Source organism: Protomyctophum bolini (genome assembly GCF_963924005.1).
Source record: "Protomyctophum bolini genome assembly, chromosome: 9".
Taxonomy (NCBI): domain Eukaryota; kingdom Metazoa; phylum Chordata; class Actinopteri; order Myctophiformes; family Myctophidae; genus Protomyctophum; species Protomyctophum bolini.
In genome coordinates this window covers 6,349,112-6,478,417 of record NC_137870.1, presented here as the reverse complement: position 1 = coordinate 6,478,417, position 129,306 = coordinate 6,349,112, and the positions used below count along the sequence as shown (strand labels likewise).

The 129,306-nt window shown below is 43.3% G+C and overlaps 2 protein-coding genes across 2 annotated transcripts; both read right to left on the bottom strand.

Moving 5' to 3' along the window:
- Window positions 1-17,867: 17,867 nt before the first annotated feature.
- On the bottom strand, window positions 17,868-20,888 carry LOC308321287 (uncharacterized protein; the record flags this gene model as incomplete). Its single annotated transcript, XM_080772126.1, has 5 exons — window positions 17,868-17,978; window positions 18,453-18,598; window positions 19,330-19,482; window positions 19,904-20,041; window positions 20,789-20,888. The coding sequence occupies 5 exons, from the start codon at window positions 20,886-20,888 to the stop codon at window positions 17,868-17,870; spliced, it is 648 nt and encodes a 215-aa protein (XP_080628252.1).
- A 1,069-nt stretch (window positions 20,889-21,957) lies between these two features.
- dock10 (dedicator of cytokinesis 10) lies at window positions 21,958-117,181 on the bottom strand. The gene is given in 57 exon segments (XM_080771955.1): window positions 21,958-23,856; window positions 24,528-24,666; window positions 25,562-25,662; window positions 26,546-26,736; window positions 27,334-27,544; window positions 28,090-28,236; window positions 32,075-32,188; window positions 32,602-32,724; window positions 33,401-33,507; window positions 35,191-35,292; window positions 36,277-36,334; window positions 37,071-37,286; window positions 38,110-38,220; window positions 39,926-40,108; window positions 41,664-41,801; window positions 42,763-42,881; window positions 43,242-43,354; window positions 47,253-47,366; window positions 51,721-51,768; window positions 53,461-53,527; window positions 53,934-54,048; window positions 56,610-56,731; window positions 57,320-57,440; window positions 58,648-58,761; window positions 61,307-61,485; window positions 63,057-63,086; window positions 63,089-63,185; window positions 63,777-63,860; window positions 67,467-67,613; window positions 68,330-68,401; window positions 68,604-68,717; window positions 70,827-70,896; window positions 71,957-72,075; window positions 72,905-72,997; window positions 74,560-74,643; window positions 75,061-75,182; window positions 78,135-78,258; window positions 79,554-79,646; window positions 79,773-79,838; window positions 81,369-81,556; window positions 82,751-82,778; window positions 83,943-83,994; window positions 84,646-84,768; window positions 85,621-85,703; window positions 86,714-86,836; window positions 87,421-87,645; window positions 88,333-88,491; window positions 89,204-89,287; window positions 90,216-90,301; window positions 93,130-93,316; window positions 93,601-93,735; window positions 94,698-94,838; window positions 95,998-96,070; window positions 100,278-100,360; window positions 101,875-101,964; window positions 105,239-105,358; window positions 116,703-117,181. Coding segments are annotated over 57 exon segments (6,555 nt in total). The 5' UTR covers window positions 116,862-117,181; the 3' UTR covers window positions 21,958-23,808.
- Between the last annotated feature and the right edge of the window lie 12,125 nt (window positions 117,182-129,306).

Sequence of the window (129,306 nt, the reverse complement as noted above, 5' to 3'; positions counted from 1 at the left end):
CTGGCTACCGGTTAAACAAAGAATCCACTTCAAAACACTCCTGGCCACCTATACAAAGCACTAAATAACCTGGCTCCCCCATACCTCTGTGACCTCCTCAAACGTCATGTCCCCTCTTGCATCCCTCAGGTCTGGTGATGCAAACCTCCTCGACGTCCCCCAAAACCAAACTCTGTACGTGGGGTGACGGAGCTTTCGTCCCCACCCGCCAAACTTTCAAAACCACCCAGACCCACCTCTTCAATATTGCCTTCCCTGGCGAACCCCTTTCACTGTCTTTTAATGTTCTTTAGCTTTTAGTGCTTTTATTCCTTTTTATTTTTCGAATAAAGTTGTTTTTATTTTGTTGTTACCTCTGTAATGCCACCCCTGAAGAGATATTTAGATGAACTTTTTCAGTGTAATCAATACTATTATATACACATAACAGGGTACATACATAGCAGTGTTTCCTGTGTGTTATTATGTGGCCACCATGCAATCATAATGGGGGTTCCAGATGGTCCCCAGCTAAATGATGGAAAGCTGGCAACCAAATTGACCCTTGTAGATCAAATGGACGAGTAAGGGTCAGTTTGGTTTCTTTATACACTCAATTAGAATTACATTTTTGAGGGGCGCTAGCCTTTAGTTAGTCTTTAGTTCAATGTTTGTTTTGCAAACGCCATTGACAATGAAGGGAAAATTTACATCATAATGTAACTCATTACATCATATTGTCTCTTCATTGATAATTGCATTTAATGTTTGTGTTGGCACCGTTTGTTTTACATCACCAAACCAAATCAACATGGGTTAGACTTTAATATATTAGCGCCCCTCACTTCACACAGGTGTGATTTTTGTTCTGCATTAGGTCGGAAGCCCCATACAGTAGCTCTAATCTAATGCAATGGCAGAAACGGCATTAGGTCTATGGACCTATGGCTATAGGTAGGCTGCAACTTGAGTCTACAAATTGAAGAAATTAAATGCAGTCAAATGTAATTCATAATTACTCACCTGAGTCATGTCCAAGAACAAGAATGTGAGCGGTGGGTGTAATCACAAGCAGAGTCCTGCAAAAATGAAAGTAGATTAGCATATATGCCCATTAAAAGGCATCAGCCAGCCTATAATGTTACATAAATGTTTCAAATAAACTAGTTCAGGTCACAGTTTTGCCTACTGTCAGCTGTCCAGATATTAAATTAAATTTCAGAATGGTAGACCAAAATTATTGCCACAACCCATAGCCAGAACCACAGAATAAAGTCCAAACCTTAAAGTAAGCCCAAATCACTTTGGGCTTATCCAAATTAATTCCTAATTATTATTATCATCATCATTATTAATTTTATGTTATATTTTTACATTTTGGAAAAAATAGCCAACACTGAGGTGCCCACAACGTTTAGGTGCCCTGTGCCCAACCTTCCTGCACCCTTTTGCAATGTGAAATGCCACCGAATGTGTAATAGTTTTCCACTTTGCTTGTCTTTATATGGGAAAATGAACCCCCAACTTGTGAAAGCTCTCACTCACAGCCTGCATATTTCTGCTTGCTGAAAATAACTGATCCACAAGCTCACAACGTGTCACGGACGTGACGGGTTGTAAGCTTGTAGATCAGCTCGCATTTTCAGCACGACAAGTTTAACTCAGTGTTTTTGGGTCGGGACACATGTTCTCATTTGTGCTGTATATCTGGCTGTGACTACAGTGACTGTCTGCGTGCATCACAGAGCCTCATCATCCAGTTGTGAGCTGTGCGCTCCCATATAGACTGTATGCGCGCTCCATAGATTGATTACATTAAATTCGTGACGGATTTGGGTTTATTGGTGGGTTTTATAACTTTAAAACAAGGGACACACAGTCACATGCACACACTGGATAAATGTTATACATGAAGTCACATCAAATCATGAGAGAGCAGACGGGTTCCATCAATGGATCACACGACAGACGACATGTTTCAGTTACAGCCAGGGCTAAACTAAACTTGCAGACAGTAACACAAAACAATGTTCAGCTGCTACAGCAACTTATAATAAACATCTTACCTTTCTTTGGGGAAAATGGTCCAAGTTTATATAGTTCCAGACGAAAGAAAGAAAATACAAGCAGCAGGCCAGCAGCTAGAAGTTCCAACACCTGCACCGTGTTGAACTGATTGGGGCAGTGATTAACATCTACATACAACCAATGAGTAAAATCTACTCATTTTCTACATCTATCGTTTTTAGTGACACATATAATTAAATTCTAGTCAGTTATGGAGAGCTGATTTTATTCAGACAACATTGTGTAAATGCAATTCATAAATAACTAAAATTGGTATGAAAACACCTTCTCCCATATGAATAAAACTTACATAATTCCTGCATAATTGCAATGACTCAACAATACAATTAAATTCTACTCAGTGATTCCTACCTGATCTTATGCAAAGAAAGTTGAGTAAAATACAGTGCATTATATCGTTTAATTCAGCTCAATTTAATTGTAAACGGCACACAGTCCTTTTTATAAGCAACATTAATACATATTTATTAATTAAATATTACTTCAGCCCAGTCTCAGTTTTTAGGGTGTGATTCATATTCATACACTAAACACATATTACTCCAGAAATATAAAAATGTTCAAAAAGATCAAAAATAGCATGTACAAACTCAAAACACGCTCTCTGAGCTTAGAGCGGCTATTTTATAGGGCCTCAAGTAGTTAAACATGTTCCCAACCTGTGGGTCAGGATCCCCTGGGTCCTACAGTCCACAGATGACAGCAAATTGAAAAATACCAATAAAAGAATTACAAAAAAAGCACTTATACTGCATCAAAACTAATGCAACAAACTATAGATAGGAGCCAACAGGAAGCACGCACATCTCCAGAAATTCTACAAGAAATATACGTACAATGAAAAGGAAGGGTTGTCCGTACAGTTGTGTGGACAACCCTTCCTTTTCAACAAACTATACTATAACATAAGAAAGAGGCAACACTGATATACAAGCTCACTTGTATAGCAGATGTACAAGCTCGCATAGCGTCAGCGTGCATGGCACCAAGCTGTGACAGCTTGAATATCTTCTATTTTTGAACGCTTGACTCTAAAATGATTTTTCAATATTTAAAGCATAATGTTATGCTTTAGCTATTGAAAAATAGCAGATGCTTACACCAAAAGGGGTTCCTGCCCAAAATGAGTTAAGTACAATTTTGCTGTATTTGTACTTTACTGAGTATTTCCAATTCAAATACTATTACTATACTATACTATAATTATTTCTACTCCACTACATCTCAGATCCTAATTTTGTACTTTTACTCAACTAATTTTTTTTGAAAACTTTAGTTACTAGTTACTTTGTACATTTTTATTATTATTACAGTAACAAGTAACTTCAGCCCAATATACATTTCTATCATTTTATCTACTAGCTAACATTATTGTGACTCTGACGCATTGAGAGCTTGTAGATCTACTATTTCCAAACGATTTTTAGACATTTGAAAACTTGAAATGATAGACATTCTACATAATGAGTACTTTTGGTACTTTAAGTAAATCTTAATGCCAGAACTTGTGTACTTTTACTCAAGTGCATTTTGAATTCCGGTCTTTTACTTGCAACATATAGTATTTGAATACTGCAGTATTGATACTTTTACTTAAGTAGAAAGTACTTTTTCCACCACTGTTTGTACTTTACTGTTTATATAATATAATAATAATAACTTTACTTGTATAGCACTTTTCAAAAACAAGTTTACAAAGTGCTTCACATACAATACACAAACAGGCAATTAAAATCAACAATGAAAATTTGTCAAATACAAAATACAAAAAAAAAATAATGAGAGATAAGATAAAAAGCAGAAACTCGGACTGTTCATTGAAACTCATTAAAAGCCTTTAAATAATAGTGGGTTTTTAAGAGTTTTGACACTGAAGTGGTCTGTCTGAGTTCCAGAGGTAGTTGGTTCCACAGCAGTGGAGCCCTAGCAGCAAAGGCTCTGCCGCCTTGCGTCACCAGCTTTGTGTTGGGGGGGTTGAGTAAAACTTTGTCTGCTGATCTGAGGTTACGGGAAGGTATGTGCGGGGACAAGAGGTCGGAAATGTATGTAGGTGCTAGTCCATTTAGTGATTTAAAAACAAACAAGTTAATTTTAAAATCAATTCTGTACATGACTGGTAACCAATGCAGTGAGGTGAGAACAGGAGTAATATGGTCATATCTCCTGGTCTTTGTAAGAACTCTGGCTGCTGTGTTTGTACTAGTTGAAGGCGATTGATGGATTTCTTTGGTAGTCCAGAAAAAAGAGAATTGCAGTAGTCCAGATGGTTTGTGACAAAGGCATGAATAAGGGTTTGTGCATCGCTGAATGAAAGAAATGATCAGATTTTTGCAATATTCCTGATTTGGTACTGTAGATGGCTGTTTTCGTGATGTTGGTGAAGTGCTTTGAGAAGTTTAGATCAGAATCAAATAAAACTATATGATCTTCACTACTAATTACTACTGTAGTAGAACACGGAGCTGCAGTTTGATCAATGACGTGAAAACCATCACTTCTCACAGATTGAGACCCATCGATCAGAACAGTACCCATTAAACCATGTTCCAGGGACAAACACCTGAAAGAGCTGTGCACAGTCTCCATAGGCAGAGGGATATGATCCACTGTGCCAGTACCTGCACAATAAACAACAATTTATTGAACCACATGCACTCAGTCACTCACATACAGTGACTTTGATAGAATTACAATATAAAAAATGTTAAATGTCTCACTGTGTTGTCAGTGGTGTTCCATCCACCCACGTCCATCTGCTCCCAGTCCTGGTCAGACCAATCCATGAATCATAATCACCACCACCTCTCAATCCATTGATGAATACCTGATTAATACATGATTGAATCATCATTAATTGTGTATCCAATACATTCACTTCTTCACTATGATCATGGAATTAGATCTGAGAACCAATCGTCAAAAAATAAAGGAAAAATCACACCAATGTGAATTGAGTGGTGCAACTCCCCCCCCCCCCCCCCCCCCTCTCTCTCATTAGCAGGCATCTCTCTCTCTGTTTCTGGCACAACAGCGCCCCTACTGGTAATAACTGGTGCTCATTAACACATACTTAGGCGGACACATAGGCGGACACATAGGTGAACACGGACATTGCTGTTCCTTGGAGTGGTTGCACCACTCAAAAATAACACCCTATTTCCTTGAGTCGTATCTGGATGATGGACACCTGGACACACTCACGCTCAAACACACACACACACACACACACACACACACACACACGGACACGGACACAACTAACCTGTTCTTCTCCACTGTTAATGACCACCAGATCAGCTCCTAGACTCCGACATTCGTCTCTACCTTCCTGCCATGATTTCTTCTCAGTAGTTCTGTAGTAACAGCTGCGTCCAAACTTCTTCCATCCAGTGGGACACGACTTGTCTAAAAACATCAAACAGGAGATTTACTGATGGATTTTCAATGTACTGATAATAAATTCTACATAGTTGTAATAATAATAGTAGTCAGAGAGTAGTGGAATGGAGACTAAAACTATTCATCTTTTATATCAATGGTGTTTTCTACCCATTTACTCAAGTAAACTTTTCTGGTATTTGTACTTCAGTTAAGTATTTCAATTTTGTGGTAGGCCTATATAGCATTACGCGGAAGCGGGGGTTGAACCCGGGCTCCCACTCGCCAGACCAACGTGCAACCTACCGTGCCAATAGGGCTGAGCCCTGATTGGCAGGGTTGTTGTGGGCTGGGTCTTGGCTGGGGGCTACAGCTACTTCCTACTACTACTCCACTACATCCCAGAGGAAAATATTGTAGTTTTTACAGATTTAGTTACTTTATAGATTAGATTATTAATATTAAATCTATTTCAGCAGCCATCCCCATTGATGATGTCATTGGTAGGCAAGTTTCTGAACTGTCCACAGCCTAATGAGACAGAGTGATTAGACAGAAATGATGCCATGTTATAATGAGCATTAGTGATGCTTGAAACGGGTGGCGTGCATCTTAAGAATAATGATTGTTCTATGATAGTTGTCATACACCAGCAGTGATGAGCTTACTCAGATTTTATACCTCTATATCCCAGATAATAATTTAAATATCAATAATAATAATACACTATGTAATAGTTATTTTGTATCTACTCTCACCTGCTGTCTGTGTCTTCAGCTGGTTTACTTCACTTTGAAGCTGGTCCTTCTCCCGCATTAGGTGGCTGTTTTCAGACTTTAGCTGGGAATTCTCCAAGATCATAGTATCATAGTTAGTGTTGTTGGTCATGATGTTACTGCAGGGTGAACGAACTACGAAGGACAGAAATGGATCATAAAGACAGTTATTGCTACTGTTCATGATGAGGTCAAACATCTGTGGTGGAACACTTTATTTGAGAAGAAAATGTTGTTAATTTATTGTCAACTGTCACTTGTCAACACTACTTTATTCATCATACTTTTCAGATGCATATCATGCAATGCAATAATACAAAAATAAGCGATTAATTTGATTTAAAAAAATAAAAAATAATAATAATAAAGTCAACATTTTGGGTTAAAGCTGTGGTGGCCTTAATAGTTGTTTCCTGTATGCATCTACCTTTTGTCCAGCACCAGCGAGGAACTGGATGTGCGCAAGACATCTGCTTTTTAAACAAGGCCTTAATAGTTGTCACAGCTAGAAAATATCAGGCAACAAATTCCATGCAATACTCACAGCTCATGACCTGCAGGCCTATGATCAGCAGTATAAGACACTTCAGTAGTATCCCCAGACACCCAACAACCACTCCGAGGGACCTTCTCTCTGTTTTAGAGCGCTGTCCTGAAACAGAAACTAGGTTTGCAGTGACTGCTGATAGAGAGATAGAAAGAGAAAAATACCGGTACATCATGAGCAGTTATTACATTATGAGTTAAACATCAAAGGAATTATAGTGAAGGATATTATTCCATTGCAGTGCTGGATTGGAGGAGGGTGGAGCCAGAGGCAATCGGAGGAAGGGAGACACCTGGCCTGGCTGGCCTGTGTCTTCCTCATCCAGACCATTATTATGCATCCACTATGCTCTCTCTTCATTCTTTCACAGGCTACAGGCTTCAGCGGCTACCGAAGAGCAACCTTGACTATTTGTTTTGGCTGGCGTTTTGTGCAGCATGCCATTATGAGTTGGAAACTTAAGTCTAAGATTTAATTAATGTGTTTGTTAATAAAACACTTTATTTTTGAGTGGTGCAACCACTCCTACAACCAGCAAAGTCTGTGCGTACCTATGTGGCCATGAGCACGAGTATATGACTCTTAGTACCAGTAGGGGTGCTGTTTGCCAGAAACAGAGAGAGAGATAATATTAGTGCTGCCTGTTGCCTGCTAATGAGAGAGAGAGGGGGGGGGGGGTTGCACCACTCAGTTCACGGGTGTGATTTTTAGTTACGTGACATGACCTTGGGGAGATATGCCAGGAACACACACTTACACAAACACATGGGAAATGAACTTTCCACCGAACTGTTCTCATGGACACACATGTCTTACACACAACCCCCCCCCCCCCCCCCCCCCCCCGGCAGCTAGGTGTCTTTTTTTCCCTCCCCCCGCGCAGCCCATCCCTTCGATGGCTTGCGTAGGAAGAGAGCTTTTTTGTGCCTGGCCCAAGCCCCCGACCCTAAACAAACCCCCCTCCCTCTGCTCCCCCCCCCCCTAACCCCCATCCTCCCTTTCTTTCTTTTTTTCTATGATGCAAGTAAGATGTATTTGGCCCTAACTGCGGCGACATGGACTAGGGCTACGCTTGCATGCGGGCCCTTTGTCTAAGACACATTTCTTCCTCGGGAGACTAATAAAGTATACAATACAATACAATACAATACAATACAATACAATACAATACATCCGGTCTGGTCTACCAGGCTCTCAACTTTTGTGTTATGGCCTTAGAGCCAGGCCATAAGCATGTGCACTTATTATGTTTTGTGCTGCTAGAAATTCTGAATGAAATCTGAATAATCTTTTCTTGAATTAAGTAGGCTACAGACAGTTGTAGTATTTTTACACGTTAAAAAGAGAAATGGACCTTGACAATAATTGACAACATTATCACACTCACCCTGAGCCTGTCTTCCTGCTGTGTTGTCCCTCATGTCCACCACTGTCTCCACCGAATCTACTCTCTGTCCTCCATCTCTATTTCTCACCTTCTTTGTCATGTCTGGCTCGGCATAAATATCTGATTCTGTAGAAATATGAGAGCCTTGAAAAGAAACTATTGGGTACAAATAAATAGTAACTACGTTGCATGAACTATATAACCATAATCATACCTTAACAAAATATGACCATGTCAGCCTGTGGCTGGTTTGGCACAATGCTTGGCACAGTGTTAAAGATGTACAAAACCTAAATTCTCAAACACAGGTTGTGCAAACTCATACAACCCCCTACCCCAGCACGCGCGCACGCGCGCACACACACACACACACACACACACACACAAACACACACACACACACAGTAACAGAGGAAGCTAGAGGTAACCACAGTTTATCTGTATAGCTTCATGATCTCTCGAAAGTTGCACAACCCTCACACCCAACACAAGTTACAAAGTTATAAACAATTAACGTGAAATGATGATAATCAATAAGAAGTTCTAATCAAACAATGTGTGAATGAATGCATGTGCATTTATTTGTGTGTGATTCACTACTGAGGGACTGAGGTAAGATTAATTACTATAGTGGAATGATTCCACTAGCAATTAATTAATTAAGATTTAGGTGCATTTAGATTCTAAATGATGTTCTCTTTGACAACAAATAATTGCTTAAATTAACATATCTCTGCTGTCGGGAAGAAACCACCTAACTCCAAAATGTTCATTTTTTACAAAATGAAAAATATAAAATTTTCAGGAAATGAAGAAAACCTTATATTTTAAAAACAAAGCAGTGTGCCTCATCAAAGTTGGTGTTGTCAATTACTTGCATGAGAGGGGGAGAGGTGGTGGAGTTAGCTGTTTAGCAGACAGTTTGAGGGTCCAATACAAGTTCAATAGAATTATGCAAAAGAAAAACTCAAAAATGGAGTTAGGTGGTTTACTCCCGACAGCAACGGTATTTAAATTGTAAATCAGACAATGGTATTTTAAAGAGGAATATTGTTTGCATTTCAGAAGGACTATGCACAATGCACATCAGTTTCGGACATTAACAATTTTTTTATTTAAATGTTATACATAAAACTTTTGTTTGTTCGTTTTTTTTTTAATTTAGCTAAACAAATATTCATATATTGCATTATTTATACAAAAAAGAAATGTCTGAAACATTTTAAATATTAATATTTCTTATTTACAATTCAAAACAGTACAGGAAATGATAACCATAACAATGACATCAATCATAAAAATGTTATAAAACATAAAGTTCTTCTGTTTGAAAATCTGCAAGCTGAGAATTTCAGAATGTTAGCAAGGATACAAAGTGGTAATATGGAACTGCTCTACATTCAGACAGGAAGTCTAGAGGTGTGTTCAACCAATCGGATTGCTCGGTTATAGTTAAGACATGTAAATCCAAGGTCATTTCCTGTTCACATTACAGTCATCATCCAGGGTTCTCTTTTCCGATTTGAAATACTACATGATAGTCAGAAAAGTTGAAATATCGTAATTAAAAATGCACCGGAATAAAAATGTACATGTTCAGTTGAACGCACCTCTAGCTTTAATAAGGTCACTGTTTTCTAAAAGGGGACAGGGTTGTGGAGAGAAGGCGCATGTTTCCTGTGTGTGTGTGTGTGTGTGTGCGTGTGCGTGTGTGTGTGTGCGTGTGTGTGTGTGTGTGTGTGTGTGTGTGTGTGTGTCTCTGGTCACACTTTGGCGGACAGCCGCAGACAGAAGAAGCTGTGTTTGACGTCATTTCCGAGTTTTTAAGACATCTGGTGGATGGAAAAACACAGCTTCTTCTGTCTGCTAAAGTGTGCCCAGAGGGTGTGTGTGTGTGTGTGTGTGTGAGAAAGTGTCATGGCCAGACTAACATCACTGCGTATAGAAGATATTAGTCTTGAACCTGTGTGGAACCTGCATTTGGGACCACACAGAACCTGCTCGGTGGAACCTGCATTTGGGACCACACAGAACCTGCTCGGTGGAACCTGCATTTCCAAGAGGGCGCGGATTAAAAAAAAATGACTGGTTTATAAACCTGACCCATATTTGCATGTGGTTCCTGATTGGTCCCTCACGTCTCCGGAGGGACGAGGAAGCGATCCAATCCAATCACAACTGAGCGGTGCCATGAGAACAAATCTGCCGAGGGCAAATAATTTGGTTTCTTTGCAATGGCAGATTTGTCTGGATTCCAGGCTGGTCACATACTGAAAACTAGGTCTGTCCCGATACCACGATTTCTGTGTTAGCCGATAGCGATACCGAATACCCATACCAGTGTTGTGATCTCGTGTTGTGTTTATAGCTATCTAGCTATACATCTTCTGTTGTGTTTATAGCTATCTAGCTATACATCTTCTGTTGTGTTTATAGCTATAGCTGCTATACATCTCGTGTTGTAGTTTATAGCAGACTCCTCACTCAAATGTGCACTCGGCAGTTTGGGCAACTCGAAAGCAAACTCCACATACCCCAAATTTCGGCACATCTCTACTGAAAACCTATAAACTCACAACGCTGTGAGCTCATAGTTTGGCCATTTTTTTGTCTGCAACAGTGTGTCTCACGACCAAGTATAAATCAGGCCATACGTATGTAAGGTAACAAAACGGTTTTCAGGACAGGCCATGTCCGTACTATACATGGATGGAGTCTTTACAAAACAAAAAGAAAACATTAGCTAACAGTCCCAGCAGCCCGGTGTCTAAATAGTCAATGTTCACCAACAGGACCCACAGACTACCACAACCACACAGTCTACACAGCTCTTCCCTTGTTTTCTCTAACTACATTTCCCATAAGTCATAGTTCCAACGTGACGTCCCCCAATGACCCCCTCCCTAAACAGCAGGAAACCACAACAGTCAGCAAACAAGCAAAAACAAATAGTTTTAGGGCATGTATGGAAACAGAGGTGGGGGGGGGGGGGAAATATCCCAATGAGTCTATTGGCCATTTAGTATGCGTTGTGTCGCTCTGTTCCTGGTTGTCTTGTGTGAGGAATCTGTAGATAGAGAGAGAGAACACACTGGTATCAAAACAGATGGAGGGTTAGTATCATCAGCAATACTTTTTAATGAATAAAATGTTATTTTAACACATTTTACAAGCACCGGCATTCCGAACCCCACTATTCCGACGCATGGCCATTCTGACTCGTCACATTACTACAGGCTTTGTTTACATCCTAGACGCACAATGGTAAAGTAAAAAAAAAACAGGTAAAACACTGACGGTGGCAGAATAATCAATTAATTAATTATCTTAATACAAGATTACCAGTCTATCTGCAGTGTTTGGGAGGTGGTCTATTAATTGACAGACAGACAGACAGACAGACAGACAGACATGTTCGTTCATGATGGCAGACAGTTCGGTCAGCATGTCTCTGTAGTGAGCTCTCATCTCCTCCTGGTACTCCAGCTGGTCCTCCTTGATGAGCCGCTCGTTCACGTCCAGGGCCTGTCCGCACGCCTCTGCAAACTGCCTGCACCCGCCAAAACATGAGCGCAACACACACCAGTGAGCAGTTAGGCACCGCACTACCTCTACACAGCAACACGTGTTATAGGCGCGATTCATACTCCTATTTTAGAGCCGAATAAAAGTCGGTTCGGCTCTGTAGAGCCTACAATGTGACGTCATTTGAGGTTCGTCATTTGGTTTACTGTGAAATGATGTTTAGCCAACATTGGCTCAGATATTGAGGTAAAAGTTGAATAACTGCACACTAAACCCAAGCGTTTAGGTTATAAACACTTATTTGTAACACTTTTTAAACGTGTCACAGTGTTTAGATTATAAACAGAAGAACATGTTTAATCACCAGTAACACTTTTTAAACACATAAACGTGTTTTGTTTTTACGATCAAAGTCAGTCATATAGGTGTTTAGAATTCGAACACTAGGTGTTCTCATGAGGTGTTTGAGTGAACTCTTGTTCTACTGTATTCTATGACCATTAATAAACATTTGGCATTTTATTATTACACACTGGTGTTTTAGGTGTTTAGAATTCGAACACTATGTAGGTGTTCTCGTGAGGTGTTTGAGTGAACTCGTGTTCTACTGTATTTTATGACCATTAATAAACATTTGGCATTTTATTATTACACACTGGTGTTTAGGTTTTAAACGTGTCACATGTTCCAGGGATTTACAGTGAAATTATATGACATTTTTTTAATCTGTGATATATGGCCAAAGCTGTGAATAGACAATACAATGCAATGTATTGACAGCGGTGTGGTCCTTGTAGAAACACTGAAGTGAAAATCCAGTCCACAAGCACACTTACTTCTCTAACTCGTGGGCTTCTGTCGCCACCTACTGGCAGCAATACAATTCTGCACAGAAAGCTTTCAGCTCATGCAACAGTTCTATTTATAATATATCCCACCTGAAGATCTCCTTGAGTAGTTTGACCTGGTTGTCTGGGTATTTCTTTGCATTCTTCTCCTCCAGGAAGGCCCGGGCATAAGCCATGGGCCCGGCATTTACCTGAAAACACATAAAGTAAAGAAGTATAATGTACCATGTTATGTCTGAGTGAGTGGATGAATGAATGAATGCATTAATTCAAGAGTTCATGAATGAATTCACGAGTTTATTTTATGACATTATGACACCATTTCCGGTGCAAGTATGTGCAAGTATAAAACCAGGTATAAGGCAGGACGCGACATGACAGGATTTGGATTAGAACTTGGCTCCTTGCGACTCACAAAGAGCATACGGGGTCCGTGCTTTATCTGGTCTGGGGCCACCAGACACCCTCATCCATTCCTGACCCCATTATTAACTCATTATTTATGATGAAATACACGATTAGAGACCACATTCCAGAGACCACATTACACCAGTCCTCCGTGACCTTGCACTGGCTACCGGTTAAACAAAGAATCCACTTCAAAACACTCCTGGCCACCTATACAAAGCACTAAATAACCTGGCTCCCCCATACCTCTGTGACCTCCTCAAACGTCATGTCCCCTCTTGCATCCCTCAGGTCTGGTGATGCAAACCTCCTCGACGTCCCCCAAAACCAAACTCCGTACGTGGGGTGACGGAGCTTTCGTCCCCACCCTCCAAACTTTCAAAACCACCCAGACCCACCTCTTCAATACTGCCTTCCCTGGCTAACCCCTTTCACTGTCTTTTAATGTTCTTTAGCTTTTAGTGCTTTTATTCCTTTTTATTTTTCGAATAAAGTTGTTTTTATTTTGTTGTTACCTCTGTAATGCCACCCCTGAAGAGATATTTAGATGAACTTTTTCAGTGTAATCAATACTATTATATACACATAACAGGGTACATACATAGCAGTGTTTCCTGTGTGTTATTATGTGGCCACCATGCAATCATAATGGGGGTTCCAGATGGTCCCCAGCTAAATGATGGAAAGCTGGCAACCAAATTGACCCTTGTAGATCAAATGGACGAGTAAGGGTCAGTTTGGTTTCTTTATACACTCAATTAGAATTACATTTTTGAGGGGCGCTAGCCTTTAGTTAGTCTTTAGTTCAATGTTTGTTTTGCAAACGCCATTGACAATGAAGGGAAAATTTACATCATAATGTAACTCATTACATCATATTGTCTCTTCATTGATAATTGCATTTAATGTTTGTGTTGGCACCGTTTGTTTTACATCACCAAACCAAATCAACATGAGTTAGACTTTAATATATTAGCGCCCCTCACTTCACACAGGTGTGATTTTTGTTCTGCATTAGGTCGGAAGCCCCATACAGTAGCTCTAATCTAATGCAATGGCAGAAACGGCATTAGGTCTATGGACCTATGGCTATAGGTAGGCTGCAACTTGAGTCTACAAATTGAAGAAATTAAATGCAGTCAAATGTAATTCATAATTACTCACCTGAGTCACGTCCAAGAACAAGAATGTGAGCGGTGGGTGTAATCACAAGCAGAGTCCTGCAAAAATGAAAGTAGATTAGCATATATGCCCATTAAAAGGCATCAGCCAGCCTATAATGTTACATAAATGTTTCAAATAAACTAGTTCAGGTCACAGTTTTGCCTACTGTCAGCTGTCCAGATATTAAATTAAATTTCAGAATGGTAGACCAAAATTATTGCCACAACCCATAGCCAGAACCACAGAATAAAGTCCAAACCTTAAAGTAAGCCCAAATCACTTTGGGCTTATCCAAATTAATTCCTAATTATTATTATCATCATCATTATTAATTTTATGTTATATTTTTACATTTTGGAAAAAATAGCCAACACTGAGGTGCCCACAACGTTTAGGTGCCCTGTGCCCAACCTTCCTGCACCCTTTTGCAATGTGAAATGCCACCGAATGTGTAATAGTTTTCCACTTTGCTTGTCTTTATATGGGAAAATGAACCCCCAACTTGTGAAAGCTCTCACTCACAGCCTGCATATTTCTGCTTGCTGAAAATAACTGATCCACAAGCTCACAACGTGTCACGGACGTGACGGGTTGTAAGCTTGTAGATCAGCTCGCATTTTCAGCACGACAAGTTTAACTCAGTGTTTTTGGGTCGGGACACATGTTCTCATTTGTGCTGTATATCTGGCTGTGACTACAGTGACTGTCTGCGTGCATCACAGAGCCTCATCATCCAGTTGTGAGCTGTGCGCTCCCATATAGACTGTATGCGCGCTCCATAGATTGATTACATTAAATTCGTGACGGATTTGGGTTTATTGGTGGGTTTTATAACTTTAAAACAAGGGACACACAGTCACATGCACACACTGGATAAATGTTATACATGAAGTCACATCAAATCATGAGAGAGCAGACGGGTTCCATCAATGGATCACACGACAGACGACATGTTTCAGTTACAGCCAGGGCTAAACTAAACTTGCAGACAGTAACACAAAACAATGTTCAGCAATCAGCTGCTACAGCAACTTATAATAAACATCTTACCTTTCTTTGGGGAAAATGGTCCAAGTTTATATAGTTCCAGACGAAAGAAAGAAAATACAAGCAGCAGGCCAGCAGCTAGAAGTTCCAACACCTGCACCGTGTTGAACTGATTGGGGCAGTGATTAACATCTACATACAACCAATGAGTAAAATCTACTCATTTTCTACATCTATCGTTTTTAGTGACACATATAATTAAATTCTAGTCAGTTATGGAGAGCTGATTTTATTCAGACAACATTGTGTAAATGCAATTCATAAATAACTAAAATTGGTATGAAAACACCTTCTCCCATATGAATAAAACTTACATAATTCCTGCATAATTGCAATGACTCAACAATACAATTAAATTCTACTCAGTGATTCCTACCTGATCTTATGCAAAGAAAGTTGAGTAAAATACAGTGCATTATATCGTTTAATTCAGCTCAATTTAATTGTAAACGGCACACAGTCCTTTTTATAAGCAACATGAATACATATTTATTAATTAAATATTACTTCAGCCCAGTCTCAGTTTTTAGGGTGTGATTCATATTCATACACTAAACACATATTACTCCAGAAATATAAAAATGTTCAAAAAGATCAAAAATAGCATGTACAAACTCAAAACACGCTCTCTGAGCTTAGAGCGGCTATTTTATAGGGCCTCAAGTAGTTAAACATGTTCCCAACCTGTGGGTCAGGATCCCCTGGGTCCTACAGTCCACAGATGACAGCAAATTGAAAAATACCAATAAAATAATTACAAAAAAAGCACTTACTGCATCAAAACTAATGCAACAAACTATAGATAGGAGCCAACAGGAAGCACGCACATCTCCAGAAATTCTACAAGAAATATACGTACAATGAAAAGGAAGGGTTGTCCGTACAGTTGTGTGGACAACCCTTCCTTTTCAACAAACTATACTATAACATAAGAAAGAGGCAACACTTGTGAAAATCACTGATATACAAGCTCACTTGTATAGCAGATGTACAAGCTCGCATAGCGTCAGCGTGCATGGCACCAAGCTGTGACAGCTTGAATATCTTCTATTTTTGAACGCTTGACTCTAAAATGATTTTTCAATATTTAAAGCATAATGTTATGCTTTAGCTATTGAAAAATAGCAGATGCTTACACCAAAAGGGGTTCCTGCCCAAAATGAGTTAAGTACAATTTTGCTGTATTTGTACTTTACTGAGTATTTCCAATTCAAATACTATTACTATACTATACTATAATTATTTCTACTCCACTACATCTCAGATCCTAATTTTGTACTTTTACTCAACTAATTTTTTTTGAAAACTTTAGTTACTAGTTACTTTGTAATTTTTTATTATTATTACAGTAACAAGTAACTTCAGCCCAATATACATTTCTATCATTTTATCTACTAGCTAACATTATTGTGAGTCTGATTTGAAAACTTGAAATGATAGACATTCTACATAATGAGTACTTTTGGTACTTTAAGTAAATCTTAATGCCAGAACTTGTGTACTTTTAGTGCATTTTGAATTCCGGTCTTTTACTTGCAACATATAGTATTTGAATACTGCAGTATTGATACTTTTACTTAAGTAGAAAGTACTTTTTCCACCACTGTTTGTACTTAACTGTTTATATAATATAATAATAATAACTTTACTTGTATAGCACTTTTCAAAAACAAGTTTACAAAGTGCTTCACATACAAAACACAAACGGGCAATTAAAATCAACAATGAAAATTTGTCAAATACAAAATACAAAAAAATAATAATGAAAGATAAGATGATATGAAAAAGCAGAAACTTGGACTGTTCATTCAAACTCATTAAAAGCCTTTAAATAATAGTGGGTTTTTAAGAGTTTTTTTAAAAGTGGACACTGAAGTGGTCTGTCTGAGTTCCAGAGGTAGTTGGTTCCACAGCAGTGGAGCCCTAGCAGCAAAGGCTCTGCCGCCTTGCGTCACCAGCTTTGTGTTGGGGGGGTTGAGTAAAACTTTGTCTGCTGATCTGAGGTTACGGGAAGGTATGTGCGGGGACAAGAGGTCGGAAATGTATGTAGGTGCTAGTCCATTTAGTGATTTAAAAACAAACAAGTTAATTTTAAAATCAATTCTGTACATGACTGGTAACCAGTGCAGTGAGGCGAGAACAGGAGTAATATGGTCATATCTCCTGGTCTTTGTAAGAACTCTGGCTGCTGTGTTTGTACTAGTTGAAGGCGATTGATGGATTTCATTGGTAGTCCAGAAAAAAGAGAATTGCAGTAGTCCAGATGGTTTGTGACAAAGGCATGAATAAGGGTTTGTGCATCGCTGAATGAAAGAAATGATCAGATTTTTGCAATATTCCTGATTTGGTACTGTAGATGGCTGTTTTCGTGATGTTGGTGAAGTGCTTTGAGAAGTTTAGATCAGAATCAAATAAAACTATATGATCTTCACTACTAATTACTACTGTAGTAGAACACGGAGCTGCAGTTTGATCAATGACGTGAAAACCATCACTTCTCACAGATTGAGACCCATCCATCAGAACATGGCCAATTAAACCATGATCCAGGCCTTCCAGGGTCAGCCACGTGAAAGAACTGTGCACATCCATCTCCATGGCCAATGGGAAATCCACTGTACCAGTACCTGCACAATAAACAATTTATTGAACCACATGCACTCAGTCACTCACATACAGTGACTTTGATAGAATTACAATATAAAAACATGTTAAATGTCTCACGGTGTTGTCACTGGTGTTCCATCCACCCACGTCCAGCTGCTCCCAGTCCTGGTCAGACCAATCCATGAATCAGGACCACCAGCACCTCTCAATCCATTGATGAATACCTGATTATTTGTACATGATTGAATCATCATTAATTGTGTATCCAATACATTCACTTCTTCACTATGATCATGGAATTAGATCTGAGAACCCATCGTCAAAAAATAAAGGAAAAATCACACCAATGTGAATTGAGTGGTGCAACTCCCCTCTCCCCCCCCCCCCCCCCCCCCCTCTCTCTCATTAGCAGGCATCTCTCTCTCTGTTTCTGGCACAACAGCGCCCCTACTGGTAATAACTGGTGCTCATTAACACATACTTAGGCGGACACATAGGCGGACACATACAGTAGGTGAACACGGACATTGCTGTTCCTTGGAGTGGTTGCACCACTCAAAAATAACACCATATTTCCTTGAGTCGTATCTGGATGATGGACACCTGGACACACTCACACTCAAACACACACACACACACACACACACACACACACACACACACACACACACACACGGGGACACACGGACACAACTAACCTGTTCTTCTCCACTGTTAATGACCACCAGATCAGCTCCTAGACTCCGACATTCGTCTCTACCTTCCTGCCATGATTTCTTCTCAGTAGTTCTGTAGTAAACGCTGCGTCCAAACTTCTTCCATCCACTGGGACAGCCAGACTTGTCTAAAAACATCAAACAGGAGATTTACTGATGGATTTTCAATGTACTGATAATAAATTCTACATAGTTGTAATAATAATAGTAGTCAGAGAGTAGTGGAATGGAGACTAAAACTATTCATCTTTTATATCAATGGTGTTTTCTACCCATTTACTCAAGTAAACTTTTCTGGTATTTGTACTTCAGTTAAGTATTTCAATTTTGTGGTAGGCCTATATAGCATTACGCGGAAGCGGGGGTTGAACCCGGGCTCCCACTCGCCAGACCAACGTGCAACCTACCGTGCCAATAGGGCTGAGCCCTGATTGGCAGGGTTGTTGTGGGCTGGGTCTTGGCTGGGGGCTACAGCTACTTCCTACTACTACTCCACTACATCCCAGAGGAAAATATTGTAGTTTTTACAGATTTAGTTACTTTATAGATTAGATTATTAATATTAAATCTATTTCAGCAGCCATCCCCATTGATGATGTCATTGGTAGGCAAGTTTCTGAACTGTCCACAGCCTAATGAGACAGAGTGATTAGACAGAAATGATGCCATGTTATAATGAGCATTAGTGATGCTTGAAACGGGTGGCGTGCATCTTAAGAATAATGATTGTTCTATGATAGTTGTCATACACCAGCAGTGATGAGCTTACTCAGATTTTATACCTCTATATCCCAGATAATAATTTAAATATCAATAATAATAATACACTATGTAATAGTTATTTTGTATCTACTCTCACCTGCTGTCTGTGTCTTCAGCTGGTTTACTTCACTTTGAAGCTGGTCCTTCTCCTGCATAAGGTTGCTGTTTTCAAACTTTAGCTGGGAATTCTCCAAGATCATAGTATCATAGTTGGTGTTGTTGGTCATGATGTTACTGCAGGGTGAACGAACTACGAAGGACAGAAATGGATCATAAAGACAGTTATCGCTACTGTTCATGATGAGGTCAAACATCTGTGGTGGAACACTTTATTTGAGAAGAAAATGTTGTTAATGTATCCTTTTTTTATGTGCATTGTCACTTGTCAACACTACTTTATTCATCATACTTTTCAGATGCATATCATGCAATGCAATAATACAAAAATAAACGATTCATTTGATTAAAAAAATAAATAATAATAATAATAATAAAGTCAACATTTTGGGTTAAAGCTGTGGTGGCCTTAATAGTTGTTTCCTGTATGCATCTACCTTTTGTCCAGCACCAGCGAGGAACTGGATGTGCGCAAGACTTCTGCTTTTTAAACAAGGCCTTAATAGTTGTCACAGCTAGAAAATATCAGGCAACAAATTCCATGCAATACTCACAGCTCATGACCTGCAGGCCTATGATCAGCAGTATAAGACACTTCAGTAGTATCCCCAGACACCCAACAACCACTCCGAGGGACCTTCTCTCTGTTTTAGAGCGCTGTCCTGAAACAGAAACTAGGTTTGCAGTGACTGCTGATAGAGAGATAGAAAGAGAAAAATACATCATGAGCAGTTATTACATTATGAGTTAAACATCAAAGGAATTATAGTGAAGGATATTATTCCATTGCAGTGCTGGATTGGAGGAGGGTGGAGCCAGAGGCAATCAGAGGAAGGGAGACACCTGGCCTGGCTGGCCTGTGTCTTCCTCATCCAGACCATAATATGCTTCCACTATGCTCTCTCTTCATTCTTTCACAGGCTGCAGGCTACAGCGGCTACCGAAGAGCAACCTTGACTATTTGTTTTGGCTGGCGTTTTGTGCAGCATGCCATTATGAGTTGGAAACTTAAGTCTAAGATTTAATTAATGTGTTTGTTAATAAAACACTTTATTTTTGAGTGGTGCAACCACTCCTACAACCAGCAAAGTCTGTGCGTACCTATGTGGCCATGAGCACGAGTATATGACTATTAGTACCAGCGCTGTTTGCCAGAAACAGAGAGAGAGAGAGATAGTATTAGAGAGGGGGGGGGGGGGGGGGGGGGGGGGGGGGGCTTAGTTACATCCGGTCTGGTCTACCAGGCTCTCAACGTTTTTGTTATGGCCTTAGAGCCAGGCCATAAGAATGTACACTTATTGTTATGTTTTGTGCTGCTAGAAATTATGAATGAAATCTGAATAATCTTTTCTTGAATTAAGTACAGACAGTTGTAGTATTTTTACAAGTTAAAAAGATAAATGGACCTTGACAATAATTCACAACTTTATCACACTCACCCTGAGCCTGTCTTCCTGCGGTGTTGTCCCTCATGTCCACCACTGTCTCCACCGAATCTACTCTCTGTCCTCCATCTCTATTTCTCACCTTCTTTGTCATGTCTGGCTCGGCATAAATATCTGCTTCTGTAGAAGTATGAGAGCCTTGAAAAGAAACTATTGAGTACAAATAAATAGTAACTACGTTGCATGAACTATATAACCATAATCACACTAGCCAAAATATGACCGTGTCAGCCTGTGGCTGGTTTGGCAGAATGCTTCAGTGTTAAGGATGTACAAAACCTACATTCTCAAACACAGGTTGTGCAAACTCATACAAGCAACCCCCTCATGCACCCCCTCATGCACTCCCCCGCCCCCCCCCCCCCAACACGACCTCTTGTCCCCGCACATACCTTCCCGTAACCTCAGATCAGCAGACAAACCCCCCCACAACCCCCCCCCACACACACACACACACACACACAATGAGTACTAGGCTGTACTAACGGAAGCTAGAGGTGACCACAGTTTCTGTAGCTTCATGATCTCTCGAAAGTTGCACAACCCTCACACCCAACACAAGTTACAAAGTTATAAACAATGAACGTGAAATGATGATAATCAATAAGAAGTTCTAATCAAACAATGTGTGAATGAATGCATGTGCATTTATTTGTGTGTGTGATTCACTACTGAGGGACTGAGGTAAGATTATAATTACTAGTGGAATGATTCCACTAGTAATTAATTAATTAAGATTTAGGTGCATTTAGATTCTAAATTATGTTCTCTTTGACAACAAATAATTGCTTAAATTAACATATCTCTGCTGTCGGCAAGAAACCACCTAACTCCAAAATGTTCATTTTTTACAAAATGAAAAATATTAATTTTTCAGGAAATTAAGAAAACCTTATATTTTAAAACAAAGAAGTGTGCCTCATCAAAGTTGGTGTTGTCAATTACTTGCATGAGAGGGGGAGAGGTGGTGGAGTTAGCTGTTTAGCAGACAGTTTGAGGGTCCAATACAAGTTCAATAGATTTATGCAAAAGAAAAACTCAAAAATGAGTTAGGTGGTTAACGATATTTAAATTGTAAATCAGACAATGGTATTTTAAAGAGGAATATTGTTTGCATTTCAGAAGGACTATGCACAATGCACATCAGTTTCGGACATTAACAATTTTTTTATTTAAATGTTATACATAAAACTTTTGTTTGTTCGTTTTTTTTTTAATTTAGCTAAACAAATATTCATATATTGCATTATTTATACAAAAAAGAAATGTCTGAAACATTTTAAATATTAATATTTCTTATTTACAATTCAAAACAGTACAGGAAATGATAACCATAACAATGACATCAATCATAAAAATGTTATAAAACATAAAGTTCTTCTGTTTGAAAATCTGCAAGCTGAGAATTTCAGAATGTTAGCAAGGATACAAAGTGGTAATATGGAACTGCTCTACATTCAGACAGGAAGTCTAGAGGTGTGTTCAACCAATCGGATTGCTCGGTTATAGTTAAGACATGTAAATCCAAGGTCATTTCCTGTTCACATTACAGTCATCATCCAGGGTTCTCTTTTCCGATTTGAAATACTACATGATAATCGTCAGAAAAGTTGAAATATCGTAATTAAAAATGCACCGGAATAAAAATGTACATGTTCAGTTGAACGCACCTCTAGCTTTAATAAGGTCACTGTTTTCTAAAAGGGGACAGGGTTGTGGAGAGAAGGCGCATGTTTCCTGTGTGTGTGTGTGTGCGTGTGTGTGTGTGTGTGTGTGTGTGTGTGTGTGTGTGTCTCTGGTCACACTTTGGCGGACAGCCGCAGACAGAAGAAGCTGTGTTTGACGTCATTTCCGAGTTTTTAAGACATCTGGTGGATGGAAAAACACAGCTTCTTCTGTCTGCTAAAGTGTGCCCAGAGGGTCTGTGTGTGTGTGTGTGTGTGTGTGTGTGTGTGTGTGTGTGTGAGAAAGTGTCATGGCCAGACTAACATCACTGCGTATAGATATTAGTCTTGAACCTGTGTGGAACCTGCATTTGGGACCACACAGAACCTGCTCGGTGGAACCTGCATTTCCAAGAGGGCGCGGATTTAAAAAAAATGACTGGTTGATAAACCTGACCCATATTTGCATGTGGTTCCTGATTGGTCCCTCACGTCTCCGGAGGGACGAGGGAGCGATCCAATCCAATCACAACTGAGCGGTGCCATGAGAACAAATCTGCCGAGGGCAAATAATTTGGTTTCTTTACAATGGCAGATTTGTCTGGATTCCAGGCTGGTCACATACTGAAAACTAGGGATGTCCCGATACCACGATTTCTGTGTTAGCCGATACCGAATACCCATACCAGTGTTGTGATCTCGTGTTGTGTTTATAGCTATCTAGCTATACATCTTCTGTTGTGTTTATAGCTATCTAGCTATACATCTCGTGTTGTAGTTTATAGCAGACTCCTCACTCAAATGTGCACTCGGCAGTTTGGGCAACTCGAAAGCAAACTCCACATACCCCAAATTTCGGCACATCTCTACTGAAAACCTATAAACTCACAACGCTGTGCGCTCATAGTTTGGCCATTTTTTTTGTCTGCAACAGTGTGTCTCACGACCAAGTATAAATCAGGCCATACGTATGTAAGGTAACAAAACGGTTTTCAGGACAGGCCATGTCCATACTATACAATGGATGGAGTCTTTACAAAACAAAAAGAAAACATTAGCTAAGTAGCTAACAGTCCCAGCAGCCCGGTGTCTAAATAGTCAATGTTCACCAACAGGACCCACAGACTACCACAACCACACAGTCTACACAGCTCTTCCCTTGTTTTCTCTAACTACATTTCCCATAAGTCATAGTTCCAATTAACGTGACGTCCCCCAATGCCCCCTCCCTAAACAGCAGGAAACCACAACAGTCAGCAAACAAGCAAAAACAAATAGTTTTAGGGCATGTATGGAAACAGAGGTGGGGGGGGGGGGGGGGGGAAATATCCCAATGAGACTATTGGCCATTTAGTATGCGTTGTGTCGTTCTGTTCCTGGTTGTCTTGTGTGAGGAATCTGTAGATAGAGAGAGAGAACACACTGGTATCAAAACAGATGGAGGGTTAGTATCATCAGCAATACTTTTTAATGAATAAAATGTTATTTTAACACATTTTACAATCCAAAGCCTGCTATTCCGACGCATGGCCACTCCGACTCGTCACATTACTAACTAACCCTGTCCCTAACCCTAACCCTAACCGCACGCCGAAGCCACGGAGTCAGAATGGTGGTGCGTCCGAATGCCACTCTGTCCCTGTGTTTTCAGTGATTACGCTTGAGGGCGCTCTTCGCCCCACGGTATGAATGATGCTAGGTTGCTATAGGAGATGGATATTACAGTAACCAGAAGTGATTGTCACTCCATCCGCCTCCACCTTATCAGATTTAGATTTTTTTAATCATTTTTGGTAGTAAGAAAAAAAAAAAAAGATAAAGAAGAAAATATATTCAATGACCCAAAATGTATTTTCCGGGTGAAAGAAAAGATGATCGTCCGCCTCTATATACAGGCTTTGGTTTACATCCTGGACAGGGACGCACAATGGTAAAAAAAAAACAGGTAAAAACACTGACGGTGGCAGAATAATCAATTAATTAATTATCTTAATACAAGATTACCAGTCTATCTGCAGTGGTTGGGAGGTGGTCTATTAATTTACAGACAGACAGACAGACAGACAGACCTGTTCGTTCATGATGGCGGACAGTTCGGTCAGCATGTCTCTGTAGTGAGCTCTCATCTCCTCCTGGTACTCCAGCTGGTCCTCCTTGATGAGCCGTTCGTTCACGTCCAGGGCCTGTCCGCACGCCTCTGCAAACTGCCTGCACCCGCCAAAACATGAGCGCAACAACACACCAGTGAGCAGTTAGGCACCGCACGCATTACCTCTACACAGCAACACGTGTTATAGGCGCGATTCATACTCCTATTTTAGAGCCGAATAAAAGTCGGTTCGGCTCTGTAGAGCCTACAATGTGACGTCATTTGGTTTACTGTGAAATGATGTTTAGCCAACATTGGCTCAGATATTGAGGTAAAAGTTGAATAACTAACACACTAAACCCAAGCGTTTAGGTTATAAACACTTATTTGTAACACTTTTTAAACGTGTCACAGTGTTTAGATTATAAACAGAAGAACATGTTTAATCGCCAGTAACACTTTTTAAACACATAAACGTGTTTCGTTTTTACGATCAAAGTCAGTCATATAGGTGTTTAGAATTCGAACACTAGGTGTTCTCATGAGGTGTTTGAGTGAACTCTTGTTCTACTGTATTCTATGACCATTAATAAACATTTGGCATTTTATTATTACACACTGGTGTTTTAGGTGTTTAGAATTCGAACACTAGGTGTTCTCGTGAGGTGTTTGAGTGAACTCGTGTTCTACTGTATTTTATGACCATTAATAAACATTTGGCATTTTATTATTACACACTGGTGTTTAGGTTTTAAACGTGTCACATGTTCCAGGGATTTACAGTGAAATTATATGACATTTTTTTAATCTGTGATATATGGCCAAAGCTGTGAATAGACAATGCAATGTATTGACAGCTGTGTGGTCCTTGTAGAAACACTGAAGTGAAAATCCAGTCCACAAGCACACTTACTTCTCTAACTCGTGGGCTTCTGTCGCCACCTACTGGCAGCAATACAATTCTGCACAGAAAGCTTCCAGCTCATGCAACAGTTCTATTATAATATATCCCACCTGAAGATCTCCTTGAGTAGTTTGACCTGGTTGTCTGGGTATTTCTTTGCATTCTTCTCCTCCAGGAAGGCCCGGGCATACGCCATGGGCCCGGCATTTACCTGAAAACACATAAAGTAAAGAAGTATAATGTACCATATATATTATGTCTGAGTGAGTGGATGATTGAATGAATGCATTCATTCAAGAGTTCATGAATGAAACGAGTTTATTTTATGACATTATGACACCATTTCCGGTGCAAGTATGTGCAAGTATAAAACCAGGTATAAGGCAGGACGCGACATGACAGGATTTGGATTACAACTTGGCTAGAACAGTGCTTTATCTTGTCTGGGCCACCAGGCACCCTCATCCATTCCTGACCCCATTATTAAATCATTATTTATGACGATTAGAGACCACATTCCAGAGACCACATTACACCAGTCCTCCATGACCTTGCACTGGCTACCGGTTAAACAAAGAATCCACTTCAAAACACTCCTGGCCACCTATACAAAGCACTAAATAACCTGGCTCCCCCATACCTCTGTGACCTCCTCAAACGTCATGTCCCCTCTCGCATCCCTCAGGTCTGGTGATGCAAACCTCCTCGACGTCCCCCAAAACCAAACTCCGTACGTGGGGTGACGGAGCTTTCGTCCCCACCCTCCAAACTTTCAAAACCACCCTCCAGAGCCACCGCTTCAATATTGCCTCCACTGGCTAACCCCTTTCACTGTCTTTTAATGTTCTTTAGCTTTTAGTGCTTTTATTCCTTTTTATTTTTCGAATAAAGTTGTTTTTATTTTGTTGTTACCTCTGTAATGCCACCCGAGGTAAAGCGTCTTTTGGGTACTCAGAAAAGCGCTATATAAGTTTGAGATATTATTATTATTAGATTTTTAAATGACCACAACATCAAACTCAAGGTGTATATGGGTGAGTGGGCTACAACTATATACTGTGACAATGAGCCGTTATTATGTGTGCTTTGGGCACCTTGACGCTGACGCTGCCCTGCAGCTTGAGCTGCAGGCGGATCATGTCCACCTCCTCCGTGCTGCACAGCTGGTTGAGCTCCGACACCTTGCGGGACATCTCGTCGATGGCCACCTCGATGGGGTTCATCTCTGTGCTCTGCTGCTCCACCACCTGGATGCGTTTCTTCAGGTAGGGGAAACTGGAGCTGGCTGAAGAAAGCACAAAGACAACATACATACATTGTTTATTGTTTATTGACTGGATGAAAAGGTGTTCGTGCGTGCGTGTGTGCGTGCAATTGTGCATATACTGTATTATGCGAACAGCGTGCTTTGAAAAGCCTGGTGTAGTTCGGCCGGCAGTCTCGGCCATTAATTAACTGTTCTGTTCAGCTGTGCCTCGCCTTTGATGTGCCGAGGTCCGCTGGCAATGCAGGGAGGCGGACTATTTTCCGACAGCATTCTAGCCGACGGGGAAACGGTCCGCTCCGCAGCGGGGGGGACATTCGCTGCAATGCGAAAAAATTGATGGTCCGACATGCGCTGCTCCCGTGCTTGCGGTTAGGGTTAGGTTAGGATTGAGGTTTCGGATCAATATGCTGTCGGAAAAAAGACCTGCACCCGGCAATGCATGCATGCTCTGCTCTGTCCCACTGATTGACAGGCTGGCTGCACTGTGTCAGAAGTCAGAACAAACCTAACCTTGTTTCTTACTGGTCAGTATGGTGGGTCTGTTGTTTCTTACTGGTCAGTATGGTGGGTCTGTTGTTTCTTACTGGTCAGTATGGTGGGTCTGTTGTTTCTTACTGGTCAGTATGGTGCGTCTCTTGCACTGCTCCTCCACGTCACCGTGCTTCTTCCCCGACAGAGTGAACGGCGTCTCGAACACAAAGCGCTCGATGTTGTGGTGCCTCTCGAAGTCCGTCCTCTTGTCCTGCTGTTCCTTCTCGTCAAAGTACGGCACCACGTAGGTCACCTGGATGTAGGCGAACTTGGCGTCCAGGTCTTTGGGGTTCACCTGGTGGGTCAAATGTTATTCGCCGTTAAAAGATCTATAATGTACGAATATAGCGTCGTATCGCCAAATGCATCAGCAGGGTCGGACTTTGCTGGGGTGGATGGTGGGGGAATCCATGGTACAATATTTGCCTCTGAGATGGTAGTGGAGTAAAAGTATTGAAAATTGGTAAGTAAAGTAAAAGCACCTCGAAATTACAGTAATTGGGTAAATGTACTTAACCCATTTTGCGCGGGAACCCCTTTTGGTGTTAGCATTATGTTATGCTTCAGCTATTGAAAAATAGCAGATCTACAAGCTCGTAGCGCGGCACCGAGTGCCGCGCTACGAGCTCATAGGTCTGCTATTTTTGAAAAATCGAAGAACGACTGACACAGAAACCTAGCTCTTTCAGAAAACCTTTTTACTGCATGTTTTTTGTGAGGGTACCTACCCTAGGCCGGGGACACGGGGAGAACATGCAAACTCCACACAGAAAGGCCCTTTCGCCAACCCCGCCTTCGGGTATGGGCACTGATGACGCGGAGGAGGAAAACAGTTAGTACCTTATTGGAGTCCTGGATCATCTTGACGTTGTCCGCTCCGAACTTATCCGAGTAGAGTTTGAGCAGCCTCTGGGAGATCTCCGACAGCCCCGTGAGTTTAGGCTCCTTGTAGATGAACTCCTTGCTCTCCTCTTCCTCGAAGAAACCCTGTCGTAACATACAGGGCAAAACCCCACAGGGTATAAATGACTCCTCTGGAACTATAGTAAAATATGCACATCACTTTGTGGAGGTGCTGGGTTCAAAAAGTGACACAGGAAAAGAGAAGGGAACCTGCACTCTCATATGCTCCAAAAGATACATTTATTGACGACGTTTCGAGTAGTGTTGTTTTCGTCGACTAAAACTAAGACGAAACACGTTCGTCGACTACCTATTTTCACTGACAAAAACAAATGGAAACTAAATAAAAACTAAGCTACGATGACTAAAACTAAGACTAAATATACTGACAATTTCGTCGACAAATAAAAACTAGACTAAAATGTTAGGAAGGGACTAGTGGACAAGATATCCAGTATAAGTCATTTTACACTTGGTTGCATGCTGAAAATAGCTGATCTACGTTGCGACGCGTTGTGAGCTTGTAGATCGGCTATTTTCAGTAAGTGTAAAAACACTCATTACGACGGCATCAAGACCCGCCAAAATACATTTTAGTCGACTAAAATCTTATGACATTTAGTCGACTAAAACTAGACTAACACTAAGACATTTCAGGTGACTAAAATGTGACTAAAACTAAATTAAGTTTCAGTCCTAAGACTATGACTAAACTAAAATAGAAATTTGCTGCCAAAAACAACACTAGTTTCTCTTCATCTGGTCAAACTCGTTTGACCAGATGAAGAGCCTTGGCTCGAAACGTCGTCAATAGATGTATCTTTTGGAGCACATATAAGTGTGCGGGTTCCCTTCTCTTTTCCTAAATGACTCCTCTGCATTGACCCAGTACAGTGTGCTGCTCAGTGTGAGCGCACGTGTGTGTCGTGTGTCGTGCTTCAAGGGACACTTTAGGCTGCAACATACTCCAAACAAACACAAACGTTTTTTTTGGCTTTCTTGCCGCGTCAATAGTTTGGAAGTCCTTTCACCTCCGAGATTTTTGAACTAGCGTAACACCATCCCGCTAGCTAGCAGAGCATTGTGTGTGATTGATCAGAAGTTCAATGTGGCCACGATTTATTTATTTCTTGTTTCTGGCATTATCTACTCAAGGCTTGATTCTGCCTGTGGATAGTTTGGCTGAGGAGGTTATAGGAGGAGGTACTGTACACACACCTTTATTGTGTGTACCTGTACCTTCGACAGGCAGCCTCTGTAGACATTTGTAAAGCACAGCTCAAGTCCCACTTCTACACCCTTGCTTTTAATTGATCTTTTAATTTTGTGTTATGCATGTCCTCACTGTATTGCATTACTGCTCGTGTTTTTTAATGTTTACGCCTTGCTTTTATTTTCTGTTTTTTCTCCATTGCTCTGTAAAGCACTTTCAGCTGCATTTCATGTCATGAAAGGTGCTATACAAAAAAAGTTTTATTATTATTATTATTATTATTATTATTATTTATTGCTTTATATTCCCTCCCTGAGGGACCATAATTATAAACACACAATCTGTCTCAAGAAATGGCTAAATGAGTGGCGATCAAGGTGGTACAACCACCGTCCCATCGCTGTGCACAATGTTTCACTGGTTTGAGTGAGCTGTGGTGGTGTTGCTGGGCAGACTCTACTGAGTGGGTCTAACGTTAGCAACTCAGAACTGACCTTTAGTTTTTAAAATAGCATTCATTGTCTTCCAAAAACTTTGTTCGGTTTTAGCAAGCACTGCTGAGGCTGGGGAAAAAAAAACCGTTTGGTGTCGTTTGTTGTAATGCTGCTGGAATTAACCGGGGGGGGGGGGGGGGGGGGACATGAAGCCTGGAGGTTCGAACCACGGACCACCTGATTCCAAGGCATGGCCGCTCTACCTCCTGAGCCACTGCCACCTCAGTATGTGTGTCCATCCATAACACTGTTCTAGCTCTGGTCCCATAGCCTTATACTGCAGGGCAGAATCGTAGAAGGCTATGGACCAGAGCTAACACTGTTCATAAATTGTTCTCCTTTGAAACAGCATGTCGAGTCAGATTCATGTGGTCGTCAGTCAGAGCTGGTTTCTCATGTCACCTCATGTTTTATCACAACAACAACTACATCACAGCAAACCATCAGATTATGTTAGAACGAGGAAGCAACGTTATTGCTCTGGATGGGTGCAGTTCAGAAGGTCATTGTCAAAAGCACCATGGTGGGAGTGAAAAGGCCAAAGGTCAGCAGGGGTTTATCAGCGATGTCTCTGCACTGTGTCTGTCCACTAGAGGCACTCTAGTGACACAGGTCCAACGTTCTGACACTGGTCCTGTACAGTGTTGATTTTGTCCACTAAAACTATGGCGAGAAAAGGTCGTCAAATACCCTTTTTTCACTGACGAAAACTAAGTATAAAGTAAGACTAAATATATTGCCAATTTCGTCAACAAATAAAAACGATTAAAGTAAAATGTTAAGGAGGGACTAGTGGAGAAGAGATCCAGTAGAACGAACAAACGTTTGTTTGCACTGGGGTGTAGCGCTCTGAAAATAGCAGATCCTACGAGCTTGTAGATCTGCCATTTTCAAGTGTAAAATCAGGCATTGCGATGCCATCAAGGTCAGTCAAAATCATTTTCAAAATCAACTGTAGATTTAAGTCGACTAAAATCGTACGATATTTAGTTGACTAAACCTAGACAAAATAACATTGTATTAAAAAAGACTGTGACTGAACTAAATCAAAATGTCCTGTCAAAATCAACACTGTGCTGCAGAACGCTAAACGTTCTGACACGAGTCCCGTTATAGACTCGTGTCTTGTTTACGTAACAAGACACGAGAGGTAATCTTTGGATTATAGATTAGGGGGAAGTATACATATCAAACACATATTATACATATACAGTATATTATATACATGAATATGTATACGGAATAGAGAAGAGCAGGCTTGGAGAGGAAACCCGTCAAAGGGGTCAGAGCAGTGTTTGTTAATAGAGGTGGAAGGAGAAGATCGAGGTCAAGTGGTTAGAAGAGAGAAACGGAAAAAAAAAAACACCAATCGAAAAACTTACCGCAATCTTGATATAGAAAAGAAGAAGAAAAGAGCAGACAGATGAATTAAAGGAACCGAAGAGACTCTGACCTCATTCGTAGTTCTTTACCATCTTTTGTAACGACAGAACTACAAAGTCATGTTCCTCCTTTCGTTCATTAAAGTAGAATTTGTGACCGAGAATTAAGACCCAATGTCCTGGTTTGCCTCCTTCTAAAATCAGCCTCACGTACCCCCCTTTCTCTTATCTCATCTCTCCAAAATAACCCGACACCTGCATAAGACTTCATTCATCTCTGCAAGGCTGTGCATATGATATGAATCCCTCGTTAACAGGTTTGAAACTGTGTCAAGGATCCGAGTTCTTCAAAGTGAATCCCCTGCAACACCGCTTGCTAATACTGTGTAGATGAAGCCAGGGTTGTGAAGTCACCCAGGGATACAGCCATGGGGGGGTTGGCTGTATGCCGTTCATAATTCATGTAGGGGTGAGACAAAAATCCATAGAATGGTCAAAACCCGACTTTGAAATTCAAATTGTTTCAAATAGCACTGCACAGTGCAACCTACAGTACAGTACAGCCTGGGCAGACATCCACTCTAATGCCCCATGCTGTACCTTATGCTGTATGCTTAGTCGTAAATCTGTTACCCATGGCTTTTATGGTCATGGTTGTTTTATGTGTAGCATAAACAACACAGACAGTTGAGATATAGATAGATGGTTTGGTTACGTTGGTTGTGTTATATGAGGGCTGTGTGTGTGTGTGTGTGTGTGTGTGTGTGTGTGTGTGTGTGCGCGCGTGTGTGTGTGTGTGTGTGCGTGTGCGGTGCTCTTATTGTGTTCCATACCTGTCCATAGAAGGCCACGCGGTAGTAACGACCAAAGAGTCGCTTCTCTGAGTTCACCACCTCGGTTACCTTCAGGTAGGACCGGTGGATGTCATAGTACAGCTCCGATAACCTCTGTGGGTCGCGCACGCACACACACACACACACACACACACACACACACACACACACACACACACACACACACACACACACACACACACACACACACACAGAGTTATACAAATTTGACAAATAGAAACTCGCCCTCCGTAGTGGAACCTGACGCAGTGTCGCAGCACCTTCTCCAGCTGGCGATAGTGGCCAAACAGAGCAGGACACACGCAGGTGATATTATTATGCACACAATTAAAGAAAGGAGAACAGGTGCTCTTCCTCTGGAAACTATAGCCCGTGGTTGAGGCAGTGCTGGGGGCTCAGCTCAGAAATTGCATCTTTTATTTTGGAGTGCCGCCTTTTTTCCCCATTCAGTTGATTTATGAATTATTACACACTATTATGTACACTAAATGGGACCGAGGAGTCACCTTGAAATCCCGCCTCTTTTCAAAGACAGCGATGACGGGTTTGTTGATGTCGGCGATGAGCTCGTGTCTCTCCGACTTCCACAGGTAGTCCACGCACAGCTCCAGCTGCTCCACCAGGGTGTCCTGCAGGGCACACAGACAGACAGCATGCACGTTAAAGGTTTCATGACGTTCATTTCCATTTGTTTATTTCTTTTTATTTTAGGTTTTATGACCCCAATTAGGCCTATACACCCAAAAAACCTGAACTTTGAACATTCAAAAAGCAGGCTAAACAGTGAAAACAGTGACATCTGCTGGTACATCCCATTGACCCATTGATTTGCTGGCTCTTACATCACAAACAGCAGGGTAAAAAAGTTTTTTGCGTGCAATTGAGCTCAGAAAACCTATTTTTCTTTTACAAAATGACAAAAACGTTTTGTTTTTTTTATGTTACAATCTCTTTAAACACTTCCAACCTGTCGTCAGCAACAGCTCTCATTTTTGGGGACATTTTGAAGCCTTTAATTGATACCGACAGTGGAGAGAGAGACGGGGAACTCAGAGAGGGAGAGAGTAGGAGAATGACATGCAAACAATGTCAGCCTGTCCGGCTGGGAATGGAACCTGATGGCTATCATATTTCAGTCTTAATAAATGTCCCATGTGGCTTTACTTTTCCAGCTGAGACCGCCTCATCTCATCTCCCATTACCCTTCTATAGGATAGATGCTGGGTGTACAGTATAAAAGCCACATAGTAATTCATATTACAATATTACAATACATTTGGTGTGGATCAGTGTTTTTTTATTTACCTCCGTATAGGGCGTGTCTTGCGTCCCGGTGTCCTCTTTCATGGCCCCCTCCTCCTTGACATTGGGACTTATGCACATGAAGGCAGCCCAGCCCATGGAGAACGATGCTGGGGTACAGACAAAGAAAATGACCCTGTCAAACATGACTTTAACCGTATGAACCCTATAGCGTCCAATGTAGACAAAGGTTGAAAATAGGAAAACACTCGAACAGACGAAATGGCTGATCTACAAGTACAAGTTACCCAATGCGCGTCGCAAATCACAATGCATTGTGAGCTTGTATATTGGCTATTTCCGCTATCCATGTACAACAACGTATATTATAGCATTTAACTGACGTTTGCTCTTGTTAAAGATGTATGAAACCCTATAGGCTGATTTTGTAGTTTGTGTAAAAGAAAAACTACAGCCGGCTAAAGATCATACAGGCTACTAAGCAACACAGCTGAAGCTACTAAAATAAAATAATGGGTATGTGAGATTTAGATGTGCCTAAAGAGCCATGGGTAGACTACAGTATACCAATGGGACAATAGACAGTAGTCGACCTAAATCTAACACACCCATTCATTAGAAAAAATAGACAATCCGGGCACTCAAAAGAAAGGTTAAAAGGAGGAATAGCCTTTATTTAATTAAAGGGCAATTAACTGCTGAAACACCCATTTATTAATTTGATCAGCTGCACCTGTGTTGATTGATGACATCACAGTGTACTGTAGTCAGGACAGTCTTTTACAGCCTGCCATGTTTTAACCCCGCTATATATATTTTTTTTAACCTGAACTGGAGAACAAACTACAAAATCAGACAAGGGTTTCATGCCCTTTTAATGGCATTAATAGTAATAATACCAACAGTATTATTAATTTCAACAATTACACTCATGAACTGCAACCATGCTCCACATGCTTAAAACAATCTTGCACAATTTTCCTTGTACGGGAACATTCATAGTGTCCCATATCTTACACAAGCTCAAACATAACCTTAAAGGTGGTGTAAGAATAAATATTTTTGCGGAATAATGGAATAGCTCAATATTCCGATCATAGCATATAGGCTATATTGTTTGTTCAATAACAGGGGTCTCCCCATATTTCCAGCTCTTTAGGGTCGGAATACGTAATATTGTACCAATGTTTTATCCAATCAGGAAGGGGAACACATAAAGATAATTATGGATACAGGATAAAAAAAAGTGAAATTGGAGGTGGTGTGAAACAAATTATCTTTGTAGAGTTCATACCCCTGATAATTGTTATGCACACAGTAAAAAGTTGTAGATGCCCGTTACTGAACAACACTCTAACAGCAATAATTACTAATCAAAATATAGAGCTTTTAAACTTTTAACATAAACATCAATTACACCTACTTTAACATGATTGTGCTCCACATATACCCAAGTGACACAGAGACCCATATCATCAAGTGACAAATAGAAATAGAAACAGTGGAACATCGAAAGACAAAACAACAGCATTCAAGGTGTAAAATAAAATATCAAGACACGGGCAGTGGTCGTCGCTCCATCTTTACTGTGTGCACTTAGGATACTAAAGAACGGCGACACTGTTCTATTCATTGAAAGAAGTTCACACTGGACGCCCTGATGGCCCCCCCAAAGGCCTCTACGATGTCTGCCGCCAGACTCGTCCAACCCCGCGCGACATTGTCGTCCCACACCTCCGTTTGTCTTCAAACCCCCCCATCCCAAGTTCCCAACCGCTCCCCCACCCCCCTCCCAGCTTGGGCCCCCGGCCGGCGGGCGGCGGCACACTCACTGTCTTGGTCTCGGGGGGTAGTTAGTAAGGAGCTACAGTTAAAGACAGGACTCTCCTCTGGGGTCACGCGGGACATCCTGGCCTTGTCCGTTCTCCAATAGCCTGTTTGGTGGGGAAGGGAGGAGCATGGTGACACAGTTGTACGTCTACTCGTTGTTTTGCGTTCGCTCGCTCTCGGACAAGACCGCCGGCAGGCGAGCCAAAGAAGCTGTGCTATATAGTATATATATAGGCATGCTCTGCTAGACATTTTTCCACATACAGCCACGTGGAATAAAGCATAAAGGACGTGAACGACGTGCAAAGACACAGAGATAGATGTAGACGCATGCTTCTCGTCTACATACACGGTGACGCATGCACACACAAAGCAGGCGGAATTGCAAATGCAGGACCATGTATACCATTACCTATACTACTGTGGCAAACGTATATATACCATGTATGTCATCCTCTATTTATGCACTATAAAGGTAATGAAAGAACTAATGAAAACGCATTGGCCTATCGAGATAAACGAGATTCCTTCCATCCCCACTCCCAACACGTAACTCTCCCAACATTTCACACTGATGCTCTGTACCACACAGTGCCATGCACGTCAGTCTATTTTATATTGTTTTACGTGTTATTTTTTTTTATTGGTATCTTACTACTTTTTAGTTTTAGTACTACTTTTTTTTCTTTTTCTGAATATTAATTGTATAATATCTCTACTCAGTTAATGTCTGTCTGTCTGTCTGTCTACACTGCAGTATCTACATTCTGTACACGCAGACACAGGCATGTGATGCACACTGCGCTCAAGCAGAATTTGAGCATGCACATAGTCTCAAACCCAGCAGTAGTGTCATTAGGCGAGGAACAAACTCGTAGCTTTGCGCGTTTTGACAGTTAAAGGATGAATGGTACGACTGCAACAGGACTTTCTGAAGATTAGAGGTTTGGTGTGCCTACACAGATCTGCATGTTCCACAGCAACTCCACAGCAGCAACACGGACACACATGCACACGCACACACACACAGACACACCAGTTGTACATCATGGAGGCTTTGGTCAGAACGTGTAGTATTTAGTATTTACCTCTTCTCTTCAGGGACTCAGCTATCAGGGCGGATATGTGGATGTAACACATGGCAGCCTGCAGCAAAGAGACACAAACACACATCTCTGACTGTTCAAGTGCATAGCATACTGTACTTTGACACGGTACAGTACGCACGGAACACCAGCTCACTGATGCCTAAAGTTGTGCTGAAGGTTTTGGACAGTTGGAGCTCACAGCGTTGTGGATTGGAGAATTTTTAAATGTAACATTTGAATTTTTGGGGAACATTTGTTCCCCCAGATAATAGGCACGTGATGGTTATGATACACTGCTGGATTTTGCGGGTCCTATGACTAAACTTAAGACCTGGAGGTGTGGCAAATACTGTTTGGCCACTGATGGAAAAGTTTACATTCCATGTGTCGGTTAAAAATCAACCAGGTTAAATCGAAGGACCACTGAAAAGCAGCAGGGCTATTAACTTTACAAATCTTCTAAAAACCTTTAGTAAACCCAATAAATCAGGAGACCAAAATAAAGTAGACAGACAGCCAGTAGTATGATTTTAGATAATATTACTATATTGGGGAGATCGTATGAGGTTCACAACAGTACAGCATACAGAAGAAATAGATGAAAGTTCTCCCCCAGAGGGGAACATGGTCGCACAGTATCTATGGCAGTTCAGTTCTTATCGGTATAACCCCGTCGTCATAGCAACGTATACCATCTCTCCAGGAAGCAGTATTTTCTGTCAGCCTATACTATGTCTATCCCTCTCTAAAGAAATATGCGAAAGCCACAAACAAACGAAAAGGAAGCAGTATACCTCGGACAGGTCTCCGTTGCGGACGTGCACCTTGGCCATGCTCTCCAGCCAGGTGCGTCGCAGCTCGGGCGTGCTGGCGTAGGAGTTGGCCAGGCTGTACTGCAGGTCCACCAGCATCTCGGGGTCCTTCTCGTGCTCCTTCATCTGGGCCGTGGCCATCAGCACCGTCCTGATCCGCTTGGTCAGGTCCTTCACCTCGGCCGGGAACGGCGTGTTCTGGAAGGGGACGGAAAGGCGGAAAGGAGTCGATGGCGGAAATTATCCAAGTGCATTTTACTCAGGCACTGTACTTAAGAAGATGATGCTTTACATGGCAGAAGATGTACTGTACTGCATTGGGGGACACCCAGGGGTACTCTTGGGAGGGTTCCAGGGGGTCCCCAGCTAAAGTCTAAAATGTAGCGTCACAATCATTCTGACCACTTTATTCATTTATACGTTGGCTGTTAAAACAGTTTAAGAGCCATAAACGTCAAGACGTCTAATTGCCAATTATGTACCGAATGCCACGGACGACAAGACGTCTTCCCTATTTTATCCATATTTTGAAAATTCCTCTCATCTGGTGTACAGGTGATGACATGCACATTACATGCATAATAGAATTACAAATTCTTTCTTTCTTTATAATGGGAGAATTGGCACTCAAAGCCTAAACTGGTGACCACAAGGTGGCGCTGAAAGAGTTTTAAGAGTTATAATAGCTGATCTACAAGCTCACAGCGTGTCACTTTGTGCCGCACTGCAAGCTTGTACATCTGCTGTTTTATTAAAGATTTTTGCAAAATATCGATGTTGAATATGTTCAGAAACCTTTGAATATATATATAGAATGAAAAAAAAAACATTGCATGCATACATACAGTATATTACATAATCTTTCTCTTCTGGGGAGTCCCTGGCACGAGATATTTTCAGACGGGGGTCCGCAGCAAAATACATATCAATTTAGGGGGTCCTTGGCATTATAGAAGTGTGCTGTTTTTATAACATGAAGGTATCAGTGGACGGATGGAGAGAGAGTGCATTGCTGCTTTACCCTGAGCGGCGCGTCTCCATTTGCAAAGTTGTTGATGATGGCCAGGGATTGTTGGAAGCGTGAGCCTCCAATACCAGCGTCCGCTATCAGCTGACTCACTGCCTTGATCACCTACAAGTCACACAGGCACATCCAACACACAGTGAATGGTTCAGTGTTTACTTAAGTTTATCAAAAAATACTAAGGAATTAAAAGCAGAAATGTACAGCAACAATTTTCTTCCTCAACAATTTTGTTGAGGAACTGCAGAGCCCGATCACTCATAGCATCTCTGAGGATAGAATTCTGGATGAGCAGGACATGTGCAGCATTTTGAGCGAAACGGGCCACTCCTGAAAACATTGGAAGGCAATGTTAGCCAATCAGTGTAGAATCTGAGAAATCCAACAGACTCGTCTTGATCACATGACTACAGAGATCATGTGTACCGATTTGCGTGAGATTTGGATGAAATCTGTGCAACCAACATAAGCAATGTGTTTAGCAGAAATCGGCCTCATGGTGGCACTATAACCGGCAGATGTGGAGGGATGCAGAGACAACGTTTTTCCATAACCTCTAGGGAGTGTGCATACATAAGTTGTATACAGATTGATGCAGTTATAGCTAAAAACAGGAATTGGCCTGTTATAGCACCACCATGAGGCTGATTTGGAAAAGAAATAGGTCGTCCTCGGCCTAGTGGAAATGTGCGTGTATAATTTCACGGAAATTGCACACTGCGTTTGTGAGTTGTGGCATTTTGTTTGAAACGGACCAATCATGTGAGCTTTGGAAGCCAATATTAGCCAATCAGGATGGAAGATGGGAAATAATGCAGATCCGTGTTGATCACGTGACTATGGAGATATTGTATACCGAATTGTGTGATGTATGGATAAAATGTGTACGAGTAATCTACAGAAATGTGTTTTGCCTAAAACGGCCTCATGGTGGCGCTATAACAGGCCGTTGAGGAATATTTGGGGCAGAGGCTCGTCGTTGGCATCCAGGGAGTGTGTGTGCAGAGTTTGGCATGGATCGGGCCAACGGTGCCGGAGATTAGCTGGTAACGGACGGACGGAAGGAAGGAAGGAAGGAAGGAAGGAAGGAAGCACGGACGGACGGACGGACGGACGGACGGACGGACGGAGTGCAAAACATACTCTCTCTGAGCCTGGCTGCAGCCCATAGACTCCGTCCACTCGCTGAGCGGACTAAGAGATAATATGAAAAGATAAGTAAAGCACAAGCTATCACGTCATACCATGTCAAAGGAGATCAGGCGCCATCTGGTGGTTTGCTGCAGAATAATTATACATTATACTATATTGTTTTTATGGTTGTTTATATCTAACCTTCATATTTGACCATCACTTACAGTACCTATAATACATTATAATACATTATTTGGTAGCCTGCAGGTCTCTGTTAGCTATTGTTGTTGTTAGCGCCTGTCTTGTTATGGTTCACGTTGTCCTTGAAGCAGCTGCAGGCTAAAGGTCCTTTCAAACAGGCAGTGATTAACACACCTGGTAATTATTTTTCAATGAGACCTGCATTTTTGTTTCGAGAAGTCGAGGGGAGACAACGCAGGCGTATTCATGTGGGCGTGGTTCCGTGAAATTGTCGCCCGCGACTGACCAGCAGGCCTGGATTCTGTTGAACTTTTTGTATGCTTGCGTTGTCGCACACCTGGAGCAGACCTCTCATTGATCCAGACGACAACGTCTGCGCTAGTCGATGCCCATCTGAAAGTACCCTAACTATGGTCTGAGCCCTGTGCTCGTTGGCAGACACACACACACACACACACACACACACACACACACTGACCTGGAGGTGTGAGCGAACTATGGACTTTCCCTTGGTGAACTCAAAGTTCTTCCTCATGAAGAAGTAGAGCAAGGCGGCGGCTTCGGTCTGCGTGGAGCTGGAGCGATGGTTGCAGCACTTGAGGATCTCGTAGCACAGGCAGCCACACAGGTCTGCCTTACCCTGAAAGAACGCACTGGGGAACTGACCGGGACGACACAGACACAGAGGAGACATGTGAGAGAACGTCCTTTGGAATCCTGGTGCAGCTTTGTTAGTGATCTAGCATACAACATTGATGCATGCTAGATGTAAACAAAGGGTAAGTGTCATGACCGCCCCAATGCGTTTCCAATGGAAGTCACATGGCTTGACACAACATTGTTGTTGTACAGCTTTCGGCTGTGTTTCGATATATATTCATATAACAAAAATGTTGTGTCAAACCATGTGACTCCCATTGGAAATGAATTGCGAGCTTGCATCAGTCAATAAGTCTCATGCATCAGCTATACATCAATCTGTTGATTCTGTTGTGAAGGTGTGAGTCAGGCCTAACCCTTATTTTATGCGGAAACTGCCCATAGATCCGAAGTCCCGTTAGTCCGAACATGCACTGCTCCCGTGCTTGTGGTTAGGTTTAGGTTTGCTCCCGTGCTTGCGGTTAGGTTTAGGTTAGAGTTAGAGATAGGGATAGTAATTTCGGAACAATGAACCTTCTGACTAATGACACGGCACCATTTTACCGTAGCAGCATTCTCCAGTCCAACCTTGGCCATGGGAACAACGTGGGCTACAATTCTTCTTTGAATGGTATCTTCTTTATTTCGACTCAAACCAGCACAGCCGCACAGTACCATAATAAATTGGACCAATTCCAACGTCTGCCCCCCAAGCCCTCAAGCCCTCCCCGACTTAAATAACGTCAGCTGGTAAGTGCTTGGCTCCAAATGGTATAAAAGGGAATGAGACAGCACTTGGAAGATGATTCACTGCTCACTTTTTTATCTTGTGTCCCTTAATTGAAGTAATTATATGTCCTCCCTTCCATCTCCCTTTCAGAATGGTGAGAAATTGCAACTGTTTGTTGACATTAACCGCGATGCATACTTAAAATGATTGACGTTTGTTTCCTCATTCCCCTGGTAAATGCTATGAACTGTGGGTAATTCCCTGAGCCAAAGTCTGCATCAATGCATGGAGTTATTAAGGATGGAGGGCGGACCGGGAGCCACAGCCCCACCCCCTGCTATTCATTTCAATGGAAGTTGCCCAGTGGCATTTTGAAGCACCGCATTTTTTCGATTTGGACACCAACAGAATCAAGGACTGTCTAAAGAGGACGAGACGCGAAGACCGTACGGGCGACGCCATGTTGCTCACATGGTGCTCCATGGAAGGAAAGAAACATGCGCAGTTGAGACCAGGAAGTTGTACACGCTCAAATTTGTGCATGTACAACTTCCTGGTCTCAACTGCGCATGTTTCCTTCCATGGAGCAACATGGCGTCGCCCGTACGGTCTTCGCGTCCCGTCCTCTTTAGACAGTCCTTGTCCAAAATGCGGAAGGGCTAACGAGCGCTCAATGTTAAACCACAGCTGCGCGGGGTTTACCCTGTGCTAAATGCACATGCCCGGCCTGCAGTCCCTGCTTTGACCAGTAGGGTCGCGTGTGTGTTATTATCAAACATAAATACAAAACAAAACCCATCAGACTATATCCACATTTCTCAAAGGAAATGCATGATGATGTCACTACCTTTTGTACAAAGAGCCTGAGTGCAGCGAACACGTGGCGCAGAGTGGCGGTCGACTGGTTGATCTGGAAGAAGAGGAGGTACGTGTCCAGCACCTTCTTCATCAGCACGTTGTGACCATCGTCCAGCAACATCTGCTTCTGAGGGCCAGGAAGAGGAAGACAACACACAACACAATTAGAGGTCCATTTGGTTAAACAGCTGAAGGCTATACGGCCTGACTCACACCTTCACAGATCAACAGATTGATGTATAGCTGATGCATGAGACTTGTTTACTGATGCAAGTTCGCAATGCATTTCCAATGGGAGTCACATGGTTTGACACAACTTTTGTTGTATAGGGGAGGGGGGGGCAGTCGAAACACAGCCGAAAGCCGTACGACAAAAATGTTGTGTCAAACCATGTGACTTCCATTGGAAATGCATTGGGGCGGCCATGACACTTACCCTTTGTTTACATCTAGCATGCGTCAATGTTGTATGCTAGATCGAAAGGTGTGAGTGAAGCCGAATAATGAAGGATACTATTGTTGTACGCTGTGATGCTGTGATACTCCACTGCCACCAGGTGGCAATGGAGTATCACTGTACTCAAACATAGTTAGTTACAGTGAGTGAACAGCAGAACATGAATACAGGAATGTATGTATTGTGTATTAAATAGGTTCCCTCTTAAATAAAGTATTCAAATAAGTGTCAAATATCTCTATATCATTGCTATAGAGATAGCTCTTTTAGTAAACAGAATATATAAAATGTTTGTTCTAAATATGGGGTTCTCCCCAAATAAAATCATACAGGATAAACAAGTGAAACTGGAAGCGGATGAAGCAGAAAATAGAAAGTTGTTAACACTATAAAATTTAAGCTGAAGGAATATACTGTATCTTTTTGGGGTGCTCTCTTATGATCAAAATGGTTTTCCTGGCCTGAAAATCTATTTTCTGTTTACTAAAGAGCTGGAGAGACAGCGAGAGAACCATCACTCTCAAATAAATATATATTATATATTACACCCCCTTTAATGCATACTGTATATATTGTATGGATGTATGAATGTTAATCAGTCGTAGTTTCAGAAGACGTCAGTCGGTCAGACCTTGTGATGTTGGACGAACAGTCCCAGGACATCCAGGACCGTGAGGGACACCTCAGTGGACAGGTTGGCCTCGATGTCTGTGGGACACAGCGTGTCTCCCTCTGGGGGGACCTGGCCGTCTGCACACAGCGGTGGAAGAAAGGTAGTCGCATTGTTTTTACTTAAAGGTCCTACAACATGACATTCAACTTTTCTCTTCTATACACGTAAAAAATACCCATTTCCTCCTATATACAGGTTTAAAGTTTGTTTTTAGTTAACCCATTTTGACCCGAGATCAGATTCTAATGTGGTATCAGCCCATATGTCTTTGTCTATTGCATGTTAATGTTATGTTTACGTCTTTTCATTATTGTAAATTTCTTAACTTAGAAGAGAAGATAGATATTGAGAGGACCATTTCCGTCATCTTTTGATGGCTTCACAATAATACAAACATATGGTGTGCTGTGTGTGTGTGTGTGTGTGTGTGTACGTACCTGTCTCCATCATCTGCAGCAGCTTGGGGTTGGCCAGGGCGTTCTTCGCCCTGATGATGGGCATGGTCTGGGAGCGGGCGTGGCGGTGGCCGTCCCCTCCTGATGATGTCATCCTATGGGGGGACCAGCGGGTTCATGGGTCATTTGTACAGTTGTACAACATTAATGACTGCAACTGTTTTTTTAACTAAACAATGAATGCAAAAAGGAACACTAGGTTAAAAATGACCATTTCTTAAATCACAACTGTCTGAACAGATTGCACGCACGGTTTGAGTTCATTTAAAGGTATTTTTTTAAAAGTGATTAAAGCTGTTCTAAATCAGTGGTTCTCAAGGACCCCCCAGAGGTTCCTAACCTGACTCTGCCAGATGGGGGCGGTATTGAGTAACCATGAACAAATGTGTGTAGCAAGCGTCTTGGATCTGGCAGCGTCAGGTTAAGAGGTTCCAGGGGGTCTCCAGATAAAAGATTCATTCTTGTGGAACCGTACCACCGGCCCGTAACTCTGAGAGTGTACAGATGGAACCCAATGGACCCTTACAGGCAATGGTGTACTGTAAAGTAACTAAGTATAAAATTTCCAATTTTCAGTATTTTTACTTCTACTCCACTATACATCTCAGAGGCAAAAAGTGTACTTTTACTCTGCAACATTTATTTGAAAACTTTAGTTACTAGTTAAACAGCCCCATATACATTTCGGCCATTTGAAAATAGCAGATCTACAAGCTCACAATGAGTCTCAATGCACACATTTTGAAAACTTGAAATGGGACATTCTGCATGATTAGTAGGCCTACTTTTACTTTTGATAGGCCTACTTTAGAAGTACATTCTTATGCCAATACTTTTGTACTTTTACTCAAGTAGGCCTACATTTTGAATTCTGGGCTTTTACTTCTAACGGAGTAGCTATATTGCAGTATTGGTACTCAAGTACAAAATTGGAGTACTTTTTCCTACCACTGCTTACAGGTCCACATGGTTCCATGGGTACACTCTCAGCGTTAAGGGGAGCTCTCACTGATACCAAACTGGGGCTCCTTGAAATGAAAACGCCGAACAACCAACTGGTCTGGGATCTGTTCTGTGTGTTATCGAGGGGGGGGGGGGCTCCGTGTGAGCACAGGGGGAGAATGACAAAAAGACGAGTCAACCACAAACAGTGCTACTACGATACAGAGAGAGGGGCACATGCTGGGAGAAAGAATTACAGTAGAGTGCATGGATACAGTGAGTCACTATGGGGGCACATTAATGATGGATAATATATATATATATACACGAGATAATGAGAGTTTGTTTATGATACAGTAAAGCCAAGAGGTCACATTGCCCAGGTTACTCTGAGTGTGTGTGTGTGTGTGTGTGTGTGTGTGTGTGTGTGCGTGCGTGCGTGCGTGTGCCTTGATTCTAATCTGTACTCTTCAGTTAACCCATTCTGACCGGGCACCCATTTTGGTGTTGGCATCATGTTATGCTTTAGCTATTGAAAAATAGCAGATCTACAAGCTCATATCGCGCCACCGAGTGGCGCGATACGAGCTTGTAGGTCTGCTATTTTTGAAAAATTCGAAGAACGACTGACATTTTTAGAATCTGATCTCAGGTCAGAATGGGTTAATCAGACCAGTGTGTGTCCCGTGGAAACCTCGTATGAATCTGATCTCAGGTCAGAATGGGTTAACGTACAGTTACCCTGGGGGACCCCAGTCAACACCTGGTATATATATAGGGTTCAAGGTGCTGTAAGTGATATTGTTTTTGTTGGATTGCGTGTTAAATAGCTCTATATTCCCATAGTAATAATGTTTTTATAAAGAGTGTTTGTTTCCCATTCCCGGAGCTCTTCGGCTCCTTAGTAAATGTAATGTTCAGGTCTGCACACTAATTTCATCAAATCAGGAGTGAGACATCAGACATGATATAAGATATATAATGATATAAGATGAACAAGGAAAATTGGAAGTTATGAGACAATAAAAAAATAAATAATAAGAATTTAGGCTGATGAATGGGTTCTCTCCCCTGATTGGATGAAATAGGCAACCCGACTGAACGCTGGACCCTGTTAACAAACACCCTTATAGCAATGAATACTATATGGATCTTTAACCTTTCAACAAAAACATTTTTGTTTCAACCCTTTATTTATCACCTTTTTTTTTAAAGGACCACTTCACTACTTTTCATCTTCATATAATAGGTCCTCACTAATAATCATGATTTTTTTCCTACTCAGTCTGTGTCTCATAGGACGGCTGTGGGAAGTTTAGAAACCGTCTTCCAGTGACATCATCATTAGGCAGAATTATCTTTTAAAACAAGATTTCTATACAAAAATATTTCGATTTTCATTATCGTGAGAACGATGGCTTCCATTTTCGCATTGCAACTTTTCAGGACTAGAAAGCCTGCAGTTTCTATTAGCTTGTATTCCCCATCGATGATGTCACTGGAAGACGGTTTCTGAACTGCCCCACAGCCCTCCTATGAGACACAGACTGAGTAGAAAACAATTGCACCATTTTTTCATGATTATTAGTGAGGACCTACTGTATATTATATGAAGATAGGTTGAAAAGTGGTGAAGTGGTCCTTTAAGATAGATCCACATTTCAAACCCTTCATCAAACAAACTATCCTTTGGGAATGTTATACAGTTAGTCTCCCCGAGGGTGTTTGATTTATATATATTATAATATTATATATTCGAATATCGAATTTCACCTGTCGTTCCGTGGGAAATTCTAATACCCAATGATTGATGCAAAACCACGAATGCAGGAGAAATACACAGAAGACAAGCTATCGTTTTCTCTGCACTATATACCTGAATAATATATACAGTAGAATCTCCTCCAAAGTTTCCCCTTTAACTTCATGTCAGGTTCCGCAATTGTAAAAAGAAATACAAAGCCTTTTTTTTTTTTGCTACAGTCTGAGATCATTTTCGTCATTTATCCTTTAAACCAGACCAAAATATTATAAATTGCATTGGAATCTGTTAACTTCCGGCTGAGCCTAAAAGAAGATGTCATCAATATAGAAGCCTCCAATTGTTTAGGTCAGTGGTTCCCAAAGTGGGGTCCGGGGACCACAAGGGGACCCTTACCGGGTCTGTTCCATTCGTAACACTCTCAGAGTTAAATTAACAGCGCAGGTTGGGGTACCAAAGATGTGTACAACAGGCTATATATGCACACACGCCATTTTGTAAAGAACTTGGGCCACTTCCCTATGCGCCCTGGTGTTATACTGCTGATGCTAATGAAGGCTCTGTTCCATTCTGGTCAAACAGAGTCAGCCAGGGTGCTGCTGTTTGTGTGTGCATGTTTGGCTCCCCGGAAGCACTCTGCTATATATACACACCACAACACCAGTGGGTCTCAAAGTGTCTTTGACTGGGTTCCAAATGGACCCCATGCGGGGTCTGTAACTCTGAGAGTGTACTAAATGGAAACCAATGGACCCGTGTAAGGGTTATGGGGGATCCTTGAAATAAAATAAACAAAGTGAACCACTGCACAGCTACACACTAAACGGAACAGAGCCTATTAACCCATTCTGACCTGAGATCAGATTCATACGAGGTTTCCACTGGACACACACTGGTCTGATTAACCCATTCTGACCTGAGATCAGATTCTAAAAAATGTCAGTCGTTCTTCGATTTTTCAAAAATAGCAGACCTACAAGCTCGTAGCGCGCCACTCGGTGGCGCGCTATGAGCTTGTAGATCTGCTATTTTTCAATAGCTAAAGCATAACATGATGCTATAACACCAAAATGGGTTCCCGTTCAGAATGGGTTAATATAACGGGTAACACCTTTGAAGTATAGGGAAGCGTCCCCGGAAGTAGGAGGAGTCATTCTGTGTGCATAGTACAGTATAGCCCAATTAGCCCCATTCTCAGAGTTCCGTAATAATGGGTCCATTTGGAGCCCCCTGGTGGTGGAGCCCCGGCAGAACCCGGACGTTGAGAGAAGCAGTGATTTATTGATTACCATTGCGGGAGGATGCCTGAGGGTTGGGAGGGGTGGGGGTGCTGGTGGTTAGAGACCTTCAGGGTGCCATTGGCCTGGGTGGACTGGGCCAGCTTTACCGCCGCCGCTAGCTTCCTGTGCACGGGCCAATCACATCAAAGCTAGCGTTAGTTTCGTTTACTCAGGACGTGGACGGTCACCACCGCCAATCAGCATCGTCTCAGTGTCCGTTAAGCACAGCTGAGTCGGTCAGCGGTTTCAAAATGCATTCTAATTATAGGTCCTGGTCGAGAGAATGGACCTGTAATTTATGCAATGCAGTCAATCGATTAGACCCATCGATCTATAGGAGCAGAGAGACACATCATCATAGAAGTGAACACAGACCGAGGTCAGACGGTTCAGCCAAAGATGCAAAGATGAGAGAGGTTAGTGGAAGCCTTGGAAGTCCCCCTCCAGACAGACACGTTCTAAAGTCTGCTATGGTTCATGTGTTGTTTCACCCATTTTGGCCTGACCTCAAAATTTTAACAAAAATTCTTCGAAATCCTCCAGTTTTCTGAAAAAAAAAAATCACATTTTTTTCAAAAATAGCAGACCTACAAGCTCGTAGCGCCTGCTATTTTTCAATAGCTAAAACACCAAAAGGGGTTCCCGCCGAAAATGGGTTAACATGGTTTCACCACATGAAAAGTAAAATATATTAATATATAATAATACAACTTTCTCCCTCATTGAGAAGTGCTGGGTCTATGAATATTCAAATGTGCTCACCACCACTACTCAAAGTAAAGTGATCTCATCTGTCAGCAAGTGGCTAATTTGCAGTTTGGTTGGACATTACAAAGCCAGTATAACAGCCCCAAATATGCCCCCTTATCAAACTATATACCCGGGTTTAAAGTGGGCTATAGCCTGTTTTATACCCCAGAGTATATTCTGGGCTATAGTTCAGTTTATAGCCTGGGTAGCCCTCTTTAACCCAGGGTATAGTTTGGTTTGTGTGTGTGTGTATGTGTGTGTGTGTGTAGGGGAGGGGGGGTACTGTATATCAAAGCTCTCCCACTGCATTCAATCGATTTCCACCAGGTTGAGCTCGGGGAGCGCTCGTTTTGTTTGACTGACAACAAGGCTTTCCATGCCGACAGGAAGGCATATGAAGGCCTTATGATTGAAGCCTGATTTAATTAATACTTAGCCGCACACCGGCATTGCATGCCACAAGTAGCAGATATAGAATATAATATAGCTTGTACTGTAGATCTGCTATTTGCTGAGCACGACGCCGGCGAGCCAATGAAGTGAGCGAGTGCCCGAGCAGCGAACCAAAACGAGCGCTCCCTCCCCATGTCCAGCGACAGGGTTTTGAGCTCAGACTGGTGGAAAATCACTGACACTAAACTAACACCCTCCACACCTCCAGTGGAAGAAGTTGAAAACCACACTCTGTCAGCAAGTTCTGCACATAATCACAGTCTGTATAGTCAAAGCTGTGTCTCCCCGAAAACTGCAGAAAAAAATAAATGTTTTCGAGTGGAGGAGGAGGGGGACTTAAAGTTTAACATTAGTGTCATGTTGGGTAAAAAGCATCTTCAAATGCTTTACGTCATACTTATAGTGGAGAGGAGGAATATGAGGTCAGGACATTACCAGATATATGACCTATATTTCTCCTGGCCTACAGTATGTGTAGGATATTATTATAGATATGATTGGGGCTGAGTGATGAAATGAGGCAGCTCTGTAACACGTTAATCTCAACAAGCAGACGGCTCAACTCATCGCAGTCCTCCTGCCTGGAAATGACCGATGGAGCATAAACCAAAGCCAATCAACATAAAGCGTTTGCATCTGCATCTGCAAGCCAGTCAATCAACACAGCGGCAAAAGTCCCCAAAGCCAATCAACACAGAGCGGGGAAGCCATCCAACCAATCAGCGCGCTGGAGGGAGGTTGAGTAACGCACACGGCAGGATGGAATGGCCAGCCAATCAAACAGGTGGAAACAAAAGACTGGAGGGTATTATTACAAAGGGTGTGAAAAGCAACAGGCTATAGCACACACGCACGCACGCACACACACACACACGTACACACACACACACACACACACACACACACACACACACACACACACACACACACACACACACACACACACACACACACACACACACACACACACACACACACACACACACAGAAACAAAATATAAGGTTACGCACACAGTCAAGTCAATGGAAATGATTACTCATGTTTAGAGCTGCAACGATCGATTATTCGATTAATCCAAGTGTGTGTTTTTTTTGGCTCATTCTTTCAACTAATGAAATTGATTAAAGTCACTATTACTACGTTTATTTTATTCCCCAAATACAGATCTACAAGTGCACAGCAGCACAGTGCATCACATCGCGCTTGTAGATATTATGTTTGGTATTGTCTTTCAATAGATTTGGGGTTTTTTTTAACCCATTTTGGACGGGAACCCCTCCTGGTGTTTTAAACATTATGTTATAATTTAGCTATTGAAAAATAGCAGACCTACAAGCTCATAGCGCTCCACCGAGTGGTGCGCTACGAGCTTGTATAGGTCTGCTATTTTTGAAAAATCGTGAAAATATTTCACGATTAAATGGGTTTATAATAGAATAGGTTGAAATGGAGCAGTTGGGTTGACCGTTGCGCCCCTACACATGTGTTGCACATAAACAATAATGGAAGGACATCAATAATGTGACTGCATGCATGCATGCGACAGAGAGGACACACACCAACATGCCCTGCAGAGGGAAAGGGGCTTTACAACAGCAAGGTCACACATCATCTTTTTTCACTGTCACTACTGAGGAACAGTTGACTTTTACAGTTGTGTGTGTGTGTGTGTGTGTGTGTGTGTGTGTGTGCGTGTGCGTGTGCGTGTGCGTGTGCGTGTGTGTGTGTGTGTGTGCCTTTGTGTCTCCAAATGTATCCTGAATCTAAATCAGGCAGCTATAAGCTATAAGGGGGCCAAGAGACCCAGCAGAAGCAACTGAAAAAATAATATGAGAATGAGTTTGCTGTCTGTCTATCTGTCTGTCTGACTTGACTGACTGACAGACTGACTTTACCGACTGACTGACTGACTGACGGACTGACTGACTGACTGACTGACTTTACTGACTGACTGACTGACTGACTGACTGACTGACGGACTGACTGACTGACTTTACTGACTGACTGACTGACTGACTTTACTGACTGACGGACTGACTGACTGACGGACTGACTGACTGACTGACTGACTGACTGACTGACTTTACTGACTGACGGACTGACTGACTGACTTTACTGACTGACTGACTGACTGACTGACTGACTGACTGACTTTACTTACTGACTGACTGCAGTCATTCCTATTCCCTACCTAACTTTAATGAGAGCCCACATCAGACAGACAGACAGACAGACAGACAGACAGACAGACAGACAGACAGACAGACAGACAGACAGACAGAACGTGTAATCCCCTCTGGTCTGGTCTTCCAGATGAATGCTAAGTGGCTCTCAGCCGTGGTGTGTGATAGGATATAGAGACAGTGTGCAGCAGTATGTGTTCAATCCCTTCCCCTCTTGCCTCTTTAGTTGGCTCACGGCTCAGGAGGAAAAAGAGGGCTAATTTAATTAGCTGGGAGGAACCAGAATCCAGGGGAAGACAGACTAGAGGAGTCTGTCCGTGCCAACGGGCCCGGCTCCAGCAGGCTACGCACGCACGCACGCACGCACGCACACACGCACGCACGCAAAACACAGACACACAGACACACACACAGTGTCCGCACCCCCATCCTGTGCTTGCCAACTATGACAGTAAAACATCCAGCAGTGCTTTGGCTGTAGCCAGCAGGAGATCTAGAAGCCTCAACCTCCACCCTCACCTACTACTACACCCACACCGACCTCCACCTCCACCCCCCCGCTCCTCTTCCTGTCTTGAAGCTCTTCCCTGGCTGTGTATGTGCAAACGCATACAAAACACTTATTAGCGTTTCTGCTTGACTGTCTGTCTCATTTATCTGTGTGTGTGTGCGTGTGTGTGTGTGTGTGTGTGTGTGTGTGTGTGTGTGTGTGTGTGTGTGTGTGTGCGCGCGCGCGTGCGTGCGTGCGTGAACACACATCCATACGTTTGTGCATTCATGTGTACACAAAGCCACATGAATAATGTATCAGGTGTGTGTGTGTGTGTGTGTGTGTGTGTGTGTGCGTGTGTTACAACCTTTTCCTGTAGCATGCATATGTAGAGATAATAGGCTGTTCTGGACTGGTGAATAGAACAACAGTGTGGAGAAAACATCTGTATGCTTCCCCACATGTATGGCTCTGTGACAGTGTGGAGAAAACATCTGTATGCTTCTCCACATGTACGTATGGCTCTGTGACAGTGTGGAGAAAACATCTGTATGCTTCCCCACATCATGTATGGCTCTGTGACAGTGGCAGGAAACTCACCGGGCTATGTGGCGTTTTCCCAGGAACCGGAAGTGCTGAAGACACAGCCTGTAAATGGACGAGAAGAGAAGAGAAGAGAAGAAAGAGAAGAAAAGAAAAGAAAAGAAAAGAAAAGAAAAGAAAAGAAAAGAAAAGAAAAGAAAAGAAAAGAAAAGAAAAGAAAAGAAAAGAAAAGAAAAGAAAAGAAAAAATTAAAGAAAAGGTCATCTCAAGTGGGGGGTTTTGTTGGACGGAAACATGGAATAAAGCAAATTAAAATCCCATGACTGGAACCTTTTTATTTTTTCTTCCTTTTTATCCCACGATTTTCTTAACCCTTTTGTTCCACCCGGTGCCAATGATGACTAAGCTGTGATCCTGGGCGCTATACTCTCCCTCTGCCAACCTGGGGAGAGCACTGAACTGAACTCATGATTCCGTCAATAAATGAGGAGTTAAGGAGCTTCTTATATCGCCCGACAGGGGGGGGGGGGGAGTTTCCCCGGTTGGACGTAGCACGTGGAAGGAACACGTTATTTCCAACCAGTTCCTTTCCCCTCCATCAGGAGCCTCGGCTGACCAGGGGGAGGCAGTATAGAGACCAGGATTTCGTAAAAAGCTCTGGAGTCTTAATTGTTACTTTTCATTGGTTGTAATATTTATGCGTAGACAGACATGACCACTTTCAAGCGTTCCTAGTATTTTAGGCACGTTGTTGTGTATTTTACAGTATTTTAGTGTTTTTTTACATTGTGGCGTTGATACTTTTACATAACAAACAAATGTCAGTACTAAGTACTTCTTCCATCACTGGCAGACGCTGCTGACACACAGAGAGGAAGTACAGACAAGCTAATTTACTGTGCCGAGAGAGTAGACAGAGTTCTCCTCCCGATGGTGGCAGTAATCGCTGTTTTGTTTCTCTCAACAGTATAAGAACATTAATCCTGAATCCATTTTCTCACCGGCCAGGGCCAAGTTTCCTCTTCAAGTCTCAAAGCTCATTCATACTTCATTGTGTGCCAAAGAAAACTGGTTGTGTTTTCAACTGGGGGGAAAAAAGCCTGTAGTGTTTCTGTGTTATTGTGTCTTCAGCGACAGGGGTTCTCATTAATGTGAGGTCTGGGGAACCAATGGGGTCCCGCAGCTAAATGATTGATAGTTAGGAACCAAATGGACACTTGCAGTTGTAGCGTTTTGTTGGGGCGAGCGTCGGGTCCCAGTCAGGAGAAGCAAACCACGCCTACTTTATTTAGGAGACCATTTGTGACTAAATTTGACTGAGGGACTGCCATTGGATTTTTTGGAATTTTCGTTTCAGGGAATCATAGCTTCAAAATGACATATTGGTTGTTCAGTTTGGCCCACCAGTTTTGGAGATATGGCTTATAGAGTAATGTCTTGCAGAAAACAGCGAGTTGAGAAAACAGGCTTGAAATGTTCACTTCTGTGGACTCTAACATTACACCTAGCTACATGTTTGGGCATTTATTTCATATTTACATGTCGATTTCAGCTCTGACACTTATTTCAGACATGCTCTAGTATGTGAAGAGTCTGCCTGTGCTATTAACTCATTTTTTTTAAATGGTGAAAAGCTGTAATTTGCGGATCCTTGGTACGAAATTGTTTGAGAAACACTGGCCTAATTATGCACATGAAACTCGGGGGTCCTTGAAATAAAAAAGACTGATAAAAACAGTGGACAAATGATGCTATGAGGAGCAGTGGAGCAGGGTGTGTGGAAGGAACACTACTCACTCCAGGATGTTGAAGAAGTCTGATATCTCCTGGTGGATGGCTCTGTGCCAGTAGGACACCAGCACGTCTGGAAGAACAATTAACACACAGGTTTCACCCACTTAGTGGTTAAAAACAAATTCAAGCTTTTCTCAAATGCATTAGAAATTAAAAAGTACTTTTAAGAATAAGAAGTAGTGAAAATAGCCGAGCTTGTAGATGTGCTATTTTCCACAATATTTATCTGTGGAACCGAATCAAACACAATCTAATGCCTCAACTCCTATATACCAAGTGCTTGTGAGGGTGGCGGGTCCCCAGTTCAAGTAGGATACTTTTGGGGGGTCCCCAGTTCAAGTAGGATACTTTTGGGGGGTCCCCAGTTCAAATAGGATACTTTTGGGGGGTCCCCAGTTCAAATAGGATACTTTTGGGGGGTCCCCAGTTCAAATAGGATACTTTTGGGGTATAATGTAATTGTGGGCGTGTCTAACCCTCAGAGATGGTCTTCATGATGTGCAGGAAGCACATCAGCAGGCTGCGCGTCTCCGCCTGGTCCAGCTTGTCACAGCGGGAGCCGTAGCCAATCAGCGACTGGGGCCTGGCGAACTGAGGACAGAGAAACATGGCGGGTTGGAGGGTTTATTCTGATATAGCAGCACAATCAAAAAGAGACGACTGAATCCCTTAACCCATTCTGACCTGAGATCAGATTCTAAAAATGTCTTCTACATCCTGACAGTTTTCTGAAAAAGCTACGTTTCTATGTCAAGTCGTTCTTCGATTTTTCAAAATAGCAGACCTACAAGCTCATAGCGCGCCACTCGGTGGCGCGCTATGAGCTTGTAGATCTGCTATTTTTCAATAGCTAAAGCATAACGTAATGCTAACACCAAAAGGGGTTCCCGCCCAAAATGGGCTAGTATATACGTCACTTCCACTTAGTTGATTGGCGGAATGGAGCGGTGCTACGAAGCAGAAATCAGGCTTAACTCCTCGTGATGAGCAGGTTGTGCCTCGCATGGCTGCCTCCATTATCAGTGTGAATGGGTGTGCGTGTGTGTATACAAATGCACCACTCTGTTGCAGAAACCTCTTATCTCCATATTATCGAGCGCGGGGGATAGTTCAGGTAGGCATAGGGAATGGCACACGTTGCATTAAAGCTCACTCTCTCCCATGCCATTCATTCGCTGCCAACTGTAAGTTAAGTCATTCACACACCAGTCAGACTTTCCACGTATATACAACCTTAATTAATTCTCATTCGCTAAAAGCTCTGCCCTCACATTCCCTCAGTGCAACTCAGACGGTGCTTTTTAAGCAGTCCTCTGTTCACTGTTCGCTCTGCGTGCTTAGCTGTCTCAGCTTGTTGCATGCTTAGCTGTCTCAGCTCGTTGTGTGCAGCTGTCCGCGTTCGGATTGCCTCCACCTGACCGCCCGGCCGCCTCCTCCTCCTCCCTGTGGCATTTAGTTTCATACAGTATGCTAATAGGACGATTCTAAGGATTGTACTATGATATGTGGTACTGGTACAGTAGATCTTAACTCATGCATTGAGGGTTCAATGTTATGTCCATATAATAACTTCATCTTTCTCTCTGCTCCGGGGGGGGGGGGGGTTGTGATCTCAGACTCTGTGTCATGCTTGTACAGGTAATCTGTAGTATCACAGGAGCACCCGACTGGTCAAATGGTCAAATGGTTAATCCTGAGCTGAAGTGTCTTTCAGCGTCTGTGTTCTTTTGGGGGTAAATATTAGTACCTTACTTGATCATATGACAGCGTCACCCAAAAGCATCAAAAGTAGCATATATCCACAAGCTCTAAATGAGCTTGTTTAGATCTGCTACTTTTGCTATTTCTGAAAAGTATCCTGAAAAGTATACAGTTATGGACATATGAGCAGGGACGTGCAGTCGTGCACGCATCTCCAGTAGATAAGGAGTGCTGGGTTGTGCCCCGAAAATAGCTGATCTACAAGCTCTCAACGCGTCGCAGCGCGACGCGTTGTGAGCTTGTAGATCAGCTATTTTTGTCCAAAAGTGCTCTCTTATGCAATATTTCAGCCCCTGCCTCTCTAACACACTCTGCACGTTCCTGCATATGAGGTTTCCGAGACGATTTAACAACATGTTGGTGATATGGGTCAATGTGTAGAAGCAAATAAACCCGCCTTTTCCGTCCTTGGCCAACAAAACATACTCGAATGAAAAAAAAACACTGCCACCAATGGGGTGCAGGCTTTAGTTCCGACATACTATTGATCCGAAACATCAATCCTAACCTAACCCTAACCGCAAGCACGGGGGACAGTTTTTGGTTTAGACTAGTCATTGGTTAGACCAGTCATTAGTCCTACAACTACAACATGTCTCAAACCCTCACCCTAAACCTAACCTCCCACGGGGCAGCACACCTAAACCTAACCTTAACCCATGTCTAACCAAACTAGTCTAAACGAAGTATGCACCCCGTGGAAAGAAGCAGCACTCCAAAATAAAAGCTTGCAAGACTGAACTCAGTTAACCATTTTCTTTATTCTGACACGCGGAGTTCAGTCTTGCAACCTTTATTTTGGAGTGCTGCATCTTTCTTACCTTGGTGTTGCCTGTTTGTTTGTCTCATACTTTGTGTCAAGAGGGACAGCAATAATTGATTAGAAAACTCCTCTGCACTGTCTCTTCTCACCTTTCTCTGAGACAGAAAAGGTTGTTGACCTGTCTCACCTCCTCACTGTTCCTGACCCGTCTCACCACCTCCTCACCGTTCCTGACCCGTCTCACCTCCTCACTGTTCCTGACCCGTCTCACCACCTCCTCACTGTTCCTGACCTGTCTCACCTCCTCACTGTTCCTGACCTGTCTCACCTCCTCACCGTTCCTGACCTGTCTCACCTCCTCACTGTTCCTGACCTGTCTCACCTCCTCACCGTTCCTGACCTGTCTCACCTCCTCACTGTTCCTGACCTGTCTCACCTCCTCACCGTTCCTGACCTGTCTCACCTCCTCACTGTTCCTGACCTGTCTCACCTCCTCACCGTTCCTGACCTGTCTCACCTCCTCACTGTTCCTGACCTGTCTCACCTCCTCACTGTTCCTGACCTGTCTCACCTCCTCACTGTTCCTGACCTGTCTCACCTCCTCGTCACAGTTCCTGACCCGTCTCACCTTCTCACAGCCGTCCATCTTGTCGCTGTTCCTGTCACTGTTGCTGGGGTTGGAGTCCACGCTGATCAGAGAGCCGCGAGAGTCCGCCTGGTTGCCCGTGGCAACCGCCAAGGATGAGAAGGCTGGTGGCGAGGGAGCAGACAGACAGACAGACAGACAGACAGACAGACAGTATCAATACCCTATTGTAGATACTCTGTATAGTAGTGCAAGTACAAGTTTGGTATTAAAGAATTACTTAAAACTTAAAAATGTACTTAAAAGTATTTGTCATTAAAATCTACCAAAAGTAAAAGTACTCATTATGCAGAAGGTTTTCAAATGTACATTAATTAAATGTATAAAAATCCTTTGAAAATAGCAGATCCTAATTTTCAAATAATTATAGTGGAGTAGTAAGTACAATATTTGCCTTTAAGATGTAGTGGAGTAGAAGTACAAATATATTATGGATAATTGAAAGTATGCCAGTAAGGGAAAAATACCTCCAAATTGTACTGAAGTACATTACTTGAGTAAATGTACTTTGTTGCTTTACTTTCCACCACTACGTAACGTGTGCATGGATACACACACACACACACACACACACACACACACACACACACACACACACACACACACACACACACACACACACACACACACACACACACACACACACACACACACACACACACACACACACACACACACACACACGCACACACCTGTGATGGAGTTGAGGACTTCTTTGGAGAAGGACGCGTCGACAGAGTTGGCATGGCGACTGCTGACCGTGGTCAGGCCGCCAGCCACGCCCACTCCGACGCTCAGGTCATCCCGAGAACCCTGTGGTGGGTAGTCGGGGAAAGCAACGGTAAACAAACGCTGAGCGGAACACATGCACTGCATGTATAGACACGCAGATCTAGTGGTTAAAAACCTCATCAAAAGGTCATTATTACACAACGGAAAAGCATTTATTTTATGCTATTTAATTTGCATTAATTTAAACTGCCGTTTTGTCGTGTGTATACAACATCCTTCCACCATGGAGGGACAGACAGTATAGGCTGACAGGAAATGGGGTGACATGCAATATAAAGGCTGTCGGGATCGGGAGTCGAACCCGCAGCACATGCACTGCCAGACTGGGTTACCAGCCACCGGTGCCTGGACCGCTGAGCCAGCAAGCATGAATGATGAAAACCATTGTGTTCCCATCATATGGTGCGCTTGGCGTCCGTTTCTCTCTTGTGACACACTTCACTTTGTCCTAATGATTTGCATATGAAAGTTAAAATATAAATAAATCAAAGTCAATTGCTTACTATACGCTATACTTCCTTCCTGTTGTGATGCTGGTACCGTAGATGTGGTGTGGTAGTAACAGTGGGACAGTGGGGCGAATGCAAACTCAATTAGCTCAATATTTAATTACCATTAAGTATATAATTCAAGGTCACCCCATTATTAAAATACTAATCCCTTCTCATCCAATAGCACAGCTAGTACAAGGGCCCCATTCATCATATAATGATCACGTATACCAGTTTTGAAGCAAACATTGTCTGTGTGACCACACCCAAGGCCTGCCTCACACGTGCACAACAGATTGATGTATAGCTGATGCATGAGACTTATTGACTGACGCAAGCTCGCAATGCATTTCCAATGAGAGTCACATGGTTTGACACAACATTTGTCTTGTATGAGGGGGAGGGGGGGGGGGGCAGTCGAAACACGGCCGAAAGCCGTACAACAAAAAAATGTTGTGTCAAACCATGTGACTCCCATTGGAAATGCATTGACACTTACCCTTTGTTTACATCTAGCATGCATCAATGTTGTATGCTAGATCGAAAGGTGTGAGTGAGGCCTACATCTGCAGCTGTGTTTATCTGCTGTGCTTTTACCTACAATACAATACAATAGCATGTTTCTATTTGACCTTTAGATGGCAGCAATCTCACAAAAGCGCCCTATAGGGGGGTGTACGTATAGCAATGTCTATGTATGAATGGTTTCATTCCAAACCAAAGCTGTGTGCTCTTACCTGGTCACTGGAGGTGAAGTAGATGGGGAGATCCCTGAGGAAGAAGCGAGGCATGTTGTCCAGGATCAGACCATACAGAGGCAGGTAGAGGGACGCGATCCTCGCCTGCTTCTCCTGGAATGCACGGATTGACACAAGGAGAAAATAGATCACGACTGAAAAATGGTGCCCTGATGTGAGATTTGTGAAACGGTGTGAAAAGGACCCCCCCCCTTCTCTGCACGCACGCATGTGCGCGCGCACACACACACACACACACACACACACACACACACACACACACACACACACACACACACACACACACACACACACACACGGATTTCTAAACAATTAACACAATATGTAAAATAATGAATATTTTGTAATATTGTTCTATACTGCCAACCAGGTGAAGAAATCACAGATTGAGGCTTTAACCTTTGCCTTCATGAAATATCCTTTACGGTTTTTATGGAAGTTGCTTCTGAACATGCCGGCATTGCTAGTTAGACCACTGTAAATGCTCTAATTAATACACGAGAGGGTGTGCTTCACCGTGTTTATTGGCACGACAACGTTGCTGCAGTAAGAGCGCTGAAGTGCCAATAATCTACGTAAAGCACACCCTTGTAATTATACAACAGTTACCCTTAAAAAAAAAAAAAAAACATTTTTTAATGCAAGATTTAGCCACTACGATCGCAAATGTCCCATGCAAACTATACTAGCCTAGCCACTCTCTGCTCTGAGAGTCTCATCAGCACAGCAGATTTGTATGTTTTGAATGATTAGGTGTGAGGTCATGCTTGTTAAAAGCACAGGTACAAGGGAATTTCAACCAATCTGATTGCTTCCTCAAAACTGTTGTACAATCATGAAATAATAACCGGTGAAAATAGCCGATCTACAGCTTGTAGATCGTCTATTTTCACTGTGCAACATGCTTCCATAGAAAACATCTATGGATTCTATATGGAACTGAAATGACTGAAATCAGTCAGTGGTATGTTTGTTCACTACTACTTATTTATGCCTGTTAATGCTTGTGATCCTACAATCCTCAAACAAGCTAATTTATTATTTTTGCTTTTGTCGTGCATGCCAATGAAGTGCTTATGTAAATCAACAGTTGTTATTAACTCATGCATAAAATCACTAATGATTCCAAGACAGAGAACCATCATGCAACAATTATAATATTATTATCATTTAACATTGTGCAGCCTTCCACTTTGTGCCTAATGTCTAATAATGCCTATTAGTAACTCTATTATTTATAATGTTTGTTGGTAAGAACAGCATAATTAGCTTGTACTGTATGCCGAGTAACACCACGCCAGTAATGTTGTGCCAGTGTGTTAAATTAATGTTAATTAATGTTAGACTTATTTAAAACCATTCATTATAAAGTAAATGCTAGTTTTTCTTTAAAAAAAGAAAAAGAAAAAACTGGACAGAAAGAAAGATAATATATTCCCATTATGTTTCCAACATTACAATATCATGTTAACCCATTCTGGGCGGGAACCCCTTTTGGTGTTTTAAGCATTATGCTATGCTTTAGCAGCAGATCTACAATGAACTTGTAGGTCTGTAATTTTTGAAAAATCGTGAAAATGTGGCGCAAATCTTATGAATATATCTTTCGGAGCGAACGTTTTTAATTCAAATCTTTGCTTCTGGGAGGTTCCTGGAACAACACATTTACAGATGGGGGTGGGTGGCCGGCCAATTATCATTTCTGGGGTTCCTTGACATGGAATATGGAGAACCACTGATACGGAAACATGAGGTATTTCAGAAAACTGTCAGAATTTAGACATTTTTTTTTAAATTTCGACGTCAGGCCTACATGGGTTAAAAATGTTGTATTGAAACAGAGACAGCTTTGGCCTTGAGCTTGAATCGGGTCTTCACAACAACAACCCTGTTATTGTACTCCCGAGTATAATCACTGAAGTGATCTGATCTGGATTCTGGATTCCCAGCACTCGCTAATAACCCCCCCAAATCCCCCCCCCGGGCCCCCCCCCTCCTACATTCAGCTGCCACGAACCATCACATCCCCAGCCGCCACAATAATTATGCCAAGATGCAGGAACAACAGACACAAGAACTAATTTCGTCCCCCGGCTCCTATATACGCTAGCCATTGATTGTTTTAAATAATTCAATGTGATTCTAGTGGTGCACTACTGTCTGGTTCTCGTGTCTTTATCGTCTACTTTCCGTCTGATGGTATGTGTGGCTACTGCTGGGGCTTCACTACAACTGGCCCTCTGGGATTAATAAAGATAACCTTGACCAACAGTCTGTGCTCGATGTATATGTTTGAAAGAATCCCATTTGGACTAATACAGTACACAGCAGTCGTTCCCAAAGGACCCCATGCCCATTACACTCTGAGATTGTACAACATCACAGATGCAGTCTGACAATAATGCAATAAATTATCATATTATTTCCAGGGTGATATCGGCTGATACCGATATATTACATTATTATATTATATTTATATTGAACTCATTGCTGAATTTCTTTATTATTTAATTTTCGTTTTGCTGACTGAAAGTAGATGGTAAGTCCCCCCCTAAAAGCTAACGCTCTTAAAGAGACAGAGACAGGCAGACTGGCTGTTCTGCGAGTACAACGCTGCACTATAGACATCGCCCCCTACCTTGGTGGCATAGCGTGCGTCCAGAGAGTGTTTGGCCATCAGAGTCTTCAGGGTGGCCAGCGCCAGGTGTCTGAGGTCCTGCTCGTCCTGCAGTGCCAGGCCCAGCTCCCGCAGCAGCAGGCCCGTCAGGAAGTGTTTCCTGCAGAACTCTCCCGTCAGGCTGTACTCTGGTACCGACACTAGAGAGAGAGAGAGAGAGAGAGAGAGACACGACACAACCACACAACACTGCGTTTACACTCTGGTACCGACACTAGAGAGAGACAACACAACCACACAACACTGCTTTACACTCTGGTACCTACAGTAGCGACACTATAACACAACACTGGGTTTCCACTCTTGGTACCGACGCTAGAGAGACCACACAACTAACCAAAGAGACTGGTATACCGACAGCAGAGCCAACACAACCAAACAACACTGCTTTTACACTGCCTGTGTTCTTGAATGATATTATCAAGCGTGCATTTGACCTTAAAGGACGACCATGTCTCTGTCAGGCTGTAAACTGGCACCGACACTAGAGGGTTTGTGGTTCCACTCAAATAAAGCCAATGAATTTATAGAGATTTCCAAATATATGTATGTCAATTATTATAAGCCTAGAACCAAGCCATCCAGGTGAATTATGACCATAAAACCTTTGATTCTGTAAAAAATAGAAATAAGTAAGAACTGCAAAACAAAATAAAATATAGTAAAATAGAATCAAAGGTTTTATGGTCATGATTCTCCAGGATCCTGGATGGCTTAACCCATTCTGACCGGGAACCCATTTTCGTGTTAGCATCATGTTATGCTTTAGCTATTGAAAAATAGCAGATCTACAAGCTCATAGCGCGCCACCGAGTGGCGCGCTACGAGCTTGTAGGTCTGCTATTTTTGAAAGATCAAAGAACGACTGACATTTAAAAAAATCTGATCTCAGGTCAGAATGGGTTAAAAGGTTCTGCCTGGTTCACGGAAGTAATTTCTCTATGGAGAATAACATGGGCTCATCTTAAAATCGTTTCATATAAGCATTGTGGTCCGAAAAATAAACAAGCTGTCTCTGCGTTATTGTCAGGGTGTCTCTGTATCGTTTGCAACGGTCAGTCACTCATTTTTCAAACACAGTTATTATATGAGGCGATCTAAAATCCCCCTATGGGGATTATAGGCTTACAATGCAAACAAAAAGTACATGAACCCGTGTATTTGCGCCCTCTACCGATATTGACGTCAGACTTCGGTGCTCTATACGGTAAATAGAATGTAATCTGGTACCAACACTAGAGACAGAGACCACACAACAACAACAAAAAACACTGCTTTGTTTTACACAAGAGTACATTTCACCTTAAAAGAGGACTTTGTCCTACTGGAGGTTTAATTTGACAGAATCTAACGAAATCTCCAAATGAACACAAGTCTACCGAATGAGTTGTGCGCGACAAAATGAGAGGTGACAAGTTAGGCTGACACACACTAAATGAGTCGTGAACACAAACACACAAACATGACAAGGAAATGAGGCAACATATTTACCATGGAATGTTGTGGTTCTGAAGATGCCGTGTCTGACATGGTTAAGACAGGGATAGAGAGAGAGAGAGAGAGAGAGAGAGAGAGAGAGAGAAGAGAGAGAGAGAGAGAGAGGGAGAGAGAGAGAGAGGGGTGACAGAAACGGTGGGTAAGGAAGGAGGTATTAACAGACGAATGGACAATGATGTACATGATATCTACCATGTTAACACTACCGTAACACAGCACGTGTACTGTACGAGTTGGGACTCTAACCTGTGATGCGAGCAGACGGCAGGGGCAAGCTGAGGGGGATGTAGTGCTCGTGGTTACACACCTCTCTCAAGAACTCAAACTTCAGCTCACACAAGACCTGTCGCACAAAACCAAATAAAACATTTTAGCAGCTGGTTAATGGTGAACGACGGTTCAATTTGGTCCTGTTTCACAGGTACCTCGTATAGGCAGAGCCAAAGAGCTACAGTATATATTTATTATTCTACAACAGGTCGTTTCGAGGAAGCAATCCGATTGGTTGAAACGGCTTCTAGCCGTGGGTTAAACCAGCACCATTCACCAGCTAATCAAAACAAAGAATTCAGCTGCTCTGTTCTCCCAGAGCGCTAGCAAACTCAATTTAGCTGAAAAAAAGGAAAAATCAGAGTTTTCTTAGTTTTAAGGGTAACTGTTGTAATATTACACTCGAGGGTGTGGTTTAACGTGATTATTGCCACTTCAGTGATGCTTGCGGAACTCGACTTCATCTCGTTCCTGACCGCATCGCTGTTGTGGCAATAATCACGTTAACTCACACCCTCTCGTGTAATATGGCTTAATTAAATATTGGGAAGACATTTCAGTAAATGATATATTTCATTACTTGAACAACAATATTTAGTTGATCTGACAGTTAAAATTACATATTGTGAGTGAGTTTTCGGTATTCGTCACTTCATTTTGTTACCTTGCTGTCAGTAGCGGTGATGTTGTTGATGTAGTTGCTAATCAGTTTAAAGGTGAAGCCTCGGTCCATCAGAGTAAAACAGCGCTGCAGAGAGACACACACACACACACACACACACACACACACACGCACACACACACACACACACACACACACACACACATCATTCCGCTGTTCTCGGGCAGAAACCTCACCATCTCCATATTCATATTTTTCATAAATGAATGCCCTACTTCATTTGATTATACCAGTAAGACGCCTGAGGGCGAGAAGCGACCTCTATGGGCTCAGATCCATGCCAATATTATCTGTGTGTTCGTAAAAGAAAATGCGTAAAAAAACAATCCGTAAAAGAAAAATGCGTAAAAAAACAATCCGTAAAAGAAAAATGCGTAAAAAAACAATCTGTAAAAGAAAAATGCGTAAAAAAACAATCTGTAAAAGAAAAATGCGTAAAAGTTACAGATGCTTTTTTTGGTTCCCCAGTGATATCACTGCCAAAATTCACATGACGGCTGAGAGCCAATCACTTACGAACAGAAAAAAAGACAACCTAAATTACGAATGCTTTTTTTGGTTCCCCAGTGATATCACTGCCAAAAATCACATGACGGCTGAGAGCCAATCACGTGAGGCCTTTTCCTCTACCCAATCAAAAAGCTCCATAAGTCTGCCTGGCAACTGAGGTTGCCATGTTTGTCTGGGGCTACATTATAAGTATAAGTATAAGTTTATGAGTTACAAGTTTAGCTATATTATATCCATATCTTGTCTTAAAACAACCACTCAATGGCATTATTGACTAATTCATTATTTTATAATGATATATATATGATATATATATATATATATGATATATGATAGCAGCCTCATCATACTATCATCATCATCACATCATCATATCATATCATATCATATCATATCATATCATATCATATCATCATATCATATACTATATATATATATATATACTATAATTAGTGAATCACTGCCTGCACCAATCGCTCCCACTTTTCACACGGGGGGGCAATATCGCACAACGGGCAAGGGCTAGTATAACAGTCAATTACACAAATTCGTTATTTTAGTAGCCTAAAATAAATAAAATAAATTCAGCTATATATCCAATATCCATATGATATTAAAACAATCGGCAAATAGGCTATATCCTAATTTCTGCACACAGGCATCATTATTTTCGTTCTGACGATTAAGTAAGGCATTGTATAATTTCACCACAGGGAGACGCTGTATGTCTTGCTCACTGTCTCATGCACACACCACCCGCACCCCCCCCCCCCCTGCCTGAAACAGGATGTGACGTTCTCCCTCAGCTGCTGTCGGTTTGTGTAGCCTAATTTGTTTGTTCCAAGCCACTCTATGGGGAGAAGCCTTTAGCCGCGAGCGAGCATGGTTCCTGACTAGATAGGTGAAGACTTCTTCTTCTTTGGCGATTTTTATCATACTAGATTGGAACGCCCATAAACGTCACATCCTGTTTCAGGCAGGGGGGGGGGGGGGGGGGGGGGGTGCGGGTGGTGTGTGCATGAGACAGTGAGCAAGAAGTACAGCGTCTCCCTGTGGTGAAATTATACAATGCCTTACTTAATCGTCAGAACGAAAATAATGATGCCTGTGTGCAGAAATTAGGATATAGCCTATTTGCCGATTGTTTTAATATCATATGGATATTGGATATATAGCTGAATTTATTTTATTTATTTTAGGCTACTAAAATAACGAATTTGTGTAATTGACTGGTTGTTTTAATTCAAGATATTATGGATATATAGCTAAACCTATAGACAGGAAAGCCCAGTCCCAGATTAAATATATATTTTTAAGTTATGTATTACTATTTTATACTAGCCCTTGCCCGTTGTGCGATATTGCCCCCCCGTGTGAAAAGTGGGAGCGATTGGTGCAGGCAGTGATTCACTAATTATAGTATATATATAGTATATGATATGATGATATGATATGATATGATATGATATGATGATGTGATGATGATGATAGTATGATGAGGCTGCTATCATATATCATATATATATATATATATATATATATATATATATATATAATATATATATATATATCATATATATATCATTATAAATAATGAATTAGTCAATAATGCCATTGAGTGGTTGTTTTAAGACAAGATATGGATATAATATAGCTAAACTTGTAACTCATAAACTTTATACTTATACTTATAACGTAGCCCCAGACAAACATGGCAACCTCAGTTGCCAGGCAGACTTATGGAGCTTTTTGATTGGGTAGAGGAAAAGGCCTCACGTGATTGGCTCTCAGCCGTCATGTGATTTTTGGCAGTGATATCACTGGGGAACCAAAAAAAGCATTCGTAATTTAGGTTGTCTTTTTTTCTGTTCGTAAAGTGATTGGCTCTCAGCCGTCATGTGAATTTTGGCAGTGATATCACTGGGGAACCAAAAAAAGCATCTGTAACTTTTACGCATTTTTCTTTTACAGATTGTTTTTTTACGCATTTTTCTTTTACAGATTGTTTTTTTACGCATTTTTCTTTTACAGATTGTTTTTTTACGCATTTTTCTTTTACGGATTGTTTTTTTACGCATTTTTCTTTTACGGATTGTTTTTTTACGCATTTTTCTTTTACGAACACACAGATAATATTGGCATGGATCTGAGCCCATAGACCTCGCCCTAGGTCGCGTGCACTGGCCATAATATGGAGCGTATCTTGAGTGTACAGGGTGTGATGAGGTCAAATCAAGATATGGAATGTCGGGAACAGGTCAGCTCCATATAGAGATCTAAGGGTGGCAGCGCGGGCGGTGTATTGAATGTACAGGGTTTTGATGAGGGCTTAATTTTCGGGCCTGTTGATAACTCTAGTTTGAACTCTAGTTCTGGCCAGACTAGCAAAGTAGCATATCCACAAGCTTACTTTTCCTGGGCTGTGTGTGCTCCAGTTCCTGTCGATTTGATCCAATGAAAGCCAATGAAACTGGTCAGATGACCAATGATATCCAATGAAATCAACAGGAACTGGAGCACACAAAGCCCAGGAAAAGTGTGGATAGATCCGCTACTTTTGCTAGTATTGGACATACAAGGTTTCCACCCGACAGAGACGATTTAGTACAACCAGCAAATCAGAATCAATAGTAAACATTGGTAAACGGAGAGTTTCATTTGCACGACTGCCACGCTGACTGCATTGATCCTCTCCAGCATCATTACATTAGCCTAATGTGGCCTCCATGTGTACGTACAGAAACTACAGGTCTAATAACATGGATATCCTGCGTTATTTAACCCATTCTGAACGGGAACCCGTTTGGTGTTCAGCATCATGTTATGCTTTAGCTATTGAAAAATAGCAGATCTACAAGCTCATAGCGCGCCACCGAGTGGCGCGCTACGAGCTTGTAGGTCTGCTATTTTTTGAAATAATCGAAGAACGACTGACATTTTTTTAATCTGATCTCGGGTCAGAATGGGGTTAATCAGACCAGTGTGTGTCCAGTGGAAACCTCGTATGAATCTGATCTCAGGTCAGAATGGGATAAATAACAAGCCAATAGTAAACATGTGTCCCCCGAGTCCCCGACTCCCCGTATTTATCGTATTATCGTATTTCTCCCCAGGAAAAGTATTATGCAGGTGTTCTGATGTTATACTCTGCTTCCCCCCCACCTTCACAAAGTTTGCTACGGCCAGGTTGGCGCTGCGCGTCTCCTCCGAAAGGTCTTTGTTCTTCCAGAAGACGTGGTCGGACACCGTGTCCATCAGAGTCTCCACGCGGTTCAGGTAGGACGAGGGGAACCGCTGGGGCCGGGGCAGCTGTGGAACGCACACAGGTGAACACGTTAAAACCCATTTAGGCCTGATTTTAAAAAGTTTATTTTTTTAAATGATTTTTTTTCTGAAAAACCTCATGTTTCTACATCAGTGGTTCTCAATATTTCATGTCAAGGACCCCCACAAATATATGAAATTGGCCGCCGACCCAAATCTGGAAAATGTGTTGTTTCAGGGACCCCCTCCCAGAAGCAAAGATTTTAGTTAAAAACGTTCGCCCTGAAAGAATATATTATTCAAAGCTTTGCACCTACAAGCTCGTATATCTGCTATTTTTCAATAGCTAAATTATAACAATGTTTAAAACACCAAAAAGGGTTCCCGGCCAGAATGGGTTAAAACCATCATGTGCTATGTTGCACCGTGGAATAATGTGGAAAACTGTAAATCTGTAAAATACAACACATTCATTATGCATTAATGTAAACGCGACAATACTATGAATTGTGGGTGAATTGTATTCACTAATGAGACTCAGCTGTACACTATCTCTTAGCTATGTCAACCTCTGCCCGACATACTCTAGTTCGAAGCGCTGACAAAGCGCCGGCGTGCCGAAGCGTGTCCGTTTCTCTAGATAGTTGTTCAAATAAACATCAGAAACTACGTTCAAGTTCAAGTGGGGTTTCTCCCACCACTGCACCGTGTAATCACATCATGAACACACACAGTACGTAATGCATTGTCAAATCATTTACCTTAACCTTGTCAGAGTCCACCAGATGCTGAGCCATGGACTTGATGATCAGCTCAAAGAAGAACCAGGAGAACTGGAGGATGAGAGAGAGAGAGAGAGAGAGAGAGAGAGAGAGGTGTCAAAGGCCAGATTTCACATCCAACGCTGAACTAAGCCAATGCGAAACGTGTCACTCTTTCTCTAAGTCTCTGGGTGCTTGGAGGAGGAATGGATTTGGAGTGCATGTATGGAATGACAAGGCGAGGGCAGGAGGAGTGGTGGGAGGACCGACTCACCCTCAGCACGTTCCTGACGGCTGCCTGCTCATTGCTCCGCAGGTCAAAGGTCATCCCCTTAGCCAGCTCCTCATGTACCGTCCTAAAGCCATGGGATTCTGATTTGAACACATACTACACGAGCACGCGCACACACACACACGCACACGCACACGCGCGCACACACACACACACACACACACACACACACACACACACACACACACACACACACACACACACACACACACACACACGAGGGGTATGTTAGTGAGAGAATGCAGGGAATATGCAGCCACAGGGACATGGAAAATAATTGACTGATTTAAAGGACCATAGCGGCGGTCTGACATGTTTATCCCATTGACTGTGTCTCACTGTATACTTACTAGTGACCATTTTCCAAAGCACACTGTGGTCGTCTGATTATTGAGGAAACCACTGGATTCCATTCATTTATTATGGCATGAAAAGCTAAATTATGACATTTTCTTAATCCAACTCGGTTGGTCAAAGGCATGTAGCGATTTCTAACGACTTTGGAGAAAATGTAAACCTATGTCTATGTTTATGAACCATTTGCAGACAATCACATCGGTATGGTCCTTAACGTGTTATATGATAGTTACAAATGAAAACATCATCTACATAAAATAATACTGGGTGAAATGAACAAATGTCATGTTTGTGTGTATATGGTAGGGGTGGGCACATTATCACCCAGTGCAGATATAATTATAGGCTGCAAATTAGAAGAATTCACGGATATAATAAGTCAATCATTGAATAACAAAAATAAATAAGTTAATAATTTTATATGATTAATAAAGAAAAATTGAAACAAGATTTGACTATCTGTGAATAAACAGTTTAGCCCATTCTGGGCGGGAACCCCTTTTGGTGTTTTACCCCCTCAGGCCCGGGAACCCATTTTGGGGTTCTGTACAGTATGTACAGTATTAAAAAATGTAAACATTCTGATGCTGCTATATAAATATTTGAAGTTTTTCCAGAAAACCTAGGTCAGGATTTAGAGGCGTTTTTTTAGAATCGGCCTTTATACACGTATAAAACCAAAATATCTAATAATAAATCTAATAAACTAAATTGATCACTTCAATAGCCCATGAATGCTGATCACCTGGCAGACCAGGTGTTGGTGGTGTTGACCACCTCTGGCGAATGTCTCATCTCTCTCACAATGGCTGTGTGGAATTTTAAATCAGTCCAATTACGGCATACTGTACTCCTCCTATACTGTACTGAGACCTTGCTACAGCAGCAGCGGGTCTTCAGATTGCTCGCCCGGCTACTATAGCCTTGAAAATCACGTCAATCTGTCACCATGGCAACCCCTGCACCTCCATTAGCTCAGCTGGGATTCTCTTCGCCTCCCTCCCTCCCGCCCCCCCCATTCATCTCTGCCTCTATAACTCTAGCTAGTCTAGTTGTGTTCCTGCATTGTTGGCAACCATGAAACAGGCCTGGTGGGCTGCTCTGATCCCCCCCCTAAACAAGCACGCCTTGTATTTCTGACTGAGAAGACCCAATGTCCTGGTTTGCCTCCTACTAAATCTCTCTCTCTCTCACTGGGCATACAGCCCAGGCCACACACTCCTGTTGGACACACACACACACACACACACACACACACACACACACACACACACACACACACACACACACACACACACACACACACACACACACACACACACACACACACACACACACACACACACACACACACACACACACACACACACACACACACACACAACTCAAACACAAAGCCCACCCCGGGCCCCCTTTCTTTTTCTTTCCGCTAATGAAGCTGTTTAACCCCACTCTGCCAATGCAAACAGTAACCCTCATCACATGATAGAATCCCTTTAAGATCACACGCGTGGCAAACACACATACAATACACGCATGTCAAGTTGTCAACATTATCCTGTGATTTTTTCCACAGTGTTCCCCCCATGAGACTCCCCTGCAGTCAAACGAGGAGTAGTGTAAATTTAAATGAAACTACAATAACTCAATATCGGCACTATGAATCTATTTCCAACGTGCAAAAAAAGACATTTAGACAATTGGATTTAAACCAAATCCTTTCTTTTCGTCCCTAGTCCCTAGTAGGAGAGAATCATTTGAAATTCGGGGGCACCGCATGGCTGTCATTTTGAGGATTTGGTCCGTGTGACCCGAAAACGTTTTGAAGACCCCACATGTGTTCAGTACCTTGATATAGGAGTGGAGATAGTGGTCCAGGTTCTCTTCGTGGCACTTGGCAACAATATGAACCAGCACCCTGTGGACACCAAGACCATGATGGAGATGTTAGCACTGTTAGCAGCATCGTATCTTGATTCGAATCTACACGGTAACTCCGAGGAGGGCACAAATGGAGCCAAATGGACCTGTATATGGGTCCATTTCTTGGTTGATTCCATTTGTGCCCTACCAAAACATTTTACTGTGTAGGCCACGCCACGGCCCCAAACACTAAACAGCATCTCAGACACATTTGGTACTCTTGCTCACTCCAGTTATATTCCTGACAATTAAGTAAATATCTACCGGTATCTATAAATTCACCATGTCTCTGTCTGTACGTGTGTGTGAAAGTCCACGTAACTCGAGGAACCGTTCGCCCCACCGACTTCAAATTCGACACACGCGTTCCACACCCCCACAGGGAGTGCAGTGCCCGGTGTCGAGTCGGTCGGACCCACGGTTGTCCAGAAGGGCCCCAAAAAGGCCTCTGCCCGGGCTCTGGACAGGGGCCCCTGCCCTGCAGGCTCCATATATGGAGCTGGCCTGTTCTGACCTCACAACACTACCATATTTGGGCATGCCTGACACAGAACTCCATAGGAATAAAGGGGTGTACACAGTTGTTCTGACAACACAGGCACCGCTTTAGTTAAAAGGAAAAGGCAGGAAAGGTGAACAGTGTGCCGTGAACGATGCGTTTATGCATGTGCTGTACATTATGTATATAATAATTATTATAAACATGGCATCTTTATGCTAGCGCACACACTTGGTGGCCCACTACTTGTGCCTTTTGTCTCTGTGGGAAAAAGTACAAAACTGTGTTTTATGCATGTAGGTATATATCACGATTCTAAACATGTTAGCAGTAGCACACACACACACACACACACACACACACACACACACACACACACACTGGGTGGCCCACTACTTTAATGCATGTACGTATATTACGATTCTAAACATGGTGTCTCTACTGTATGTTAGCGCGCCCACTGGGTGGTCCATTATCACTACCCTGTACCCCCCCCCCCCCCCCCCCACGGTAGATGTGTGCCAAGACATTCTTCCTCTGCAGTACCGCCGCTCACCTGGTGGTGGCAGTGGTGACCTCGTCGTTGTCGTTCTGAGTGAGAACCTTGAACAGCTGGTTGAAGAGCACCGGCAGGAACCGAATGATCACCGGGAGTTTCTCCACGCTGAGGAGACCCTGGAGGAGCAAGCAGGAGAAGGAGGAGAACGGAAGAAAAAAAAAACAGCAGCTGAAAGATATATCTCGTTTGTTAACTTCAAGTCCTCCATGAAGAGGTGGCTGAATAGCAGCTGTATCCAATTAAAACCAGCAATTAGATGAGATGTACGGAAGGCCCAGCCAGCGTGCTTTCTGGTCTAGAGGGGTGGGCGCGCATGGAGCAAGCGCTGGAGAATCTTGGTTCACCGATCGATTTTTTTTGGTGTGTGTCAGTGTTGTTTTCGTCGACTAAAACTAAGGCGAAAAATGTTTCGTCGACTACCTTTTTCCAATGACAAAAACGAATGGAAACTAAATGAAAACTAAGCTATGATGACTAAAACTAAGACTAATATACTGACAATTTCGTCGACAAATACAAAATTGACTAAAATGTGGACAAGAGATCCACTACAAGTCATTTTACTCTTGGTTGCATGCAAAATAGCTGATCTACGAGCTCACAACGATTGGCTATTTTCAGCAAGTGTAAAAACACTCATTACGACGGCATCAAGGCCCACCAAAACACATTTTAGTCGACTAAATCACCTGTAGATTTAGTCGACTAAAATCTTATGACATTTATTCGACTAGACTAACACTAAGACATTTCCAGGTGACTAAAATGTGACTAAAACTAAATGAAGTTTCAGTCCAAAGACTATTATGACTAAACTAAAATCGAAAAATTTGCTGCCAAAAACAACACTGGTGTGTGTACAATAAATTACGTATTGGTAAAGATCAATCAGCTGTCTAGAAGACGGGGAGGATATATACATCATGTGCTCCTGCAGGCTCTGACCTTCAGGCAGCTGAGGAAATTGGAGGTAGGAGGTAGGGAGAGGTCCAGCTCTCTCTTCTGGCACTGCTGAAAGAATCTGTTCAGGTGGGGGTCCTTGGAACACACAGAGGGGAGGAATCCATATCATTACAGTCACTGTCTGCAGGATCTGGAGTCTTTTACTGGATCGCTTCCTTTAACCCATTTTGGACTGAGATCAGATTCAAAAAATTTCTTCTACATCCTGACAGTTTTCTGAAAAAGCTATGTTTCTAGGTCAGGTGTTCTTCGATTTTTCAAAAATAGCAGACCTACAAGCTCGTAGCGCGCCACTCGGTGGCGCGCTATGAGCTTTGTAGATCTGCTATTTTTCAATAGCTAAAGCATAACAATGCTAACACCAAAGTCGATTAAAAAAATGTCTTCTAAATCCTAACCTTTTTCTGGAAAAACCCATGTTTCTATGTCAGTGTGGGGCTCAACCTTTTTCATGTCAAGGACCCCCAGAATTATCTCTATTGGGCCACGGAACCCCCATCTCAAAATATGTAGTTCCAGGGACCCCCCCCCCCCCCCAGAAACAATATTTTAGTTAAAAAATGTTCGCTCTGAAATATATATTCAAAGACTTGTGCCACATTTTCACGATTTTTCAAAAAATAGCAGACCTACAAGCTTGTAGATCTGCTATTTTTCAATAGCTAAAGCATAACATAATGTTTAAAACACCAAAACGGGTTCCCGGCTAAAATGGGTTAAAAACGAACACGCGAGGCCTCAGGAGGACACGAGGCCTCGTCTCTGAGGCTTGACATTGTCTGACAGATCCATTTACACTCGTTGCGAGAACACGTCTTCCAGGATAATACCTTGTGGCACGTCTCATAAAGTGAGCTTCACTTTAACCCATTCTGACCTGAGATCAGATTCATACGAGGTTTCCACTGGACACACACTGGTCTGATGAACCCATTCTGACCTGAGATCAGATTCTAAAAAAATGTCAGTCGTTCTTCGATTTTTTCAAAAATAGCAGACCTACAAGCTCGTAGCGCGCCACTCGGTGGCGCGCTATGAGCTTGTAGATCTGCTATTTTTCAATAGCTAAAGCATAACGTGATGCTAAACACCAAAATGGGTTCCCGTTCAGAATGGGTTAACTGTACCGGTGAACCTCCTCGGGTTATAAAGCTCTGTATGACTGCTATAGTGTTTGTTCAGTAACAGAGGGGTCTCCCCCGTCTCTCTCTAGTAAAACCAAGATATGTCTTCATGCAGCTTCAATATTGTATAGTGTTCTAGCTCCAATTTTTATCTGGTTGGTTTAACGACTTCCAATTTAATGTGTTTATCCTGTATACTGTATACCGGTAGGCTACTGTGTGAGTGCTCTCTCCTGATTGGATAGAACTGGTATATCCTGACCTGAAAATTACATTTCTGTTTACTAAAGAGCTGGAGAGACAGGTGAGACCAATATTGGACAAGTTAAGTATTTAACACTAAACAAACCAGTTACTGTACACCAATTTTAGGGCCTATTTTACTACAACTATAGTAATAATAAGTAAGTAATCTACAACTTTTCGCCCCAATGAGACATGCCAGCGTAGGTAATGCCCGGTTGAAAGTGGCTTAAAAAAGGTACGATGGATTGAAGAGGCTCGACTTATTACCTGAGTGTAGACTGTGGAAAGAACATTCGTGGAAACTTTGAAGATGGGCTTCCCTCCATCAACCCACTTCACGTCTGAGCCATTCTGCAAGACACGGAAAGCATTGAAATCATCCCACAATCCCTGTCTGGACGTTACATAACTTCACACCACTGTCCATCACCTCTTCATGCAGCCCTTAATTGTCCCACCACACAAATGCACAGTTTTTCCTCCACGAGGTACAAATACATTCATAGTTTTCTTAATGTTCTTGGTTCAATTATGGCTCAATGGCTCAGAGCCACTGCCCTGAAGACCAATCAGAATGATATCTCCTCCAAGCCAAGGGGGAATTCCCTTTTTGGATTTAGCCTTCCTTCCCGTGTGGGAGACCTGGGTTTGAATCCTAGGCATTTATTTCTATCTCTCCATGAGATACAAAATGTATTACACATTGAGGAAAACAATGTTTTGTCCATGATAAACATCAAATTTAGAGTTTTTTCCTCAGTATTTTACCTTGGCACAGCTGGGTTCTCTGTTGGCCAGGTAGCCTGGAGGCAGGTTACAGGAGACTGGGATGCTGAACTCATGAGACGCAAGACGACCTTCTCTGAGGAGAGGCAACCATGAATACCCAACTGAAACAGCACGCGCACGCACGCACACACACGCACACGCACACGCACACACACACACACACACACACACACACACACACACACACACACAAAGAAACACAGCATTGAATCCTGGACGAGTGGAAACAGCCTTATAACCACATGAACTCTATCATCCTTGCTCTGGGGGTGAACATTTCGCGAAAATAGCTGATCTACTGTAAGCTCACAAAGTGACAAATGTTGTAAATGGGCTATTTTAAGAGATTTGGTGTAGAGCAGGGGTCTCCAAACAAAGCTAACGTGTAAAGATATAACATTTAATTTACAGAACACTGATGGCCGTGCTGTCAATCAGTTCTATGAGAGCCGTTAGCATCACTATGATCACAACTCGATCATATAGGGCCTGATTCTTCAACGCGTTTACGCTGATATAATGACGTGAAGCTAGCGGAAAGGCATTTACGTGGATTTCCCACATTAATTTGGAATTCATGGAAATGGCCGTGAACTTGACGCTCACGTAGGTTGGTCGGAAACTCCGTAAAATCCCACGGGACCTCTTTAGGTGGCGGACGAATTTACGGATATATTCAGAAGGCTTTAGTCTTCATGCTGGATCAATAAATAGTTCCCAAATCGCAGATAAAATATGTAGGCATGTTTCCCGACCCCAACATTGTTCAGCACATAAAAAAAATCATATATAAAAGCCGAGTGCACTTGCACTTGTATGCCTATGCATGCATTCTAGAGGCAAGTCCCATAAGGAAACTGCCCCTGCAAGCGACACCTTTTTATTTATTTATTAGGATATTTCTATAGCATGCGCGATTGCGCTGCTCACTTGACAGCCTTCTCTAGGCTACTCGCAGTGCAACGCGTTGTGAGCTTGTAGATCGGCTCCCGTGGACTCGCGCTGCATGTTAAAAAACAAACTCACAATTATAATAAGAACATAGGCCTACACTTATCTGCATTCTGCACTGTACGAATCCAACGTTGTTTAGTGAGTCAGTTCTCTGACTGTCGTCGGTGTGTGTGTGTGTGTGTGTGTGTGTGTGTGTGTGTGTGTGGGGCGGACAGCAGCATGCGGCCGCTGAACAGAGTCCAATCTGGGTGAAATTTACATTGGAAAATTAATATAACGGCGCGGTGAGCCCGGCAAGGACAGAACACGGCCCGGCCCGACTGTTATATGGTCTATCTATGGCATTCTATGGTTCACAGACATGCCGGTATCTATGACAGACAGACAGCAGTCACGACGAGGGCTATAAATCCACATTATGGCATCAGCGCGTGCAATTTGGCCAGTCAGTTGTAAGCCAGCTCACCTTAATTAATTATAATATGGGCAACGTTGTAGCTGTGTAGGCTATATGCTGTACATTGATCTCATCATGAGATGAATCAAGTTTGCCGTGTCCCGCGAATCATTTTAATATGACGACATCATGAATTGAATTTACATCTGATACATCGGATATCTATTTTACTTCTGCAGGCGAGTGTTCTTTCTTTTTTTATAACCCTGCAGTGCATTCATCAGTAAGGGCTTATCATTGCCGAGTTGTAATATAGCATTTGGTCGTGTGGTGAACAGTAGGCTACAAATTAACTTCTTTCTCATTATGTGAAAGTAACTGTAACATATCAGTTAACTCTGACATATATGGATCGAGTGAAGCAATGCATGCGTGCCAAGTTGGCAAGTTTCGTTTATAATTATATACATATAACTCGCGCTGTTTGCTTGAAGATCTGTCCGTGCAGAGAACCTCCTGTCAAAATTAACTACTCTACAAGCTCATCGCGCTGTTGTATAGAATTTAAAGTTTGGGAATCCTCTGTGCCGGCTATGATGACGTATTTCGAGATTTCCTGTTGCCTTATATGGTGTAGAATGGGCGTGGATGTTCCAACTAACCAGGCGACACCAGGCGAATCGCTTGGGGAAAATGCGGAAAGGATACACTCAGCGATCCGCATGAATGAAGTGATTACACCAGCTTCTCTGAATAACACGTCATCTCAACGTGGCTTGATCGGACGGATAAATACGATATCTGTTTCCGCCACAGTGTAACGGTGGCGTATTTATTTTTAATGAATCAGGCCCATAGTCACTAAAAAGAAAAACATTCCAAGCTAGTCTCACACATCGCTCAACTGTCAACAGACATCGATGAGACAATCAGCTAAATATGGTATGGTGAGCTGGTTTTCAACCCTTTCCATATGAAGACCCATTGTTTATTCGTCATTTGAGCCACGGACCACCATTTGACGAGAGTTAGGCTCTCAGACTCAAAACTAAAGAATATATTGTTGTTGTTGTTGTTGGTTGCGATTTTGATGTGGTATCTCATAGGAGAGATAACAGGCAAACATGTTGATCAAAACAACAGTTCTTCTGCATTCTCTAATTGTGTAGACTTCTTGTAAATCAACTAGTAATGCAGATGTTTAACGACAATTGAACTCTTCAAGATCTACAAGGGTCCATTTGGTTACACCCACTCTCCAGCATTCAGCTGCAGGGCAACCACCTGGAAACCCCTCAAGGACCACTGGTTGAAAACCACTGCGAGTCGATACTCGATATACAGTAGTAGATGTTTTGGTCTGAGCTCTCTATCCATTTCCCCAAGAAGATCAGGCTCAAAACCTGGGGCGACATGAGGGCCTTCTCTGTGGCCGCCCCTACCCTCTGGAATGCCCTCCCCAAACACATCCTTCAAAACCGCACTGAAAACCCACCTGTTCAGAATAGCATTCCCTAGCTGATGTGTGTTTTTAACCTGTTACATGTACTGTTCTTATTGGTTTTTACTCATATTTTACTTGTTTTCTAATAAAGTTGCCTTTTTCTCATGTCCCCTTCCCCGGCCACAACACATGTAAAACGTCTTTGGGTATTAGAAACACGCTATATATATATATAAGTCCCAGGTATTATTCCCTTACCTGGGCTCTCCAGAGCCTCTTTCCTCTTGGCGTTGGTCTTGGCGTTGATGTCACAGGTGACATGATAGAAGGAGAAGAGCAGATGGTGTTTGTCGTGGAGCTGCGTGGGCAGCTCCATTTTCACCTGCGGAGGTTTGAGGAGACACATGCGTGTTGTAAAGACTCCTTCCTTTCCCTTTGTGCTGTATTATAAACACTTTATGAGATCTATTCCGTCAGGGGTTCTCCCAACATTTTAAACATATTTTTTTAGCTTTGGACCACTAGCATTTCGAAACAAAGGACCACCCACGTACCACTACAAAGAAGTGAAGACAAAATTCATATTTAAAGCCAGATTTATACTAGATTTACAAGCTCATTTACAACACTTCACCATATATCAAGCCCTTAACCCATTCTGACCGGGAACCCGTTTTGGTGTCGGCATCATGTTATGCTTTAGCTATTGAAAAATAGCAGATCTACAAGCTCATAGCGCGCCACCGAGTGGCGCGCTACGAGCTTGTAGGTCTGCTATTTTTGAAAAATCGAAGAACGACTGACATTTTTAGAATCTGATCTCAGGTCAGAATGGGTTCATCAGACCAGTGTGTGTCCAGTGGAAACCTCGTATGAATCTGATCTCAGGTCAGAATGGGTTAACAGTTAATATTTTATTTTTAATCCATTTAGGCCTGATGTCGAAAAGTCTTCTGAAAGAATATATATTCAAAGATTTGTGCTGCATTTTCACGATTTTTCAAAAATAAACCCTGTACACTCAAGACACTGCCCCAGTGTCCCACCCTTAGATCTCCATATATGGAGCGGACCTGTTCTGACATTCCTTATGTTGCTCTGACCTCATCAAACCCTGTACACTCAAGACACGCTCCATATATGGCCAGTACAGAATTCATTCCATATGTTGATCTGACCGGACCCCCCATGCCAAAGCGCCAGCGCTCGCCCAGCAGTCTGCTGTCACCCAGGCGGATGCGTGCACGCGACCTCACCCTTTAGGGCGAGGTCGCTTCTCGCCCTCTCTCATCTTACTGGTATTATGTACTGTATATATTTATTATATGAAAGAAAAATGAAAATGACATGGACCACTAGTGGTCGTGAGTTGTTTAGATTTTCTATTTTACTTCTCCCATTGACACTATCAACTTAACCCATTCTGACCGGGAACCCATTTTGGTGTTAGCATCATGTTATGCTTTAGCTATTGAAAAATAGCAGATCTACAAGCTCATAGCGCGCCACCGAGTGGCGCGCTACGAGCTTGTAGGTCTGCTATTTTTGAAAAATCGAAGAACGACTGACATTTTTTTTTATCTGATCTCAGGTCAGAATGGGTTAATCAGACCAGTGTGTGTCCAGTGGAAACCTCGTATGAATCTGATCTCAGGTCAGAATGGGTTAATCCCTCACCTCATCATAGAAGTCAGGGTTCTGGGAGTGGTGGAGGACTGTGGAGCAGGCCGCTGTGGTGAAGAGTGGACCTCCTGGCTTGCCGTAGATGCACTGGAGACAGGAAGACATTAAACACAAAAAGGTGACACGCGTAAATCTCTTTTCCCTCTGGTGCCGCTGGAATGAGGAGGAAAAAAAAAACTCAGGGGTTTTGCTGTGGGAAGCATTCTTTCTTACCTTTAAAGGTTTGGCAACTTCCTCATCTGAGCTGCGGAACTCTACGTAGACTGCAATGTTACGAGCCTGTGAACAAAGAGGCCTCTGTTAACGCTATGACCAAAATGCCCATGTGTGCCGTGTTTATGAGTGATAATCAGAGATCTGTCTGTGGTGGCGAGACGGTGCAAACACAATAGTTTTGTTCCTAATCCCTACTGTTTTTTGAGTGGTGCAACCACTCCACAAGGAACAGCAATGTCCGTGTGTACCTAACTATGTGGCCATGAGCACGATGATGAATATTAGAACCAGTAGGGGCGCTGTTTGCCAGAAACAGAGAGAGAGATAGTGCTGCACGTGCTGCACTGTTAATGAGAGGGAGGAGAGAGAGAGAGAGAGAGAGAGAGAGAGAGAGAGAGAGAGAGAGAGAGAGAGAGAGAGAGAGAGAGAGAGAGAGAGAGAGAGGAGGGGGGGGGGGGAGAGGGGAGTTGCACCACTCAGTTCACACGGGTGTGATTTTTTTATTGTTGCTTTACTTTTTTTTTTACTTTAGCTATATATATATATTTCTGTATCTGTCCTGTGTTTCATTACTCTGGTACTGCCATGACAATAAAATATATTTCCGTGATAAACATAATTTTATGTTTTACCTATACTTGCCTCACAACATGCTACAAAACAATTAGACGTCAAAGCTGACGTCAAACACTAGTCATTACCCTAGAATTGTGATTATGATCATTTCACTACACCAGAATTCTGAGAACACAAAATCAGCAAAAAAAACAGGAACTACTGTATATCCTGTGTAACATCATCAGAATGTTGCTGCTGTACAGCATTGGTTCTCAACATGCAATTTACAATTTACAATTTAGGCATTTAACATGGCGTCCGGGGACCCCTACGAGTCGTTGGGGTGGTTCCAGGGGGTCCCCAGCATAATTAGTTAATAGCATCTAAGGCTAGTTCCCGAACATTCGGGGTCCGAACGTTCGCTCGTTAGGGTTGGTACTCGAATCTTAATTAATGGGCTTGAACCATTCGTTTTATTATTATTATTATTCCTTTTTTTAACTCGAAAATATTATTAGCATCACAATCATCATTAAAACAATTTTGTAACACTTTGGCTATTCAAAAGTAGCAGATATACACGCACACATCTCTTTTTTTTTAGTTTTTTTTTTTATGTTGAATCATTTTGCATTTCTTGCCTCAAATCTTCTCTTCTGGGGTTCCTTGGCACAAAAGGGTTTGAGAACTACACTAGCCTCGGAAACCGCAAGTGCTTTTTGGGAGAACCCAGCAGGAAATGTGGCATATAGGAGTGGGAGTGAAACTTGTATTTCGCTAAACCAATAACATCGGCGTCGCTCCACATTTGGTGACGTCAGTGTTCTTCGCTGCGTTCTACTGGGGAGGGGAGGGGAGGGGAGGGGAGGGGAGGAGAGGGGAGGGGAGGGGAGGGGAGGGGAGCTCATAGGTTGGTGAAGTCGGCGTTGGTTTTCAGCGCTAGTAGTTTGTTCCGCCCCTCTATGCCCAGAAAAGCACATAGGACTCTTTCAGGCTATGGAGAAAGAGAGAACTGCTGGTGTGTGCCTGCCGTACCTTGGCGAAGCTCTTCTGGCTGTCGTACTTGAGGTGCTTGGGGTAGATGTAAATATGGTTCCTGTAGACGCGGTGGGGCTGCGTGTACTTGGTGGTGGCCTGGACAAACTCCTCCACCTCCACGGTGGCCTGGTGGCCGTCCAGCTCCTCGAAGGGCTTCACCGGAACGTAGGACGACGTCACGCTGTCTGGAGGCACGGGAGGACAAGGGACAATCACTAGAAACACTGTCTGGAGGCACGGGAGGACAAGGGACAATCACTAGAAACACTGAGGCACGGGAGGACAAGGGACAATCACTAGAAACACTGAGGCACGGGAGGACAAGGGACAATCACTAGAAACACTGAGGCACGGGAGGACAAGGGACAATCACTAGAAACACTGAGGCACGGGAGGACAAGGGACAATCACTAGAAACACTGTCTGGAGGCACGGGAGGACAAGGGACAATCACTAGAAACACTGGAAAACTGCTGCTGTCGGGGCAGAAACCTCTTAACTCCATATTTTCAGCATAACTTTCTCCCCCATAATTCCCTACTTGATCATACGTTTCTTACAAAAAGTATCAAAAGTAGCTGACTGTGGCAAGCTCGAAGGGTGAAGTTATGCTGTTTGAGATTGTAGATCTGCTATTTTTGCCATTTTTGAATTTGAATTTGTATCCTGAAAATGTACAGTTTTGGACTGTTCTGGAGGTTTCCACCCAACAGAGACGATATAATACATAGAATGGAGGGAATGGGTTGCGCACGCTTATCCGACACCGTTAGGGTTTGAGGTATAGGTTGTCGTTCTAATGACAGTCGGACCAACAGTATAAACTAAAGCCTGTACCCGGAGGGAATGGCATTGATGAACGACAAAACCTGGGAACATGATTTGAATCTACAGTACATGGGGAGCAGACGTATTAGTAGTATAGGGGTGAAACCTTTCTTGTTTCAGTTTAGATTTTTTACTTCTGGGTGAACATATTAATATACCGCAGGGCTGCAATTAACCATCATTGATTAGTTACTCTGTTGAGTATTTTAATTCCACAAACGGATGTAGTACAAAATGATATGCTTGAAGCTATCTGAACCTTTTTGAAATTGCTTAACCCATTCTGACCGGGCACCCATTTTGGTGTTAGCATCATGTTATGCTTTAGCTATTGAAAAATAGCAGATCTACAAGCTCATAGCGCGCCACCGAGTGGCGCGCTACGAGCTTGTAGGTCTGCTATTTTTGAAAAATCGAAGAACGACTGAATTTTTTTTAGAATCTGATCTCAGGTCAGAATGGGTTCATCAGACCAGTGTGTGTCCAGTGGAAACCTCGTATGAATCTGATCTCAGGTCAGAATGGGTTAATGTATCTACGGTGGGACATACTAGGATGCTCCATGGGGACATAGTCCACCGTGATGTCCAGGTTAGTTAATGTATCTACGGTGGGACATACTAGGATGCTCCATGGGGACATAGTCCACCGTGATGTCCAGGTTAGTTAATGTATCTACGGTGGGACATACTAGGATGCTCCATGGGGACATAGTCCACCGTGATGTCCAGGTTAGTTAATGTATCTACGGTGGGACATACTAGGATGCTCCATGGGGACATAGTCCACCGTGATGTCCAGGTTAGTTAATGTATCTACGGTGGGACATACTAGGATGCTCCATGGGGACATAGTCCACCGTGATGTCCAGGTTAGTTAATGTATCTACGGTGGGACATACTAGGATGCTCCATGGGGACATAGTCCACCGTGATGTCCAGGTTAGTTAATGTATCTACGGTGGGACATACTAGGATGCTCCATGGGGACATAGTCCACCGTGATGTCCAGGTTAGTTAATGTATCTACGGTGGGACATACTAGGATGCTCCATGGGGACATAGTCCACCGTGATGTCCAGGTTAGTTAATGTATCTACGGTGGGACATACTAGGATGCTCCATGGGGACATAGTCCACCGTGATGTCCAGGTTAGTTAATGTATCTACGGTGGGACATACTAGGATGCTCCATGGGGACATAGTCCACCGTGATGTCCAGGTTAGTTAATGTATCTACGGTGGGACATACTAGGATGCTCCATGGGGACATAGTCCACCGTGATGTCCAGGTTAGTTAATGTATCTACGGTGGGACATACTAGGATGCTCCATGGGGACATAGTCCACCGTGATGTCCAGGTTAGTTAATGTATCTACGGTGGGACATACTAGGATGCTCCATGGGGACATAGTCCACCGTGATGTCCAGGTTCATGTTAATGTATCTACGGTGGGACATACTAGGATGCTCCATGGGGACATAGTCCACCGTGATGTCCAGGTTAATGTATCTACGGTGGGACATACTAGGATGCTCCATGGGGACATAGTCCACCGTGATGTCCAGGTTAATGTATCTACGGTGGGACATACTAGGATGCTCCATGGGGACATAGTCCACCGTGATGTCCAGGTTAATGTATCTACGGTGGGACATACTAGGATGCTCCATGGGGACATAGTCCACCTTAATGTATCTACGGTGGGACATACTAGGATGCTCCATGGGGACATAGTCCACCGTGATGTCCAGGTTCCCTGGAATGGTCTGAAGCTTGCTGGTCTTCTCAGCTCTGTGGAACAAAGATAATAAAAAGGCAATGATGCTTGTTGTGGGTTAAAATGTGAGTACGGTTTTCTAACACATGATAAATATTTAATCAAGATCCTCTTAGCATCAAGTAAAAAAGCAATCACACGACGCTGGTACCAACAGGACCCACCAACAAAAGATCAATGGATGGACATTATTGAGGAACTGTATTCTATGGAAAAACTAACATTCATACTTAGACTACAAGAGGATAAATTCTATAAAAAATGGGAAAAGTGGAATCTCTTCTCTCAGCCTAACGATATTGCAATATAATTTCACTGAATGTTTATTGTAAAATGAAAAATGCAGCCTTTTTTCTTTTTACTTTTTCTTTCCCGTATTGTCTTGTTAGTTGAGTTTTTGTCTGTCTGTTCTTCCTTTCAATAAAAATTAAGTTAAAAAAAAAAATGTGAGTATGGTAGCGTGGTAAGTAAGTAAGTAAGTAAATAAAGTTTATTTATAGAGCACCTTTCACAGACAATTACAGTCACAAAGTCATACGAACAAAAACACTGGTGAAAATGCGTGTATAAATACCTCCTGTACTCAGAACACTGGTTAAAAATGCGTGTATAAATACCTCCTGTACTCAGAACACTGGTTAAAAATGCGTGTATAGTGTGTATACCTCCTGTACTCAGACACCAGCTTCATCAGGTCATCCGTGGAGATCTTGTTGCTCTCCTGTTTGAAGAGAGGCGAGAAGCGACACTCCCTGTCCAGCGTCCCCTGGTTGTCCTTAAACACCGACCTGTGTAAACACACCGCCACACCGCAGGGACAACACATCAGCAAACAGGGAGAGGTCGGCCCCGGTCCTCTTCAATAATCTACTGGCGTTTAACCCATTCTGAACGGGAACCCGTTTTGGTGTCAGCTTCATGTTATGCTTTAGCTATTGAAAAATAGCAGATCTACAAGCTCATAGCGCGCCACCGAGTGGCGCGCTACGAGCTTGTAGGTCTGCTATTTTTGAAAAATCGAAGAACGACTTGACATTTTTTAGAATCTGATCTCAGGTCAGAATGGGTTCATCAGACCAGTGTGTGTCCAGTGGAAACCTCGTATGAATCTGATCTCAGGTCAGAATGGGTTAATTACACTTTGTCGAGTGCTGCTGTGTCACGCGCTGAAAATAGAGAGATCTACAAGCTCGCAATGTGTTGCGACGTCATGGTGAGGTTGGAAGATTTTCTATTTCCGGTGTGCAGCAATGTATACGTAAATCACCCTTTAACCCATTCTGACCTGAGATCAGATCAAACGAGGTTTCCACTGGACACACACTGGTCTGATTAACCCATTCTGACCCGAGATCAGATTCTAAAAAAATGTCAGTCGTTCTTCGATTTTTCAAAAATAGCAGACCTACAAGCTCGTAGCGCGCCACTCGGTGGCGCGCTATGAGCTTGTAGAACTGCTGTTTTTCAATAGCTAAAGCATAACATGATGCCAACACCAAAATGGGTTCCCGTTCAGAATGGGTTAAGCTTACCCTAATTTACAGTATAGGCTAAAAAAAAACCATTTCTAGTGTTTATGTTCAGACCCCCGAAGCCCATTTTCCTACTGTACAACAACAACCGCCCGGGTCGGGACCCACCTGATGGACCAGGCGAAAGGCATGTGGTACTTTCCCAGTTTACTGCAGAACTGTTTGTTGGACTTCAGCATCTTCTGAACGGTCTGCATAATTATGACACAAGCAAAGAGAGAGAGAGAGAGAGAGAGAGAGAGAGAGAGAGAGAGAGAGACAGAGACAGAGAGAGAGAGGGGGGGGGGGGAAATGTGTCAGAACATTCCTATACAGTAGCCGATCTCCTTCGAAGGTCTGCGTTGCGGTTGACGTTCACGATTCACTAAATTGTAGATGTTCCCAGAAAGAATGACAGACGAAATCGGCGACGGCCGGTTGTGCGCCTGGCGAACCAATCATCATGCTTAAACAAAGACCACATGGCGTACTGCCAAAGACAGAGAAAGAGAGAGAGAGAGATATAGAGCAAGGGAACATCTTGGACGGAAAAACTTAATTTCGAAACCATCTGACTGATGGATATAAACCTGGTAGGGTCTTTTGCGTGATTTATACGGTACTTACTGTACGGTGTCATGCACCGAAAGCGAAAAGAATAGCAGATCTACAAGCTCACAACGCGTCATGCTACAGTACGACACCTTGTAGGCCTTGTATGACCTGCTACTTCCGGTGAGAAACAGCGGCGCGCAAACCAAGTATAAATCAAGCATTACAGGAAATTGCTTCATAAAGGTCATGCGTACAGAAGCTTTGAATAGACAGGCCTTGTTGTATTATATAGAACACATGGGCCCCACAGCACTATTCCACGGTAGAGTTCCCAGAGCTGTTATTCACAGCATGTTAATCATATGGCAGGACAGAATATAACATAAGATATTAGCCCGGACTGTTAGCTCAACCGTCTGGGCACCTAGGCTGCCAAACCGGCCAGACGGAGGCCTTTGCCGCGTGTCACTGCCCATCTCTCTCCCCCTTTCCTGTGTAATTACTGTACCGATAAAGGCAAAAAAACGCCAAAAGAATATCTTAAAAAATAAAAAGTCTGGGATATTACATCGGTTGCACAGGGAAAATATGAATACATCGGCGGTTCTGTAAATGTCATGTAAACAGTAAGCATACAGTAAGTAGAGTGATAACAGGGTTTCCTCACCTTGCTGGAGTCTGCGTTCTTGATGTAAGGCTCTGTCCCACAAGCTATGTTCCCCATCAACACCTTCTCTATCCGTGCCACCATCACGATGTCTGCGTGGGGATGGGTCACTGAAAAGATGGCCTGCAGAGACAAAAACAAATGTTGTTATCTGTGTCATTCAAATATAAATAACATTGTGTACCCCAGTGGGGTCCGGGCGGGGACCGCCAGGGGTCCCTGAGGGAGTTCCAGGGGGGGACCCCAACTAAATGATAGTTTGTCACAAAATGGATCCTTATGGGTTCCATTTGTACACGCTCAGAGTTAAATTAACATTGATTTTACAATATAAATTGGGAGAGATAGAAATGCCATTAAATGGGGGTAGGTAGACTAATATCCATGTCAAACTGGGGGTCCTTGAAATTAAAATGTTTGCGAGTCACTGCTAGAGTAAAATCACACCCCCCCCCCTCCTCTCTCTCTCTCTCTCTCTCATTAGCAGGCAACAGTGTCTCTTTCTCTCTGTTTCTGGCACAACAGCGCCCCTACTGGTACTCATACTGGTGCTCATTAACCAACACATAGGTGAACACGGACATTGCTGTTCCTCAAAAATCTTCTCTTATGGGGGGTCCCTGGCGTATATTTTCTAACGGGGGGTCCGCGGGGTATAATGAGTGTCAATTTGGGGGGTCCTTGAGTTTGGGAACCCACTGCTTTACCTGGTTGGGGAAGCAGAGCCACCGCTCCAGCTCCGCACTGACGTGGCAGTCTCCCGGTCCCCTCCCCTCGTCCGGGTCCGGTCCGCCGGGCCCCGCGGTGCCGTTGGTGCAGCCGCCCAGCATCTGGCGCACCGCCTCGTGGTTGAGGTCCACGTGGAAGTCCGCCGACACCTTCCTGCCCTCGCGCACGTCCAGCAGCGCCAGGACCACGAAGAACGGCTCGATCTGGGAACGACGCGTCGGTCAAAGAAGGGCTTGCGAATTGGGCAGTGGTGGAAGTACATTTACTAAAGTACTTTATGTCAAATTTTCAGTACTTTCTGCAGTATTTTATGCTCCACTTCATTTCAGAGGCATATATTGTACTTTTACTCCACTACAATAATTTGACAACTTTAGTTACTAGGTACTGTACTTACATTAACCACTTCAGCACTATAAACATTTCGGCCATTTGAAAATATAGCCAATCTACAAACTCACAATGCATCGCAAATCTGTGTCGGTTTTTCCATATTACATCTTCTTACTTACTTACTTCATACTAATTACTAATATGATATCTGGATATAGTTTACCAATCTACCATTTTGAAAGGAACATATAGACATCACAGGAAATTCTTATCCTGTGGAAGTGAATGATTTGAACGTGCGAGCCGGTGCGCTTGTTGTTTTTTTTTAACTCAAAATTTATCCCACGATTTTGTAACCCAGTTTTTCTTTTTCACCCAGTGCCAATGTGTCTAATGTAATCCTGGGCGCTACACTTCCTCTGCCAACCTGGGGGGGCAGCGGACTGACCTCATGCCTCCTTCTATGCATGAGGAGTCCAAGCTGCTTCTTTTCACCTGACAGAGGGGAATTTCCCCGGCCGGACGTAGAGCGTGGATGGGTTTGTTGTAACACTCACGTTGGTGACGGGTCCCGTCTCCGTCTCGTTGACGCAGCCCTGCAGGGAGAGGCTGAAGGACCGACAGTTGATCATCAGCCTCCTGCCCAGCTTCTCCTCAAAGGGACGCACCGCCACGCTCTCTCCCAGAGGGTAGTCACCCCGCGGACTCCTCAGGACCTGGTGGTGTGGAGGACACAGTCACACGACACACATGATGTTTGAGGAACACACTGGCATGCCATGTATATACACACTTAAGGCATTAACCCATTCTGACCGGGCACCCATTTTGGTGTTAGCATCATGTTATGCTTTAGCTATTGAAAAATAGCAGATCTACAAGCTCATATCGCGCCACCGAGTGGCGCGCTACGAGCTTGTAGGTCTGCTATTTTTGAAAAATCGAAGAGCGACTGACATTTTTAGAATCTGATCTCAGGTCAGAATGGGTCAATCAGACCCAGTGTGTGTCCAGTGGAAACCTCGTATGAATCTGATCTCAGGTCAGAATGGGTTAAGCAACTAGTCGACTAGTTTACTAGTCGACTAGTAAATCCACTAGTCGACCTTGTTGGTACTAGTTGACGAGTTGATAAGAAAAAGAAAAAATAAAGTTATTTTTTTATTTTTTCCCCGATGTTGTAGGCCTCAAATGTACAAATATTTATTTAAAAAAAAAGTTTATTCTTTTTTACGTAATAGGTAGTTAAACAACTAGTCAACTAGTAAACTAGTCAACTAGTAAAAATGACTAGAAGTGAATGCCCTAATACACACGCATGCATTCACGTACGGTCGTACGCATGCACGCGCGCACGCACGGTCGTACGCATGCACGCGCGCACGCACGCACGCACGCACGCACGCACTATGTACTGTGTATACATACTGGGGTGTCAGGATCTAGGGAGAACAGGTTCAACCTCTCTTCTCTCCTGGCAGCGCGGACACCTTCCTCTGTCTCAGAAATATACTGGAAAAGAGACGGAAATATACTGTACTGTTACTGACAGAAATTTGTGAAATAAGACGATAATGAAGCCTTGAATGAAACACAAATATTTCAAAAATGTTAATTCATATTGTTTTCCAGTTCATGTTCAAAAGTACAAAAGTAGGGTAACGTAAGACTGCGACCTTATAGTGCACCATGAAGTAAGCAACGCAGCTGGCAGCTAATTAAATGATCAATGGGTGTGTTGCTGGAGATTTCTGTGCCAATGTGCATTGACGATACTCTTGACTACTGTATGTTTGCACATTGGCACACGGTCACACCCACTTAACCCATTCTGAACGGGAACCCATTTTGGTGTTTAGCATCATGTTATGCTTTAGCTATTGAAAAATAGCAGATCTACAAGCTCATAGCGCGCCACCGAGTGGCGCGCTACGAGCTTGTAGGTCTGCTATTTTTAAATCGAAGAACGACTGACATTTTTAGAATCTGATCTCAGGTCAGAATGGGTTCATCAGACCAGTGTGTGTCCAGTGGAAACCTCGTATGAATCTGATCTCAGGTCAGAATGGGTTAAATCTGACACACCCGTTGCTAATTGAATTAGCTGCAGCTGCGTTGCTTACAGCCTGCCATGAGTTTCACCCTGCTGTAGTTTTTAAACTTGACCTGATTAACCCATTAATTAAAGACCTGATGCCGGTATTCTAAATCATAAAGAGTTTTATGAAAAACCCATTATCAGTGGTTCTTCAAATTATTTCATGTCAATGACCCCCAAAATAATATGTAATAATAGAGCCCTCGTCTCATCTCAAAAGCAAAGAGTTGAGTTAAAAATGGTCTAGAAGCTCATAGCCTGGCACAAAGGGGTTTCATGCCCCTGTAAGACAGTACGTGAAACAGTGAAACATTGCAAAAAGAAGGGATGCCACAGCCGAACCTTGGCCATCTCTGGATTGATGCCATTTTCTGTCGTCTCTTCATTCTCGTGTAAACAGCCGTCGCTCAACGACAGGTCAAACACATCTGGAGGAAGAGCAGAATAATGCGGTCAGAGCTTTTAATTGCCGTGAGGAAGAGACATTTCGTTTTTATTTACGAGTAATAAATTGCAGCGTTGCATGTTTATTTAGGTGCCCATTACCCCTCCGCAACAGGTCAAAGGTCTTTGTCAAAAGGTCAAACACTAAGTGCACGATAATAATCATGATAATTCAGCAGATCTTTATGTCTTCCTCTCAGACTTTAACAGGATGGTTCACATACAATAGGGCCAGGCGAGCTGCATGAACATAACTCATGCACGCCTGGAGCGATCCCCCCCCCCCCCACGGGCCACAGTGAATTAAAAGCCTCATTACCATCGCCACTTGCCCCTGAACCTGATTTACAAGCATGTAAACGGACCCAACGCTGGCGTGATGTCTGAGCGTATTACATCAACTCCGTCACTTTTGACTGCATGTGTGGACTCGCTTCTCCGTAGCGTGCACGGTCTTGTGCGTTATGCAATGTTATATAGGCTGTACTTCCCCCCCTGTCTGTTCCGGCTCACGCACATCCCGCACATGCGGTTTTAACCCATTCTGAACGGGAACCCATTTTGGTTGTTAGCATCATGTCATGCTTTAGCTATTGAAAAATAGCAGATCTACAAGCTCGTAGCGCGCCACCGAGTGGCGCGCTACGAGCTTGTAGGTCTGCTATTTTCGAAAAATCGAAGAACGACTGACATTTTTTAGAATCTGATCTCAGGTCAGAACGGGTTCATCAGACCAGTGTGTGTCCCAGTGGAAACCTCGTATGAATCTGATCTCAGGTCAGAATGGGTTAAGAGTTATGGGTTGAACCCCAAGCGCTCTGTCTGGCGCTCCTACGCTCATGGAACTATTAACGTGAGGCGGGTTCCACGGCTAATGTCAAGACTCATTTCCTGGTTCTAATGTTATATGGATCGAGACCACCACACCCAGTGGTAACTCTCCCCGTAGGGCGACGCAGCAGAACAGAAAGATTATACCAGCGAAAGGAACAAAGAAAACGTCTATTGATACAGAGGCATGATGTCATTTTCTTTCTTAACGGTCCTATATTTATTATAATAATCTCGTGGGTTTATGAAAAGGGAAATGAAATAAGGCTGCGTAAGGCTGACCTTATATAGTACGCCGTGATGCAAGCAGCACAGCTGCAGACAATAAAGTTAATGATGGGTGTGTTATTTAGTTTGGTTAGTTGGCACACCTCAATTTAACGTTGACATGCCCATTATTCATTGTATTAGCTGCAGCTACAGTATGTTGTATAGCTCTAAGGTTAGCCTATATATATTTAACCCTTCTGTAGTTTTTAACCTTTACAGGAAAACAAACCTATCATCTATACTTTCTCCTCTCGGCTATTGCTTTGCGAGCACTTCTCTCTCTCTCTCTCTCTATCGCTGAAATTCCCACGTCGGAAAGCCCAAATGTCTTTTTTCCCGTGGTGTACAGTGGAACGGTGTCTCTCTTTTCCCGTGGTGTACACAGTGGAACGGTGTCTCTCACCCTGGCGGTGGTCAGTGAGGTACAGTGGTGTACAGTGTGTCTCACCCTGGCGGTGGTCGGTGAGGTAAAGTGGTATACAGTGGTACAGTGTCTCTCACCCTGGCGGTGGTCAGTGAGGTACAGTGGTGTACAGTGTGTCTCACCCTGGCGGTGGTCGGTGAGGTAAAGTGGTATACAGTGGTACAGTGTCTCTCACCCTGGCGGTGGTCAGTGAGGTACAGTGGTGTACAGTGTGTCTCACCCTGGCGGTGGTCGGTGAGGTAAAGTGGTATACAGTGGTACAGTGTCTCTCACCCTGGCGGTGGTCGGTGAGGTAAAGTGGTATACAGTGGTACAGTGTCTGTTCACCCTGGCGGTGGTCAGTGAGGTACAGTGGTGTACAGTGGTACAGTGTCTCTCACCCTGGCGGTGGTCAGTGAGGTACAGTGGTGTACAGTGGTACAGTGTTTCTCACCCTGGCGGTGGTCGGTGAGGTACAGTGGTGTACAGTGGTACAGTGTCTCTCACCCTGGCGGTGGTCAGTGAGGTACAGTGGTGTACAGTGTGTCTCACCCTGGCGGTGGTCGGTGAGGTAAAGTGGTATACAGTGGTACAGTGTCTCTCACCCTGGCGGTGGTCAGTGAGGTACAGTGGTGTACAGTGTGTCTCACCCTGGCGGTGGTCGGTGAGGTAAAGTGGTATACAGTGGTACAGTGTCTCTCACCCTGGCGGTGGTCAGTGAGGTACAGTGGTGTACAGTGTGTCTCACCCTGGCGGTGGTCGGTGAGGTAAAGTGGTATACAGTGGTACAGTGTCTCTCACCCTGGCGGTGGTCAGTGAGGTACAGTGGTGTACAGTGTGTCTCACCCTGGCGGTGGTCGGTGAGGTAAAGTGGTATACAGTGGTACAGTGTCTCTCACCCTGGCGGTGGTCGGTGAGGTAAAGTGGTATACAGTGGTACAGTGTCTGTTCACCCTGGCGGTGGTCAGTGAGGTACAGTGGTGTACAGTGGTACAGTGTCTCTCACCCTGGCGGTGGTCAGTGAGGTACAGTGGTGTACAGTGGTACAGTGTTTCTCACCCTGGCGGTGGTCGGTGAGGTACAGTGGTGTACAGTGGTACAGTGTCTCTCACCCTGGCGGTAGTCAGTGAGGTACAGTGGTGTACAGTGTCTCTCACCCTGGCGGTGGTCAGTGAGGTACAGTGGTGTACAGTGGTACAGTGTTTCTCACCCTGGCGGTGGTCGGTGAGGTACAGTGGTGTACAGTGGTACAGTGTCTCTCACCCTGGCGGTGGTCAGTGAGGTACAGTGGTGTACAGTGTCTCTCACCCTGGCGGTGGTCGGTGAGGTCCAGGCTCTTGCGGTCCGGAGCGGGCCCGTCGTGGGGGCTGATCTGCAGGATGCGCGTCAGCGTGCTGATCCACTCCTCCATGTCCTGCTCGCTCTCCGCCGCCAGGACGAAGTACGTCACCTCGTTCATCTTCAGCTCAAACGCGTGCTTTCGTAGGCGGTTATTCTATGGATCAGACCAATAGGAAGGGGCGGAGGTGGGGATGTACATGTGGGTATAATGCATGGTATAGATGAATGCATGGAGTAATGGATGGAGAGACAAATTGATAGATGGATAGGTGGGTAAATGAATTAGTATTGCAACGTGTGGCTAACCCATTTCATCATGTTATCCGGCAAAAGCGTGCGTGTGTGTGTGTGTGTGTGTGTGTGTGTGTGTGTGTGTGTGTGTGTGTGCGCGTGCGTGCGCGCGTGCGTGTAGTAAGTGTTGACTATATTGAAACCCACCTGCACTACACCTGTGCAGGAGTCCAGGAAAATACAGCCTTTGGGCTCCTTGGAGATCTTCTCATCTTTGTAGAAGTTCATGATGTAGGAGTTGTCAGTCAACTGTGTCAACTGGAAGTACCTCCTCTTAAACGACTGAAACACAAACAATAGAATAGACCATTATTTAACCAAAAAGAAAAAGAACTTTGCCGGACACTGCTCCGAATGTAGGAATGGACTACCGTACATTTAAACAATATCTTCTTTAAACTGAAATGTCACACTATTTGAACCCAAGTTGAATTGTTTCGATGTGAGGAGAACATAATTGTGTCTATACTGTGTATACAATACATTTTTATAAAATGAAACTATTATAGTCTATGTATTTCTCCACAGAAGCGTACGCCTGATGACATCAAATTGTGCTTTTGTTTGTTTATTTTGTGCAAAGATTGAGGTTTGACGTCATCAGGTATACGCTTACACATTTCCTGGAGTAATACAGGCTGTGTCTGTGGCATGGTATATCTTCCCACATTGACTGAAAAGCTGTGAAAATAGTGAGCAGTTATCTGGCCGGAGATAATCAAAGAGCATCAGAGGCCTGAGGCTCGAAACCACACAGACCATCCTTCTGGGGAAGAGGACACAGAAAGAGAGTGGCATTTTGGAGTGGTAGCCTGGATCTAGCCCTGAGACGCTATAGCCACGCGTAAAAAAATAATGTTATGCCGATTCTATGAAAATTCAGGGCGTCAGGCTAATTTTGAGGAACAACGCATAAAGAAAAGAGTTACAGTACTTCTACAAGCTCACCATGGATGGCATTGTGAGCTTGTAGATCGGATATTTCATAAGATTTTGAACTTGTGAAAAAGGACTTGTGAAATGAGTATAGGCCTACTTTTACTTTTGATACTTTAAGTACATATTGACGCCAATACTTTTGTACTTTTACTCAAGTAGGCCTACATTTTGAATGCCAGACTTTGAGAGTATTTCCATATTGCAGTATTGATGCATTTACTTAAGTAAAAACAGCGGAGTGCTTTTTCAGCCACCGATTAACATTTTGAGAGAGTGGCGTGCGCCTCACAGTCTCACTTCCTCACCCGCACAGTGATGCTATTGTTGACGGTGCTGTTGAAGTTCCCTTTGTACAGCCAGCCCGACCGAAACACACCCAGACCTCCTCCTCCTCCTCCTCCAGCGCCTCCCCCACCGCCCTTAGACGAGGACAGGGAGGTGGTGTCCTGGAAAACGTGCGAGAACCAAGAAATCAGGAGCGTTGATTATTTAAAAAACATTAGCTCTGAAAGAATATATATTCAAAGATGTGTACCGCATTTCTACGATTTTTCAAAAATAGCAGACCTATACAAGCTCGTAGCGCGCTACTCAGTGGCGCGCTATGAGCTTGTAGATCTGCTATTTTTCAATATAGCTAAAGCATAACATAATGCTAACACCAAAAGGGCCATAATGGGTTAAAAGCAGTGAAATGCTGGTGGGAAACGTTCCGCCAAGACTTTTGCTCACACAATAATAATATGATAGATATACAACTAGATAATAATAATGATATAATGCATAAATGGCAGATGGATAAACAACGTTAATTATGAAGTCATTTTAAAATGTCTGTCTGTGTTCAGAGCTAACGCGTGATGAGCATTTATCATAATGTTTTAAATTGTTGACAACGTCTGCGGTCATTTTGTGGGTCGAGTCAAGTCTAAAGATTAACTGAATAATCGACAGATAAACAAAATCGGAAATATCCACAAGTTCCCAAGCTTGTAGATTTCCCGCTGAATGTTTGCCTTATTTCAATTTTATTTTAGATTCTGAAGAGCTCTGTGCACAACCTGGGCCTTCTTTCTTTCACAGTGAATGCTAAAAGCTACAATCCATAAGAGATATGTCTGTTGTCTGCCTCTCCTGACGGAGAGAGGAAATTGCCACCGAACTACAATAGAGATGGCAATCTGGTGTCCAATCCGGTGGGCGTCAAAATGAGACCACCTCCAACCACTGCAGATGTGGGTTAAACCAGCACCATTCACCACCTAATCAAAACAAAGAATTCAGCTGCTCTGTTCTCCCAGAGCGCTATAGCAAACTCGGTGGCTAGGCTAGCTAGTTTCTTGGGACATTTGTGGTCGTAGTGACTACATCTGTCAAAAAAAGTAGTTCGTTTTAAGGGTAACCGTTGTAGAATTGCAATATTACACTTGAGGGTGTGGTTTAACGTGATTATTGCCACTTCAGTGATGCTTGCAGAACTCGACTTCGTCTCGTTCCTGACCGCATCCCTAATAAATACTATGCATTCATAATTAAGTCTTAATGTGGATGCTTAAACATTTGTTTAAAAAGAGGGTCGGTGGCCCAATAATAATAATGACTGACATCATCCTTATCCACGTCTTCATGGTCAATCTCAAACGAATGAGACGGCAGCTTCTCTGCTTTAAACAGCTTCCTGTAAGACAATGAGAAAGAGGAGAGAGAGAGAGAGAGAGATTTTTTAGATTGATTTAATGCACTCTGTTTGACCGATGCAAATGAACCCATCCATCTTGTTCTGTCAAGAAACAACAATAGGGAGTCCTCGATACAGCACGCCTCACTGGTTGACATGTCTTTCTTTGTTTGAGAACAAATTGAGGATAAATTGTCTTTGTGGATGTGCTATGACCTGCAGACAGAGCTACACAGTTAAAAAAAAAAGAATCCTTTGTGCGCATTTAACTCTGAGAGTGAAGCAATGAGCCCAAAAGGGTAAATTCCCTCACGCTCAAAGGGTTAAAACGAGCACTCAGGATTTCACTGTGCGCAGCCCGTGGTTTGTTGAGGCTATCGCTGGAGCCGCTCCGCTGAAAGGCACAAAATCGTAAACGTCTGACAAAATCTATTAAGGGTAAGAACAGTTTAGAAACGTTCTGCTATGTGTGGGCTGACCGCTGGACACAGGAATGCTAAAAGGCTGGCATTCCACAGTGAAGCAAACACCACACAAACACACTGCAACTGATCTCAGCAAGCACCACACACACTGTTTCTGCATCTTCTTTTTAGATAGACGTTACATCAAACTGAAGCTATAGCTATATCAGAGCTTGTGAAAGGTGCACGTTAATGATTTATAACGCGTAACTCAACTGGGCCCATTCAGACCTGAGGCCGATTCTACAAACGTATGCCTTCTAAATCAGTAGTTCTCACATTTTCAAGGTTTTTCAAAAATAGCAGATACACAAGCTTACAGCGTGGCACGACATGATGCGCCGTGAGTATGTGCTATTTGTTTTTTAATAGCCATAGCCGATACTAAAATCTAAAATGACACACTTTCCCGGTTTTAATAGGTTCATATAAAATCACTTATAGAATTTGAGTATCAGTGCCGTTTTCAAATGTGGAGATGTACAGTTTAGGCTATAAGATCAGTGGTTTAACTCAGTGGTTTTCAACCAGTGGTTCTTGAAGGGGGTTCCAGGTGGTCCCCAAGCTAAATGATGGAGAGTAGGTAACCAAATGGACGCTTTATTACAGATCTTTAACTCTTCATTTTACGCTCTCAAGAGCTAAATTATTGTTAAACATCTGCATTACTTAATACACAAGAAGTCTACACAATAGAGATAATAATGTAGATTGTAGAAGAATTGTTATTTGATCAACATTTATACCTGATATCTCTATGGTACCAACATCAATACAGCATAGAATTGTGGACAAAATCGTATCCAACGATAACAAAATATTCTTTAGTTTTGGGTCTGAGAGGCTCGTCGAATCATGGAGGTTGGTGGCTCAAATGTCAAGGTTGAGAACCACTGGTCTAACTCCCTAATCACTGTGTTCTGTTCACTCCATTGACTGGGCCCCATTTATTTATTTATTAGAATGAACACTAAGGATTTCTACTAGGCAGCTTTACAACTTAAAAGCCAGGGTACGAGTTCAGAGGTCATGTGAAGCGCCTGAGAGACTGTGTCCCTGTGGAAGTCCCTGTGAGAGAGGGGGGACATTCCTGTGGCCGCAAGTTCACGGCAGGACTGCATGTCGGTCGGCCTCACAGGGACTTTCTGTATGAACACACAGGTTCTGTCTGTCTGTCTGTCTGTCTGTCTGCCTGTCTGTCTGTCTGTCTGTCTGTCTGTCTGTCTGCCTGCCTGCCTGCCTGCCTGCCTGCCTGTCTGTCTGTCTGTCTGTCTGTCTGTCTGTCTGTCTGTCTGCCTGTCTGACATTATGATTGACTGACTGACTGATTGAACGAGCAAATCCCAAAGGGACAATATATTTTTATCAGGGTGCATTGTTTGTACTGACGTAATCATGATGAATGCCTGTGAAATAATTATGATGTACTTTTTCCTCAAATGAGCATAACGTTGTTGAGAGCCTGTGCTGGAGGCCTGCCCCTTCCCCCCACCCCCCCCCCCCCCCCCGTCTCGAGGGAGAGCACAATGAAAACAAGCCTCTTCGAGTGCTTTATTGTGTTATCCTGTCCCATGACGCTCACTGCTTATTTAGTTTCCTCAGCTGTGGTGATTGACTGACTTTGATGACTCCATCCATCAATCAAAAAAACAAACACAATTGATTACCGACGAGATGTATTAATATAGGCCCTTTGATCCATGACACAGCACAGTGGACATCTGTTAGACCCTGCAGGGTACACTCCTTTCTCACTCGACACCATGCACTTCTTATTTATGTTGAAATGAAGAAAACGCCAGCACTCGTTGTTATGTCCTTTTTATATTAATTTATCTACCTCTGACGAACGAGTTTCGGCCTGTGTGGCCTTCGTCAGCGTTAGCCACACAGGCCGAAACGTGTTCGTTATCAACGTCAGATCAGAGGTAAATAAATTTGTATAAAAAGGACATACAATGAGTGCTGGCATTTTCTTCATTTCAACTTATATGTAAGTTGTATATTCGAGCCTTGTTATTCTAACATGGAGTGCTGTGGGTTGTCTGCTTCGGCAGTACTTTCTTACTTCTTATTTATGACCTCCCAGAAACCAGTAATGCCATGTACAGTATGCTTATTATAAGCTACTTTGGGCTTGATTTTCTTCTAGATATTGGTGGGGAGGGGTTCTAAAGCGCAGTTGCTTGATTATACGGGCTTGCCCCACACCACCAATTTGTGCAGTTAACATGTTTCGTGTGATCTTGCAGATCGACTATTTTCAAATAGATGTAGCCTATTTCTGCTTCTTTTGAGCTTGTTTTCGTGGACCTGGTTGCTTATTTCTCCCCAGAATCTAGGGTTAAGTTGATGTTAGGAGCTTGTACTGTACTCTCCCTCCCTCCCTCCCTCCCTGCATCTCTCATTGTTTATGAGAGCAAACGCTGGCCCCAGTCCCTGACCGATCAGCCACACGGCCCCAGCTCGGTCCAAATGACATCATAACATCTCATAAGTTGAAGAATAGAGTGTTTACCGTACCGTCTGAACGTTAAGTACTGCAGTACAGTACATGGCATGAATAATGCACCCTAATATGCTCTCCCTTTTATCTTCAAAGTCAAGAGTCAAGCTAGCAGAAAACTGTCCCAGTCATAATAAATAACAAAACGCAGCACGCACATGCATTTCAACATCTGGGTCAGCTGTTAGCAGTGGCTATAACAGTATATTAATATCCAATAGTCATTATGGCGAGAAAAATTATCTTTCTTTCTCCTCGTTCCCAGCTAGCATTATGATGAACGGACCGGTGATAACTAATGTAGTTATAGCCAACAGCAAGTCAGCAGAACAGATGTGTCCAATGGTTTAACCCATTTTGGGCAGGAACCCATTTCGGTGTTAGCATCATGTCGTGCTTTAGCTATTGAAATATAGCAGATCTACAAGCTCATAGCGCGCCACCGAGTGGCGCACTACGAGCTTGTAGGTCTGCTATTTTCTTTTTTTAAATCGAAGAACCACTGACATAGAAGACATTTTTAAAATCTGATCTCAGGTCAGAATGAAAACTGTCAGGATGTAGAAGCACATTTTTAGAATCTGATCTCAGGTCGGAATGGGTTAAGGGCTAGCAGGGGTTCCCAAACATTTCCATGCCAAAGACCCCTAAATACTGTAGCTATATAGCGTCCTGTATTAACCCATTCTGACCGGGCACCCATTTTGGTGTTGGCATCATGTTATGCTTTAGCTATTGAAAAATAGCAGATCTACAAGCTCATATCGCGCCACCGAGTGGCGCGATACGAGCTTGTAGGTCTGCTATTTTTGAAAAATCGAAGAATGACTGACATTTTTTAGAATCTGATCTCAGGTCAGAATGGGTTAATCAGACCAGTGTGTGTCCAGTGGAAACCTCGTGTGAATCTGATCTCAGGTCAGAATGGGTTAAACGAGAACAGCAACAATAATCAATCTACGGCCTGGCCCGTATGGCTTAATGGTCCAGGCACCTTGGCTGTAACCCAGTCTGGCAGTGTGCCGCGGGTTCGACTCCCGGTCCCGACGGCCTTTACTGCATGTCGTCCCCCCCCCCGTCCCCCCCATCTCTCTCCCCCCATTTCCTGTCAGCCTATACTGTCTGTCCCTCCATACAAAAAATATAAAATGAAGGCGAAAGCCACAAAAAAAAAACTACAATCTACAAAAGTGAAAGTAGCATAAATAAATATAAGTGCAGTATAACTGTACTGTACCTGGGAAGGAGGCGGTAGTCCCCGGCGTAGTCTTCATACTGGAACTGGACGATGTTCAGCTCGGAGTTATAATATTTACACGCCTGGGGAAGAAGGGGATGGAAATATAAAGTAATGTGTTATTGCTAAAAAAAAAACCCATTAAGACCTGAGGCACATTGTGCAAATAAATCATTTTTCCCCCCCTGAAAAACCCCATGTTTCTTATACTGTGAGCATCGTTGGTGTCCTAAATTAACCCATTCTGACCTGAGATCAGATTCATACGAGGTTTCCACTGGACACACACTGGTCTGATTAACCCATTCTGACCTGAGATCAGATTCTAAAAATGTCAGTCGTTCTTCGATTTTTCAAAAATAGCAGACCTACAAGCTCGTAGCGCGCCACTCGGTGGCGCGCTATGAGCTTGTAGATCTGCTATTTTTAATGGGTTAACACCTATACTTGATCATACAACATGCGTCACACAAAAGCACCAAAAGTAGCAGATCCACAAGCTGAAAACGTGGCACAAACGGACACGTTTTGAGCTTGTAGATCTGCCACCATTGGCTACTTTTGAATTTTAATCTTTGAAAAAACTGTAATTTTTTTTGAAATATGAGGTTTCCAGCCTATACAGAGACGATATACTGCTATAATAGAAGATTAGCTATTCAGCATGTGAGGAACAGTTGAAATATCACCTTGGGACAACGCCAGACATCATCTCAAGATGAAAGCTATAGAGCACAGAAGTCCTGACGTGACTCGCTCAAAAGGGCTGTATCGTTTACGGTAATCAGTCAGTCATATTTCATACAGTCAGTCTGTTTCTATAGCAACATTTTTAATTAATTCGGCCGCGGTTACATTAGAGAGATTTCTCACAGTCAGTTAATTCATAACGGGGAAAACAACGCGACCCACGTATAGGATATGTAAATTACGTCAGATTTCGGGTGCTCTGAAGAACAGTTTTTTTGTTTAGTTTTTACAGATAGACACTGGCTCCCCACAGACCGTCTCACAGGCATACTCACATTCAACATCAGAGTAATCAAGTTATGAGAGGAATTGAATTAAAATGATGTCCCATGGGTTGTAAATGTTCAGGTTCTTCTCTCTCTCACTCTCTTTCTGTCTCTCTCGAAGTCATTGTTCTCACTGTTCATAACTTGCTTATGTTACACAGAACTTAACCCAACAATTGTCAGAAGATAATAGATATCAACCACAATAGAACCACCTCACACAGTCCCGTTATATAGTCTCCATGTCAAAACAATACAATATTATATTATAGCCAGATTTGTTTTTTATGGCAATACAATCAAAGGGAAAACCTGCAAACAACCACTGTCTGTTTGACATATTATGCTCACTGATCAACTGTTGAAAAATGTTGCATACAAAAACTCTCCCTCGCACGCACGCACGCACACAGACAGACACATGTACACACACACACACACACACACACACACACACACACACACACACACACACACACACACACACACACACACACACACACACACACACACACACACACACGCACGCACGCACGCACGCACGCACGCACACACGCATGCACGCCATCCCCAGAGCTCACCTGTCTGACCAGCAGACATTCAGCCTGTTCCTCTGCTCCTTCAGGTACGGTGGAGGTGAGAGTCCGTCTCTCCTGAGGCACTGTGGACACCTGCAGCAGAGACACAGCTGGTTATTATTAGTGGACACTGTGGACACCTGCAGCAGAGACACAGCTGGTTATATTAGTGGACACTGTGGACACCTGCAGCAGAGACACAGCTGGTTATATTAGTGGACACTGTGTGGACACCTGCAGCAGAGACACAGCTGGTTATATTAGTGGACACACTGTGGACACCTGCAGCGGAGACACAGCTGGTTATATTAGTGGACACTGTGGACACCTGCAGCAGAGACACAGCTGGTTATATTAGTGGACACTGTGGAGTGTGGACACCTGCAGCAGAGACACAGCTGGTTATATTAGTGGACACTGTGGACACACTGGACACCTGCAGCAGAGACACAGCTGGTTATATTAGTGGACACTGTGGACACACAGCTGGTTACAGTATATTAGTGTACACAGGGTGGTTATAATTTATTAGTGCAGAGGTTCCCAACCACTGATACCTCTGGTGAGTCGCCCCAAAAAAAGGGAGAAAAGGAGAAAACAAAGTTGAATGAAATATTTATATTAATACAGGTATAGTTCTTCTGACCAAGCAAATGGTTCAAATAGGCTATCCAGTCGTGCTGAAATGAGCACGGCAGCACATCATGTACATCTGACCGTACATCTGTACAGAGCAGCTGCTGCTGGGAACCCCTGGCAATTCAATAAGTACACACTGGGCATTCTCTGTCTCAGGACTCATCCCACTACTGATGGGGGACCCCGTGGGGGACCCCGTGGAGGACCCCGTGAGGAGCTTCCAGGGGTCCCCATGCAGCAAAATGTGTTAATTCATTTTAACCCCTTTATGCTTTACGCTTTAAGCTCACAGTGAGCTTGTACATCTGATAAATCTTGAAATCGTTTGAAACTTCTTACAAAAGATAGCATTTTTTTTTTTATCATCACATAAATCTTCTCTTCTGAGGGCCCCTGGCACAACAATAGCTTGCCGGTGGGGATTCCGCGGCCAACTTTGGGGATCCTTGACATGAAAACATCTGAGAAACTGCATTAATCTACATGAAAACGTCTGAGAACCTGCATTAATCTACAGCAGATGCAGGCGGACATTTTCTTAACCAGCCCTGTCATTTGAAAATGTCTTTGAAAAAGATAATATTAAAAGGTTTAAATATGCATGGACATAGGAGGTTTCTGCCTTCATGGGGTCAACCGTGCATCTACTAATGAGTTGGTAATCTAACTCACGATACATGTAGCTCTGATTGTATACTGGCATGGCTGTACGTGGTATAACAAAACAAAACTGAGCTGGGGAATACCCAAATATCATTAAATAAAATAACATCTGAGCACTGAGCCCGGGGAATACCCAAATATCATTCCAAACGATGGCATAGGAAAATATATATACCGAGGGAGACGTCTGCAGGCCTGGCTCCGTGACCAATGACTGGCTCTGATTTATACGACCCAATCAGCTGGCTATAGAGTGCTGAGCTCGCAAAGTAAAGCTGGCAGAGTGACAACTCAAGAGAAACGAGGTTTGCACGTTTGCGCTGCCAAGCCGATTTCACTTCCAATCAAAAGGGAATTGAGTGCAGGCTGTATAAACAAAGTACTGTAAATACCAGAGTCCGTTTTGTTTTTCAGAAAACAGCTCGGAAACGGTTATTGGGGATTTGCAACATGGACTCGAGAGGACGCAGGGGCCAACGATTTGTGTTTTAACCATTGGAAGGTCAATTAGACCTAAGCATGTCTGCATGGAAATTATTAGCACAGTAATGCAAGCACTAATGAAGTTATGAACCAACAGCTAAAGGGGGTAGCTGGAGAGAGACGATATTAACTGTAATGAGAGGATTGTAATGCTAAACATCTATGGGTGTGCTTGAAGTATATTATGAGTGCATATACCACATAATGAATATGCTGGTGTGTTGACTGTGTTCTAGTGCTGCCAACGAATATTCTATATCCGAATATAGATTCGAATCAATTTTTTTTATTAATAACCGAATATATAAAATTAAGGTTCGAATTAAAAATAATAATAAAAAATATTTTTTTATTTATTATTATTATTAGTTTTCGGTGCCATGGGTAAGCGTTGTGACTTGTGAGCTTGTAGATTAGTTATATTTGCCACGCGACACGCCGACAACGGCATACATTGAAGAATAAATCATCTGCCTCGCACATTTCCTAAACACAGACTATACAGCGCAGCGCAGCGCAGTTCTGATTGGCTGCCTCGTCTCCAGCCATGTTGCCTCAGAATTCTTTAGGGTCACTAATTTGAGCATAACAGCGGAGCTCAGGCGCTAGCCAGCTAAAAAGTTTCATAACGTCGGCACTCGGCAGCAGACCCACAGTCCACAGATAATAATAATGCAGCAGAATTAACACTGCCTCCGTGCCTCGTTTTGATAAGGCTGTGTGGTAGGATTGCTCATTTAAGAAAAATGTTTTACTGGAGAAGGGAGAATGTATGCGTTCTGTTCCATCTCAGTTTTCAGCAACACCAATGCGCGGAGAGAAAGAGTTGCGCCAGCAATGCGATCTTAAATGTTATGTCTCAGGTTGTATTGGTGTAAATATAATTATTAAAAAATCCGATTGGCTCGAATTGAAATCCGAAATCCGAATGGCTCGAATTGTTCGAATCCACGTGGGTTTTTAAAACGAATATCCGAATCCAATTTTTGGACAATTACGGCAGCCCTACTGTGTTCACTACGATTTCTTGTTCTTAGATTAATTGATTTTTTGGGGGGATTTGTTAGCGCTTCCCTCTTAACGGTCCGATCCCTTTACTGATTCTTGGGCTTCGTACACACCTACACAACAAAATGTTCGGTCCGTGTGCAATGTCTGATTGCTGTTTGATTGCTGCTCCAATTCATTTTCAATGGGAGTCACATGGTTTGACCAAACATTTTTGTTTGATGAGCGGGGAGCAATCAGCAATCAAACACAAATGTTTGATCAAACCATGTGACTCCCATTGGAAAAGCATTGTGGTGGCCCAAAAAAACTAAAAAACGACCAAACATTGCTTGATTGGTGTTTGTGTGAATGAGGCCCTACTGGGGGTAACAAATGGACCCTTTACAGGTCTGTAACTCGGACAGTTCCAGAAACACTTCCAAATGTGATTGAACCGATCCCGGTTCCTCAATGTTAGACCTGGTTCCTCCGATTCCTCAGGTTCTGGATCCCAAACCTATAGCCATAACCCTGCGCATGCACGCACACACCAATTTTGTATATTCTATGATCTTATCTCCGTCTCTCTTACCGTGAAATCGCTTTCGGGGAAGAAGATAAGGTCTCTGAGAGGGTCTTCCTTCAGCTCATCTGCCAGTTCAGAGATAACGGCCTCATAGTCCAATGGATCGATCAGCTTTGGCTTCTCCTGCTGCAGTGGAGAAACACAGGTGTAGACCATCAATATCAACTGAACACACTGCTAGACCATCGCTATTCATTTGCTCGTCTGGTGGTTGTTAAGAAACTACGTTTAAAAAAAACTGTGATGTGACAATAAAGTTGATTCTGGGCGCAGGTTGTTCATTCAGCAGCCTGACAGCCTGGAAAAATATGGAAAAGATCTGCAAAAATAGCAGATCTATAAGCTCACAAGTCACAACACATCACTGTTGTTTGACTTGATCCAAGTGTATATGGTTTGTGAAACGGGGATAGAATGCCGCTTTCTGGCTGATACTGAAAATAAGCCTCTCCGACCTGTAATCATATAGGTTTAAGTTTGTGGTGTCAAGGATGGATACCCCTCTATACTGACGTAATATAATCAATTAAACATCATCAAACTGTAATTATATAAAAACACAATATCTTAATAACGACTAGAAAATATATAATTCAATAATTTCATTCAAGTATTCTGTGTTGTCAGATGAGTATCCTTCCATGTTGTCACTATTGGACCCCTTGAACCCACACTAGAGAGAATCCAGCCTCCAATAGTTGTCTTTTGAACCTTAATTTATAAAGTGATATTTTGTATGTTTTTTGTGTAACCACACCTTGACGATGATGTGACGTCTTGTGTTGGTGGAACAAAAATATGGAAAAAAAACACTGGCAGTATCCTATATGGTTTCACTTACAGCAGTAGAAACCCCCCAACTCCACAGTGAGTTATCTGGTATTAGTTCTGAACCATTTCCCCATGCGCTTAGGAGAGGATATAGCATAAGGTGTACATGGCATGATTCGGGACCCTTTATAAAATAAACAAGCAGTGCCAAGCAATGTGGAAAAAGGGATAATCGTGACTATATGCACATTGTCAGACGGTGTGAGCTGAGTTGAGTGTATAGCTGCCGCACTGTGGGATGAGCAGACCATGACTTAAATAATGTATCCCAGTCACGAAATGCTGGGGTGGCGTTCTACCCCGAGAATACAAAACAAGGAACAAGGAAAGGAGGACGATTTGGACGATTTACGTGGCTTTCTTTCACGAAGCTGTCTGCACACATACTCACATAGACTAAAGGGGAGTAATTCATTCCCCATGCTTATACAACATGTGAAACCAGTCAAACTGCCACATGGCCCCTTTTCTGTTTCTTTTAACACAAACAATAACCTTGTCTTTATTGTTACGTGTTGGTAGCGGTTAAGTAACAGGGGCAGTAGCACCAGCCACAATGCACGAACAAGACCCAAAATGTCTGACCACCTATACCTTGACCTCATGACCTGGCCTGTCATACTGAATGACAGTATATTTTGTCTGGGATGACACAGAACAGCAGCACTTTATGCAAAAACATGCTACTTTATTTAATTGACCGGCCCCCTCTTTTCCCACTTTACACCAAATGTACTGTACAAGCTCAGTACTGTGAGCGGTTACAGTATTACAGTACTGTACAGAACTTAGTTTTCTGAATGTTGGCCTATTCCTACCTATTCCAACCGTCACTGTACTATAAGCTCAATAGCCATTCCTCTCATGATCACGGTACCCTTAAAATAGTCTGTGTTTAAGCCACGATGACACAACCTAAAAACGGCAGGAAGGAAGTACCACATCAATGTGATGAATCGCAGCTGTGCTGCACCACACTGCTGAGTGCCGACCTGAGCAAAATACACAACCAGTCAGTCAAGTAACGTCAGCGTTACTTGACTCGCCGGGTCAGGCACATCATGAATGAAGTTATAACGTGAGGCTAAACTACTCGACAGATATATATTATTATATTTCACAGTTTCACACCATTACTATATCACTCTGTACTGTATATATGGACATTTTTATAGACCACCAAAGTACACACTTGGTGATGAACCCTGGTTGGAAGCATGCAGGGACTTTTTCCAACGATAAACATCTGAGCTATAAAAGATTACAGATCACAAAGCCGACGAGGGATTATTATTATTATTATGGACTTGGTGGACAATTTCACACGAGGTCGGCTCGGTGCCCTTATATATGAAATATATGTGTCTGACAGATTGAAGGTAGATTATTTGTGTCAGCTAACAGACAAGCAGAACAAGCAGCCTGGTGGAAATGAGAGCCGAAACAGGCTGTGGTCAGATAAAGAGGAGGAAGTCCTGAGGGCTGTACAGTTCACAGTACACCCCCATACTGTACATGTACAGTGTGCAGTGCAGGCTTATGGAGCTCCACCACAACACTCTGAGAGAGAGAGTGAACACAGCACACAGGGCCAGTGTTGCCATGTCATGTCATTATAAGCAAACTTTTGGCTTGTTTTTCTGTAAAAGTCGTCTTCAAATTTTGATTTGGGCTTGTTTCTATAACGTGTAGCCTTGCTTCCTTAAATCAGTGCCAGAGTGGTTTAAACAACATACAGTACATTTTCATGTCAAAGACCTCCAAATGAACATGTGTTGAACCGCACCCATCGAAAAATATTTTGTATCCCCCATACAAGATTAGTGTTAAAATGTAACAAAGACATTGATTCCTTTTCTGTCTAACCTTTTTTTGAAAATTGCAGATCTACAAGTTCACAACGCGTCTCTACATCGCAACCGATGGTATAGGTTTAAAGAGCTTAAACTGATAGTGGCTTCTTTTTTTAACTTATTTTCATAAGCCTGGTTGCTGCTAAATCTGGCAACCGTGCGCAGTGCCTGCTGGAGCCCACCACAGCACCCTGACAGACAGAAAGGGCCTCTTGGCTTTGCAACTGACACGAGGGGAACCAGACTGTAAGAATGTCAGACTACAACAGAATGCTGCCCGCAAAGGTGGCCCGCTTCACTAATCTCATGCTCCCCTCTGTATAACGGCTGAGTTCAAACTTAAGAACAGAGTTTCGGTAAAAGCGCTCCGCATCAGTGGTTCTAAATGTGCGGCCTGCGGTTCTCCCAGGGGGTCCTTGGGGGGGGGGGGGTTTCCAGGGCGACCCCAGCAAAATGGGAATATATTTTAATTCGACTATAATTTCACTAGCTTGTAGTCTAGTAGCCAGCCCATAGAGCCCCATTGTGAACCCGGACATGTTGAGTACACCAAGGTTTTATGTTATAAATGTTTAGTATGGGTCCCCAGCATGTAGAAACTGCCGGAGGCTAACTTGCATTATGTTGAGCAATTTTATGGTGACCAAAAACGGCCAATGCCGTCATCACAAATTGATCATGTCAGCACATTTGGGCAAGTGGGCATGGCCGTTTTAAGCCCAATGAGAGTTTCTTTTGCTAAACTAATGCTTGGAATGGATTCAGCATCATGAAAAGCCCCTAGTTTGACACATCACATGCTAGATAAAATAATTGAATATTTTGCCTTCTATAGGTTGTTAAGGTATGGTCACATATTATGCCAATTATGAAAATTGCTCAACATAATGCAAGTTAGCATCCGGCAGTTTCTACATGCTGGCAGTGGGGACCCATACTAAACATTTCTAACATAAAACCTTGGTGTACTCAACATGTCCGGGTTCACTTTTTGGCTACTATGGCTATTCAAACTTAAGGTTCCACATCATTTTGTGTTATCCTTTTAGCATCACTGGATAATCGTATCGCTGTACGTTTTGCAGAATGTTAACAAAGCATTCAATCAGTCAAAACAGACAGTTGTAGAATTCTGTCCTAAATCTAAGAAAAACATATTCTTCTCTATATGGGAGTCCATGGCATCAAATCCTTTCAAATGGAGTGCACGGCCTAACACATGTCAAGTTGTGGGTCCCCGACATGAAAATGTCGGCTGTCATCTGTTCTGCAATTGAGCCTGTCACAGTCAATAATCATTCAGTACACACACACACACACACACACACACACACACACACACACACACAAAACAAAATGGTGGTTCTTCAGCAGTTTGTCAGCGATTCCTTGGGGTGCTTGGTATACAATAGCACCACCACTGTATTCTATGGAGGTTCTCTCTCTCTCTCTCTCTCTCTCTCTACTACTTCTTCAGCGTACGTTTAGGCACCTTGAATGGTTCTATACAGCACCATTTGACAACGGTGCTATTTAGCACCATTAATATATTGTGTTCTCCTATGATTACAAGCCGCAAGAAACATTTCCGACGTTTCTGACCAACAGCAGCCTGAGACGACGTCACAGACGGTGTGACGGAGGGTTTTCCTCGGCCAAACTGTCCTTTTTTTGAGATGACGCAAAATATCAAAACAGTGCTGCCCGAAGGGCATCGCGTCATCTGTCACTATGAAATGTATAGACATGAGGCTGCCGCTTTTTACGTCATACTATTTCCTGTCTGTCCATCTTGAGGCATATACTGTACTGTATATACAAATACTATACATATCCTATTACAAATATATAAACTAAACACCCAAGAAAAATGAATGACACTGTATACAATATTATGGATGGCACAAAAGCTTATTGTACTGAAAATAACTAGATTGCCAGATAGCCAGAAAGAGTTGTACCGTACACTTGACAGGTGAGAGTCAGCAATGACTAAAGACCGATATATCAAAACTATATATACCATTTTGGTAACAGATGACAGCATTTAAAGTCAGATACCACAGTATATAATACGACTCTAATAAAAAGTGTAATTGTGTAAAAGTGAATTCTAAATGTCACTGTGTGCAGTGCAGGACTATAATGGTAACGCTGCTCACACCCCTTTATGAAACATTAACAGAGACGGTAAAAGAGACACACAATATATTATACATACAAAGCCGGGTACTGTGAGGTAGTTGAGCTCTTTTCGTACACGCTTGCTCTTAGACTTCTTCCTGAATGTGATTCTGCTCCCGAAGCTCATTGTCATGCTAGTCTAGTGTGTGTAAACTATACAGTATCACCTGTCTCAGTGTGGTATAGCCTACATAGAAATGACATGCCGTGCGTGGTTACTGCAGCGCACTGCAGTGAACATGTGCCGACGTTCAGAAGCAGAACTAGCATCCAGACGATTGTGAGCCGCACGTCACTGAGGAGGAAGTAGACAGTATGTCAAACGCACACGGACGTCAACCACACGCCACACCACATTTGACACAAATCTGAGTGCTATACTTTTAACGACACACTGGCATTTAACCACTTTAACCCATTTAGACCTGACGTCGAAATTAAATTAAAAAAAGGTCTTCTAAATCATGACAATTTTCTGAAAAACCTCATGTTTCTATATGAGTGGTGCTCAATATTTCATATAGAAGGACCCCTAGAATTATATGTATTTGGCCACTGATATGTGGTTCCAGGGACCCCGACAGAAGCAAATATTTGAGTTAAAAATGTTCGCTGTGAAAGTATATATATATTCAAAGATTTGCACGCAGCATTTTCACGATTTTTCAAAAATAGCAGACCTACAAGCTATGAGCTTGTATATCTGCTATTTTTCAATAGCTAAATTATAACAATGTTTAAAACACCAAAAGGGGTTCCCGCCCAAAATGGGTTAGACCCTATAAGCCCATTTTCAGGATGTTTCAGAAAACATTCTGAAAGTAGCAGATCTACAAGCTCACAACTCGTCACATCAGGATGAATTGTGACCTTGTAGCTTGGCTATTTTCAATGTATTCTTCCAGAAGCTTTTGAAAAGAGGACTTAAGTGGTCACATTTTACTACGCACCAGGGTAATGACGTCCAGTTTAAATCTTTTTTTTCCTATGACTCCAAACGCCAAACAACTCATTGTGCGAAATTATCAGTACTAATTAACCGTAACAATGAACTGTCAAAATAATTGCTCAGTAAAAGTGTTTTTATTCATGTTGCTATAGTAACAATAGCAAAACAGAGAACGACTGACCAACTGCTCCTTACTGTTGAACATTATCGTCACACACACGCAGACGCACACGGTAAGTCTCTTCTTTATCTGATCATATATGTGCACATGCATGGTTATCAGTTACACACCAACCCTCATGCACTCCCTCAGCTTGAACGCACACACACACACACACACACACACACACACACACACACACACACACACACACACACACACACACACACACACACACACACACACACACACACACACACACACACACACACACACACACACACACACACACACACACACACACACACACACACACACACACACACACACACACACACACACACACACACACACACACACACACCTAAACTGCTAACTTCCAGATACTTTGTGGGATAGCTAAACCACCAACAGTTAGTTTCACACCATCTGTCTTAGAATGGAGCTCGTGTGTAACACATGCAGGCTCTATTCACTTCACAACACTTTAACTTACTTATATACGGTAGTTTGAAGTGCAAAGGAAAGGAAAGGAAAGGAAAGGTTAGGAAAGGAAAGGTTAGGAAAGGAAAGGAAAGGAGAAAGAAATGTGAGAAGGATGCGTTGACAGATTATCTGCAAGAAGTAATTTAACGACAATATAATAATGTATAGCTTGCTATCTTGAACCCGTATAGTGAGTGAACGGTGCTGACTGACAGCAGAGGTGTCGTCGTGTTAATGAATAATGACAATAAGGTGTGAGAATAAAGCCCAGGCAGGACTGTGACACGGGCCAGCTACCACTGACATGATATACACATAACACATTAATCCTAATCTGGGATCGCTAATTTAATCATCTGCTATAGGCCTTTGACATTTGGGACTGCCAGTGATTCGTAATCACATTCCACATACAGTGAGGAGATACAGACTTCCCTCCCTCCCTCCGTCCATTCCTCCCTCCTGCACCCACCCACCCATCCATCCATCCATCCATCCATCCATCCATGCATTCACCTTCACACATGGCTCTCAGTCCCCTCCATCCCTCTGTCATTCCTCATAGTGTCATCGTTATGCTGATCGTTCCTTTTCAGCGTGAGGTGAGTGTTTGTGTGTGTGTGTGTGTGTGTGTGTGTGTGTGTGTATAGTACTAGAGAGAGAGAGAGAGAGAGAGAGAGAGAGAGAGAGGAAGAAAGGATGGAAAAGAAAATCCAGGACTCATCACGTCGTCCAAGCAAGATGGTCTGTATCATCTTCAAAAACCCCAAGGTTTAGGAGATTTGTCATTTCCCTCTCAGGGAAAAGATGAAAGACAAGCGGATGGAGAGAGAGAGAGAGGGAGAGAGAGAGAGAGAGAGAGAGAGAGAGAGAGAGAGAGAGAGAGAGAAGAGAGAAGAGAGAGAGAGGGAGAGAGAGAGGGAGAGCTGAGCCAGCAGATAAAGACACCAGACTGAACTGAAGCCATCTGCTTTCTATCATCAGGCCAACATCATCAGTCACACTAAAGCAGGAATCAGAGCGAGATTACTTCTCTGATTAAAAAAAAAAAAGAAGGAATGTCTGCCATGACTCTTTTCTGGACATTCTGGAAGTATATACTGTAACTGTATGCAATACATTAACATGGATCTTTATTCATCCGGAGCTGCTTGTTTTCGGTGATTATACTTCACAACTAACACACCTGGTCTATGCTTAATAATGTCTAATATATATTATGCAGTGTCCCACACTGTGAATAGCCCGATCCACGAGCTGATGATGATGTGGCGCATCCGCCAGTCATCAAAAATGATTGCTTACAGCTGAGCATTCAACTCTATATGAAGAACAAAAGTCCAAGTCTATGTTCATTAACTCACCCATTGTCTAATTGATCGGATAGACGTGACGCCTGCAAGCTATAGTTTGGGCAATCAACCCTTATATTATGTGACTGTCCTCCACCTCAGAGGACACCTCTATATACCTGCAGGCTCAGCACCCCCTACTGCACATGCTCAAAAGACAATTCATAATAATGATAGTAACTTAGAGTATTATTAAATGTTTATCTCTTAATTTCCACGACACATCCACCCGTATACTGTAGCTCATTACCCCCTAGCATCCACCCGTACTGTAGCTCATTACCCCCTAGCATCCACCCGTTACTGTAGCTCATTACCCCCTAGCATCCACCCGTACTGTACTGTAGCTCATTACCCCCTAGCATCCACCCGTTACTGTAGCTCATTACCCCCTAGCATCCACCCGTACTGTAGCAGCTACAGTACAGGTGGATGCTAGGGGGTAATGAGCTACAGTAACGGGTGGATTCTAGGGGGTAATGAGCTACAGTGTAGCTCATTACCCCCCAGCATCCAATGGGTATGTATGTACTGTATGTACGCATGTACGTATGTATGTCGGGGTAAGACTTAGGGATGTCCCGATACACTTTTTTGCTTCCGATCCGATCCCGATACCTCAATTTCTGTGTTAGCCGATACCGATACCAGTGTCGTGATCTCATGTTGTGTTTATATAGCTATATATCTCGTGTTGTGTTTATAGCAGAATCCTCACTCAAATGTGCACTTGCAGTTTGGGGCAACTCCAAAGCAAACTCCACATGCCCCAACATTATATTTACCTGCCATAGTGTCAACCCCTGTGTGGGATCTGTGGTTAGACTGGTATATTCGCCGATACCGATATGACCCGATATGACAAATAAGGGCTTATGATACTTTTCCTGATACCGATACAGTATCGGGACATCTCTAGTAAGAATGGTGGTCCCTTATTGGCTGTTGATGGTGACATAACTATACGTTTCAAGGTTGGTATAGAAGGTCAATAACGGGTCTAAAGGATTTAGAACAGCAGTTATAATAATAATAGTAATAGACACTATAGTTTATAGTAGCAGTATCCTCGACAGGGTGCATTTCCAGTTTGGAATTAGTTCATGTGTGCTCAGAGACATAACAACACGAAGAAGAATGTGGAAGTATAACACCACATCAGGTGACCAATAGCTTCAGACACTACTGTAGTCTGCATGTAACCTTTATAATTAATTGCATTTTTATAGCGCTTTTCCAAGTGCTCAAAGCGCTTTACAATGATTCATTCATTCATAAATTGGGAGGTGAAGCGGCGAACAGTCGACGCCAGCGTCCTCACTTCCCACATTCACACACCAACGGTGGCGAGCTCACAGCCTCACACCGACCAACTCATTGGAGGGTTCAGTGTCTTGCCCAAGGACACTTCAACATGTGGACAGGAGGAGCCGGGATTCGAACCGCCGACCCACGGATCATTGGACGACCTGCTCTACCTCCTGAGCCACAGCCGCCCCAATGGTTCCAAACACTGAATCCTCCTAATGGGTGTTAATGGGGAAGCACGCGATGGCGTGAGATCAAAGAGTGCCGTGAAGTTCGTGAACTCTCTCTCTTTCAATGGTGTCTGGCATTTACTGAAGGACAAACTAACTATGAGACAGACACGCACACTTGATCGTCACGTCGGAAGAGTGTACAGTGGATGAGCGTGAGCGGCGCCTCTGGCCTCCGAGTCGACGACAGGGCTGTCAGAAAGTGTGTCGTGTCAGTCGCGTCGGGCCTGGAGGAAGTGAGGGAGGGATATGCACTACAGAGCTGCATGTCTGGCAACCAGACCATGGCTGTCATCATTGCCAGCATCAGACCTCTGCTGTCCTAATGTGAACCCTATCCTTGTCCTTGATAAGAAAGAAAGAAAGAAAGAAAGTTACTATGTTTACCCAGGGTAACTGGACTATTAAGCTCAATAACTTGTTTACAGCCAGGCCCTGCTCATATAGAACATTTCATGGTAGGGGTTCAATGCCTTGTCCAAAGGCACTTCAGCGGTGGTAATTTTTAACGTGCCGGTTTCGGGGATACGAACTAGCGACCTTCCGATATCAAGACCGCTCCGCAGACCGTTCGGCCACCGCTGCCCACCGCTGTCCTTGATGGAGAGAGACATGATCAGCTCTGTTTTAGATCTGGATATTTATCACCCAAAGATGTGTTACAAGAACATTTAACCATGCACTTTCAACCCGGTGTCATCTATTTTGGGAATGTCGTATATAGGTAAAAATGTGTAATTTATAATAGTAGGTTTATATAGCTCACTATACAACATAAAATAATGTCTCCGCTTGGGGAGACATTAAAAATCTCCTGGATTCTCACAGTCCAATGTTGGCAGCCCCGCAGCAGTGTCACACGCGCATGCACGCACATGCACACAGACACGCGCGTGTGTGCATGTGTGCATGCACAAACGCACATAACAATGTGCAAGAAGAGAAGGCATAATCAGTGCACTATAGTTTAATCTGGCCTGAATTGTGAATACATTAGGCGTTCTACAGAAGAACAAGGTTTTACCAACTGTTACACGGAGAGGGGCTGCAGCCTGCAGAGGAGGGTCATTGAGAAACGAAAAGGGGGGGGGGGGTGATTTTGTGCAGATCACACCCTGCTGAAAATAAATGTATTTTCTTTCCACAGAGCATACTGTAGATAGAAACCAGAACCTGGGAAATAAGGAGAGCTGTTACAGACGCAAGAGGGGTGGATAGCATTCATTCATCCACTCACTCATTCACTCACCTCACTCACTCACTCATTCATTCACTCACCTCACTCACTCACTCATTCATTCACTCACCTCACTCACTCACTCACTCACCTCACCTCACTCACTCGCTATCAGTCATCTTGTTGGAGCAGCTATTTTTATCGTGTTCTCAGTGAGCCATGAGAAGCCCATATGCACAGAAAAGCTGCTTTTTCCCACAGAAGCAAGAGTCCTCATGTCTGACCCCCATCACCCCCCCCCCCCCACACACACACACACACACACACACACGCACACCCCTCACGCACCCCCCCCCCCCCCCCCCCCCTCCACTTCCGCCCTCCTCCTTTCTCAGCTGTGAGGAGAGACAGCCAGGTCCCCAATCCGGGGTAATACATCACCCCTCAGAGACAGAGAGAGAGAGAGAGAGAGAGAGAGAGAGAGAGAGAGAGAGAGAGAGAGAGAGAGAGAGAGAGAGAGATTGAGAGAGAGGGGGAAAAACCAACCGCAGAGAAATTCCTGTTCTGTACCAGGGAAAGAACGGAAACCAAATCCCACTTTTCCAGCACCCACTGACAGAGTTACATTTGAAGAAGTGCACACACACACACACACACACACACACACACACACACACACACACACACACACACACACACACACACACACACACACACACACACACACACACACACACACACACACACACACACACACACACACACACACACACACACACACACACACACACACACACACACACACTCTTGACTTCCCACTCACACTTTACCTTCCCACTCACTGATAGCAGCAGGAGACAGAACAAGACAGAGATGGCAGCAGAGAGAGAGAGAGAGAGGGAGGTGGTGGGGGGGGGGGTTGCCGTAGTATAGTGGTTACCATGACGATGACGGGTAGAGGTGAGTCGGTGGCGGTGTAGCCCTCCAGTTGGGGCGCGTCGGCGTCCAATGACAGCTGGTCCTGACGCGAGCACATGTGGCCACAGGTTCCCCCGCCCACCGAGCGCAGGAGCAGGACCGCGCTGGACGAACAGCCCATAGCGCAACCCCCCCCCCCCCCCCCCTGGTTCCGGTCCGGCCTGGTATCGGTCCGGTCCAGTCCCCTATAGTAACAACAGTACCGTCCCCGAGGCGTATAGAGGACCGTCTCTCGATCGAACACTGAGGCTTAGCCTGGATTAGCCTTATCTTGTCCTGCCAAACCCCAGCCTTACTTATATAGCAACCTGACCCAGCAGCCACGAGACCGGACGGACCCCGAGACTGCAGGTTAAGCTCTGATCCTGGACCAGCCTGCTGCTGCTGCTGCAGCCCCAGTCCGGCCGGAGGAAATATAACCTCTGCTCAGCTCCAAAAGGACATCTCAGCCTGCGTCCCGCCCTCCCTCCCTCCCTCCCTGCCCCACCAAGTCTCCATCCAGCTTCACTCTATATCAATTATATCCTCCCTTCACCAAGTCTCCATCCAGCTTCACTCTATACCAATTATATCCCCCCTTCACCAAGTCTCCATCCAGCTTCACTCTATACCAATTATATCCCTGCTTCACCAAGTCTCCATCTGGCTTCACTCTACCAATTCTATCCTCCCTTCACCAAGTCTCCATCTGGCTTCACTCTACCAATTATATCCCCCCCTTCACCAAGTCTCCATCCAGCTTCACTCTACCAATTCTATCCTCCCTTCACCAAAACGCCACCCATGCAGCTTCACGCCCCGTACCACAACTTTTTGCTCATTCACCTAACCTCCATCCAACGGCTTCACTCAAACCAATCCTTTTCGACGTTTCACCAAAACGTGCATCCGGTTCCGCTGCCTATCGATCCGTTGCCCATTGTTTCGCCATGCAGCCCTGCATGCAGCTCCACTCCACCAGTCCTCTGCCTTGTTTCCTCAGCACTGTCTCTGCTACTATAGACTACAGCCTGCAGCCCCTACTGCTGAGCACACACACACTGGCAGCCTTCTATGGGTCTCTCTCCCTCTCTCCCTCTCACCAACACACACACACACACACACACACACACACACTGCAGCTGTGCAGAACGCAGAACTCAGAGCCCGACTCAGCCGGAGCCCAACAAATCACAGCCTGCATTAGCTGTCAGCTGACCAGAACCAGGCGCCAAACACAGACACGCCCACACACAGACGCACACACACTACATGCACACTCATGCACGTGCGCGCGCACACGCACACTCATGCACGTGCGCGCGCACACGCACACACACACACACACGCGCACGCATGCACGGGTTGCCTCACAATTTTTATTATTTTCAGACTGCGGCATTCTCTCTGCAGTCCATTTATTCACACCGGTGTCCTTTCAAGTCAGTGTCCCGAATAGATGTGTGTGTGTGTGTGTGTGTGTGTGTGTGTGTGTGTGTGTGTGTGTGCGTGCGTGCGTGCGTGCGTGCGTGCATGGCTGCAGTGCATATACGCACAGGGACTGTCCCTGTGTGCATCTTCCCCCATCTGTCAGATCTTGGATTCTGTTGCATATAGCTCTTGTCCAAGAAAGAAAACAGATGAACGAAGCAAGACTGAAACTTCAGGGTGTGCGTGTGTGTGTGTGTGTGTGTGTGTGTGTGTGTGTGTGTGTGTGTGTGTGTGTGTGTGTGTGTGTGTGTGCATGACATGTGCTTGCATACTTTGACGTGTGTACATGTGTAAGGCATGCACACATCTGCCTTCGTGTGCACGTCTGGGCGTTGACGTATACTGTACTGTACTGTAGTGTACATGCATATGCACATGCATGTACAGTTCCATTTGGTACGTTCTGTCATAAATCCAATTAATGTGTGTCATTGCAGTGCTTGGCAGAGTGTCTGACTCCTGGGATAGGGTGGGGGTCTGCATGCGTATGCATGTGTGTGTGTGCGTGTGCGTGTGCGTGTGCGTGTGCGTGTGCGTGTGCTGTGTGTGTGTGTGTGTGTGTGTGTGTGCACAATACATGTGTGGATGTCAGCCGGGCTGTTGAATGGAAATGGGATGGAAAGTGGGGAGTGGGTGGCTTACAGATGGAGTGACGTAGTGAACATGTTTGAGTTGTAGGACTGTTGTGGAAAGTAAAGCGGGCGTGTAAAATTCCCCTTAGTGCTCAGCTTACCTCAAAGACACACATTACAGTACAATTTACAAGTGAAAATAGTGCAGAGTTGCAGAGTTCAATTAATGCTCTGGATTTTACTGTGCACAGCCAGACACAGCAAACAAACATAGTCAGAATGTATGTGTAATAATAATATGTGTAGTGCCTCCGCCTCTGACAGCCGTGGCAGCAGGCATTATGCTTTCTGTCCATACGTCCGTATATATCTGAACATCAAAGCCTAAATATACGTCCATAAGTCCCAACCTGGGATATATAAGAACGCCTTGAGGGACTTTGATTACATTTGGCACAGACGTCCATGTGCACTTGGACTCAAGGATGAACTTATTATAGAAGCAGGACCATAGCAGGTGGTCAAAGGCTATACGGTCTCCGTGGCAACAGAAGACACGTTCGTCAAATTAAATCAAAGTCTTGACTCTTCACTAACATGAGTCTGCACAGATGCAGATGTAAACAGCAACTGGTCGCCTACAACCGCGAAGCAGTATTTCTAGTTTAACCCATTCTGACCTGAGATCAGATTCTAAAAATGTCTTCTTACATCCTGACAGTTTTCTGAAAAAGCTATGTTTCTATGTCAGTCGTTCTTCGACTTTTGAAAAATAGCAGACCTACAAGCTCGTAGCGCGCCACTTGGTGGCGCGCTATGAGCTTGTAGATCTGCTATTTTTCAAAAGCTAGAGCACAACATAATGTTAACACCGAAACGGGTTCCCCGCCCAAAATGGGTTAATCTAATTTTACAGTATCTGCTAAGTGAGGGTGACGGATGCGATCAATATCTGGAAGCTCTCGTCCTCCTCATGCTGTCACCAGATATACAGTACAGAGCCTGGCTGTGTCTGATCTCATTCTATATTGTAATAATGTGCTGTCTGGACATATACTGTACATGCTGAAATGAACGAAAACAAACTGATAATATATTATATTCAGAAATGTATATTGAATATTCGACTGTTGAACATGCAGTTATAGCGCACGTCCATGTGCCCTGCAGGTGCAAGACAAATACAGAAATATAAATAATACAGAAAAATATAAAAAAGAAGAATAGAGTCTGCATACGGGTTAATGATTGAAATGAAAACTAAGACGACTAAAACTATAAGAAAGTATACTAAATATATTGTCAATTAAAAATAAAAACTAAACTAAAATGTTAGGAAGGGACTATAGTGGACAAGAGATCCAGTGCAAGTCATTGTAAGGCATGTTGAATGCTGATAATAGAAGATCTACAAGCTTATGTTTTTTTTACGTGATGGATGCCGGGAGCTAAAATGCCTATAAACAGGGATTTAATATGTAAAAGAAATTCAAATTAAAAAAGTAGTTACCAAGTGCATAATTGATATGATTCTTTGCATTTTAGATCATTTTAGCCACCGTGGACGCTATCTTGAAAACTATGTACGTTATTTAGCACACCCAATAGTTACAGAATCCATTAAAAATCTCCTTTATCAATTATGATGTTGGTTTTCAACCATACCTATACGTATCTAATATTTGAGTCTGTGCAAACAGACCACTAGGGGGCGCACCCCACGCGTTTGCACAGCTTTTTGAAAACCTGACACCCAACACCCAACACCACGCCAAAATAAATAAAAACTAGTCACCAAAAGCCAGATCATGGTGATTTTTACGAGTCCCTGCTATAGACAAATCCACAGAGGGTTGCCTGGGTGCGGCCATTACTGAGGTGTACCATTAAGCACAGCAGCAGCACTGATTAGCCACACCTGGCCTATACGGAGCACCTGCTCCATGGATTACACCTCAGTAATGGCCGCGCCCAGGGCACCCCTCTGTGGATTTGTCTATAAAGGGACTGCTATAAAGGGACTATGACTAAAACTAAAATGAAAAAATGTGCCGTCAAAAACAACACTATAACTGCAACAGGCTGCAGAGTTAATATAAGAATACTGTGGATAGCCGAGCAGGAAGTAGGCGGTAACCATGGCGACGTTGCGCTGCAGGGTCACGATTAGAGGGGGTCATCATGCGTTCATGTGACAGGAGAGGAACGCGCCGCCCCGCCCACCCACCCACCCACCGCCTCTGGAAGCCTCATCATTATAATGATTTAAACAGCTAAATATAAACATGCACCAAAACACATGGCACACACGAGCGCTACATACACAAAGGCGTATACTGTACATTCAGGCTACCGCAAAACAGCGGGCTGCGTAAACATATCATTGCACACACACACACACACACAAAAGACATAAAAGACCGACCAATCCACCGCCCTACTCACTGTGAAAATGTTAATGTTACCCACACACTGCTGAGGCAGATTAACCTATTTAGACCTGACGACGAAACTTCGGACAGTTTTATTAAATACCCATGTCAGTTGTTTCTCAAACATATTCATGTCAAGGAACCCCAAATATATGACATTGGCCGCCGACCGCCATCTGAAAATATGTTGTTCCAGCCAGGGACCCTCTCCTCTCGGTAGCAAAGATTTGAGTTAAAAACTCGCTCTGAAAGAAATATACATTCAAAGATTTCAGGCACATTTTCACGGTTTTTCAAAAATAGCAGACCTACAAGCTCGTAGCGCGCCACTCGGTGGCGCACTACGAGCTTGTAGATCTGCTATTTTTCAATAGCTAAATTATAACATAATTAAAACACAGAAAGGGGGTTCCCGCCCAGAATGGGTTAAAACCGCCCCCCTCCCTCTGCACCCATCCACTGCACAAAACCGCACTGCCACCTCTCACCATGAGGCTCTCCAGTATACAACATCATGTCTGACAGAGCAGCTATCAGACACACAGAGACTTCACAGAGATGCTCTTTGTGTGTGTGTGTGCCACTGCCAGCCCACCAGACAGTACAATACGCCCGTCATGCTACCGTGCCCACACAGCCATCCATACTGCCACCACCTCTCTTTGGCTGCATGCCCACCCTCTCTCTCTCTCTCTCTCTCTCCATGTTACACTGATCTCTGACCTTGTCAGGAACACCTCAGTATTTGGACCCGTATGCAGAACAATCCAGGCAACAACGACTTGCACTCGAACACTTTTATTTATAACTCAGAAAACCCTCCCAGGGCATATATAACACTCTTGGGAAACACAGTGTTATAATAGAGCAACCTAACCAATAACACAGAGTCCCTAATATACCTCCATGCTCATTAACCAAAGTCTCTTCAGCTTAGAAGCGCAGGTGGACACAGTCTCACAATCAGCCAGGGGAAGGGAGGCAACAGAGGGGCTAAAGGTAGGGACGGTGGTCCAGGCGTGGTACGTCCTAGGACAGGACGTGACAGACCTAACATCATGTACTCTATACTGTTGTTTTTTATATCAGTTTAGATATAGTGAATAGTTTTGAAACTACAGCTTATAGAACAAAGAAGTCAAGTTAAAACTCTCAGTTACAAGTTTTTCATAAAACAGAATGCACTGAACCAAATAGAGAAAGATAATATCGGCATTTAGCCATGGGCCATTATTCCGTCGATATTAGTGGGTAAACATTAAAGCAGAGCCATATAGATTTCCACCCCATCCCCCCCGCAGCAAATCCAACCATGTGTATACATTCATTACAATAATATGTATTCATCAAAGATGCTTCTTTGAGAGGCTTCCTTTTAAGTCTGCTGCATTCATGCGTCACCACCAAGAGACAATTGTGTGACAATTCTGCCGTGTGCATGCACGGCCGAAACACCATTAACCCATTCTGACCTGAGATCAGATTCATACAAGGTTTCCACTGGACACACACTGGTCTGATTAATCCATTCTGACCTGAGATCAGATTCTAGAAAAATGTCAGTCGTTCTTCGATTTTTCAAAAATAGCAGACCTACAAGCTCGTATCGCGCCACTCGGTGGCGCGCTATGAGCTTGTAGATCTGCTATTTTTCGATAGCTAAAGCATAACATGATGCTAACACCAAAATGGGTGCCCGGTCAGAATGGGTTAAAGCGCCTTTCACTCCGCGTTCAATCTGTATCACTGCCTGGCATCTTTTGTCATGGTTTCCACCTCCCTTTTCCAGAGAAAGAGAGAAACCTATAACGTCTCTGTCGGGTGGAGGAAACCTCATCAAGTGTTACTGCAGTTCAGGATTCAAACCCAAAAATAGCAAAAGCAGCAGATCTACAAGCTGAGAACGTGCCGCTTTGGGCCACGTTGCGAGCTTGTGGATCTGCTGTACTTGTGATGCTTTTGTGTAACACTGTATCCGTAGTATGATCAAGTAGGGCGTTGATATGCAAGAGAGAGAGAGAGAGAGAGAGAGAGAGAGAGAGAGAGAGAGGGAGAGAGAGAGAGAGAGGGAGAGAGAGAGAGAGAGGGAGAGAGAGAGGAAAGCCCCCAAGGCAACACTCAGCCATGGTGGTGGGTGTTGCATTAGTGATGGGAACCTCCAGCTTCCATGGAAGGTGGAACGAGGACGCTCCCGATACGACTGCAGTGGCGATGCAGAGAAACACGTCATCACCATAGCAGAGATTATACACACGTCCTTGTGTCTGTAATGACAGAGATACACACATCCTTGTGTCTGTAATGACAGAGATACACACCTCTTTGTGTCTGTAAGGACAGAGATACACACATCCTTGTGTCTGTAATGACAGAGATACACACCTCATTGTGTCTGTAATGACAGAGATACACACATCCATGTGTCTGTAATGACAGGGACTTCCAGCTCGGTGAAGTGGGGTCTGTCTGTGTGTGTGGACGGCGTGGTTCGTCGGTTCAATTACTTTCAGCCTCTATACATCGGCTATTTGAAAATAGCTACAAGCATCCAGTAATCCTGGTCTCTAAACTACCTCCCCCTGCTGGCCAGCCGGGGCGCCTGATGGAGGGGAAAGGAGCTGGTCGGAATAACGTGTTCCTTCCACACGCTACGTCCGGCCCCTGTCAGGTGAAAAGGAGCAGCTTGGACTCCTCATGCATAGAAGCATGAGGTCAGTCCGCTGCCCCCCCAGGTTTGGCAGAGGAAGTGTAGCGCCCAGGATTACATTCGATAATTGACACTGGGTGAAAAAATGGGTTGCAAAATCGTGGGATATATATATTTTTTTTATCCGTGTAAAGTGAGTGGTAAGTGCATGGTGCAACTCCGTGTGGGGTCCCCGGGAGGTCCCCGGAAGTATTTTTTTAAACAAAACAAATATTGTACTGCCAAGAAAAAATATATATAATATATTTGGCCGTTCTTGACATGAAAACGTTTGAGAACCACTGTTCTATCTTCCATGGAAGGTAAACTGCTCTGACAGGACTGCAGTGCACACAGACAGCACACAGTGGTGAGTTACTGTAAGCTTACATTCTGGCACTAAATATCTTCAATGGCTCCCTGAATGAATGCATGCACACTTTACAGTATATCAACAGTGGATACGTATTCATGAATATAATGTTTACCAACAATGAAAATATGATTATGTATAAATCTGTAAACTATATGAATATGCCTGTATCCTTCACTTTCTCTCTAGTCTACAGTATCTCTCTCTCTCTCTTCCCCCGCCCTCCCCCCCCTCTCTCTCTCTCTCTGTCTCTCTCGTCATGCTTTAATTTTGTTTCTAGCCATCAACCAAAACATCGAAAACTCTAGAGTGTCTTAGCCTAACAACAGCAAAAACATGATGCCAACCACTGAGAGAGTTTGTGTGCGGATGTGCAGTGAGTGTACGTGCGTGCGTGCGTGCGTGCGTGCACGTGTGTGTGTGTGTGTGTGTGTGTGTGTGTGTGTGTGCTCACACTAGCGGGCAAATACATATTTACATGGATGTACTGTAAGTAAGTGTGTCTCTGTTTTTGTGTTTTTGCTTTCTGGGCACAAGTTTCCATGTGGGTGTATATGTTTCTGTGTTTCCGCGAGTGTGTGTGTGTTTCAGTGTGTGTGTGTGTGTGTGTTTCAGTGCGTGCGTGCGTGCGTGCGTGCGTGCGTGCGTGCGTGGCCGGGCTAAGTGGTGTGTAGGTCTGAATCACGCTGAAGGAATGACATCAGTGGGGTTGTGTGGGGCAGTGAGCCTCCATCACAGTCAACTTAATGCATTCCAGCTGGACACCAGCCTCTGTCTCCAACACACCGCCGCACCGTAGCAACATAATCCTCTGATTCCCAACACGACCGTTAGTTACTCTTACTGTACAAGGCTGGTGGACGCAGGACAATGGGGATACATATACAGTACTGTACACTACAGCATGGGTAGGGGTGCTGTATAGGCTTATATAGGCATTGGGGCTGCAACTAGTGATTATTTTCTAAAAACACAATTAATCTGTTGATACAGTACATGGTTTGATTATTCAATTAATCTACAGTGATGTGTTGAATTTAGATCATAAAATTGTCACGACAAAAAATGGTCATCAAAAAAAGTACGGTAAACACTCATCACAAGTTATCTTCTGATAACCCAAATAGTTGTCAAAATCCTAACTTATTGTTAACAGAGAACAAAGACAGAATATACTATGCGATAATATGTACATGGCATATCACTAACGTACTGATAACAGAGAACAAAGACAGCAAGCATATAAACCAGACAAAAGATGGTGATAAGACGTTCCCGTGACTAAAGCTATAAGCCCAGTGAACCACAGTATACATGATGAGACTCGGCATATATACTGCCTTGTAAGCAGTAGTTGTTAGCGACGTTGCTGCGCTCTGCAGCCTCCCTGTAGAGGTTGTGGGAGGCTGACTCATGGCAGCCCGGCCGGCCGGCGGTGTTTGATGTGGTTGTGGAACGCTGCCGCGTTTACTCAGGGAAAAAAATTTACCAAAACACTCCCCTATAGTTTCCATGGAAACCACAACAGGAAGGAGGAAGAGGGACTCAAAGAGTGGTGGGATTCTCAGCCCCAACCTGACAGGGTCCTCATCATCCACTTAGCGTGACGTAAGGCGAGCCGTGGCTGTCACTCACAGGCTGCAGAGATGACGTAAGGCGAGCCGTGGCTGTCACTCACAGGCTGCAGAGATGACGTAAGGCGAGCCGTGGCTGTCACTCACAGGCTGCAGAGATGACGTAAGGCGAGCCGTGGCTGTCACTCACAGGCTGCAGAGATGACGTAAGGCGAGCCGTGGCTGTCACTCACAGGCTGCAGAGATGACGTAAGGCGAGCCGTGGCTGTCACTCACAGGCTGCAGAGATGACGTAAGGCGAGCCATGGCTGTCACTCACAGGCTGCAGAGATGACGTAAGGCGAGCCGTGGCTGTCACTCACAGGCTGCAGAGATGACGTAAGGCGAGCCGTGGCTGTCACTCACAGGCTGCAGAGATGACGTAAGGCGAGCTGTGGCTGTCACTCACAGGCTGCAGAGATGGAAGAAACCATATATACTGTACTAGATTATTATTATGTCGTTATTCTTTTCTTTTTTTTAAGTTAACCCATTCTGACCTGAGATCAGATTCATACGAGGTTTCCACTGGACACACACTGGTCTGATTAACCCATTCTGACCTGAGATCAGATTCTAAAAATGTCAGTCGTTCTTCGATTTTTCAAAAATAGCAGACCTACAAGCTCGTAGCGCGCCACTCGGTGGCGCGCTATGAGCTTGTAGATCTGCTATTTTTCAATAGCTAAAGCAAAACATGATGCTAACACCAAAATGGGTTCCCGTTCAGAATGGGTTAAAGAAGAAATTAAAAGCACTGAACTGACATCTAAATGGAAAAACTGACAGACCAGACAAAGTGAGCGCTTTATACTAGCAGAGTTCACACTTGAAGATGAAGTATATTATGGAATTCTTCCTCGGCTAATGCTTCGATTGTCTCCGTCAAACAAAAGCGATGTGAATCAATTGGCCTGAAAAAACTAAAAAAAGATCTATCAGGAGACCACAAGGGGAGGTAAGTGTACGTTCCCATTGAAAGCTACACAGTGTCATTCACTGCTGGTGTTATTCACTGCATGTCATTCACTGCTGCCGTTTTCCCCTTTTCTCCTTTGAACGCGTTTTGTATTTATTGATGACAGGTATTGTTGTGGAAAGGTTTCATGCTATGTTATAATTCATTTAATATATAGGACTACAATGGAAACAAGTCCCCAGGACTTTTTTGTGTTGTCCTTTAGTTTATAGCCTTAATGTCTTACTGTACGATGTGCTGTTTACATTTCTGACTAATAAAGAATTCAATCAATCAATCAAACCTCTTTGCATGCATGGGCCCCAACAGGGAATATCACTACCAAATGTCAAGTGTGATTCATCATCAAGTCAAATAAAGATCTCTTCTCAAACTAGAAACAGTCATGTCTGCCTCTCTCTCTCTCTCTCTCTCTCTCCTCTGGGTCTCATCTCAGAGGTGTTGAGAGAGAGAGAGAGAGAGAGCAACATGTAGGTCTGCAGCTCACACGGTGTGGACGTGTGGTAATTGCTGTTCTATTCAGGGTCTCCAGCATCATGACAATTATTTTAATTCCTGATGACGTGTGTGTGCATGCGTGCGTGTGCGTGTACGCGTGTGCGTGTGTGTGTGTGTGTGTGTTGTTGTTTTGTCTACCTGCGTTCTGCCTTATAAAACACCTCAGGCTGCGGATGTGCGCTCTAGAGTGAATTATCTCTCCCTCACATGACTTCTCCGAAACTCAACAAAAACAGGAAGACATTAAAGCAGGTCTAGGGGTCTGGTATACTCTGACCCTGCTAACCTCTCCTCCTTTCCACCATCTCTACAATAGGGGCTGAACTATGGAGGAGTTTAAGACCTGTTACACACATGTTCATGGGCTGCATGGAGCACTTTGAGCAGTGATCGTGTCAAATGTTCCAACAGAGCTTAATCGTCCAACTGTCAGCAAGATCATCTCTCTCTCTTTACAGGAGGTCAGCCGAGGGCCACGGTACCAACGCCACCTAGTGTTCAGGATTCAACACAGCAGGGTGTAGTGTGCAGAGTAGAAGGTTGTTCCCTGCCATAATATGACAAAGAATATAAAATTAAAATAAAATAAAATAAAATAAATCAATGGCTGTAGTGGCCGTTGTCTGGGTTTCCACATCTGTGTCTGACCACCGTTAATTCAACACAAGCTAATTAACCCTGTAAGACCCAACGGTGCTTCCCTGTAACATTTTTATTTAAATTAATTACATAATTATTATAATTTTTTTCTGTTATTCTTTCACCTAAACATCATCATTGATGTTCATTGTTTGTGTGTGTTGCAATGCCATTGGTCATGATATTTGCATATAAATACCCCCCCCACAGAGGCAAGTAGAAATATATCCGGGTCATACAGGGTTAAAGCCTTTCCGTAAATGGCCTGTAGAGGGAGCTGGTTGACTCCTATAGATGCGTATCTGGTTGGTGGCCCGGGCCCGGGCCTGGCTGTGGCGTTTGTTTACAAAAGGAAGCTATTAAAATGTCTTTAACTGAACTAGCTTAAAAGTCCTGAGGCAGGGGGGGGGGGGGTGGGGGGGGGATATGGACGGGGCAGGGCAGAGGGTTGGGGGGGAGGGGGGTGGATATGGACGGGGCAGGGATGAGGGTTGGGGGGGAGGGGGGTGGATATGGACGGGGCAGGGCAGAGGGTTGGGGGGGGGGGGGAGGGGGGGTTGTCGACAGGGAGAACTGCTATAAATGGATGTTAAAAGTTTCCATTCATTCTCATGCTCATGTCCCCTATGAGTCTCTTCTTCCTCCTCGACCCCCCTGGCTCTGTAGAACACCACCACCCCCCCCCCCCCCACCCCACCCACCAACTCCAGTGCACCCACCGTCCAACAAGCATACCCTCTCTCCCTTCCTTCCTTCTTTCCAAACCACCCCTCACACTCACTCACTCACCTCCCAAAATATCGGTTTAGTTGCTTCCTTCTTCAGAATACCTCCGTTTTGTATTTTTTTCCGGATTCCAAAAAAGTGACATAGGAAAAGAGAAGGGAACCTGCTCTCTCTGAAAAACAGAGGTATTCTGCAGAAGGAAGAAACAAAACACACGCACACGCACGCACGCACACACACGGGGAATTTAGTCTATACTTGCCAGAATGTCAACCCGGACATTTTGAGTACCCTAAGGTTTTACGTTACAAATGTTGAGTATGGGCCCCCAGCATGTAGAAAGTATGCTAAGTCGCATATGTTGGGGGCAATTTTCATAATTAGCATAATAAGATGGGGCACCATTAACATCCAATATACATAAATATATTTTCAAAATGTCATTATGCTTTAAGTATAGCATGTGACGGGTCAAACTATAGGGGTCTTTCATGATTCTGAATCCAATGCGAGCATTATTTTTTGCACCAAAATCATTCCTTGGCTTGAGCTGCATTTGGCCATATAGCCACTTCGGG